Source organism: Macaca fascicularis, chromosome 5, assembly GCF_037993035.2.
Source record: "Macaca fascicularis isolate 582-1 chromosome 5, T2T-MFA8v1.1".
NCBI lineage: Eukaryota > Metazoa > Chordata > Mammalia > Primates > Cercopithecidae > Macaca > Macaca fascicularis.
In genome coordinates this window covers 133,769,111-133,899,223 of record NC_088379.1, presented here as the reverse complement: position 1 = coordinate 133,899,223, position 130,113 = coordinate 133,769,111, and the positions used below count along the sequence as shown (strand labels likewise).

Sequence of the window (130,113 nt, the reverse complement as noted above, 5' to 3'; positions counted from 1 at the left end):
GCATGATCTCAGCTCACTGCAACCTCCGCCTCCCAGGTTCAAGCCATTCTCCTGCCTCAGCCTCCCAAGTAGCTGGGATTACAGGCGCCCGCCACCACACCCACTAATTTTTCTGTTTTTAATAGAGACGGGGTTTCACCATCTTGGCAAGGTTGGTCTCGAACTCCTGACCTCAGTTGATCTGCCTGCCTTGGCCTCCCAAAGTGCTGGGATTTCAGGCCTCAGCCACTGTGTCTGGCATCTGCATGTACTTTTTTATTTATACACTTTTCAGATCTCTACTCAAATATCAGTTCCTCAGAGGCCCTCCCTAGCCTCAAAAAGATCCCCTTGTTATATTGCTCATAATAGTGCACCGTAGTTTTCCTTCAAAACACTTATCAATATTTGTAATTAACTCTTTTTGGAATACTTTCTTTCATGTCATCTTCTCCCCAACAGAGTACAAGCTCAGTAAGAGTAAGACCACATGTATTCTCATTTATTTTCTCCCTAGCACCCAATATAGTCCCTGGCACGTGGAGGGTATTCAATAACGGCTTTTTCAACAACTGAGTTTTTAAGAACAGGACCTGAAGGAATGTCTTTATTTGTTGAATGAGCTCACGAAGATGAGTCATTATAGGAGACTAAATAGGAGCAATGAGAGGGTCATAACAAAGAGACTCCAACATGATAAACCACTCAAGGAAGGCGCATGGTTGCTAGTATCAAATGCAATGATGAGACCAAATCATACCTATATGGCAGTTAAATGGTAATCAGATTGGAGGCATATAGCTTATTTTCATTTCTTAAAGAATTTTTCATTTGATTCTTTAAATTCCTTCCCAGGTCATTCACAGACTAATTTCCATGTAGTAAGAGTTATGTTCATATTCATATTTATAGAACATAGAATTTATTTTTAGAAAATTTTAGGGATGTTAGAATTTTATGTCTATCAAAAGTATGAGACTGTAGAAGAAAGCACTTCAGAAACTAACACTGTAGCAAATGGAATATAAGTATTATATTATTATACGTTTTCAAAAAATCTAACTTTCCATACGTATTTTTTCAAGGGAAAATCTCGGAACAGAGATACTTCCTCCAAACTTTGGCCTCAGGCAACTACTCTTCACGTTCTGATAACCCATCTTCTCTTGGATCTCCTTGCATACTTAGATATTCTCCAAGAGAAGAATAGGCTGCTAATCTGCAGATAATATGCCTTTCTGACCTCTGTTGAATTTGAACAGGCTTAAGCTATGTTTAGCAACAGAACTAAACTTGAGGGTTTTTTTCTTTTCAGAAAAGTTTGTTAATAATTTCCAATGTAGGCCGGTTGCAGTGACTCAGGCCTGTAATCCCAGCACTTTGGGAGGCCAAGGCGGGTGGATCACGAGGTCAGGAGATCGAGACCATCCTGGCTAACATGGTGAAACCCCATCTCTACTAAATATGCAAAAAATTAGGGCCTGGTGGCAGGCACCTGTAGTCCCAGCTACTCGGGAGGCTGAGGCAGGAGAATAGCGTGAACCTGGGAAGCGGAGCTTGTGGTGAGCTGAGATCACACCACTGCACTCCAGCCTGGGCGACAGAGCGAGACTCCATCTCAAAAAAAATAATAACAATAATAATTTCCAATGTAAAAATGTAGTGGAGTTTTTAACACTTCTCATATAGGTCAGTCTTCATTTATAAATGATACAAACAATATCATTTATTCTGTGAACTGTATTTTACTATACAGGAGAAATGAGTAGGAAAGAGGTAAGAAGTGACATAGATCTGCTACTGAGGACAACACAGCTAGTTCATTTTATTTATTCATGTTTCTTGATTGTTTCTCCCTGAAGAAGAAAGGAGATGATTACCTCTTCTTCCCTTTGTATACAAATATGCAAACTAGGGCAGGCAACAATCTTCTAATTTCTTCTCTGGTGTGAGAATTATAACTACCCCAAACATGGGAAAACATTAGCAGCAATTGAGTCACTCATTAAGTCTGCAAATATTAAATATTTCATAGCTACATAGTCTTGCCAAACCAACTCTCAAATCAAGAAAGAGTGAAAAAACACTTTAAACATTTTACTATAAATTCTATTCTTTAACCATAATGTCTTTTATCATTTTTTTCAAAATAAATTTGTAATGAACTTTTTTGCAAAAATTTTTATCAAAAATAATTAAATTTGTCTAGTGATTACCTAAAACATACCTATATACACATAAACATGTAGACAGAGACATTGCAGTACCCTGAGGTTGCAGATAAAAACCTGTCCCTTACCATCCCTTAAACCTTAGAAAAATATATGGCTTTGGGGACAAAGCCATATATTTATATAAGGAAGAAAAATATGCTTAGATAATAAAAGTCATTGGACAGAAAGGCATCTTAAAAGAAATTTTTTACAACACTGGTATCCTCTAGCTCAAGAATTCACCGCAAAACACTCACATGTGTTCCACATTCTCATAGGTGCCCCCCATGTGTGATATTTGCCTACGTGTAAGCCGACAACTTATTAGATCTCCAGAGAATAGATATGGCTTCAAACTATGTACCCTTTGTCTTCTCCCTACCCCAAGAAGATTCTGAAAGTTTCTTAGGAAATCATGCTTAGGGGGTCACTGTAGTTAGTGATTCATTGAAGTATACATATGTAATATTTTTCAGTGTTTAGGATGAGGAAAAAATATGAATTACTATTCTATAGTTTATTCTATAGAACTTATTCCATAGTTTACACTTCCATTAATGCAGCTTAAAATTATTAGCTTTTTTGGAGGGAAAGTTGAATCACACTGTTGGACAGATATTGAGCATGTTGTCAACTAAAATCCTAAGTCTTTTTCTTTTTTTTTTTTTTTTTTTTTTGAGACAGAGTCTCGCTCTCTCGCCCAGGCTGGAGTGCAGTGGCCAGATCTTAGCTCACTGCAAGCTCCGCCTCCCAGGTTCACACCATTCTCCTGCCTCAGCCTCCCAAGCAGCTGGGACTACAGGCGCCCGCCACCTCGCCCTGCTAGTTTTTTTTGTATTTTTTAGTAGAGACAGGGTTTCACCGGGTTAGCAAGGATGGTCTCGATCTCCTGACCTCGTGATCCACCCATCTCGGCCTCCCAAAGTGCTGGGATTACAGGCTTGAGCCACCGCGCCTGGCCAAAAAATCCTAAGTCTTTTTCAAAGGTTTTGTTGCTAAGCCAAATCTTTGCCTAAATACAAGACTAGTTATTTATCCCTATTAAATTTAATTAAATTATTAGAAACTTCTGAGGTCATTTTAGCTCCTAATTCTGTTACCTCGTTTGATAGCTCTACAATAGGAGCCATGTCTGTCTTTATTTACTGCTCTATTTCTTGCACCACAGACAATTTTTTATTTACAATGAATGCTAGCCACACATTTGATAAACATGCTACCCATATTTTCATTTGAACCATTGAAAAAAAAGAAAAGAAACAGACAGATTGAAATATAGACAGTCTCAGAGCATACCGAGCACCACCTCCCTTAAATGGGTAACTGATCAGCACATGTCAGATGTAGTAATTCAACCTGGTTTTAATCTGGCCCATATGGCTGCTTGTGCACTATCATAAGAACATCAAGAAAGATCCAGCCTTCTGCCAAGCAAAAGTTCATTTATGCCACACTAGTCATATTCTCCAGATGTAATCCAGTAATCCTGTCCAAAATGAAAAGTAACTTAGCCTTCTTAATAAATCCATGTAGCATCCTAGTGATCACAGCAGGTTCCTTTTATGTTTGTTAAAACTTCAATTCCTTTGATAAGGCATTATGGAAGTTTTTATTCAATGTTTTCATTCTATGGCAGCACAGTCCTTTTATCAATGAATGAAAAAGCTATCAGAGCATAATATAAAGTATAAGGAAACCTTTAATATTTACATCTAGGAGGATTAAAAGTGAGACTAGATCTCCTTTCATTTAAACTACTCTATGGGATAAAGGAGAATAAGAGAAGTTATAAGCATATTTCTTCAAATAACTAAACCAATCCATTGGAGAGTTTCTCTGGATTATGGTAGCATGCTTATGTGTATTAATAATGTCTATTTGTTGAGCATCTGTCATATGCTATGCATCATGCTAACATTTTGCATTATTATCTCATATAGTCCGACAGCCCTTCTAGGTAGGTGTTATTTCCTTTCCAAAGAGATGAGGTATAGTAAAAGTTAAGTCATTTGCTCGGGGTCACATAGCTGGCAGGTGGCACAGCTGGATTTCAGACCAGATCTGGTCGACACTAGAATTGTACTATTGTGCAACGTTGTATCTTTAGAGTTTGAGGAATCTATAATTTTGACACCTCTCCCATTTGCTGACAGTGATTCAAAAATAACCTTTATAGGTTCTCCAAGTGTCATGGGATGTAATTCATCTGGGTTAGGAGGCTTGAACTACTGTAAACATCTAGATGCTGTCATATAAGTGCTCCACACATTCTAGACTTCAAGTGACCCTCATGATTTTACCTGTGTCCACTCTGTCCTTGCAGTTCAAGGATCAGCGTTCTTGATTGGATATATAGATGCCAAATAGATTTCGAAAAATTCTACTTGCACTTTTTCATTCATCAACCTTAAAACAAGTCTGAGCTATGAGCCTCTTTTTTTGTTTTAATTCCCTCTCTGACTGGCACTACCCAAAAAGCTCTTTTGGTTTTCAGATTATGTATATATACCTAAAAATCTTGCTAGAAAAAAGTATCCTCATATCTAGTGGGATTTGGTAAATTTTTCAGACCTAGAAAAGAAATTGGCCACAACCTAAATGTAAGTAGTAGAAAAAAATAGATGGAAGCAAAGGAAGTTATAGTAATTAGCTTAATACCTCCTTTGAAAGTTTCCAGGTTTCTTCAATGAGTGATGACAGTTTCACCAATTTTAATCGACCAAAAAAATGTTAAATTGTGTTTAGTTATTGTAAAGTGATATAATGTATAATTTCCTTTCAGAGTGTGATATTTTAAAGCATGGAGTTTGAAAGGTATTTACTTAGAGTACTTGAGACTAGTTGAGGCAAAGATATCATCACAAGCATTTGATATAAAAAAGAGAAGCTCCAAGGATGGAACTGAATTAGAGCCAAAATTGGTGGGAAAAAGGAGAAAAGCTCTCTTTGAAACTGTTGCATGGGAAGGGAAACACCAGAGAAAAAGATTTGCTTCATAAAGAAATTGTTTTACACTGGTCATGATCCTGAAGTTAGAACTATCACCCAGATTAGTGAGTAAAATAATCACATTAACCCATAATTATAAATGTAATTTTTAAAACTCAGCCATATATAAGCCAAGTAGTAGTGAGAATATCAGGACACATTGGCAATACATTAGGAATGACAACACACATTATTTTTATCTTTGCTACTTAATTCAGCATTGCTTACTCATTTGTAAAAACAACTGGATTTATTATACTTTATATCACAAAAATGCTGACTTGGAGGTTTTACATAGCTTTAATTTAGTGTTAAGATATTAGTTCTCAACATCAAGAAACTGTGATTTTAAATAATTCTGTAACTTTCCAAGCAGTGTTAGGATATAGAGAGAATTCAGTTATTCCCTTTATTCTTTGATAGCAGTGTTTTCTTTGATCACATATACATATATTTGATCTGTAAATATGTTTGTATGTATGTGTGTTATATAAATATGCATGTGACTAAATTAATTCCATTCTTCCTAGAATAAGGCAGGAACTAATTGACCATAAGCAGACTATCCTGCACATTATCTATTAGGTTATACTCAAAGTCTTTTAACCAGTGCATTAACATGTTTTAACCAAGTTTATTGGCTTTACAAATAAATTTAACTTTACCAATTCATTTAACTGAAGTTTACACATGTAGTCCTCAGTATACTCAAAAATATGCGAACTACTTTGTGTGAACTCTGGTTTTGTTTTTTTTTTTTTTTTTTGAGACCGAGTCTCACTCTGTCACCCAGGCTGGAGTGCAGTGGCGTGATTTCAGGTCACTGCAACCTCCGCCTCCCAGGTTCAAGCAGTTCTCTTGCGTCAGCCTCTTGAGTAGCTAGGATTACAGGCGCACGCCACCACACCTGGCTAATTTTTTGTATTTTTAGTAGATACAGGGTTTCACCATATGGGTCAGGCTGTTCTCAAACTCCTGACCTCGGGATCCTCCCACCTCAGCCTCCCAAAGTGCTGGGATTACAGGCATGAGCCACTGCGCCCGGCCGTGTGTGAACTATTTTTATATTCTAAGAGGCAGTACAGCCTACAGGTCTCAATCCCAGACGGGCTGGAATTGAATCCCAGATCTACCCCTACTGACCTTGAGCAAATTACTTAATTTCTCTGTGCCTCAGTTTCCTCATCTGCAAATTGGAGATAATAGTGCCTACTTCACATTATAAGGATTAAACTAATTAACATAATTACATACCAGTGCTTGCCACTTGATAAACCTTTGTAATTATCTGCAGAAGTCAGGAGGTTTCCCCAAAGGCTATGTGGAATGACAAAATCAGCTTTTATTTCAGAAGTTATCACTATGGAGATACCGTTGGCAAGGCTTCAGCCAAATGCTGGAGAGATTAATTTCAGTAAGATTTGTGTCAAGGAAACCAGATAAGTGGCTGCGTCAGTAATCCAGGCAAAAAATGAAGAGGCCTGAATTATATAGCAAATGGTGGTGGGATCCAAAACAAAAAATTTCAAGGCAGTATTAAATATAATACACAGGCCTTGATCACTCTTCGGCTGTGAGAGCTGAAGAATTCATAAAGGACTCCCAGGTTTCAGTCTAGGAGGACATTCTCTAAAACAGGATATAGAAAGAGGTCCAAAATCTCAAGTACCTGTATACATCCAAGAGGGGATGCCCAATAAGCAATCTCTTCACACTCCAGAAAAGCTGGATTGCAGAGATGCCAAACTGAATAAGTAGTACAGGGAACAGTTGAAGTCAAGGAAGTAGGTAACATTGAATTTGCATTTATCCTCTTTTTCAATGACCAGGCAATCAAAGCCTACCTCAGACTAGAACACGTCATCTAATGCAGTTCTGAGCATTAAAGGGAAATCATATTGAAGATTTCAACCTCGAAGTTAATTGTGAAGTTTGTTGCAGATGGCTAATGCTTCAAAGGTAGAAATTGTTTTCTCAGTGATTTGGGTGAAAACATGAACATGAGTCCCTGGTGCTACATTTGCCATCACAGATTGCACAACTGCCAATGATAGGCCCGCCCTTTGGCTCCTGGGGACTTAATTTCCCTAGGGAACTATTGTGGTTATTCAACTTTAAGACCTTGTAGGAAGAATCAGTTATTTCTCTCAGGGGTCTTACTCACAGCAAGCAATATGGAAGTAAATAGTCACTAAGGAGAAACAAGAAATAAGCTTTTAGCAAAATGTACGAATAATTTTTTTTTAACTGGCCAAATCCTTACAAAAATTATAAATTAGACTAAGATAGCTATCCTGTTTTGGATCCTAATCATTATAATCTACATGAGAATACATAATTCACACCAGTTTTGCTGTTCCCAACATAAAGAAAAAGGTACATTTCACTATATGCTAATTTCTGCATGTAGTGGATGTACAAAAGATTGTTTCAGGCAGGGAGAACTCAAAATTAGAAATGAGAATGAGTGTAGGCCCAGTTCTGCCAGTACCTACTGCTGCGATCTTGGCCAAGTCTTAAGGTGTATAATGCAGATAATCTCTTTTTTTTGCCCTATTGTCCCAGAGTTCTGTGATCAAAAGAAAGCATTTAATGAAACTGCTCTTCGAAAAATTATTTTTAAAATTATTTAAAGGTTGTGTTATAAATACAACCTTCCCATCATTCAGGAGTATTTTTTCACCTCAGAAAGCTCATCAGTTAAAATAACATTGCAAATATCAGTGTCTTGTTCCTAATAAAAATAATAGCCTACCACTTACTAAACGCCTAATATATGCTCTCTGTAAGGTGCTCAATGGACTTGCTTTAAATAATCACAACTACTTCAGTATCTAAGATACTAAGATGTTATCCTCTTTCTGGGAAAACTGAGGCTTAAAACGGTTCAGTGACTTGGCCAATGTCACATGCCTGGTAAACTATAGTTTAGCCTTTAAATACAGTTCTCTCTGACCCTGAAGTCTATGTTGTTTCAACGATTCTATATTTTCAGATCCAAAACTGTATTCTGGAAAGAACTCCAGGTGAGGAAGACTAAAACCAAACCGTTATTTTTCAGTTCCACCATCAGAGTTGAGCCAGAAAGCAGCGCATTGAATCTATGCTCTGCACAATCTTGATATGTTCTCTACAGTTCTCATTCCTGATTTAAATTGGGCAACAGTAAACAACTGATTCAGGACTGCTAAGTCATATATACCTTTAAATATTTAGCAAAAGCAGATTTCAGAAGACACTTAAAATGTATTGCAAAATGTACAGCATTTATTCACATACAGACAAAAAGGCACAATTCTACTAAATAGTTCAACAAAAAAATACAGCTGTCCTCAACTAGTTTTATAAATACTTTCAAAAAGGGGGTAGAAATAAATACAGGATTGGGTCATGTAATATAAAATAGTCATCTCTACATATACTTTAATTTGATTTTTAACTCTTCATGCACCTTTTTTTTTTTTCAATTTTAGCTGAATGGACACCAAGCTAGGCACATAGTGAAAAATCCTCTGTACAAGGTTACAAATGTAATGACAAGTTTGTCCATTTCAAAATAATTAAGATTTGTACACAACACATAAAACCCTTCATTTAGATCTTGTGTTTAAAACCTAACAAATGACATTCCAGGCAACTTTACAAAAGTTTAACTAGCCTACATTTTGACATAATACATTAATCATAATCAAAGATATTTCTTGGTCAGGATGCACAAGGAAAGATAAAGCTTAAAAAAAAAATGCAAATGGTTCCATACTAATAGAATGCAAGTGGGTGTTTGGGCTGGTTGCTACTTATGGCCACCTCATACAGAGTTCCCAGCATGACATGAAACTAATTCACAAAGCTATCATTATACTGTCAGAGAAACCGTGCTCTATACCATTTGCATTTTGAAGCAGGAATAAAAAGTGTGGGCTTTTTATTTTTGTGTGTTTTGTTTTTGTGTGGGTTTTTTTTTTTTAATATTTTTTGTTTTGTTTTTGTTTTGTTTTTTGGTTCAGCATAACTTGGAACATTTGAAAGCTTTTCAACCTAAATGTGGGGAAAAAACAGGTAAGGCATTATTTTTGCACAAAACTAGCATTCCTAATAGTGCAAATGAATCTGATACCTCTTAAAATGGTGAGAGGTGATACTATTAATTTAGATTTTCTTTCTATGGCTTGACAAATTATCCCTCTATAAATTCTACTCTCACCCAGAGCTGTTGCTGTAGTCAAAAGATAACTGTAGATAAAGTCCAACCTTCTCCTGTATCCAGCAAAAGGTTTTTGCTCATATGCAAAAAAAATCTAATTTTTAAATTATGCTACAAGTGAATATACAACTTGGATTCATAAGAACCTTCTATTATCTGTAGCAACAAGCTGATCTGGACAGCAGTCTTTCAAAATGAGCCCCATAGCTCAAAAATAGTCAGTCAGTCTAAAAACCTGCGTCATTCTTTCCCCTCCCCTGAATTAGCTACTAAAATGACTTCAAAAGTTAAGACTTGGTTTGAAAATGTCATACATACAATAGGGATGCATCAGATCTACTATTTGATCATCTGATAAAACTTGCATAGCAAGATGGAATTCAATAAGCCTTTTTTGTTGTTGACAATCATCTGGAAGACTTGAAAGTTAACTGCAGAACTCAAAGCATTATTCATTAAGTATCATAATGTCCCTGCCATATGGAAACAGATGTATAAATGAATCAGGAATCTGAATACTGGTATTAACAAACTAAAGAGAATTTAGGGGAAGTCGGGCTTGTTCCAAAGGCCCATAATTCTGTATCTCATTGCTATTTAAACTTTCCTTCCTTAAGTTTGATTCACAACCACATTGAATTCCAAAGAAAATTAACAGGACCTAAACACTATCCACTGTCTTAATACATATGCACTACAGTGAGTGCAAAAACAAAACATTGTACTCAAATTTAATGCTAAATTTATTATTGCTGATAACTTACTAGTTATTGCCATTTGCAATTAGAAAGTCCAAGTTACAAATTAGAGTTTAGAACTCTGACTACAGAAAACCTATTCAAGGGTGCACTTCAGTCTCTTTCCTGTATAACCTTGGTCAATAGTAAGAGCTTATCGCAACTTATTGCCTTTCTATTGTTTTTAAAATATAACCTATTTCGCTTTTTCTCTTTTTTCCTTTTTTTTTTTTTTTTTTTTTTTTTTTTTTTTTTTTTCCTTTTTCTTAAGGAATCCGTTCATGTTGGAAGCCCGGATTCCCTGACATATGCACTAGTGGTTGGCTCTGGGAAGTAAGAGTCACCAGAGTCTGGAAGTTCTTCACTTGAACTTGAGTAGCCATTGTACTATTGGAAGCCAGATGGCCAGGTATTGGCAATGGCCAGGGAAATCCCAAGCTGGCTCAAGAGCCAGTGGTTAGGGAAGAAGAAGGTCAAGTGGACTGGTAAAAATTGTACTTCAACTGCCCTTATTCATAGATACAACTTTCCTAACAGTCTCACTCTCCACCAGTCCCATATCCACAACCCACTCACAGGCTTCAAGCAGCAGGACCTTGCTATATTACCCTAAATCTCCACATTGCAGCAGCTCTACCCTGTCCCCTCAGCTCCTTCAATAATGACCTTTTAAAAATTCTCTTCCCTGACTGCTATATTTACACATAAATTTCCTAGTGTTACTGAAGCTTCAGAGCTGCTGCCTGTATACTATAATGCAACAAAAATAGCCTTGAGGGCCAAATATAAATAGGATTTCAAGATCGACCACAGTCCTAGAAAATAAACTTTATGGGCTATGAATGGTGCCATGAGGGTTTCTCAAGAACCGTATCTGGTTCCCTATATTCAGGTAACCACGAGTTTGTGCTTTGGGAAGAATGCAGAGGGCTATAAAAATTCATGACGCTTATTTAAGCCTTGCCTTCTTTAAAACTTATTTCATTCTTATTTTAGTGTTTAGTTCAGGTACTAGTCTTAGCAATGTCTTACGGTTACAATCTACTCTTCTGTTTCCTCAACAAGTTGCAAATAACACAAACTTCTCACAAAAATGATTTAAAAATGACTCTGGAAAACAATTTATCTGAATTGCAAGTAAATGTGTTTGTGTAGCTCAGGATTAATGGGTTTCTGCTTCTCCCTCCATCAGAGGTCTCCTCTAGCACACCCAATGACGAGCCCAAAGGGCTTCCGTGTCATCTCTGTTGCATCAAGAAGCCAAGATGCTTCTCCTGATAATGTCTGTCCTCCTGCTGATAGTGCTGCTGGTGTGTATACATTTCTTTTCTGATGCCTCACTCTCTGAGTCACTCATTTCCACATCGGGGACATACCCGTCATTCTCATTGTCGGATTTTAATTTGCTTTTTGCCCTTTCCTTGGCTGGAACTCGGCCTAAGCCCAAATATGGGTAGTCTGAGTGCTGGTGGCAGGCCCCATCGTGGGCCTCTCCCTGCTGCTGCCGTTCCCCCTTCTTTGGAATCCGGAATCCTCCCCAGTTTTTCACTGGGCTGGCAGGTGTTGTAGGCACTTTGACTGCAGTCTGATTATAGTTTACTTTGATTAGGGAGCCATTGCACTTGGGCACTATCTCCTTCCTTGTGCCAGGTGCTGACTGCCCCACTCCAGGGGAGGTGGCAGCTCTTGTGTTGTCCAGATGCCTCTGGGACACATCTGAGGACCTGAGAGGCTTGTGACTCTGTTTAAAAGATTTGTCCTTTAAGTCTCCTTTAATGAGATCACAATGAAAACGATTGTCTCTTCTTTTCCCGTGGTCTGGCATCACCACACCATTTTTCTGTTGTGCTGATATGAGACGTGCTTCTGCAAAGGTCTTTTCCAAACCCAAAAAGCTCTCTGGGACCACCATCCCCTCCCTTCTACCACAGAGGTCTGGCTGCTTCAGCAGGGTTTTGCCTTCCCTTCCAGTGCTATTCTGCAAAGGATCTCGCTTATGGGGCTTTTTCAGCGAATGAACCAAGGAAGTACCCATTTGTTTTCTGAAGAACGCGGAATGCCACTTCAAGTCCTCTATCTTGGGAGCATCAGGGCCCACAGAAGGACTGTTAAACAAAAGCATGTTTTCCAGTGAGGAGGAGGAGCAGGAAGAAGAAGGCACACCTATAAACAAAACCACAAATAAAGAAAAATTACAACAGAAGCAAATCCGTAAGAATAAAATTCTAGACCCTCAGTGTGGCCCAATTTATGTGAACTCCCCACCCAACAACACAACACTTACACCACCAAGTTTGTACAAATTTGGTTTTTATAGTGAAGAGATGACCTGCCTTGAGAATCTCCATTCAATCTGCAGACTCAATATGCAACATTTTCTGAAACAGCTGAAGCTCACATAATTTTTCAAAAAACTGTACCTCCTCAAATAAATACATGTTCCTCCGAACAAAATAACTGATCTGATTTTCAGAGGGGACTCCATGCAGAACCCATCAGGTGGTTGATGGCTGCCTCTGCTCCCTCTACCTGGTTACAGAGCAGCAACTGCACCGCGCTCCTCCACGGTCCAGTCTTCCGCCTCCAGTACGAGACTAAGAGTACCCAAAAAGCAGGGTCCGGGGTTTCTATCTCTAAGTGTCTATACCCTCACAGGGTTATTAGGAGGACAAATACATGTAAACATGTGAAATGAATAAACGAAATGTTTAAAATAATTTTTTTTTTTTTTTTTTTTGAGACAGAGTCTTGCACTGTTGCCCAGGCTGGAGTGCCGTGGAGCGATCTTGGCTCACTGCAAGCTCCGCCTCCTGGGTTCACGCCATTCTCCTGCCTCAGCCTCAGAGTAGCTGGGACTACAGGTGCCCGCTACCACGCCTGGCTAATTTTTTTGTACTTTTTTAGTAGACACAGGGTTTCACCATATTAGCCAGCGTGGTCTCGATCCCCTGACCTCATGATCTGCCTGCCTCAGCCTCCCAAAGTGCTGGGATTACAGGCATGAGCCACCGTGCCTGGCCTTAAAATAATTCTTGACACATAGTAAGTGTTCCAAAAAATATTCATTATTACGTGCAAAATACATTTGTGGGATTCAACTGAATTGTCATTCAACTGGAAGTAAGTTAAACTGATGTTTTTCAAATTTTTTTGATGCAAATCACAGTGACTAAATTCCACAGCATGACCTAGTAAGAGTTCACATTTCACGAAATAATATTAACCCTCATCACTTGATAATACACTCTGACATTTCCTATTATACTTTACTTGTTTTTAATGCTGGTCATGATCCACTGAATTCATCTCACAACCCACTAATGAGTTGTTACCCCTAGTGGGTGAATTCATTAGAGTTTGTCATAAAGACCATGACTCTACAACAGCCTCAAGAACATCTAGAAAGAGCAGTTCTCATATTTTCTGTCTCCCATAAGATATGAACCACCAAGAAAACAAGGTTCAGCCCCAGGGTATGAGACAGGAGGCCATATGAGAACCTAGGCTCAGCAGACACAGACACTGCGAGCAAATGAAACATAGCTAGCGACTCAGAACACAGAGCCGTCATGACCACAGGAAGAGGTATTTCACAACCTGCTGGTTTGGAAATGCTGCTTTCTCAAGAATCAATCATTAGAATCCACCTTCACATCACACTGAATATATTTCTTTTACTCAATCACCTGCCACGGGAAAAGAGAATGGTAAGAAGAGGCTAACATTTTCTGAACTCTGATTTCTATCTCCTTAACTGTAACCCATGTCTCTAGAGAGCCTCCAACTCATGACCCCCCCCCCCATAAGCACTGTTGCCACTGAGAACTCAGCCAAATGACCCTACCCACTCTCAGAATCACACAGTTTAAACCACGGACCCTAAATGACACATAAATCATGACCATCTGCTCTACTTCAGGCAGGAGACAGCCTTTAGGCATGAATAAGAACATAACTGAAGCCTAGGACTGGAAAAAGAAAATAAAAGCACCCTAAAGGGTTTCAACTGCATTACTCAACAGTATCCTACAGGAAGATAAATGTTTTCAACTGATCATACCTATGGTTCTTATCTCAGAATGAAAGGAGGATTTGTTTTCCTTTTCTGAAATAGTAGGATTTCTGAATGCAGATCTACATTACAGCTCTGTTACCACAAAACTACTCCCAGCCTTATTAAGAATATCATTCGCTCACCCAGTAAAAACCTCAGCCATGAAATGCAAAAACCTGCCTGCAATATCCATGAGAAATAACTCAAATGAAACCAGATGAAAATGCTCTTTATGGCTTATTTTTACAGGGAATCACTCATTACATAATGACTTAAGAGTTGCAGAAAGCCCTCCAATGGCACAACTCCACAGGCACAACTTACATCAGTGATCCCAGCTCGGCATTTGCTGCTGTAGGCTCGGTGATCTGCACCAGACAGTCTTCCAAGAGAGTTAAACAGATCTCACTTATTTGTGTTCAGGTAGGAATCATGAAGAAAGAGCTCACCTTAGGGAGTCTGAATCGAACTACTTTTACATGACACCCTACTTAGAAAATTTATTTTTAAAATCTTAACAATTAAACTCCAAGTTCCAGCTAATAATATACACTTGATTCACCTGGAAAATACTTAATCTTGGGAAGAAAATATCAAGGATGTCAATAAGTTATTGCATTCAAACTAACACTTCAAAAACATCATTTAAACCTCCCTAAACCGTTTTTTATTTCTTCAGATGAACCAGCTCCCTCTAGTCGCACATAATTGGCTAGAGAAACCAGAATTTGGATTTCAACGCAACAGGTTATAACAACTTCGTTGTCTCTGTGCACCATAATAATCTAGATGGAGTGACAAAAAGCCACAAATGCACAAAAACAAGAGTAAATCAACTATGATTGCACAATGCAAGCACCAAGAATGGTGCTGCTATAACTGTAAAGGGCAGTCCAAGGCAGGAGAGAGACGCTATCTTCCAATGATGTCCAGTCTAAGACCTACCTGTTCCATGGGTCCCTAATTCTGCCTGATCCACACTCAGCAGCTCTCCTTCTCTGAAATCGTTATACTACCTACTTTTGGGGCTTATGATCACAGAATGTAGTCAAACGCACTTAAGGGGTCTTGATTCTAAAAGAAACTTTAAGATCAACGGAATCTCAGAGAGGTTAAACAACCTGCCCAACTTGATCTTTGCCCTTGATCTCCAAGTAACTGATATGTTCTCCAGAGTAGAGGAAGTATATACCCTAGTTTTCTTTGTCTGTTTGCCTAGCCCAGGGCAATATAAAATAGAAGACACTAAATAAATATTTGGTGCGCAATCTCAGAAATATTCAACAACCCATCTGCACCAAAAAAGCCTACTGTAAACATTATCTAAAAATGAACTGTGTTAAGTACAGTCTTAAGAGATATTTACCATATTTACCATGTTACAGATAGAACCCATGGCTGAATATAAACCTGTTAGGTACCCCCATGATGTGTTTACCAAGTACTGTGTCATCTATAAGTCACTGTTTCATTTTAGTCTCTCAATTCCAAGAGGTAGCTTGAGATATCCCCATTTTGCACATGAAGAAATTGGGGAGACTCAAAGGCTTTCATGTGTTTGCTCAGTAAGCAGAGAACATAGGATTCTGCCCATATTTATAGAGGGCAAATTCATAGCTTTTTCCCTTAAACATGATGCCTCAAATTAAAGACTGCCTTTAAATATGAACGTCTATGCTTCTTAAATTCTTCTATAAGAAAATTAAGAAATCATTATTTCTTCCTCAACAGTGTTAAAGCTTACAAACTCCTGCCCTATACTTTGACCTACCAGGGCTTAATGCATACCTGAAACTCTTTCTTGCTCCAAAAGCTTAGTGTAAAGATTGAATATCTGTTCCTGGACTTTGCACACAGACCGTTTAATCTTTTCCCTGCGGGTCACCATGTAAGTGAGGTTCCGAACCTAGAATGTAGAGAATAAAGATTCTAAGTAAGCAATACAGTATAACAGTACTTTGGTGCTTTTTAAATTTCTTTACCTAAGAGAAATTACTCCTACTAGGGCCTTGACAGATACTTGAAATCAATATGTACTTTAAACATTTCATCCAATCTTTAATCTCATTTTGGTAAGGATTCCACATATACCCCTGAATATAGGCAGCAGCAACACTGAAGAGGGTCAGGGACCCACAGGAGTGGGAGGGACACCTAGAGAACTGGTACAAAAGTCCTGCCTCCTCCACCACACCTAACCCATCCTGGCACAGAGGCCATTCGTGTCCAAGTCAAAACTTGCAACCTCTTGCCAGTCTTTGATTATTATTGCATCAATATCTTCTATTACTTGGATGGCCAATGGCTTTAAAGCAGCTCAGAAGCCACTTCCGCTGCACTTTATCAACTATCTTCTGAAGGCTGAACTAGGTCAACATGGGGCCAAGGGTCATCAAAGTGGAGCCCCCTGCACCAGGCCCACTGGAAGACCAAATGGTTACCAAGAATCCTAGTGAATGTCTTTGTCAACTGCACACTGAACTCACTGAAAGGCCTGGAGTTAGCAGGTAGTTTATGTGTTGCTATGAGGTGTGCAAATGCCTAGGAAATTTCCAGCTTTGCCAATGATGTGCTGGTTAGACATCTCCAGTCCAGTTCTTCGTATCATCACTTGAAAAACTGGTATTGCCCTCTCCTGATTCACTTGTAACTGAAAAGACTCAGTGCTGAGAGTTGGCTCTACTTCCTATCTGATGTGCGACTGCTTTGGATCACATAACCCTAACGTATGCTCAGTAATCAACATTCAGATTTGTTCCCCACCTGTCATCACTCAATATACAAAATTTAAAGAATTAGTCTCTAAACTCCCTTAATCCTTCAGTCCTAAAATCTATTGGTCAACCTGATTAGATTACATGGGCCTGAAAACACAGATGTCAGACACAGCACACCAAATACACAATTAAACCCTTCTTCAGGAATATGTAGACAAGACTTCCTAAGTAATCTCACTGGCAGGAGTGGTTGCATGTCTTTATCTGACCACATCTTTCCCATTAGCTCCTACAGGCTGGCCTTCACTTTCCTAAAAAATCCCATTATGAGCAAACTTTTCCCCTGCCACCTTTAAAATTTTTCCCCATAAACTCAATAAAGTAGTATCACCCTAGTTTAAGTGAAAAAAGTCCAAAGGTCACCAACCTTTTCTTTTGGCATTGAGGACATCAACAAGCATCAACAAGCCTTGTGAAGACACAAAAGATTTTGCACTCTGGTGTAGTCTAAGTGTAGACTAAACCCTAACAATTCCACTTGTGCTAAAGGCAGTCTCATTTGCAAAAGGACATGAAGCATTAAGAGAGACCGAACACAGGCTTTCCCATTTGCATCACAGTAAAATCTCCTGGCCTCAACAGGAAAATGCCAAGTCAGGCTTCTCCTGCCCCTAACCAATTCACTTTCAGGATCTTCCCGTCTTTTTTTCTGTATCAATCCCTTATGTCACTAACATTTCCTGTCTTAATTATTTTAAAATTAAAGAATTGAGAATAAAAACACTCTCCCTGTCTCATAGTAAATATTACACGGATGTCAATCAGCCTAGTTAAGGTAGTCTCTTTTGTTTTCTGACAGTTGCACACCCTCAATCCAAGAAGCAGTGTCCTTTATAGAAATTTTCACCAACTTGCGAATGGAAGTGGTTAACAGACTACTCTCTTTGATAATATTGTTCTACCCAGGGGAGATTAAGAGTGAAGCTCAAGAAAGAGGGGCCAGACCTAGATCCATAGCAGATTCAAAACTTCTAGGAAACAACCGTTTTTACATTAACAAGGAATCTCACTCCTGGAAATAAAAAATGGAAACAAATTCTGACATCTTAGGAGCAGACAGGTTGCTCTCATATTCAAATCAGATGTGTAACAGAGACACTTATATCTCTCTTACTTGAAATTATCCTTGAAAATGGAAAACAGGGAAGCCAGGGAATTTGAACTTTGTATATTATTCAAATTTAATTTTGGTAGCTTTGACCAAACCATGGCTGCTACATAGAAAAATCCCACTCCTATTCCTCATGATCTCTGATGGGAAATATCTAAATGTAAACCCAAAAAGCAAAGGGCATGGTTTTCAATTGGAACAAACCAGCCTAACTCCACTTTATAGTAGTGAGGACTCTAAACCTGACTTCCCTTATGCTCCCGGTAGGACAACGCTCAGCAACCTCCACCTGCAGAGCTGGACTGATGCTCTCCCATCCTCAAAACACACCCAACTTGTCCCTTCCTGCACCCACTGCACCCGCTGCACCAAGCTCCCTACCCTGCTTTCTCTTCTCCCAACTGCCTGCAAGGAGGTATCTGAAAAAAACCATTTAAACCATCTCCAGGTACACTCTCACACCACCTTAAACCTGATCATCACTTTCCCCTAGAGCAGTGTCCCTAAACGGGACATGGGGTACCCACAAAACAGAACCACCCTCTGGAGGTGGGGCCCATGACTTTGCATTCCTAAGTTTCCGGGTCAGACACAACACCCTGAGGACCACTGCTCTAAGAAATCCAAAAGTGGTTTCAGTGTGCCTTCTTGAATTCAAAACTGTTTGCAGCACTAAAGTTCAACGTGCCTTTTTTTCAGGGGACACTGTAGACACTACCAGATTTTCAAAGGTGACCATTCCACTGAGTGACTACAGGACTGCCCCCAGGACTTGGCCACTTTCCATAATGCTAGCCAGAGTGCAGTGGTAGCATGTCTTTATCTAAATAAATAGTCATTTGCTGAACTCACGTTTACTGCATATTTTCAGGGAAAGGAATGAGAGTGAAGTGGCAGCCTTGGGAATGACATGGCTACCCACCACATCAACAACTTTGTCTTCTTAAAAGTTGTGTGCTCCCAAGCCCTCCTGAAATCTACTCCTGTCACCTAACTTCCAGATCCAGAACTGGTACCCAGGTGTGCAATGCCCCGAGGTGTGTGTTTGAAGGAAGAGCAGTCACCATAATCAGTTGTCTGCATTTCTAATGATGGCCACTCATTTGTCAGTCTGAGAATGATCATATGCCTTGATTGTAGTCACATGTATTAAATGATTTTTGAGGATCTGCTACAAGCTGATATTGTGTGAATTAAATAGAAAACTAACTTACTTGAGAAAACAAGTTGGTAGTAATGATTGTTTTTTTATTGTCACCCCTGCCCTGATACACTTACTGTTTACAATTACAAATAACTGTGCAACTTTCTGGGCAAGGCAAAGATTTCGATTTTTTAATGCCTTCACCATCACAGGCATCATGGCAAATTTGGGGTATTTTTTTCATGACAATAAGCCCATTTTAAACTGAGTCTAAGGCTGGGTGCAGTGGCTCACGCCTGTAATCCCAACACTCTGGGAGGCCACAGTGGGTGGATCACTTGAGGTCAGGAGTTCAAGACCAACCTGACCAACATGGTGAAACCCGGTCTCTACCAAAAATACAAAAATTAGCCAGGCATAGTGACACATGCCTGTAATCCCGGCTATTCATGAGGCTGAGGCAGGAGAATCACTTGAACCCGGGAGGCGGAGGCTGCAGTGAGCTGAGATCGCGCCACTGCGCTCCAGCCTGGGCAACAAAGTGAGACTCTGTCTCAAAAAAATAAAAATAAACTGAATACAAATTCCCTAAAGTTCCTTAGGCTTTTTAATAAAGTAAATGTAAGTAATGCCACACACATACACACACAAATCCTGATTTATTCCCTGTTTCTCATACATTGTTGGCATTGTTCTACTTAAACAGCGACAGTGATGACTCCAAAAAAAATGTTTAGAATTAGAAGTGCATGTTAATCTGAGTAACTTAAGTACAGAAAAGAGTTAGTACACCACAAGCATTTTCTACACTTTTATTTTGTGGTGATTGTGAGACAAACACAGTCCAAACAATAGACTTCTTGTCCTCCCCCTCCCAACAACTATCTGACTCCACAGCTCATGCACCCCAATTACAGCAGGTGTCGGGCTGGCATAAAGGCTTCTCACCAGGATTCCAGTTTATCCTTCTCAATCCTTCTCTCATCTCTAACAAAAATGCCACACATACATGTAGTTGTGAGAGGCAAAGTCTTCTTTACACTCACCACCAGGGGGCGTAGGGGAGCACAAAAGCCTCACAAACCTGCTCCAGGCTCCTGCCTCCTCCAGGGCCCGAATCCCCCGCCTTCCCAGGAATCCTAACCTGGTCTGAGAAGGGGCATCACAAATAAGCTGGCACTCAGTTGTGTACTAAAAGGATCGCTAATGCTCCCTTTAAAAGACTTTCACTTCTACGCCATCTCTAACAGGGCTACGCAGGTCTCCATGAGATCGCACTTTTTTGGTCCAGTGCTTCCCGGGTCTTTCCCTGTTCTTTGCCCGCACTCCCATTTCAAATCATCTATGAGTCAAGAGTCTCTCCCAGGCAGGTGAATCACTCCCCACTAATAAGCGAGCGGCTTGGGGGAGATGTGTTAACTGTTTCAGGCTACTTGGGTACCTTTCAGTGCAGACCGCTTCAGGCCAGAAAACCTCGCTCCTACCTCGTTCACACTGATGAATTTAATCGGTAGCCAGCAGCCAGGGGAGCTGATGTGGAAGATGCTCTAAGAAGCATCCCCAATTAGCAAGCCTCAGCCAGAAACTACCTACAGAGAGTAGGAGGCCCAAGGGGGAGGCAGCCCACTCCTCATTATTCCTGTAGCAGGAAGGGACTTCCAGACGGGACTCCAGAGGTGATGGAAAGTCGGGGAGGCACAAAAGCAGCAAACAGCGGAAGGAAGTGCCAGCAGCTGAGGCTCGGCAGCCAACAGCCACGACATTCAGCAATCTCAGTGTGACAAACAACACCTGTAGCGTGCTGAGCATGACTGGGGCTCCTCAGACAGATCTGACACCGCTGTGTACCAGGAATCCCACCCATAGCTGCACACACACACACAACAGAGACACGGATGGACACGGGGACACACACACCCTCAGTGATGACTTAGCACCTCACTGCCAGGAGTATCTTCTGTAACAGATATATGCATGTGTACATACAGCTCATGCACACACATCAGCACCCACTGCCTGCTCTGCTACGTGACAGTACCGGGAATTCCCCTGTGAATTACCCAAGAAACAAAGCCGGGGCCAGTGAGCAGCCGGTCTTAGCTTCCTTCACAAGCCCATCACCAGCACCTAGTGTTTCCTCGGACTCAACACGCAATTCTCCCCTCTCTGGCCCCTCCTTTAGAAATGAAATCCATGCTGGTTTTCTAAATCAGTCTGTAAACAATCCTGAGTCAACTCCTTGGGTCATTTTCTTGGGGCTCATTCACTCTAGCTCTAGAATGAAGGAATGGGGGTAGGGTAGGGAAGACACACCCCATTTGATCTTATAAACCAGTAAAGATTAATGGGAAAGTGTTTAAAAAAAAAAATCACAAAGAAGCTCCCCACTCAGTGGCAGTTTTGCACATATGTACAATGAGTTTACCAGCCCATAAATATTTTTAACCAACACAACCTCATGCTGTGGTGTGTACAAGGATCTGACAGTATATGACTGGCTATCATTTCTTGCTCTGGGCAAGCGTTCGCCTCTTTGCATCTTCTTCTCTAAGTCACTATAAGGTGTCAGTGTCAATCATTACCCTCTCCAGGTCCTGCCGCAGGTGCGTGAACAGCTGCAGCCTCCTAAACAAGACATCCTGCTCCCGCTTGGCTAGATTGTCCTCTTCGTCTTTCTTTGGGGTGATCAGGGGCTTGTTGAAGTTGACCTTCCTCTTCAGCTTCCAGTACTGGTACAGGAAATCCACTACTTCCTCAGGCAGCCGCAGAGCCCTGGCAACATCCAGCAGGTTGACGAAGGTGTAGAACTCATCCTCCAACTGCTGCAGCTTCTGCTTACGGACACTCACCCGGTGGGCCTCCTCCCGGTTCTGCTCAAGGCTGGCAAAGGGCTCCAGCGGATTCCGGGGGGAACACTCAGGGGCCCCATTCTCCTGTGCAGCCCCCTTGCCAAGACTCTCCTCAGGTTTCCTATGTGAGCTGTGCTTTGGGCAATAGGACTTGAACTTGACTTCATCATTCTCTGCTAAGATGGTCTTCATCTCCAGGCCCCGGTCAAAAGCACAAGTCACATGGAAGGCCGTGCGGCAGTTCTTCACAGAGCACTGGTAAGAACACACAAAGAATATGATAATAGACCGTTATAGAGCAACCATGGCGGAAGACCCGCAGTGCTAGGCACCCATGTACACACGCACAGAGAAGAGCCATGCTTCAAGAATGTGCTGTGACAGGAAAGTTGTACGTGGATTAACCCTGGAAGATCATGTCATGTTTTGAAAGAGGTAAGGCTTGGGATTTTTTTGTAGAGATGAGGTCTCCCTATGTTGCCCAGGTTGGTCTCCAACTCTTGGGCAAAAGAGATCCGCCCATCTCAGCCTCCCAAAGTGCTGGGATTACAGGCGTGAGCCACTGCACCCAGCCAAGTCTTGGAATTTAAGGGCCCTCTTCAAACGAAAGGTTTAATCAACCAAACCCTAACTTCCTCGGAAAAGTAACTACATCCAAATCCCATCTTGAAGCAGACATATTATACAAATAACATGTGTAGAGGAAGGAGGTGTGGCACTACGATCATATTCAAAAGAATTTGTACTCAATATGCAAAGTCCACTTTCGTTTTATTACGGATTTGAGCTCTTTGGTGTAAACTCGAGTAAGAACCTTCTTGGGAAGAATGACTGCTACTCACAGTTTGAACACAAATCCTCATTCTGACTCCCCAGCCAGGAAGAGTCCCAACACAAGTGAGAAAATGAACAGTGCACTTCCTTGAAGCAGCACCAAGGAGAAACTGAATAAAAACCCCGAAGAATAGGAGACGAGGAATCCAGCACAGGAAAGGTGGGGAAAGGTCTTCACACTTGTGAAGAAGCTTCACCAGATGCATGGAGGGCTCTGAGCCCTGAGATCTGTGCACGCCGCGCCTGGCCACTGAAGAGAGGCAGAACCATGAAAGACCCTTCCCATGGGTCACAGGGAGGTCAACCTAGAGGCCAGCTGTCAGCCACCTATACAGAAGAACACCTCCCCCTCACTGCCTAACAGAGCCACAATTTAGTGCCTTTGATCCAGACAGCAAGTCTCTGGTGTAGCAGGAGCAAAGTGATTCACTCCTCCTCCACTGATCTCGCTGAGCAAATCCCTAGAAGGTGGTTCCTCATGGTGACTGAAGCCAGTCCCTGAAAAGCAGCACTGCATTGTGTGAGGCCAAGTGATCCCCAGGGCATGCCAGGGGCTGCACAGAGCTGTAGAATTCAGTGGCTTCAAGCCAACTGAGAAGTTGAATTCAACTCATTCAACAGATCCTGAATCACATCACCACGGATGGCAGAGGCTAGAGCTAAGGATTTCCCCCTAATCATTTCAGTATTTAAGAGGAAACTCGCTGCCAGCCAGGCTTTCTTCCATTACTATGAGGTCTTTTTTACTGAGAAGAGGAGAAAATCCAGCTCCCTTCACCATTCCACCCTTACAAACACCTCAACCACACAGACTGACATAAATCTGTGTTTTCTCTATAAATAACCTGAATTCTAAGAAATGTGTGAAATCAGCTTTGGTGGCAGAACACACACACACGCGTGCGCGCGCGCGCACACACACACACACACACACCTGGCCACTGTCATGAGAAGACAAAGTGTCTTCCCTTGTAGCACACAGCCAAGTGGGAAGCAAAAGTGGGAACAGATGACTGAGACACTATCTGTGTTTGGCTTAAACTACACTTAACCCAAGTGCTCTAACCCTAAAGAGAAATGAACTGCAGCAGAATATTTATACAGGACTTTGTAAAAACGCCAAATGGCCTTCCTCTGGGTTTTCCCATTCAGGTTGACTCAGCAAACAGATGTTTCAGAAACGTAAACCAGAGCCTTCACAGCTGCAGACATTTCAGAGAGGAATTCTTTTAATAAAATCAATCCATTCTGTGAAGATATGAAAAATCATCAGCCTTCTTTGGCCTCTTCTTTAGATTAATGTTCTGGGAAAAAGAGGTCAATGGCAACAAAAAAGCCATTATATCATCTCTCTTCAAAAGGGAAACAAAGATCCCATTCGCCCACCTCTTTTAAACATTAATTATGGACCAGGATTGGCATACTCAGGAAAGGGCATAAATCCTACGCTCAGAACACCAGGGAACGTGGTCTGCTGCAGCCTGTTTCCTGCCAGTGCACACGTGCATACGCATACTTACACATGCATACTCACACACATACACATGCATACACATACACAAATGCATACACATATACACACGCATACTCACGCATTTTTATGCACACATACATGCATACACACATGCATACTCATACAAGCATACTCACATGCATACTCACACATACACGCACTTGCATACACACATATGCACTCACACATACGCATACTCACATGCATATTCACACACACATACATTCACACGCATACTCAAATACACATTAATGCATACTCACAGCATACACATGCATAACCAAATACACATGCATACACACATACACATGCATAATCCCATGCATACTCACACCCCCACACACACTCACATTTGCATGCTCACACACACACATCACACATACACATGCATAATCACATGCATACTCACACCCCCACACGCACTCACATTTGCATGCTCACACACACACGCATAATCACACATACGCATGCATAATCACATGCATACTCACACCCCCACACGCACTCACATTTGCATGCTCACACACATACGCATAATCACACATACGCATATTCACACACACTCACACTCACACATGCATACACACACACACTTAAGTACATCAGCTCCCTGCCCTTTTCTCTTCCTTCTCCACTCTTCCCTCCTCCTTCCCCAATCCAACTCGGGTCAGAGGCGTTTGTCATGTATTCACATGCCAAAAATATCTCCACTATTTCAAGGTCCCCAGCCAAATCCTACCAGCTGTCTCATGACCCACCCTCCAAATATTTCTGTTATATTTTGGATTCTTGAATACCAGTCGAAGTGATAAAGAAGAAAAGTAGAAGCACTTGGCTTGTTAAGAATATTAAAAAATTGGCCGGGCGCGGTGGCTCACGCCTGTAATCCCAGCACTTTGGGAGGCCGAGACGGGCGGATCACGAGGTCAGGAGAGCGAGACCATCCTGGCTAACACGGTGAAACCCGTCTCTACTAAAAAAGTACAAAAAACTAGCCGGGCGAGGTGGCGGGCGCCTGTAGTCCCAGCTACTCAGGAGGCTGAGGCAGGAGAATGGCGTGAACCCGGGAGGCGGAGCTTGCAGTGAGCTGAGATCCGGCCACTGCACCCCAGCCTGGGCGACAGAGCGAGACTCCGTCTCAAAAAAAAAAAAAAAAAAAAAAAATAGCCAGGCACGGTGGCTCAAGCCTGTAATTCCAGCACTTTGGGAGGCCAAGGTGGGTGGATCATGAGGTCAGGAGTTCGAGACCAGCCTGGCCAACATGGTGAAACCCCATCTCTACTTATACAAAATGAGATACAAAAATACAAAATGAGAATTGGTCGGGCATGCTGGCGTGCGCCTTAGCTACTCAGAAGGCTGAGGCAGGAGAATTGCTTAAACCCAGGAGGCGGAGGTTGCAGTGAGCCGAGATCATGCCACTGCACTCCAGCCTGGGCAACAGAGTGAGACTGTCTCAAAAAAAGAAAAAAGAAAAAAAATTTTTTTTTTTTTTTTTTTTTGAGACGGAGTCTCGCTCTGTCGCCCAGGCTGGAGTGCAGTGGCTGGATCTCAGCTCACTGCAAGCTCCGCTTCCCGGGTTTACGCCATTCTCCTGCCTCAGCCTCCCGAGTAGCTGGGACTACAGGCGCCCGCCACCTCGCCCGGCTGGTTTTTTGTATTTTTAGTAGAGATGGGGTTTCACCATGTTAGCCAGGATGGTCTCGATCTCCTGACCTTGTGATCCGCCCATCTCGGCCTCCCAAAGTGCTGGGATTACAGGCTTGAGCCACCGCGCCCGGCCAAGAAAAAATTTTAAAACCACCTTCCCAAAAGAAGTATTTATCAGCCAAAATACAAACTGACTTTGCCAAATGAGGTCATTTCTTTAAAACCCATGGCTGACAGTATGACTATGCTCTTGGAGCTTATGCCTGTGCTGAGCTGCTGTGTTTTCTGCATTGAGAAAGAAGCCATCCCAAAACAGTGCCTCTGCTCCCAGAGTTCAATGAGGAAACCAAGGAAGAAGAGCCTGGGGCCTGTGCTGGTACATCCCAAAAGATCCAAACTTAGCCTGAAGGGCCCCCATCAGCCACACACAGCACTGCAGGTCTCTCTAATCCTGACTGGCAAGATGTCAATAATGTGACACCTAAAAATGAACTCCTCAGGTAGGGTCTTAGACCATGTGAAAAACAGTATGCCATCTATATTCCCTCCTTAATTCCCCTATCTCAAGACATCCTATGCTTGTCTGTACCTGGATATGCAAAAGCAGACAGGCAACATGTTTACACACAGGTGTGCATGCACTCTCTAGCTCAGGCTCTCTCTCACACACACACACACGCATGCACGCACACGAAGTGCCATAAAGAATCAGACAACCAGATGATGTTCCAATCGGCTGACAGCATACACAGGAGCTCCTCACAGATGCCCATCTACCCAGGCTGTGTTCAAAGAGTCTTTGTTTTTCCAAATGCAAATGCATCAGCATGTCCCCTTGATTACTAACAGTTGTGCGCGCACCACGGAAACCTGCAATCTCAGGAGGCCACCACAGAGCTGGGCCAGGGTCTGCAGCTACACTCAGTGACTGCAGGTGGGAGGGTGGCCAACTCTCAAATGCCATGTCAAGGAACTTCTCACTAAGACTCCTAGGAGGCGTTGGCCTATGGAAAGAAGCTGCGATGTTAGACTTTGGGCAGAAAGAGGGTAGCGAGAGACAAGAACCGCCTCACAGTTCAGGGGAACTTCTGAACTACCCTGTGACTGTGAAAGCTTGGGTTCTGGTTACACCAGATACAGTTAAAGGTGTGCGAACTGGGGATGGAGTCACCCCTTGGGAGCCTCGACCTGCTTCCTGGATTCTAGTCCCCTCTCCAAACCCTTCACAGAGCCTTCCCTCACTTGCTCCCCACCACACAGGAAAGGAAAATGAAGCCATTCTTAGGAAGCTAATTACCTGTATAGAGGCCCCAAACTTCTCATTGCAGAGGCTGCACACTAGCGCCCACCGACTGCTGGGAATATGTGACACCTTGGTGATGGGCTCCATCTTCTCTGGGCTGCCAATGCTCACCTAAAGGTCCGAAAATAGCAAGACAGGGTGGCACAGGTCATCAAAGGCTGAACATGAATGTCACAAACTAAAAGATCCATTACTTTCCTACAACTCTCCTACCAGACAGTGGCAAGGGGCACTCACTCACCTGGAACAAAGCAAACCCTTACTTTAAAAGCCTCAGAACAGCCCCAGTGCCAACTGAGCCCAGAGCCCAGTCCCCATCTGACAGACATCCCTGTTTGTGAAAAACACTTAGATAACTGAGTTTTCACTTCTCACCAGAGCGTCTGATGACAAACACTCATGTACCAGGACAATGCCATCTATAATCTCTAGCCCATGACAAATCGGTCAAGACTAAAAATCCATCTTAAATATATTCAAACAGGTTGTCAACAACAGGGTAAGTAAATATAACCTGTTTTTAATCTCTCGCCAAAGAAAACCATTTTCTTCAGTCTGAAACATGACTACGTTCAAGATGGGAAATTACAAAGATAAATAAGGTATTAATCTGCATTCAGCCTGGATCACCAAATTGTATCCCATCAATACCAAACCACGAGACCCAGTGCTACCAAGACCCGAATCATGAAACCTCAATCCAAATCATCCTCAAATGATTTTCCCTGGGAGGAAAATGTACCAAAATCACACCCCAAAAATGCTGGAATTTGAATTGCAAATTATATTAGTCAAGGTCTGAGACCAGAAATAAATTAGACCAGACCTGAAATTTAAAAGGTTGAGGCTGGCCAGGCATGGTGGCTCACGCCTGTAATCCCAGCACTTTGGGAGGCCGAGGCGGGTGGATCACAAGGTCAGGAGATCGAGACCACAGTGAAACCCTGTCTCTACTAAAAATACAAAAAAACTAGCCAGGCGTGTTGGCGGGCGCCTATAGTCCCAGCTACTTGGGAAGCTGAGGCAGGAGAATGGCGTGAACCCGGGAGGTGGAGCTTGCAGTGAGCTGAGATCATGCCACTGCACTCCCGCCTGGGCGACAGAGCGAGACTCCGTCTCAAAAAAAAAAAAAGGTTGAGGCACAATAAGAGTTTAAATAAAAATGACCAAAGTATGACTAAGAGTGGTTTTTTTTTAACCATGGTGGTGCCTCATGTACAGCTTGCCACACACAGGACATACAGCTGATCCCTGGGGAATGGCACGCCCAGGCCACAGCTGGTTAAGTGCTGCGGGTCTGCTCCCGGGAGCGAGGGTCGCGATAGGAAGGCTCACTGTGATGGAAGGGTGAGGCGAAGTTTGCCCACCACAAACTTACAGTCCCAAGTGACTGCTGCTTCCAGCTAACATTTCCACAAATTGACATTCCATGACAAGATGACAGTGTGCTTAAGATTCAGTTTTTTCCCCAAGGAAAAAGGTAGCAATTAAAAGGTGTCTTTTTACTCATCAGCTACAACGCTGCCTATTTATGCATGGTTCTCCACCCACCCACCGAATACCAGTTAAAAGCCAGGATCTTCTGAACTAAGGTGCTATTAAAAACCATGCTTGACCAGGCACAGTGATTACAAGCATGAGCCAACACTTTGGGAAGCCAAGGAAAGAGGACCACTTGAACCCAGGAGTTTGAGACCAGCCAGGGCAACAAAGAGAGATCCCTTCACTACAAAAAATAAAAAATAAGCTGGGCCTGGTAGCACATGCCTATAATCTTAGCTACTCAAAAGGCTGAGGTGGGAGGATCACTTGAGCCCAGCAGGTCAAGGATGCATTGAGCCATGATCCAGCTCACCGCACTCCAGCCTGGATGACAGAGTAAGACTCTGTCTCAAAAAAAGTAAAAACAACAAAAAAGATCCACACTTACCTCAGGGATCCATAGAGCACAGCTGACGTGGACCCACTTGGTTCCGCTACGCGTGGGCTTCATAGCTCCACCCTTCTTCGGACACAGCAGACATTTTGGCTGAACCCCCAGGGCACATGTCCGGCACAGCCAGCTTCCCTCTGGCACCTTGAGGATTCCATAACAGGCCTGTGATCCACAGCACACCCCAGAGGAATAGAGAGAAAGAGAAAATATTATTTTTCCCATTATATCTATTCATTTTAAAACACTTAGAAAGATTTTAACAGAACTACCACCAAAGTAGAGACACTCCCATAGCTTCCTGGCTATGAATCCTCTCCCCTTAGGAAAAATGCCAGGCAGCCTCACAGTAGCATTTAGGAGGTATGTGAGCTCTGCTGATACAATACATATTTACTTAGCAGAGGGTGGTCCTGGAAACTACTTGAGGACAGAAAGGTTTATGTGAAATCCGCTTTGCTGTGTTGCCGCAGAAACCCATCCATACCAAGTTTCTAAATATTGAGCAGTAAGTCCTCAAAACACTCCACAGGGCTCCGTGAGAGAAGCTATTCTTCTACTTTCCTGACAGAGGTGGGATACAGAGTGTGGAGAAAAAGCACACAGCAGTTGAGAGAATCTCCCAAAGCTGCTGAATGAGATGGCAATGGGAACGGGAGAGAAGCAAGCACACTCCCTAGGCTAAGCAAACTCCACACCAACTAGATCCCAGTACTCTCCCAGTGGACACGACAGGGCAGAAAAAGAAGACCTTTTACACAGAGAGAATGTCATCTCCTTAGCTGATATTTAAAACAAATTCAGCCTTTCAGAAATGGAGACAAAAAATAATTTAAATTAAAAAATAAAACAAAGCCTGTTTTGTACAAGATGGCAAAATTACACAAGATGGCATAAACTACAGAAATCAAGGCTTTTACAACTAAAGTAATTAAGACAGTTCAAAGACAAAAAAGGTTAATGTTAAGTAAGTGAATAAATAAAAACCACGATGGTACCAGGAGCATATTCAGAGAGCCCTTTAAAACCCCAACTGTTCAGAACTTTGTCCTTAAATGACCTGGAAGTCAGGAAGTCGAGAGTCACAGTAGCATAGCTCTAATTCTTCAGACAGAAAAAACACAGCCACTATGCAATCTGAATCCCACGACGATGCAAAGAGGAAACCACAAGGATGAGAGTTAAGCAAAGAAAAGTCACACTTCAGATGGACGCCTCGGAGCACTGTGTCAGGGCCACGAATAAGCTACTGTCAATGCAGACTTACTAGAAAAAAAATTTTAACAGAGTTAAGTGACACTATAAAGGTTTCAAAATACTAAAGGTCTGTATCAGATATTCTACAATCACAACTGAAGGAAGGAATTTTTTTTACTGGAAAAGCAGGTCTAAGCTAATTTAGGAGATTACATAAAGTATGCCTTAAAGATAAACCATGAAGGATTTCTCAAAGGAAAAATGAAGTAAATGTTGAGGAAAAAAGACAAGGTGATAGGGCAGAAAGAACAGAAGGTGAAGAAGGGGGCATCCAAAAGCCTTAAGTTACAACTCTGCCACACGCCCGCTGTGAGAGCTTGCACAACCCTGCCCTGACATCAGTTAACTCACTGATAAAACAGGGGTTGACCAGTTTTCAAGCAGAACGCTTTTTTTCAAAAAAATTTTTCATGGGGAAAAAAAAATAGCAAGTTAAGACAAGAAAAAGATTGAGAAGTCAGCCAAGTAAATACAAGAAGCACCAGCAACCAAAAATCAACTGGTCACCAGGGTGCTCATGTCACAGAACAAAGCCACCACAGGAATTCTCACTACTGTAAGGAGATTTCCCAGACAGTGTGAGATCCAGAGCAACAGACGGCAATGACTGAAGCAGGAGTCGCAGATCTCCCTGTCAAAGAACCAGGACTGGGCCACAGCTGGGGAGGTCTTCAGACAGAGGGAAAGCCTAAGAGGTCACAAATTATGAAGCAAAGGGTAATCAAGAACTTCATGGAGCAAACGTGCTGCTTCTTCCCAAGAAGTCACCAAGCACCTATTCCATACAAGTCTTTCTTTTAAGTGTGCTTTAAATCTCAGCATCAACAGGTGAATTCAAAGAAAGTACTTCAGGATAGCCTTTTAAATCCTAAGAATATACGTGGGCACATGTCCCCGCCCAAATCCAAATTTCTTCATTACTGCATTAAAAACTAAATAAAAAAGAAAAGAGGCACTGAGATTGTCATAAACTTTTTAAGTTACCAAACGCCCATCCTCCTGAAATCTAAGCAAGCAACCACCAAAACTTACTGTCCTCTTTTTTAAGGCAGGAAATCGCCTTCAAGAAAAGGGGCTGCTTTCCTCTCCTTTAACAGCTCAGCTTATACTCTAACCCATGTTCACCAACACAACAGGCAAAGTGTGTCCTCGAAAAGACACGCTGAAGTCCTAACTCCAAATATCTAAAAATGTGACCTTCTTTAGAAATAGTCATTGCAGATGTAATTATTTAAGATGAGCTCACTGTGAAGTAGGGTGGGTCCCTAGTCCAATACGACTGGTGCCCTTCTAAGAAGACTGCCATGTGGGCCGGGCACGGTGGCTCACACCTGTAATCCCAGCACTTTGGGAGGCCAAGGCGGGCGGATCACAAGGTCAGGAGATCGAGACCAGCCTGGCCAACACAGTGAACCCCATCTCTACTAAAAATACAAAAAAGAAATTAGCCAGGTGTGGTGGCACACTCCTGCAGTCCCAGCTACTCGGGAGGCTGAGGCGGGAGAATCACTTGAACCTGGGAGGCAGAGGTTGAGCCAGGACCACTGCACTCCAGCCTGGGTGACAGAATGAAACTCCATCTCAAAAAATTAAGAAGAAGACCGCCATGTGAAGACAGAGACATAGGGAGAACACACATGATGACGAAGGCAGCCGCAAGCCAAGGAATGCCCAAGATTGCCCAAATCACCATAAGCTACAAAGAGGCAAGGAACTGCATGTTTCAGAGGAAGCACAGCACTGCCACCACCTCAATTCTGGACTTCTAGTCTCCAGAACCACAAGACAATACATTTTTGTTGTTTTAAGCACACACAGTCTGTAGTGATTTTTCTGTTACACAGGGCAGCTGTAAGAAACTAATACAGCACACTAACCACCTTTTCAAAGGTTTGTTTTCTCAGTGTTCTTAATACCTAAACTTAGGCATTACGGTAGGACAGAGGGGGCTCATACATTCTTTTTAAATAAACTTGACTTCTATGGATAAGAATAAAACACTATGTGAAGAAAGACGATTTCCACAGAGGGTGCTATCCTTCTGGCTGCAAAAGCAGAGGATATATTTCAATCACTGTAAGAACCTACCAGGGAAAAAGAAAGTCTATAGGGCACATTTCTTTAAATTGTAGAAAAACAGACCCCATTCAGAGGAAGAATCCTGGACTCCAGGCATACACTCCCACAGCAGACAGGCTCATGTCCCAGGTTTCTTCGTTCTGGCCTCCCTGCCCCACATACCTGGTGCACACAGATGTTGCATTTGTCACAGAACACCATCTCATTGCCATCCTCACCGTCAGGGGACTGGCAGACATCACAGACAACATCTTCGTCATATTCGATCCCCAGGCCTTCCTCAGTCTCTATGGCATGATTCATATTGTCGTAGCATCGCTGCTCAAATTCCTCTAGGACCCTCTCCATGGTGTATTCATCTAGTTCAGGCATTCCTAAAGTTAAAAATGCCACAAACCCATTTTAATAAATCCGTATTAATAAATATTACAAAATAGTTCTGGTTTATTTATACTTAAAAAAAATGTACAATGAATAAACAATAGTCTGATAAATAAATCCATCACTGGCCAGGCGCGGTGGCTCACACCTGAGCCCAGGAGCTCAAGGTCAGCCTGGGCAACATAGTGGAACCCCATCTCTACAAAAAATATGAAAATTAGCCAAGTGTGGTGGCACACACCTGTAGTCCCAACTACTCAAGAGCCTGCAGTGGAAGAACTGCTTGAGCCCAGAAGGTTGGGGCTATAGTGAGCCATGACTGTGCTACTGTGATCTGGCCTGAGTGACACAAGACCCTGTCTCAATCAATCAATCAACCCATTGATGCATCCATCCCTGAGGGCCCCAAAATTTTTTATTAAATCCTTATCAGATCCTTCTAAGAAACAATCTTCAAAGGGGAGAGTCTTCCAGGAAACTGTTATGTTCTTGTGGTCAGGTAGTAAAGATGCAGTGTAGTAAATGGGAAAGCAAAAGGTAAATTTTAAAAGGATTCAAGGATATTAAATACATACATTGTTGAATACGACATTTCATTATACTCATTACACATAACAACTAACACGTAAGGGACTTCAAAACCATGACCTCAGATATGGTTTGGATGTTTTTTAACATTTGCCTTTCTTGGTAGGTAAAACAGTTCTCTCAAAACAGATTACACTTTGGATACTCTAATATTTTTAAATGATTTACCCCTCCTCATACTCTGACTTCTACAAAGTTGAAAAACATAGTTAACCAAATGCAAAAAAAGACTGAAACACCAGGTACAGTGGCTCACATCTATAATCCCAGTACTTTCGGAGGCCGAGGCAGGTAGATCATTTGAGGTCAGGAGTTCAAGACCAGCCTGGCCAACAGGGTGAAATCCTCTCTACTAAAAATACAAAAATTAGCCAGGCATGGTGGTAGGTGCCAATAATCCCAGCTACTTGGGAGGCCGGGGCAGGAGAATCACTTGAACTCAGGAGGTGGAGGTTGCAGTGAGCCAAGATTGCACCCCTGCACTCCAGCCTGGGCCACAGAGTGACATTTCATCTCAAAAAACAAAGAAAAAAAAAGATCAGTAACAGCTAAGACAAACATCTTTAAGCATGTGTTCCATTTATGTTATAAAATTACAAAATTAGGCCAGGCGTGGTGGGTCACCCCTGTAATCCCAGCACTTTGGGAGGCTGAGGCGGGCAGATCACAAAGTCAGGAGTTCGAGACCATCCTGGCTAACACGGTGAAACCCCTTCTCTACTAAAAATACAAAAATAAATTAGCCAGGCGTGGTGGCGGGCACCTGTAATCCCAGCTACTCGGGAGGCTGAGGCAGGAGAATGTCGTGAACCTGGGAGGCGGAGCTTCCAGTGAGCTGAGATCACGCCACTGCACTCCAGCCTGGGCGACAGAGTAAGACTCTGTCTCAAAAAAAAAAAACAAAAAAATTACAAAATTAACCCTGCCAATGTATTCAACAGTATCTTCAAATATGGATTAGCCCAGTTCTTATTATTTAAACCATTCATAAATGCCAAGAGTCTTTGGGCTGAGTCCTCTGACTTCACACAGGACACCTAGATTCTAGTCAAGTGCATTACACTGGTCTTTATAATGTGCTTACAACAAAGCAGAAACTGTGTATCTTTGAAGCTAAAATTTAGTATCCAGTTCCAAAAGATCTCTGAGAAATCCTGAACACATGCCATAAAACCACCTTGTGGCCTGCTAATGTTCTGGCCATTAATACCTAAAGCAGGATCAAGAAGAAGGAAATCTATTTTGTCTATAAAAACACCTGAGTAGGCCGGGCACGGTGGCTCAAGCCTGTAATTCCAGCACTTTGGGAGGCTGAGACAGGTGGATCACGAGGTCAGGAGATCGAGACCATCCTGGCTAACACGGTGAAACCCCGTCTCTACTAAAAAATACAAAAAACTAGCCAGGAGAGGTGGCGGGCGCCTGTAGTCCCAGCTACTCTAGAGGCTGAGGCAGGAGAATGGCATAAACCCAGGAGGCGGAGCTTGCAGTGAGCTGAGATCCGGCCACTGCACTCCAGCCTGGGCAACAGAGCGAGACTCCGTCTCAAAAAAAAAAAACAAAACACCTGAGTAACTGAGTAAGTAGAAAATAACACGATGCTCAGCTCAGTCTACACTGTCACTCCCATTCAACAGGATGGTGAGCCTAATGGCAGGACAAGCATCTACTGCAAGCCACACTCTATGCTAGGTTCCCTGGAAAGACACAAAAGAAAAGATCTTGGCCCTTTCAAGGCTGTGAAATTCACCATGACCAAAGATCTTGTGAATTTTTTTTTTTTTTTTTTTTGAGAGGGAGTCTGGCTCTGTTGCCCAGGCTGGAGTGCAGTGGCACGATCTCAGCTCAATGCAAGCTCCGCCTCCCCGGGCTCAAGGGATTCTGCTGCCTCAGCCTCCTGAATGGCTGGGACCACCACACCCAGCTAATTCTTGTATTTTTAGTAGAGACGGGGTTTCACCATGTTTGCCAGGCTGGTCTTGAACTCCTGACCTCAGGTGATCTGCCCACCTCGGCCTCCCAAAGTGCTGGGATTACAGGCATGAGGCAATGAGCCCAGCTGATCTTGTGATTATTTACTATGTCCTAGATTACAATACACAGCCCTTGCCACCACTTCCCCACCGTGTACCTACAGTACAAAAGCTAATTAATCCTCATAGTTTTTCACACTGATCCCAGACTTGACTCCATTGTCTTGTTCATCAAGACGCTCAAGGCAACCCTTAGCAATCAGGACTGGCATGTGAAATGAAACCTACGCACCATCCCAGTCTCAACACCGTGAGATGCAAGTACATGACATGCAGAAGCTCCAACCTCTACATACACTAAAATGAGCTTGCAGAAAAGAAGCTGAGAAGGGCTGGGCACTCAGCTAATGTGAGGCTTCACTGAAGGAAAGCCAGGACATAGACAAACAGGAGGGAAAAAGAACTCCAGGTTTGCAGCATGACATAAGGAAAATCACTCAAGTTAAAACACGTGTGATGTGCTTGGAAATGGGGAGCATGCCTGGAAAAGTGTTCATTTAGAGAAGCAGCAATCCACAGCTGAAGAAGGAATCTGAATGGTGTCGCAGAAAAAAAAACACTAGAGCAAGTAACTGGAGTATGCCCTTTTGTCACTTAGTCCTGGACTTCAGCTTCCTTAAGGTAAGTGAATGAGGGAGTTAGATCAGAGCGGACATGGGAATCCCTGGTGCCTAAGCCGAGGAGCCCTGCTTCCACTCTGAATCCATCTCAGCACATCTGACACAGCCAAACAGGCTGAGCTCTAAGGCAGGGCTGTCATTCTGACTAACTGAAGCTATGATGGAGATGCCTTCAACTGGCAATAAGGAGCTTTTTGCTACTCACCTACCTGCCTAAAATACGTTTCTATTCATTATTGGTTAATAAAATAATATAATACATGGTCTCTCACCCATTTCCTTAAATTCTTCATTGGTCAGTTCCAGCCATGCAGCATCCATGTCATTGAGGTCATAGCGACACACACTGTCAGCCAGCGTCCGGATGTCCACATAGCCCAACTCGGGAGGCTCTGAGCCTGATGACACGATGTACTTCTTGGGCCTGATGAACATGAGGGATTTCTCTTCAGACACAACCCTACATAACAAAAAACAAGGCAGCTAGGTTACCCTTTCAGTCACAGACAATGAAGTATGCCACAAGGCCCCAGGTGTCGCTTCCTCTTCCAACCCTCAGAGCCACAGGTCGTCACTAGAGGCTGAAAACCTGAATGTCACTGCTAATAAAACCTTAACTAGAAGTTGTTAAAGTCTGTGAACAGGAAATAGATATGAATGAAAACACTGAAGAAGCCTTCAAATCTGCTTCCCAGGACACTGCTGTGCCCTGCCCACCACCTCTGACCACTCTGGCCTGCAGCCAACACCAAAACACACTGACCCTTACATTTCAAGAGTTAATCACTTTCCCTTAACCAGACCTGCCCATCTCTGCTGGAGGCCATTAGAACCAGGGCACCACACAGGCAGGGCAGGCACAGCAGACTCTGAGAACCAGAGGGAGATACCCGCCAACACTGACACCTCACAAAAAAAAGCTGGAGAGAGGGAAAAGAAGATTAGGCCTTGGGCTGGGCACGGTGGCCCAAGCCTGTAATCTCAGCACTTCGGGAGGCTGAGGCAGGTGGATCATTTGAGGTCAGGAGTTTCAGACCAGCCTGGCAACACAGTGAAACCCCATCTCTACTAAAAATACAGAAATTAGCCTGGTATGGTAGCGCACGCCTGTAATCCCAGCTACTTGGGAGGCTGGGGCAGGAGAATCGCTCGAACCCAGGAGGCAGAGGTTGCAGTGAGCCAAGATTGCAACATTGCACTCCAGCCCGGGCAACAGAGTGAGACTGTCTCAAAAACAAACAAAAAAAAAGGAATTAGACCTCGGCCATTATCAACAAATCTAAGAATCAAGAGTCCCAGCCAAGAGGCAGACTGACTCTCCCAACATATACCTATGATCCCAGAAACAAAAGCACAAGTTTCTTCTCCTCCTGATACTGCCACACACTCTCCCCCAACCTTTAACACCTGGAGTGGTGCTTTCCAACTCACCCCACTCAAAATAAGACAGCATGCGCGAGAAGATCAAATCACTCCCAACTTGGACCAGAAAAGGCCATCTTCCTAATCACAGGCCCCAGGCCTCAACAAAGTCCTTCCACATCTGCATTTCTGCAGTTTAAATTACTGTCAACAGGCTGCCCAGAGTCTGTCAGAGTACCTTCATCACCCTTATATTATGGGAGTGATTTTATCTACATGACGCTGAGATGGACAAACTGAAGGGATTTATTTCTCCTACTCAACCAAGAGCAGGGATCCAACTGAAAACTTCCACAAGCTGTATTAATGCTCACTTCTGTCCTGGTTCCCCACTGAAAGTGAAGCATTCAGCAAGTGACTCCTAGGCTGGGGCTGCCAGTGCTGAATCAGGTGGTGCTACATCTCAGACACAGGCTCTGAGGCAGATACCTGGTCTGCCCCGCAGAGCCCCGTGACCGCTCCATTCCACAGGTCCCGATTCTAGCCTGTGGGGGCCATCCTGGCACTTCTGATTGGTCACCTAAGCCTGAGTAAGACAGGGGCATATGTCACCACTGGATAGACGCCCCAGAGATCCCAAAATGACAACTCAAATTTGATCATCTTAAGTGCCCAAAACAAGAGACACAAAGTAGGTGACGGCCAGGAAGCAAGTTCAGTCATGACTCAGCGTGGAGAAAGACACTGTTTCGCAAAGCAGCAGCCAACTGATGATGGCCGAGAAGCCAGGTGCCAGCTGAGCACAGAGGGCACTCAATCCTCCCTCCTAAGAGGACTCTCCAGGTGGCACGAAGCAGGGCAGTGAGGAAATGAGTAAACAGCTGCAACCTGATTGTGAGGAGAGTCGGCAGGGACTCAGCCCTGAGGGATCTTTAAAGTCAGTAAATTCAGAGAACGCACCCTGAGAACAATGTGACCAGTCAAAATAAATCCCTCCAAAACTCCCCTCTCCACAAACCCTAACTGGCAGGTCTGGTCTCCTCACACCTGTCCTCCTCCAAAGGCGGAGGCAACTACACACTTCTCTCCAGGAGAGTCACTCTCCAGAGTGAACATGGAGGGCAGGAAAAGAGGATGAAGACATGTGAACACCCAAATTTTCCTCCCCCAGCCCATCACTTCCCAGGATGTCTTGGAATTTGCCTTCCTCTCATAAGACAGCAGCACCTCCCCACAGTGGTGGCTGTAATGTTAAGTATGGAGGCTCATGGCCCTCAAAACCACTACCCTGTATGCCTGAAGTGTGCTGCTCCTACATTTCTATTTCCACTTGAGGCCTCATGATATTTTATTGCTAACTCAGAAATTGTCTCTTCTCAGATGCCTGCTGTCAGGGAAGAAGAGCGAGGGTGGGTGGAGAGGCGTCTGCCCTCAGGGCATCTCTACCTGGCCACAGGCTGAGGGATGGTCCCTGGGCTCACGGGCACCTGGACCCCTTTTTCCCATTCCTGTCTCCAGGGATCTGCCAACACATAGTACTCATCCGGATTCAGCTGGTAGGAGTCATGCAACTTCATGGCAGTGATCAGGTCTGTCCTAAACACCTGGAAAGGAAGAGAAAGGGACACTGACATTTGATATTTGCATTCTTATTCAGAGTGCTGGCAGCTGCAATGTAACCATGGAGCTGCCATGTAACAAGGTCACTGTATCAACATAGAACAAGCCTGACCTATTACAGAAAACCTTTGCCTGACACGCCTTTTACCTCACTCAGGCATGGGGGGTGGCAGTGCTGAGGGAACCCTGTCCTCTCACTGCCTCAGTCCATAGTGTCCACAACAACTTCAACAAAAAAATCTCTGAAAAATGTCTCTCAGTTCACCAAAAGGGCTGCTGAAAACATGTACCTGGAAATCTCTGAAGGGAGATACTGCACTCAAGGGTGCTCTAGAAATACAACTGCACTAGGCCGGGCGTAGTGGCTCAAGTCTGTAATCCCAGCACTTTGGGAGGCCGAGCTGGGTGGATCACGAGGTCAGGAGATCGAGACCATCCTGGCTAACACGGTGAAACCCTGTCTCTACTAAAAATACAAAAAACTAGCCGGGTGAGGTGGCGGGCGCCTGTAGTCCCAGCTACTCTAGAGGCTGAGGCAGAAGAATGGCGTAAACCTGGGAGGTGGAGCTTGTAGTGAGCTGAGATCCGGCCACTGCACTCCAGCCTGGGCGACAGAGCGAGACTCTGTCTCAAAAAAAAAAAAAAAAAAAGAAATATAACTCCACTAACCATGTAACAACTTCTTCAAGCCAAAACCCAGAACCGCCAGGGACTCATCTCCTGTGCTTTTTTGGTTTTTTGGTTTTTTGGTTTTTTTTTGAGATGGAATCTTGTCTGTCCCCCAGGCTGGAGTTCAGTGACACAATCTTGGCTCACTGCAACCTCTGCCTCCCGGGTTCAAGCTATCCTCCTGCCTCAGCACCCCTGAGTAGCTGAGATTACAGGTGCGTGCCACCATGCCCAGCTAATTTTTGTGTTTTTAGTAGAAACAGGGTTTCCTCATGTTGGCCAGGCTGGTCTCAAACTCCTGACCTCAAGTGATCCACCTGCCTCGGCCTCCCAGTGTGCTGGGATTACGAGCATGAGCCATGCTCCTGGCCAGGGACTCATCTTCTATAATGAGACTGCCCCCACCCAGGCCCTGCCTCCCAGGGCACCAGGGTTTATGGTATGGCAGCTGGTGAGGTCAAGGTCTGGGCTGGCCTAGAAAAATCTGGAAGAGAAGCAACCACAGGCCACTTGGTTGGATGGGCCTGCAAAGAACATGTTTGCACACCTTCACCTGGCATAAATTCTACCTGGGAAGAGTTATTTGTGGGGAAAGGAAATAGAGAAAGTCACTACCCTCTTCCCACTCTGCCAAAAACAGGCAGACCCAACAGTGCCCCTCTACAAAGAGAGCTCCCCAATTCCTTACCACAGGCCAAATGAAGGCAACCGCAGGAAAGGCAGCCCTCCCAGTGCCTATGCCACTGCAGACTCCTGGACCCCTGGCATTCATCCTTGGTCAATGAGGCCTGCCCCTGGGGTAGAGCGCAACACTGCCTCCCAGCCAGGGCTGCACAGCTGGCTCCCTCTCAAGCCTCGTCCTTGGCCCACTGGTGTCTAAGGCTGCATAAGAAAGCTCTGACCTTGGCATCAGGACCAGCCCAAAGTTGTGTTTGGCATCGAGCAAGCTTGCATCTGTAAGCTGTCCTGTCTGTTTACACAAGTCACAATGCTGAACTCTCTTTTCTCAGGACAGGGAGTTCTTTCTTGTGCTACTAAACACAGTTCACACATACGCCCGCTAATAGGTCCATATTTGTTTTTTCTGGGGGCTTTTCAGGCTGGTGATCACTTTAATAAACTTCACCATAATAAACTCTGAGGCAGTGTCTGAATAAAAAGGCCATTTCTCCTGCCTGCCATTTTCAATACGGACTATTCCCCAGTATGCCACTCCTCATTTCTAAAGACCTATTAACAAGCAAGAACTAGGCCATGCACCTCCCACAAAAATCACATGTAATACCAGGATCCTTCCCTTCAAGCACAGAGCCGCTGAAGCAGGTGCCCAGCCCAGTGGACACCAACTCCCTGGCCCCCAAGAGAAAAGTACTTTAAAACCTAAGAGATGGTCCTATATCTTCAAGAAGCCGATCAGGTAAAAACATATTCCAACTAAGTGGTATAAATGGAAAACAAAGGAGTCTGCCAAAAAAGAAAGAAAAATCAAACTGAAGCAGTGAAATGAAAAAAGGCAGCCTGCTATTCCTTTGCTCAAAGACTCAGTCAAGAACTGAAACAAACACCCTCAAATGGACGTCAACTCTGGAGTCTCTAGTAGAGTATGTTAGTGCCTTACATATAGTTTGGACTCAGGGTTGAGAAAAACATCTGGACCAAAATGTGGGGCTGGGACAAAGCCAGCACAGCGACCTGTGCTGCTGGGCCCCCTCCTCAATGCTTGGTGTCAGTGCCAGAAGCAGGTTTTGAACTCCACCACTGGGCACCAGCCTCCGTCACACCAGGTCACAGCTCCTCAGTCCCCCTTGTATTCCTGTGCTGAAGTAACAGGAGTTTAGTGTGAACATCAGAAAGGTATTTTGGGGGTTATGGACACAGCACAAGGAATTAAGAAATAAAGGGCAGCAGAGACGCTCCTGGGCAAAGAAAAGGAAGAGAGCATTAAAGGTTCAAAGGAAAAAAGGCCTGAAATAAAGTAAGGGGAGGAAGTAGCTACCTTCCCAAGCACATCTGATCTCATGCTAAAGTGCCTCCTGGGATGGTTTTCCACAATTCTAAAGGATGTAAACTACTTCCTCATGGAGGAAGCTATTCCACAACCAAATAACTTCTCCACTCCACAACAGGGCAGCCTTCTGACGTTCCCTATTAGAGCCTGGAAAGTTCTTCTGAGGAGTATCTGCCTCTGTGGAATAACTGCCTCTGCACTGCCATTACAGCATAAGGCTGTCTGTGAACTCATCCCATGAGAAGCAGCACAAAGCAAAGCATTCAACCAAAGAAACTCTTCCTATAATCTTCTCACTTGAAAACTGTGATAAAATAAAATGCTTTTTCTTCAATGATTTAAAGCCTGTCAAAGGTCTTTAGAATAAACAGACCTCAGGCCTTATAAGGGCCCCTAAACAAATACCAGCAGAAAGAAATGCACCTAAAAGCAACTTTAGATACACAGATAACAAAAGTTTGGGAGCAGAGGAAACATAAGATGAGAAAGAAATTGAGAAAGAGGGGGGAAAACCTTCAGCATAATCCCTAAAACAAAACTCCCGCAGTTACATTGGGTTGTTGCCAAATAAGCCACAAATTCATGGCTAAAACTAACTTGAGGCTGGCAGTGACTTAGCAGCAGCTGAACCCGCTGATCTCCTGGCCAGAGGAAAAGTTATTGGGAGCCAGAGATGGTACAACAGGAAAGGAAAAAAAAAATGTAATGAATAACAATAACACTTACTGAGCACTTTTTATGTGTTAGCAACTATTCACACGCTTTGCATGTATTAGCCTATGTGTATTAACCCACTTAATCCTCACAACAATCCTATGAGGTAGACACTTGTGTTCTCCCCATCTTACAGATTTGGAAACTGAGGCACAAGATTTGAATACTTTGCCCAGGACTGCACAAATAGACACCACTCAATTAGGTATATGGGGCAACATATATTCATGCACGGTCAGGCAAGCAGTCAAGAAGTACCTCCGAAGGCTTGCGATCTTCATGTCTGGAGCAGGAACTTCTCCTATGCTGGGATCGGGAATTCTGGGACCAAGTAGTTGACAGGCCTAAAGAAACAAACATCCAAATAAGAACCATTAAAAACTACAGGAGTTACTGAGTGTTCTTAGGGGTTTTCTTACCCAAACTCATCCCAGGCTCACCTCAGCACTGCACCATGAGACCACCTGTGATGCCCTCTTGGCTCTCACAGAGCTCTTCCACTTCCATCAGTTATTTCACTCTCATTTCTCATAAGCAGGCCTAATGTGCTCATTCTGTGCAGGGATGCTATATCAAGGACCGCACCCAAAAGGAGAAAGGACTTTTAAGAATACCATGCAGGTGTAGTCTTCACCCATAAGCCTGCACTGAAGAGGTTCAAAGTCTCATGCTGCTAAACACAAATTGAAAAAATAACAGGCCAGGGGTGGTGGCTCACGCCTGTAATCCCAATACTATGGAAGGCCAAGGTAGGTGGACTACCTGAGGTCAGGAGTTCAAGACCAGCCTGGCCAACTTAGAGAAACCCCACCTCTACTAAAAATACAAAAATTATCTTCGTATGGTGGCAGGCACCTGTAATCCCACCTTCTCGGCAAGCCGAGGCAGGAGAATTGCTTGAACCTAGGAGGCAGAGGCTGCAGCGAGCCGAGATTGCATCACCGCACTCCAGCCTGGGAGACAGAGCAAGACTCCGTCAAAAAAAAAAAAAGAAAAGAAAAAAGAAAACAAAAGAAAAGAAAAACATCTTACTGAGTTTTCAGGAAGCTTTCTAAAACACTTTTTTAAAAAAAGGTTTGACTCGACAAGGCATAAAAATTTAGTAATCCCTAGACAGGGAACCTCAGGCCTATGGGGTAGACGAAGTAGGTAGTATAGTGCCGTAAGTAGGGAGGATGGTAGGTAAACAAACTTAGTGAAGACTAAGGGGTCAACTGCCAAATAACCCCTAAAATTTGCTCCACTTTCCCAAAAAATGCCAATTGGCTCTGTTCTCTGCCTTTCTTACAAAGGGGGTCTACACCTATCATCTGGCCTCCCCCATAACACGGTACCTAACTGCTGCCTAACAGGATCTCCCAACTGCTGCCAAGTCTGAGCTCGTGTCTGCCCTGACACTTCTCAGCACCAGCAACTCCATCCTGTCTGAAATACTCCCTCAGCCTCAGTGGCAATTCTCTTTCCACTCTGTGGGCTCCTCCTCTCCATGTATCCCATCAACATGGGTTTCTCCTGAACTCTTTGTTCTTTTCTTGCTCCAAATGTTCTCCCCAGGGGGCGCTCACCCATGTCCACAGTCTTACCCAGCACACCCAGAGGAACCTGCCAGACCTACATTCCCAGACTAACCTCCCTTCCAAGCTCCAGATCCATTTTCACCTTCACATAAGACATCAACCCTAAGGTATTCCTTCTATCTATCTGTCAACTCAGCATTATAAAAACTGGGCTCAACATTTTACCCAAACCTGTTCTACCTCTTACATTCCTACTTTGATGTCTATTACCACCATTTCTACTTGACATCAGAAATCTAAGAGTCATCCTAGACTCCTCTCACTCAGGACACAATCAATGGCTGGGTCAATTCAACTTCCCAATAATTCCAGTCCCTTTTCTCCATCTCTGCCTCTGCCTCCTGTTAATTTGTTACAAAGACAACTTAAGTGCAAAACCTTCCACTTGTGGGTGCCGTACTGCTGCCAGAGATCTGAAAGAGCCCTAACACCCACATGTAGTATTTGTCCAACTTTCTGATAATTCACCTCCACCTCCTGTTTTTAATAATCATCACCCCAATTCTGAATACGTACTGTACCATTTTCCAAAAATTAACAAAATCCAGAAAAATAAAAGCCAAAGGTTAAGGTTAGCTGCCATTCTTCCGGTGAAATCATTTGTCACTCAGACAGGAAGCTCTTATCTCTACAGATTCCACAGACAGGAACAGAGAATCAAAGCACCCTTAAAACCTTGGGGACCTTAAGAAATAGATTCTGCACATAAGCCTATCATCAGATTTGCAATGACCAAGACCAAATGGGATTGCCACGCTTCCCTGACAGGGACAACGTCGGCACTACCCTTGAGCACCAGTTCTGAGGCTCATTACTAGGTCAACTGACTGACTGCTGTTCCGCCAGCAGAATCAGCAGAACTGGACCTCCCGCTGGTGGCCCCATGGCATTTCAGTAAATGTTTTAGAAAATTATTCTTTAAATAAATACTAAGTGTGCCTCTTTAGACTCTAAATGAACAAGAATATTTCACCCCCACACCGAAAGAAATATTCTGGGCACACTGGGGTGAGCCCAACCTGCAGAAGTTCTAAATCTGGTCATTACTGGAAAGAAAGAAGACAGATGCCAACTTAGGAACCTGGAGATGAAGGTGGCTGGGTGGCTCCTAGGGTCTATAAAGAGGCCTCTCTTTCTCCCTCTTGTCCTGGAGGCCATCCTCCAGCTGGTCCACAGCCTGAAAGAAGAGAGGAGGAAAAGCACACGCAGTGTCTGGATGGAATTCCCAGAAGGTTTGGGGAAGGAAAGAAAAGCAGAACAAAAAGGGATGATCCTCCTCTGCTTTGAATTACTATGGAAAAGGTTATAAATGATAAGGAACGAAGCCAGAAATTTAGATAATCACTCCATTGCTATACTTTAAAAATTAACATGAACTTGGGAGAAGAGGGTCTCCAGAGTCAAATACTTTCAGAGTTAAAGCAGAAACAACAAATTTGTTCACTCTCAGGTTTTCTGACCCTCTTGTCTCTTCTTGAGGAACTGTCAGGATCCCTCCTAAGTAGTTTCCAAGGTTCCCAGGAAGCTTGCAGCTTTGCTGGCATAGAACACAACCCAAATAATGACACTCATTTGAAAGCTTTTCCTAGGACTGCTTTTATAAATCCTGAAAACTGCTGTCTACGCCACATTTGCTTTTAAAAACAGAGATACAAAGATGCTACATACTTGGTATCCAATAGTAATAACCAAGAGAAACTCTAGTCCACCCAAAAATAGTCTGTTCCTTTTCCTCTTAATTTACCTAGTGCTGATACAATACAGGAGGAAAAGTGAAATTAATCCTATTAAACGTACTTTGCAGATAGGGAAAAACTGATAAAGAAACTAAATTTAAATTATCACTGGCATAAGGAATGATCTTAGCAGCTTATTTAGAAAAGCCAAAAATCAGAAACAACCTAAACATCCACCAACAGACTGTGAATGAAAAAACTCTGGTATATGTATATATCCATAGAGTGGAATACCACCCTGCAGTAATAAAAAGGAATGAGCTACTGATACATGCAAACATCAATGAATGCTGAAGTAATTCTCCTGAGTGAAAGAAGCCAGACGAAAAACGAGTCCATACTGTATTATTCCATTTACATACAACTCTAGAAATGCAAACTAATCTACAGTGACAGAAAGTAGATCAATGCAAGACTAGAGAAAAGTGGGAGGGAAGGATTATCTTGATTTCAATGATTTCATGAGTAATTCTCCTGAAAGAAGCCAGACCAAAAACAAGAGTCCATACTGTATTATTCCATTTACATACAACTCTAGAAATGCAAACTAATCTATAGTGACAGATCAGTGGAAGACTAGAGAAAAGTGGGAGGGAAGGATTATCTTGATTTCAATGATTTCATGGGTGTAAACATGTCAAAACGTATCAAAGTACACAATTTAAATATATGAGGCTCAGAGGCTCACTGTATGTCAATTATTTCTCAATAAAGCTATTAAACATTTATCACTGAGATACCATCCATTAACAGTAAGGAGAAAAAAATTCTATTTTACTTCACACAAGTGGTCTGTATAAAACCTAGACTTTGCTGATGAACCAAAGAGGGGGTTGTGAACCCAAGGGAACTGCTCTGCCTTCCATGTCCAGGAGCACTTGTGATCTATTCCTTCTCATTTTCTTACTGTATCAAAAAGTTAATCTATCAAGAGCCACTGGTATAAGACAACAGAATTTACAACATAGAGCATAGCTAAGTCAGTCAGTGCTGTGCACACAGCAGATTCTCAATATTTCTCTGAAAAGTAGATAATTTTTTTTAAGAGTCATTGTTGAGGACAATCAATCATGCTCTAACCGTCACTGTAACCCATGAACTCAAGGTGGCAGGCACTAAGAATTTATTCCTGTTTCACCTAATAGAAGATATACTTTTGAGCTCAAGGAAAATAAAGCAATAATACATTTAAAGATAGATTTGTGGAGCCACTGTTTCCTGCTTGGAATGCACCTACATCTACAGAAACATTCATGGAAGGCCACAGGCTACAGACTCAAAGGGAGTGTCTTGACATTGCTACACCAACACCACTCTGTAGCCAGGCTCTCCTCAGACACTCCCAGGCAGTCAGGAAGCTACCAGAATATTATTAAAACCAAAATAATTAACACTCCCTTTTAATTAAAACAAAATTTATAAACATCTGGAAAATACTAGGGGTAGGACAGTGGGGTTAAACCAGAAATTAGAGTATTTTAAATACTGAAAAGACCAGGAGTCAGCGATTTATGCTACAGCAAAACATTAAAAACAGTGTGCTTGCTACTGTTAAAAACTGCGTAAGATTACGCTGGGTTGGTTTGCATTTTGTTTGTTTCCAGAGTGTTGATATTTAATGACAAACTAATTTAAGCATATGACGAGTAAAATTTTGTTTTATTTTCTTGTCGCTTTCAGGAAAGGAGTTGGGAACTCTAAAAATCTGCTAATAATGTCTAAAACTATTTTACTGCCATTCACAAGGTAAAATTATTACCTAAAGTTCACTTTACTGACAAATTTAAATGACTTAAAATTATTGACATACACTGTTCAGTTAAGAACAATTCTATGTTACATTACCTCATGTTAAACACGGGAAAGACTGAGTGGGGAAAAACATTTTGTCTTGTTTTTAATATCCCCAACTTCCATTAAAACAGAATCCTTTGGGTTAATATAAAGTTATAAAAGGCTCATAGATCATAGCACCGTGAACATGGACCCTGCCCGGGCATAACGTTCTTTCCGGTCATCTCCAACACTCACTTCCAACACTCACTTCCCTTTGAAATATTAAAAATAGCCATGTTGTCTTGCCCTAGATCTAAAATAAGGAAAACCTCAGGAGTAAATCTAACACAATTGCACACACCTTCCACATTTGGAAGCTAGTGTGTGGTAAGCTTCTCATGTTGTGCCATGCACAAAAGGTTCAGAAATTAGAATGAATGGCAGTCTTCGTGTTCGCTGCACTACAAAATGCAAACTATGAAAGAACCTTGCCACTGATCAAACGGTAGTCCTCCTGTCCCAGTCACTGCTCTGGACACTAAATAATATGCTGGTGTCTGTCTTTAGAGGTGTTAAACCAGCTTAACAAAGTAAGATGCTTAAAACTGGCAAGTATCGAGTCCAGCAGTTTGGTGTCACATCAAGGGCACACAGACCTGACAAATGCACCTACAAGTTACCTAAAAGCCAAGCTAGCCTTGTATTGAGTAAAGCAAGGCTGTGTTAACTCTCATCTCAAATTAGGCAAATTTAATCCAGTTACTGTTTATTTGCTTTAGCTGCATGATAGAGGACAAGCATCTGATATAACTGTCATTTAGATCAGGGGCTGACCCTATACCTACCATAGTTTTTTACCCCAACATAGCCCAGCTCTACAGCCCAACTCACTTCTACTTCCAACAAACAAAGGCGTCATACATACATTCAAAGAACTGGCCCATAAATGTTTCAACATACTTAAATATACTTAGGCCTTCAACCAACTGACACACAAACATTTGACACTCACCCACCATTTCTGCTGAGGTCCAAGTACAAGTCAGTGGGAAAATTACTAATTTTAAATTTCAGTTGGCTTCCTTTCTGCCCATTCCTTATCACAGGTGATGGGGCAGAGCCTGGCTCTGATAGGTGGGGAGACAGAGCACTTCACCCTAGCCCAGGTGTAGAAGCAGGGAGACCAGAGAGGGCCCACACAGAGCCTGGCTCCAGGCCTTCTTCCCACAGAAAGTCAACAAATCTCTGAAACTTAAAGGAAGTCAGACAAGAACAAGAAGCCCTGCTCTACAACGTTAGGAAAATCTTAACAGTATCAGCACACTGCTCTCTTTCTGTGTGAAGGAAGGAATGAGACCAATCTCCCTTTGGACTTTAGAGAGACACCAAATTTAAAAACAACCAAAACCAACAAAAACACCATTTGCTACATATATATAAAGATGCTGATCATACTCAGGAGGCTGATGCAGGAAAATCACTTGAACCTGGGAGGTGGAGGTTGCAGTGAGCTGAGATCACGCCACTGTACTCCAGCCCGGGCAACAGAGCAAGACTCCATCTCAAAAAAAAAAAAAAACCCAGTGTTGATCAGAGCTAGCTACTATTGGCCTGAGATAACCAACAATATATAATTCCTGATAAAAACAAGGATACTTGATGTCTTAATTAGCCTCCACAAGTTTACTGAAGATAAAATGAAATGTCCTTTAGGTTTTAGAAATATAGTTGATTCTTGAACAACACGGGTTTTAACTGCCCGGTTCACTTACGTGAGAATTTTCTTTCTGCCACCCCTAAGACAGCAAGACCAATGCCTTCTCTTCCTCCTTCTCCTCTTCTACCTACTCAACATGAAGACGAGGATGAAGACTTTCATGATGATCTACTTTTACTCACTGAATAGTATATTTTATATATATATATATACACACACACATATATATTTTTTCTCTTCTTTATGATGTTCTTAATATTCTCTCTAGCTTACCTTATTGTAAAAATACAATATATAATACATATGACATATAAAATATATTTATTTATGTTATTAGTAAGGCTTCCGGTCAACAGTAGGCTATTAGTAGTTAAGTTTTTGGGAGCCTTGGCCGGGCGCGGTGGCTCAAGCCTGTAATCCCAGCATTTTGGGAGGCCGAGATGGGTGGATCACGAGGTCAGGAGATCGAGACCATGCTGGCTAACACGGTGAAACCCCGTCTCTACTAAAAAATACAAAAAATTAGCCGGGCGAGGTGGCGGGCGCCTGTGGTCCCAGCTACTCGGGAGGCTGAGGCGGGAGAATGGCGTGAACCCAGGAGGCGGAGCTTGCAGTGAGCTGAGATCCGGCCACTGCACTCCAGCCTGGGCTACAGAGTGAGACTCCGTCTCAAAAAAAAAAAAAAAAAAAAAGTTTTTGGGAGCCAAATGTTATACAAAGAATTCTGATTTGCAGGGTGGGGGGAGTTGTTCAAGGGTCAACTGTACTTAAAGTAGTTAGCGGACCCCATTCCCACATTTGCCAAATCCCTAACGACAGGATCCTGGGCTAGAAAGCAGAAAATTAAGGGTTTACCTTGGCCACACTCTGGCGCAATGTGTAACTTCAGAGACTGGCTGAGCCACCCAGTACCAGAAGCCCAGCAACTTCAGACGCTGCCTGCAAACACCCCAACATTACTCCATCCAACTGCAGGGCTGGACCTCCAGGGCACCTGGAGAAAGGCTTCAACTATGACTGCAGTTGTATAAGGGCTTGCACCTGGCACAGAAAATGTCTGTCCATCCCCAACTGTAAATACCACCCTGGTACTCCTCTGGAACAGGCCAGAAAACAAGGCAAAGGGCTCCAGACCAGAGGCCAGCAAGTCCCAGCCATGGCTGTGGCTGGTGCTGCAGCCCCATGCTGACGTCTGCAGCTGCCTCTCCTTCACTTGGACATGGTCTGCACTGGGCTGGGAAGTGCTGCCAAAATTCTGTCAGGCCTGCAGGCTGGAGAGGCTGAGGTGTGGCCACTGCATAGACCCTGTCCTTCTTGTAAGCAGAACCTTCCAAATGCACAGGCCCGGCTGAAGGCAGGCAGGGTATGGGTAGTTAACCCAGGTAGGGCTCATTTTGTGGACCTGAATGCAGGGACAGAAGGCATGCCCCCCCGACGCTGGCCACCCAGTTATATACAAAAGGAAGGCTCCAATGCAAATGAGTGGGTTGGTGGCAAAGGCCTACACTGTGAACCGGCTGCCTTCAGACGGGATGGAAAGGGGTGTGTTCCATGGAAATGAGCATGTGCATCTTTTTATAAGCCTGGCATTCCAGAAGTTCTTAATGAGAACTCTGTGTTTACCACTACCATCATCCACCTTATCAAATCATTGAGCGTGGACAGACAGCATGGCCATAAAGCATCAACATATACTTTATATTGAACCAGCTGTATGACAAAAGGACGACCAACCTTCTACTAGCAACTATCATTCCTCTCCTCCACCACCAGATTTCCATGTTTAAGCCTAGGCTAACCCTTTGGTAACCTATATTTACCTTAATTCTCCACGCCCAGCTTCTTGACAGAGGCCAGTACAGACTTGTGACTTGACAGACACACTTTTGGTTGGGACTGTGAACACTCTCTTCTTCCTTCATTTCTAACCAGAATTCTAGGTGGAATTTTTTTTTTTTTTAACAGAGATGCGTTCTCGCTTTGTTGCCCAGGCTGGTCTCCAATTCCTGGGCTCAAGCAATCCTCCCAGCTCAGCCTCCCTAAGTGTCAGGATTACAGTCATGAGCCACCGTATCTGTCCTGAACATATATATTTTAGATGAAATATTTGGCCGGTCGCGGTGGCTCACGCCTGTAATCCCGACACTTTGGGAGGCCAAGGCAGGCGGATCTCGAGGTCAGGAGATCAAGACCATCCCGGCTAAGATGGTGAAACCCTGTCTCTACTAAAAAATACAAAAAAGTAGCCATGTGTGGTGGCAGGCGCCTGTAGTCCCAGTCACTCGGAGGCTGAGGCAGCAGAATGGCATGAACCCAGGAGGCAGAGCTTGCAGTGTGCCAGGATCGTGCCACTGCACTCCATCCTGGGCGACAGAGCGAAAACTCCGTCTAAAAAAAAAAAAAAAAAAAAAAAAAAAGAAAGAAATATTTGGTCTTCTAGGGCTTTTATGGGCTGAATTGTACCCCCCATCCCCAAATGTGTACTTTGAAGTCCTAACCTCCAATCTCAGAATATGACTATAATTTGGAGACAGGGCCCTGAAAGGGGTGACTGAGTTAAAATGAGGCTAGGCTATTAGGGAGGGCCGTAATCCAATTTAGTCACACCGAGGCACACCAGGGATGCCTGCGCAGAGGAAAGGCCAAGTAAGAACACAGTAAGAAGGCCATCTATAAACCATAAGAGGCCTCAGAAGAGACCACACCTGCCACCACCTTGGACTTCTAGTCTCCAGAACTGTAAGAAAACAAATTTCTGTTGCTTTAAACTACTCAGGCTGTGGTACTTTTCTGTAGCATCCTAAGCTGACTAATATGGGGCCTTCTGGGCTACTAGGAGCCTCTGGACAACTGAGAGGGACTAAACTAAGCCAGGGTCCAGAACTACACTGTCCAATACAGTAGACACTAGCCACGTGTCTTCAAATTTTTTAATTCATTAAAATTAGCAAAGGTTTAAAATTCAGCTCCTCGGTTGCACTATGTTAGGACATTCTCATCCTATGGAACAATGCTGGTCCAGAAAAGAGAAGGCTCTAAATCTGAGAGGACATCCACGAGAAAGTTTTCTAACCCAGCTCTCCCAAGGAGGAAGAGAGGCAGTGACGAGAGCAGACAGAGTGAGCATATACCTGATGCTCAACGCGGAGAAAAATATTTAAATAGGGCTCTTAAGCTTTTATTGGGCATTATCTTTATGTGGAGGTAATTCATCAAGCAGTCTTCTGACTAATTCTGACTCTAAAAGCAAGATTTTTTTGAGACAGAGTCTCGCTCTGTCGCCAGGCTGGAGTACAGGGGCTGCGATCTCGGCTCACTGCAACCTCCACCTCCTGGGTTCAAGTGATTCTCCTGCCTCAGCCTCCAGAGCAGCTGGGACTTCAGGTGTGCAGCATCACGCGCAGCTAATTTTTAGTAGAGATGGGGTTTCACCATGTTGGCCAGGATGGTCTTGATCTCTTGACCTTGTGATCCGCCCGCCTCAGCCTCCCAAAGTGCTGGTATTACAGGCATGAGCCACCGGGCCAGGCAAGACTTTTTTTTTTTTTAATTAATGCAGGACAAAATTATGTACTCAAGCAAACAGCATTTATGGAGTACTTATAACTCACGAAGACACTTTGATAGGCGCCACACAGGGGCAGAGAAGAAATTTCAAAGCATGTTTTTGCCTCAAGGAGTAAAATGCCTAAAACTGTAAACATCAGAAAACAGGTAGGGAGGATTATGAAACGACAAGCGCCTCAGAAGTTCGGAAGGGGGCATCCCAAACCCAAAGGCTTGGACGGGCGGCTTTACCTGCCTGCACTTGGAAACAGACCTTCAATACCTTTCTCTGAAATAAGAGGAAAGGTCTTTCCCTCTGGAGCCCCTACACCCTCTCTCAACTAGTTCACTTCTCTCCTGCTGCCAACGTCAGCAGTCAGCCCTAAAACTCTCAATTCCTTAGAGCTCCTCATCGCAAGCCCTTCACACCTGACACTCTCCCATAACGGCCAGTTCTCCTCCCCAATAGCCCCATGGCTGTGCCAAGCACACCAACTGAAATACCACTCTGAGTTCTGTTTCTCACGTTCCTGGTCCCCTCTTCTGAACAGGGTCGCACCTAGAAAGCAAAGCCTTGCTTTCTAATGTGCAGCTTTTAATTTGCTGAAAACTTGGAGCACAGAAAACTGAAAATAACCCTATTTGCCTAAAAAGTATTTCACCTTTAAGGATCCATACAACCTTCATCTCCTCTACAGGATTCCCTGCCCTCCCCTCCTCTGAATCTGTATCTGCATCTGTTTCCACAGTGCATCAAAAAGACATCTCTATTACTGCCCTGATGACTTTCCCATCAGAGCTGTTCTTATATATGTCTAAAGCACAGTTCCTTGAAAGCAGGCCCAGCTCCTTTCCCATCACACAAGCATTCTTTCAAGGCGTACTGGGTTTAATCTGTAATGTAAAACAGAAGCTAACAGGCTAGAGCTCAGGCACTGTGCTAGGTACAAAATTTCCCTGTTATCTGAGAGGAGCTCTTCTCTGAGTAGTCTGTTAGCTTCTCAATACACAGACACTGTGTGATATTTGTTTTGACTGCCTGGAAGCCAACTAACTTCTGGTTCTCAGCTGCACTGTGAAAATATGAAGTTGCCAGAGAGCTGAGATACAGACAGTAGTAGTATTAAATACAGTCACATGAAAACCAAGTGAAGAGCAGGGACTTTCGACCTATTAAGAACCTGTACTTAATAATTTTCACATCACACTAGGCAGTCTTCAACCTCCCCTTGTATTGAGTTGAACCAGTTAATGATTACCTGGCTTTGATTAAGTTCCCCTTTCACAAAGCGCAACTGCGAAGTACCATAAATGATGTTTAGGAAAACCAGACACACCAGTGACCCTTAGAACTGGATTATTCCTCCCAGGATAACAAATAGGAAGCCTCAGGAATGCTTGCTTGCAATCAACCTTACCCAGCAAGATCTGGTTACAGACCTGCAGTATCACACTCAGGTATGTTTCTCCAGGCTTTGGCTTTCTCTGACCTGCCTGATATGCAAAGGGCCTCGGCTATTTAAAGCATTACATTAAAAAATCATGTTTTCACCCTGACCCAAACCCTGGTAGGCTCCAAGAACAACAAAGCAGGACTTACTGCCATTGTCGTCAGAATCCTCACTGCTGCTGGGAAGGCGACCTCGTTTCATGATCTCCCCGGGAAACAGCAGGCAGCCTGCAAAGCAATGAGACAGCACTTAACCCAAGATGATAATACACAATCATCAAGTTGTGCTTCAGATGGCAGCCCAGGATTCACAGCAAACAAAAGCAAACGAAAGGCTTTAAGTAGCATTTGAATTGTAAACAGTAAAAAGACCAAAGATACATAATTAGGTACAATCATTAACAGACCAGGTTAAAAAAGGAGGGGGAAGGGTGGAGAAGTCACGTATCAGTAGGTCTCCCAAAGGTGCCAGGTTTCTTTCTATATTCCTGTGACATTATTACTATAACTACTCCAGGAGTATTTAGCTGACTGGCAGCAAGCACTGCAGAAAAAAATCCACAGCAATGAACACTGTACTGTGCTTCTTCACTACAGACAGATTCATATTTTATGCGTACATGTTGGGGGTGGGGTTGTGCCTGGATGTGTGAATATTTACACTGCACTGGGCATGATTATGCTTCTCGGGCAAATTATATTAAATAACCCTAAAAGCCGAAAGAAACAAAACAAATGGGGTAATAGGAATGCAAATGTCTCCTCCAGCCATCTCCAACCCCACAGATGGAACAGGAAGGAACCACAGACATTATACAATTTTGATCCAGACCCCTCCCTTTCACATTAAGAAACTAAAGCCAAGAAAGGTTAAGCAGCAACTTCCCCAAGGTCATGTTGTGGGAATGGAGCTTCTAATTCCAAATCCAATACTATTTCCCCTCCACTTCACCTCAACTCCCTTCAGGACAAATACAACCAAATCCAGCCAAAATAAGAAGTCAGTTTGTACAAAGACCCAGCGCACCTGGCCAACTCCTCCCAGGTAGCTGATGATAACAGAATTCTAGCACTACCCTCAAGTATGAGAAAGGCTGCATTTAGGTAAGAAGGCAGTGGACTGAGACAGAATGGCCAGTCAATGAACGTATACAGATGATTTCACGGTTACATTCACATAGGGCAGCTCTCTAAACAAATACAAAAAGCTTTTCCGAATTAAAATTACTGATCAATCTGACATCTTCAGGGCACTGGTCTGTCAGTTCAATGAATCCGAAAGAGGAAAGGGAACTTTTTCAAGTCAGAAAAAGTATGGTAGTTCATCACCTACCTACGCATCCACCCTCTCAGAAAAGTACATCCTAACCTCCTCCTCATTGGGAATCACAATATGTGTGATGTGGTGTTAACAATGCAAACGTGGCCAGGTGTGGTGGCTCACCCCTGTAATCCCAGCACTTTGGGAGGCAAAGGCAGGAGGATCACTTGAGGTCAGGAGTTCGAGACTAGCCTGGCCAACACTGTGAAACCCCATCTCTACTAAAAATACAAAAATTAGCCAGGTATGGTGGCGGGTGCCTGTAATCCCAGCTACTCAGGATGCTGAGGCAGGAGAATCACTTGAACTCAGGAGGCGGAGGATGCAGTGAGCTGAGATCACACCACTGCACTCCAGCCTGGGCAACAGAGACCCTGTCTCAACACACATACACACAACAACAACAACAACAACAACAACAACAGAAGTGTGGCACATAGGAATGGTGTGGAGAAAAAAATGTGGAAAACCGGGCCGGGCGCAGTGGCTCACACCTGTAATCCCTGCACTTTGGCAGGCCGAGGCGGGCGGATCACAAGTTCAGGAGTTGGAGACCAGCCTGACCAATATGGTGAAATCCCGTCTCTACTAAAAATACAAAAATTAGCCGTGCATGGTGGCGCGCGTCTGTAATCCCAGCTACTCAGGAGGCTGAAGCAAGAGAATCGCTTAAACCCAGGAGGCGGAGGTTGCAATAAGTGGAGATCACACCACTGCACTCCAGGCTATGGGACAGAGTGAGATTCCCTCTCAAAAAAAAAAAAAAGAAAGAAAAATGTAGAGAACCACTGTGACTGAATAAGAAAGCAATTTTAAAAAACTAAAACTCCACTCTAAAAAGGCCTATAAAAGAGCAGTCAAAAAACCCTAAACTCCCTTTTCCTTTGACAGGTCATTTCACAGTTTATCACCCTTTGTTAAAATTGTATATAAGCCTTCAGGTCTAACTCTTTTTGGGTTTTTTCTCTTCGGTGAAGTCTCCTTCCCTTTACCCCTACGTGGCACATAAAAATATCAACATCATGAAGTTTGCTTGCCTTTTCTCCTGTAATGTCTTTTGTCATTTAATTTAGACTCGCATGAACTGAACCTAAAAGAGTAGATGAAAAGTTTTTCCTATACTACACTTAAAAAGTGGATCTACACAATTCACTCAAATATTTAGGTCCCTAATCTATAACTGCAATATTTTATATTTCCTTCCTGAGAAACTCACCCAGTTAAATTCTGTGGGTTTTTTATCAATTGATTCTTCAGAAGCCATTAAAACGATGTACCAAGAGAAAGCCTGAACATGAGTCCTGATCAATATGGGTCATGAGCTGTATTATGGACATGTTTTGGAAGCTGGGGTTTCATGCTGTAGGCATAGTCAAGTCCTAAAACCCACTCCATCCCTTTTCCAAGAGCCCCACTCACCCACAGCCAGGCAATCTGCAACTTGGCCTGGGGCAAGCCCACTCCAGCCCTCAGGTTCCATAACCAAGAAACATGTGTGGTCCACTCCCTATTCGACTGTTTTCTCTGCCCTGTGTGTGTCAAAAACACCAACTGCAGACAGCTAAGCTCTCCAACCTTCTAGAGAATGCACCCCGGGTCCCCTCAGGATCCAGCAAGAGGTAAAAGGGAAAAGGGAAAGGCAGAGGACCACTCACTCCTAACAGCTTCAGCTCCCCAAAGCCAACATTACAAAAGAGTGCTAAAAAAAATTGGTACTAGGCTGGTCGTGGTGGCTCACACCTGTAATCCTACCACTTTGGGACACCAGGGCAGGAGGACTATACTTGAACCTAGGACCAGACTGGGCAACATAGGGAGACCTCTATCTCTACAAAAAAAATAAAAAATTAGATTTACCTAATAGAGTAGTTTTAAAAATCTTTTTGAATCAAAATACTTACTTTCCAGCTTTCAAACACAACTCCCTGAGGAAGCACTTCAACAGTCACTAAATAAAGAACGCGAGCATTGGCCAAAATACAATGATGCACCTAAACACACATAAATACTCTCTTAAGGAAAATTATTCAAGTAAAAGAAGAGTAAAAATAGTATTTTCTTTCTAATGAAATCCATTTTCATCCACCCTGAAGATCTTGAGTAATGAGGGTTTGAGAGTGCTGTATTTGCTTCTCCAGGGAACTTGGCACAGTAATGGGGGTTAGTGCTCGGCAGAATTTCCTCCTCTGTGGCTCTAAAGTACTTAAACCTTGACATCAAGCTGATTTATCTCACCCAGGATTACTTACTGTATCAGAAAATCAAAATATATGTTACTATCTTTAAGCTACACAATACAGTGGTTGTATGCTGCAAACACCTGCCCCAATAAAAGCCAGCATCTGCATCATCACCTTTGCTGACTCTTAGGGCAATGGCTAATTACTATCTAGACGGTAGTAAGGTAAGTAATAACCAATTAAAATGGCTATTCACAACACCCCAAAGTAGCAAGAAGATATAATGGCACATAATGCAGCCGACAAACATTTGAGTATCTCATATATTAGGAGGTGCTGGATGAAAATTACTATCCCTGACCTCATAGAGCTTCTGGCCTACTTGAGGAGATAGGCAAGCAACAGAAATTCAATATTGTTTGTGCCTGACAGTGGTAAATACAGAGTTCTACAGGAATACAGGAGGTGGATAAAAGTCAGAGAAGGCTGATAAGACGGAGCTGAGTCCTGAAGAACAAAGAGGAGGTAGCGAGAAAAAGGAGCATGTTTGGGGCAGAGCACTGTACTTACCAACACATGTGTAACACAGCATATTACTCTGGGTAGCATCTTTATACACATCCATTCTCACCTTATAGCCAATTGCCAAGGTTTACTGATTCATAACACTATGACTCTTTGAAGTCCCTGTATGCCCCGTAGGTTGTCCTTCAACTACGTGTACATAGAAAGCTTTAAACACCTATTCTCCAAACTATGATTTCTTCCCACTTCCAATTAATACTATAACAAATTAATTACACCCCATGAGGTAACCTCATCAAACTACTATATGCAGATCTCTCCCTCCATTCCACATTACAAATAGGTCTAAGTCCAAACTGTCCAGCCAAAAACGAAGTTTTCTGACTTCTCACAGCTTTACTCAGGCATCTGTTCTAGCAAGCCCCAAGACCCAGGGCTTGCACTGGTTGGGCCAGGCCTCTTCCCTGAACACTCCACTTTCTTTCAGTTCTCATTCTCTGCTAATGCTGCTCCTGTTGCTTCTTGCTCCCTACCTATCCTAATCCCACCTCTTTTCTGGGGCTCAGCTCAAAGTCACTAACCACTCCAACTCCAAACACTTATATTCTGTACTGCTCAGTTCAACTTTCTTCCTCTTTTAGAACTTTTTCACTTTGCTTTTCAATGCACCGTTACCTTAATAGTATCATTGAAAAAAATTACTCATGACACTTGTTAGAAATGGTAAAGCAGATTTTACTCGAGGGGGACCATGGTGGTAGGTACAGGGAACACTGCAGTGGGATCCTGCAGTGGGGGACGGAGACTGAACGCAACTCAGATCCCAACAGAGGTGGAGATCTATAACCAAAGAGCAGGGTGGGGCCAGTGGATAGAAGATTATTAAACAGAAATATCAAGGATAAGGGGGTTATGGCTAAACTAATTTGTTAGGACTATTCTTGAAGACAGGCCAGGATAAGATAGGACAGAGCGGTCAGATACCCAGGTGAAGAATTTTCTCTAAACTGATTTTAACAGGATTTTTGCTTCAACTGGATTCAACAATAATACAAAGAGAAGGCCATGGTAGTGCCCACTCACGTGGAGGACCAGAGGAGCATGACTAAAGTTTTGGTCAAAGGAGTCTTTCTCAGTATTCAATCAACTAAAGCCTTGCATCATGACTTAAATGTTTCGTGTGTGTCTCTAAAGATTACAGCAATTTCTGGAGAACACAGATTCTCTCAACTCAAATATGAAATAAACACAGAATAGAGGGCCAGGCGCAGTGGCTCCTGCCTGTAATCCCAGCACTTTGGGAGGCTGAGGCAGGAGTATTATCTGAGGTCAGGAGTTCGAGACAAGCCTGGCCAACATGGAAAAACCTCGTCTCTGCTGAAAAAACACAAAAATTAGCCAGGCGTGGTGGTGCATGGCATCTGTAGTCCCAGCTACTCAGGAGGCTGAGGCAGGAGAATCACCTGAACCGAGGAGGAGGAGGTTGCAGTGAGCTGGGCTTGCGCCACTGCACTCCAGCCTGGGCGACAAGAGTGAAACTCCGTTTCAAAAAAATAAAGACATAACAGAGAAGGGGGACCATGATGGTAGGTACAGAGAGCACTGCAATGAGACCTTGAAGTAGAGAACAGAGATTGAACCCAACTCAGCCTGGTCAGAAACAAGGCTTCTCAGGGTGGCTACAACAGATGCCCTCAGAACTCTGGATCCAGTCGACACGGCTCATCCTGACATTGTGTCTACATTTCCTCAAAACTGATGCAAAGTTATCCAGTTTTTCGGAGCCTGGAGTGTCCACTTGCCATGAGAAACATAATAGCTACAGAGACAAAAGTGCTAGTTAGTGGGCATTTGGGAGTCTGACCAAAAAGAGGAAGACTACCTAGGAAGTTAGATTAAAAACAGAACACTGCCTGGAAAGGCCACTGGCCAAAGACCCTGGCTGGACCAGTTAACAATCCTCTGGTGTCTCTACTCCACTCACTGCATGAAGAGATGCACCAAGACAACTGAGCATCTGTGGCAGCTGCTGGAGAACCATCTATCTATCTCCTCGGGAAATGCAAACTCATGCTTTACCCACTGGCCCAAACCCCTATTTAGATTACATGCGGATCACTCTCTCCTTGGATCCCTTCTGTCATATGGGTTAAAATGCAGTACATTAGCTAACATATTAATTTGAGGAAAATTTTATCAAGGTAGATGTCAGAGATATGATGAACAAGATATGGAATGTCTGCGCTGCAGGAGCACATGGTCTACTTGGAGGAAACATCAAATAACCAGACAAGTGGCTTCAGTGCAGTAAGTGCTATAAAAGTCACCAGATTACTGCTCACATGCACACGAGACAGCAAGGCACCTGAAAACCTTGAAATTCACATTCCTCTGACTGAAACTGGGAGAAATCTGCACGCAATAGATTGAGAGGAGCGACTATCTGAAGGAACCCATCCCTAGGGTGGCTCTGGAATTTGAACAAGTTCAGTGACCTGGGCGTGGTCTTGACTGATGTGATGATTCTAAGAAAGAATGAGAACCTCATGGACAAGGAGAGAAGGACTTTTACAAAAGAATAAGAGGGTTGGGCACAGTGGCTCACACCTGTAATCCAGGCACTTGGGGAGGCCAAGGCGGGCATATCCCTTGAGGCCAGGAGCTCAAGACCAGCCTAGCAACATGGTGAAACCCCGTCTCTACTAAAAACACAAAAAGTTAGCCAGGTTTTGGTGGTGTATGCCTGTTGTCCCAGCTGCTCAAGAGGCTGAGGCAGGAGAATCACTTGAACCCGGGAAGCAGAGGTTGCAGTGAGGTCGAGATCATACCACTGCACTCCAGCCTGGGCAATATAGCAAGACTGTCTCGAAAAAAGAAAAAAAAAAAAAAAAAGAACAAGATAATTAAGAATTTGAAGATGTTTATTCAGTGCTATTCCTGGGAAACAAGGACTGATTTGAGGAAAACAAACTGTCCAGTTACTAGAATTACTTACTCTCTGTGGTGGAACAGGGCTCATTTATCAGGCCATAAACTCTATAGCTATAATAAGGATTACACCCTAGTGATTTTAACTGTCTTATGGCACATATGCAGAAAGACTGGTTTCTCTCTCAAAGTATCAATTTTATCTACTGTTTCCATTTTTATTTATTTCACTCATAAAGTTCTAGAAGGTACTCAATTAAAGACCTCTACATACTTTTATATATCACCCAATGCAATACTATGTATTAAAATAACCTACTGGATGAATGCCTTAGCTCCCGTACTGTTACCTTACGTTCAAATCCACTTTACTGAATTTGAGATGCTTTTACTTTAATATCTAATTGACCTTTAACTGGAATAACTTCTACTGTATTCATTTTTAAATTTATTGATGCTCTTCCAGTCTGTCAAATAGCTAAAATCAAATACCTAAAGATACTAAAGAATGTATTTTCAGAAACCAGGTGGTCTTATGTAAAACTAAGTATTTCATGAGCTACTCCTGTTTTTTGTTTGTTTTCGTTTTTTTTTTTTTTTTTTTTTTTTTTGAGACAGAGTCTCGCTCTGTCACCTAGGCTGAAGTGCAGTGGCTCACTTCAAGCTCCGCCTCCCAGGTTCATGCCAGTTTCCTGCCTCAGCCTCCGGAGTAACTGGGACTACAGGCACCTGCCACCACACCCTGGCTAATTTTTTTTTTTTTTTTTTGTATTTTTAGTAGGGACGGGGTTTCACCATGTTAGCCAGGATGGTCTCAATCTCCTGACCTCATGATCCGCCCGCCTCGGCCTCCCAAAGTGCTGGGATTACAGGTGTGGACACCACGCCCTGCCACTCCTTTCTATTTAAGTTCACATAGTTCAAATTATTTTTTAAACACTAGGTACCTAATAAATTGATTCCTAAATTACTGATGATAGAACACTCCCCCAAAAAGATACATTACATTCTTAATAGGTCACTTTTGTCTTCTATGGAATATACAGTTCTAAATACCCAAATATAATGACCTATAACTTAACAATAAAATCTGTCCACCTGTCCCTAAATGAATGTGAAGGAAACCCAGCTGGTTTCTTACCTCAGTTTTTAAAGTAAACGTTAATCGCCTAAATATCAAGTTTTCAAATTGGCAACATTATCTAATTCATATGCTCACAGAATCTAAAAATACTACTATGACTATAACTCAAACCCAGATTCTCAATTTAACTAAAGGGTTATATCCAGTCAAAAAAAAGTCATAGATTTAACTGACAAATAGCTTAAATCGTAAGCATTAATGTTTTAATCTTGTCTAAATATCTCAAGCAAAAAAAAAGTGCTCTTTATAACGTCATACATCACTTATTTAAGGAAAATGCTGGCCCAAGCTAATACAGAACCTCTGGAAAGAGGTAAAACTTACAAATATTCAGATGACAAGTTTACATTAGCAATAAATAGCCACCTCCTCCAAAAGGAAAAAATTATGATAACTGACCAGATAATAAATAACTATAATATTTACTCTTAGGAGCATTACTCATAAAGCCCATGTACTATAATACATTAGTTCACTGTAAATTCTTTATAAGTTATTTTTGAACTCAGATTTAAAAATCAAGAAAGCATTTTTCAAGACTTTAAGGAATTTATAAATTTGAGTGGTTCTGAATGAATCACAAGCAGCTCTCATTTGCCAATTTATAAATAATCCAATCACAGCTTATGAGCTCTAAGACAATCTATTAAACCCCTTCCAGGACTCTGTAATTGCTGACTCAATTAAGAGTCAGCAACTGAATAAGAGCAGCTATGACAAAACATTCCTATCATTTGTACTTGGAATGTATTTTTTTAACTTCCCTTGACATGGGAGTAAATGAAATCACAACCAAACAAAAAAGGCAGTCAGTCACCATGGTCTCCAATCTTGAGCTTTTATCCCTATTTCCATCTACTCAGAATTCTTTTCTGTTACATCTAAATGCTCAGATGTGGAAAGATGCCCAAGACATATTAGGAGAGAAAAACAGGCAAACTGCAGGGAAAAAACCCAAAATACAAAGCCATTTATATATAACAGGAGGAGAGAAAATACCTACAGCAATAGATTGTATATTCACAGAACATTTCTGCAAGAACATAAATGTTCATAGTGGTTATCTCTGAGAAATGTGACCAAAGGGTTCCAAGACAGACTGAGTTGGGAACTTTTCCTTCTCTTCATGACCTTTAATATGATTTTAACTTTTCACCATGATTGTGTACTAGACTTATAATAGTAAAGATTTTTTTTTTTTTTTTGAGAGACAGTCTCGCTCTGTTGCCCAGGCTGGAGTGCAGCGGTGTGATCTCTGCTCAGTGCAACCCCAGCCTCCCGGATTCAAGCGATTCTCCTGCCTCAGCTTCCCAAGTAGCTGGGACTACAGGCGCATGCCATCATGCCTAGCCAATAGTAAAGATTTCTTTCTTCCCTGCTCCTCACTATATAAAAGACCCTGGAAGCACAACTTCTTGCCCCAATGCAAAGCACCAGCCTATAACGAGCAACCATCAATAAACTATGTATATGCCACCTCTTTCCTGAGATGCAGTAGCAAAGACTTGTCTTGCTTTAAAAGAATATCTGGTGCAAAGGTGCAGAAGAAAAAAAAGAGAAAAGGTAATAATGCCATAAAATGCTATTATCCCCTATTTGCTTGATTAGGTCATCCCATACTTCAAAAGCTCAAGTTTTTGAAACAGGTAAAAACAGCCAACATTAGTAGGAGGTCACTTAAAATATACGCAATAATAATAGAAAAAAACTAACCCAGACAGGAAAATTAGGGTTTAAGCTATCTTTAAAGAACAAACACAGGCCGGGCGTGGTGGCTCATGCCTATAATCCCAGCACTTTGGGAGGCCGAGGCAGGCCAGATCACCTGAGGTCAGGAGTTCGAGACCAGCCTGGCCAACATGGTGAAACCCTGTCTCTACTACAAATTCAAAAATTAGCCGGGCCTGGTGGCGGGTGCCTGTAATCAGGTTGGTCGTCTCAAACCTAGCAGCTACCTGAGGCAGGAGAATCGCTTGAACCCGGGAGGCGGAGGTTGCAGAAAGCCGAGATCGTGCCACTGTACTCCAGCCTGGACAAAAAGAGTAAGACTCCATCTCAAAAAAAAAAAAAAAAAGAATCCATTTCAACTCCTTATCCATTTCCACAGCAGTACTACTTTGGAAAAAATAAAAATAAAAAAGGCTACGTTCAAGAGGTAGCTGGCAAATACGCCATTCCTTCCACCTATGGCAGGCATGGTTGATAAATTAGGCCATTCTTTCCACACTCCCAGGCATATATCTTCAGGATCCTTCTTAATGCAGTGCTACCACCCAGAGAAATAAAGCCCATTTGCCCTATATGTCTTATTCCTGGTCTCAGTTTTCTGACAATTTATCAGGGAGAGCTAGAGTCAGATTAATCTCTTCAGAATATATAAAAATGAAATGTTTATTTTTAAAATGAAATGTTTATTTTTTAAAGCATTTCACTGAAATCAGGAGTTTGTGTTCCATTCTGCCTTGGGGGTCTCTGAACCAGGTACTAATTTCTATAATACAAACATACACACCCAAATCTTCATGTCAAACTCTAAAAGCTCTAATCATTAGACACTTTAGGAAAACCAAGTGCTTCTGAATGAACGAAGGTAAGAGTAAGCATGAGAAAGGATTCTGCAACCCATTATTCCATCCTTGGTGGAATAAGCCAATAAATGCTAAATGTCTACAGGGTAATTTTAAAAGATTTTTAAATGCTCAAACCAGATGCTCTTATACAGGATATACAAAGCAGCTTCTGCAGAAACCAGACTCAACCAGCTAATGACAATTACACTGTGCACAGATTGAAATGCAGCTGTTTTTCAGGAACTTTGTTCCTTGATTATACCCGGTTGTCAGAAACTATCAGTTACCACTAACAATGTTAAGTCACCAAAAATTTTTAAAGTACTGTTTTAAAAAAAAAAAAAGAGAGAGACTCCCAATGTTGTATATTTGAAGATCTAGATGACACACTTGACAAAAACAGCATTTATACAATCATCCAAGTTACATATGAAAACAAACATTTCATCACAATTGTATAAGCCTTGTTATTATGATCATGGAAACCTAAGATGGTCTCTGGTCTCAAACCTAGCAGCAAGGTCTAGAAAGCACTCTCTGAGGCTGAAGTCTCACAATGTAGACTGTGTCTACAAGAAATCTTCCCAAAAGAAACCCATAATATCATAAATAACTGTAGACCTAGAAAGGATTTCAAAAACAATGTAAAATAATTTAATCCACCATTCCTACTTTTAAAGAGGAGTACATGGAATTCTGGATGTTTATCAACTTGCACAAACACACATAAGTAGATCCAGTGCAAAGGTAGTAGCAGAACCAAAGACCAGTTCCCCAGGTGGGAGGGCAGGCCAGCCACCTCCTCCCAGATTCCTGGACCATGGGCTTCTTCCTCCTGGATGTACACTGGGATTTAAAAAGAGGTCATGTGAATGATTAAGGCCATGATATGTTATCAGGGAGCAAAAACTGAAAATGTAACCAATGAACAATAGTCTGTTAACTTGGAAACTGAAACACAAATTCATGGCAAGATGGTCACAAATGCCATTCATTTTGCCTAGTGGAACACACAAAAGGTAAAGCTGGAAGACGAATGTGTCAGCAGTTCCTTAAACACTACCACAGGAGAATGAGTTCTCCCGGAGTGGCAGGCATTAACTTCTGATTGGTGTGACACATACACCCTACTTGACATTATCTCCCTCTGTAGCAGAACCCAATCTTACAATACATATCCTCTTACACAGGGCTTCTTAGCTTGACCCCCCTGGAGGGTGTGAGAGATGACCAAGGTATTTGTTCTTACACATTTTATCCTAAAAAGGGATCTAGGATCAGAATCCCAGCTACTCTGGAAGCTAAGACAGGACAACTGCCTGAGACCAGGAGGTTGTTGAGCTGTGATCATGTCACTGCACTACAGCCTGAGCAACAGAGAGACCCTGTCCCAGAGAAGGAAAAAAAAAAAAAAAAAAAAAAAAAACCTGCCATTGCACTCTGGCCTGGGCAAGAAGAGCGAAAAAACAAAAACAACCCAGAGCCCTCAGCACAGCCAACTACCTCCAAACAAACTTCTAATTTCAACTTGTATTATCAGGTTCCTAGAAGGGAGTTCAGCCACCGGCAGAAACAATCAAGTAGCTGCTGTGTCTTACTATAAATCTGGGGAGGCCAGGGAGTGATGGCCAAAGTGGGCAGAATCTTTGAGCTCAGGAGTTCGAGAACAGACAAAAAAACATAGCAAACCCCATGTCAACAAAAAATACAAAAAACTAGCCAGGCCTGGTGGGGGATGCCTGCAGTCCCAGCTACTCGGGAGGCTGAGTGGAAGGATCAAGTGAGCCCTGGAATTCACACCACTGCACTCCAGCCTGGACAACAGGGTGAGACCCTGTCTCAAATCAATCAACCAACCAACCAATCAGGGGTCAACAGCCTGTTTCTGTATGGTTTTTAAGCTAAGAGTGATTTTCACATATTTAAATGGTTGAGGGTAGACAGCCAAAGAACATTTCATGACATATGAAGTTTATAAAAATTTTACATTTCTATATCCATAAATATCACGGTCACATTCATTTTGCCCATGGTTGCTCTGGCACAGCTGCAGACTTGTGACAGACCGTATGACCCACAAAACCTAAAATATTGACTACCTGGCTCTTTACAGAGAAAGTCAACTGATCTCTCCTATAAATCAACAGATCAGTAGTATGATGTTTCTAAACCACCATTATGTGTGTTTAGTTCAATGTGAATCAATTACCAGGTGCTGGACAAGCACCCGAAAGCTTACAAAATTAAGGATCAGACACAATCACTCCTTAAGAAATCCCTAACTATGGCCAGGCACGGTGGCTCACGCTTCTAATCCCAGCACTTGGGGAGGCTGAGGAGGGTGCATCACCTGAGGTCAAGAGTTCGAGAGCAGCCTGGCCAACGTGGTGAAACCCCATCTCTACTAAAAATATATAAATTAGCTGGGCGTGGTGGCACACGCCTGTAATCCCAGCTACTCGGGAGGCTGAGGCAGGAGAACTGCTTGAACCCAGGAGACAGAGGTTGCAGTGAGCCCAGATCGTGCCACTACACTCCACCCTGGGTGACAGAGCGAGACTCTATCTCAAAAAAAAAAAAAAAAAAAAAAAAAAAATCCCCCCTACTTAGAGCAGGCAATAATCAAAAGGAGGGCATTGAGGGGACCTCTAAGCAACTTAAATAAAGGCCACAGTAAAACCTGTGGGTTTTTCTCAAAAGAAAACCCCTGAGGCTTCTACTTGGGGCTAGTGTACACAAGTTTTAAAAACTTCTAACAAGCTTCTTACTTTTCAAGTTAATGACCAATAAGCAGAAAAATCACTGTTCTCAACAGACATTTTAACTACAATACATGGTAACAGTGGCAGTAAAAGGATCACAGAGAAATCATAAAAAGTCGTCACCAGAATTTAAACACTTAAACTAGAATCCAAGGATGTGCTTAAGGGAACACTCATGTTTTCTGGGGGAGAGAATCCATGGCTTTCAGTTTCAAGTGTCCCCAACTTAAAAAGTTACAAATCATCAACACACAGCCTCTGTATGTTAAGTGCATCATTACATTTCCACACAGAAATAACTGATACTCATAAAGATGACAGAGTAATCAATAAAAATTTTAAATTGCATTTAGTGTACTTTGTGCTAAACTAAAGCAAGTCATGACGTTCAACTTCAAGCAACTTGCTAATAACATTGCTATTTCTTGTTCCTTACCCTAGTGTAAGTGAAAAAAAAAAAAAAGAAAAAAAGATTATTTTATTCCTCAGTGTGGACCCACACCACTGAACTCTTCCGTTAAAGTAAGTGCTTATAAACTCTCATGGAAAATGCCATGAATTCTCAAATTAATAAAATCTCCTGCACAGGAGACACTAAATGATCAATAGTTTAAAATACTACCACCAGCCACACTGGTGCACACCTGTAATCCCAGCCACTCAGGAGGCCAGGGTGGGAGGACTCAGTTCAGGAGTTCAAGACGAGCCTGGGCAACCTGAGCAACACAGTGAAACCTCATCTCTCTAACAAAAAATATAGATAGGCCGGGCACGGTGGCTCACGCCTGTAATCCCAGCACTTTGGGAGGCCGAGGCGGGCGGATCACAAGGTCAGGAGATCCAGGAGATCGAGACCACGGTGAAATCCCATCTCTACTAAAAATACAAAAAATTAGCCGGGCGCGGTTGCCGGCGCCTGTAGTCCCAGCTACTCGGGAGGCTGAGGCAGGAGAATGGTGGGAACCCGGGAGGCGGAGCTTGCAGTGAGCTGAGATCGCGCCACTGCCCTCCAGCCAAGGGGACAGAGTGAGACTCCGTCTCAAAAAAAAAAAATATATATATATATATAGAGAGAGAGAGAGAGAGAGACAGACAGACAGACAGACAGACGCAAATTGTGAGCACTTTCGAATAGAAAACTGGCCAGGCACACTGGCTCACGCCTGTAATCTCAGCACTTTGGGAGGCCGAGATAGGTGGATCACTTGAGGTGGGGAGTTCGAGATCAGCCTGGCCAACATGGTGAAACCCCGTCTCTACTAAAAATACAAAAATTAGCCAGGCACGGTGGCATGCGCCTGTGATCCCAGCTACTCCGGAGGCTGACTCATGAGAATCACTTGAACCCACTGCAGTGAGCCGAGATCCCACCACTGCACTCCACCCTGGGTGACAGAGTGAGAACCTGTCTCAAAAAAAAAAAAGAGAGAGAGAAAACTGTAGTTTACTTCCCTCAGCAAATAAGTCCAAAAGAATCTAAGGTTTTAAAAATTAACTTTCTTCGGCCGGGCATGGTGGCTCACGCCTGTAATCCCAGCACTTTGGAAGGCCGAGGCGGGCGGATCACACGGTCAGGAGATCAAGACCACGGTGAAACCCAGTCTCTACTAAAAAATACAAAAAATTAGCCAGGCGCGGTGGCGGGTGCCTGTAGTCCCAGCTACACAGGAGGCTGAGGCAGGAGAATGGTGTGAACACGGGAGGCGGAGCTTGCAGTGAGCCAAGACTGCAGGACCGCACTCCAGCCTGGGCGACAGAGAAAGACTCCTCTCAAAAAAAAAAAAAAAAAAAATTAACTTTCTTCAATTGCTCTCTATCACATTATGTCTCACCTCTACCCGAAGAACCAAAGGCAAAAAGTAAATACTGAATTTGTTTTAGAGTAACCAAAATTTGGTCACTGAACATTTATTGTGTGCACATCGTATACTATGGATCTAGGAGATTAAACGTAAAAACACATGGCCCCTTTCCTAATGATAAAGGCTTTCCATTCCAAGTCTGGTAATCTTTATGTTTGTGCTTTGAGGTGAGGAAAGGATCCTTAATAAATCATTCAAGTCCTGCGCTAGGAAAGGTCCCATTATAGCCAAAGCTTAGCATCAGTTTCTTCCATTCTATTCCATGACACCCAGCCTTAAACTTACAAATTGTTACTCCTATGTGTAATTTAAAAAGGCCCTCCGGCCGGGCGCGGTGGCTCAAGCCTGTAATCCCAGCACTTTGGGAGGCCGAGGCAGGCGGATCACAAGGTCGGGACATCGAGACCATATTGGCTAACACGGTGAAACCCCGTCTCTACTAAAAATACAAAAAAATTAGCCAGGTGTGGTGGCGGGCGCCTGTAGTCCCAGCTACTCGGGAGGCTGAGGCAGGAGAATGGTGTAAACCCGGGAGGTGGCGCTTGCAGTGAGCTGAGATAGCGCCACTGCACTCCAGCCTGGATGACAGAGCAAGACACTGTTTCAAAAAAAAAAAAAAAAAAAATAGGCCCTCCAAGGTCATTTTCTTGCATTTATTAGGAGCGCAGAGTAACTTGCTTCATCAGGGCTACAAACTGCAAAAAAAGAAAAAATCAAAATAATGCATACACACTCATGATCACAAACCGAAGTTTTCATATGAGAAATACACTAGGCAAAGGACAATAGACTCAATTAAATCTCAACTTTCTGAGATATTACATTCCACAAAGATAAAAAGAACAAACATAGTAATTGTCCAGATTGTAAACACACGGTCATATAAAGTGCTGTAAGGACTTGAAAATGGAGACAACAGATTTAAGACTTTTAAGGAAACAACTTACCTGTCTCAGGAATTAAAATACTTTCCTAATTAAGATTGCTGATACCTTCTAAGAAACCAGAAACTCCAAGCAAACCCACCCTTCATGTTTTAAAAAAAAAAAAAAAAAAAAGGTATTGTTGAATATGGTGCCAATTCTCGTACAAATTAAAGGCTTGTACAAGAGAGGAAATAAGTTTAAACGTGACGTAACTTTCACTGTTTTAACAATCAAGCTAAACCTCTTAATGCCAACCCAAATAAAAAGCAAGGTGTGTTTGCTAATATGTCATATTTCCCTCCACAAGATATCTGTTTAATAAACCTCATGGGAAAACCAGTTTTATAATACAAAGTCTGACAGATCATTAACTGTAATGCTGTAACAGGTGCCCCATAATACTAAATGACAGGGAAGAGCTTCACAAACAAGAAAGTAAAGAAGCAAGCAGAACTGTGACAGATTCCTGTGCCTCCTCTTCACTCTGACCAAACCCTAAAGAGACAGGATGTAATCCGTGTTTGATATCCTGATGTTTACTGTTCCAACTACCTCAGTACTGAAACACAAACATCTGAGAAATCTTTTTCCAACAAGTCTGTGGAAAATAACATCAAGTAAGCAAATTTCCTTATTTTTCTAACAGATGATCTCCAAATCTAAGATTTCCAAATTACAATAAATACCATTTTGACTTCCTGCTTTTTTAAAATCCAGGCAACTTTATTCCCAAAGGTTTGCCTCCTCAGTGTCAGATATTCTGTCAAAAAGTTACTTAAGGGAATCGACTTAAGGCAAACAACCAAATGCAATAAATGGTCCTTTATTAAGCAGTGGTTTAGACAAAGCTTCTCTATTACATTCCGGGGCTAAATGGGGAAATCTGGACACATCACAGTAATAGATGATATTAAAACTAACCAAGCTAGCTGACAGGAAAAAAAAAAGGTCCTCACAGTGGGGTGCGGTGGCTCACACCTGTAATCCCAGCACTTTGGGAGGCTGAGGCGGGTGGATCACCTAAGGTCAGGAGTTGCAAACCAGCCTGGCAAACATGGTGAAATCCCGTCTCTACTAAAAATACAAAAAATTAGCTGGGCGTGGTAGCAGGAGCTTGTAATCTCAGCTACTCAGGAGGCTGAGGCAGGAGAATCGCTGGAACCTGGGAGGCACAGGTTGCAGTGACCCGAGATCGCACCATTGCACTCCAGCCTGGGCAACAAGGGTGAATCTTCGCCTCAAAAAAAAAAAAAAAAGTCCTTACAGATGGTATGTACATGCATCTCCTTTTTATTAAAACACACATGTATATATAGAGAAAATTATCTGAAAAGTAATACAGTAGTCATCTATGGATAGTAGCAATTTTTTATATTTGTTTCCTTGTATTTTCTAATTTTCAAAAACGTACATGTAACACTACTTGTGTAATAACTTTTTAATTAACAGCTCCTTAAAGTCAAAAATCAGTATCGATCACGTGCAATGTGAGATGCAATGGAAGTCTGCTTTTACTCTCACCTAGTCCTCCAAGTTCGCTTTTTAGGTCATCTTTCTTCCCCAACTCCCTAGGCTAAGCAACAAAACACTTTCCTTAAACTCCAATATGTTTTCTCCCTCTAGTTTCACCCAGACACACTTATTTTTCATTGTTGTCACTGTATAGCTACTCTTTCAACCTTGATAACTAATATAAGTAAAGCACTGGTTTACAGGCAGAAGAAAACCGGTCAAGTGAAGCGGGGAGAACTAAGAAGGTGTGTTTTGTTTCCTTTTAAATGAACACATATGTTAAAGTACATGTGCAACCAACCCAACTTTTACTAGAAAGCAGTCTGTAGTCTTAAAGATAGAATCAAGTTCAAGTCCTACCTTACTTTCAGACACTCCCATTATCTCTGCTAAATAGGGACGAAAGGAAATAGGAGGAAACCTAACACTTAAACAGCTTAAAATTACATTTATTCTACACATTAAAATGAAAACGCCAAGTAAAAGACACTTACAAAAGTATGCAAACTTTGAGGAAGACAGCAAAATACCAAGAAGAAAGCCATCTGATTTAAAAGTGACCGTAAGTACATGAGACTAAGATCTTTGGGACAAAAGGACAATAAAAATTCTGGGTTGCATGTACTTGCTAGAGTGTTACTCACAGAACATCCCATTTAACTCCTCCCACATATGTTGCCCACCTACAACAAATTACTACATCAAAAGTGTTGAGTCAATGTAAGTATGGGCATAATGAATGCTTCCTTTCTCCACCTATAAATGATTAAATCTTGATCAGTTGTGATTTGATCAAAATGCTACTTACTATAAAATCTCTAACCACTGGTGAGTCACTACCTAAATCAGCTTTCAGGGAAATAATTTCTATCTTAAAACTAGTTCATTAGCTTTGAAAGGTATTAGCCTTGAGCTACAAGTAGCAAGAGAGCCATGGCGGGTATTATAAAAAGGAAAAATAGTTCACCTAATAAAAACCTTTGGGAAAGAACCCCCTAAGCATTCCCATTAATGGAAACCTCAGATCCTCTTCTACTTTCCTAAAAACGTAGCTGTCTTAGGTCATTCACTGCAGCTGTCATTTTACAAAAGAAAATTTAAATTCCCTCTTGGCCGGGGCAAATAGAGGGCGACAGCCCCTTGCCCCGGCCGAGGCTAGGCAGGGCGCCGGCCTTCTCGTTACTAGAAGGCAAGCTAAAGCTCCTTTTAAACGGTCTCCGGAAGACGACGCATTCCTAACGGGTTTCGAAGGCATGTTTAAATCGCCCGCTTTTTTGTTTGCTCTCAGCATTCACCGGCGCCGGGACTGAGGCCGCCCCCGCCCGCTTGGGGTGGGAAACCTGGGGCCAGCACTGCCTGGGGCGGCGGGGGGGAGACCGGGGGCGGGGTGACACCCGGGACGCGCCGAGCCGGGGTTGAGGACTCGAGGATGAAGAGCTCCCGTGGGAGGGTGGCGGAGTGCGGGGGGAGGTGAGAAGGCTGAGGATCCCAGCAAGGGGGGCACCCCGGGGTTGGGGGGGAACTGGGACGCCGCCCCGCAGCGGCGAACACTCCGCGCGGCTCCCGCCGCCCGCCAGGGAATACGCAGGGCCGCGGCTCCGCGCGGCGCCGCCCCCTCCCTCTCTCCCAATCCTCCTCCTCCTCCTCCTCCCGAGGCGACAGAAACAACAGCGCGGGAGGAGGGGAAAGTAACTCCCGGCACCTCCGCCGGAATTAGCCCCGGTGCAGTGATGACACCTTCTCGTGGCGCAACCAAGCCCCGCTCCCTCCGCAGCGGCGTCCCCGCCGCCGCCGCCCTCTCCATTTGAAAGTGGCCACCCCCCGCCGCCGCAGCTCCTCCCGCCCCGCCGCCGCCAGCTGCACCAATCCGCTCGGCCCCAGTTGCAAATCAAACGCTCCCTCGCGTCCAGAAACCACTTGCGCCGCTGGAAACGGCCGCGCCGTCCCCCTCCCCGAGTCCCTCCGGGGCGGCACCTTCGGTCTGGGGCGGATGCGCCGGCGAGAAACGGTTTTAAGATGGGAGCGGCGGCGGCGGCGGCGAGAAGCTCCGAGCGGGCTCGGCTCCCGCTCCCGCTCCCGCCCCCAGACAGTTCTGGAAACTGTGTATCACCTCTGTCACAGGAAGCCATCCGGCGAGGAAGGCGGCGCGGAACCAACAAACAAACGCCTGCGGCCGCCCGCCGGAACCGGCGCGGGGACCGCGTCGGGCTTAGGGCCGTTCCCGGGGCGGGGGCGCGGCGGCCACCCCCGCGCCGCGGGCTTTGTGCGGGGCGGGTGCGGCGGGCCGGGCGTCCCCGCCCCCGCAATCCCCCACCCCGGCCCGGGCGGCGCAGCTGGGACCGTTAGGTGACGCTCCGGCAGCGACGGAGAAGCAGCGCCTCGGCCGCCGCCCGCCCCCATTTCCACACTGGGCCGCCTCTCCTCAAACGCCAGAGGCGGGCTACAAAAGTTGGCCCCGGGGCCACCCAGCACCTGCCCACGTGCCGCGGAGGCTCGCTCCCGGGTCTTCCCCGGTTCCCTCCCCCCGCCGCCCTCCGCCGCTAGGTCACCTATTACCGGTGGGAGGGGAGAGAGGCTGCTATTTAAACGCCCGCGGAAGTTGAGGCACCCCCACTGGCGGGTGCCGTGCACCTGCCTCCCGCCGCCGCGCTCCGCCACTTTGAGCAGCAGCCGCGTCCTCAGCCCCGCCTCCTGCCCGAAGGCGGGCGGGGGGAGCGGGAAGGAGGTGGAAGGGATCGAATTTCTCCAGCAAATGGGACCGTTCCGACAGGATTCGGTTCCCCGGTCAACATTCCACATTCCATCCCTCTCCCGCATTTGCAAGCCAATGCCGAGCAACCCGGAAAGCCTGCTGGCTACCGAACAACAGCCCCCAACTCGCAAACACAGACTCACAGGCACAAGACACGTGCACTGAAAGGCTCTGCAACTTGCAGTCCCGGGGTACACACTACACGTTCATTTAAGGAAGCAAGGAGACCAAGAGACCCCACCCCCACAATTTGCAGATGGTGCCAAAGGTTGCAATTTGCAATCCCCTTTAAGTTCATGATTAATCGGTACTTTGCTCTACCAACCGCCAACCCCTACCCCATTTCATCGATGAAGGGGTTTTACACTTTACAAGCAGTCGCGCTGTAAGTAAAAGATCTGACCACTGGAAGCCCAATTCGGAAGAATTGCCAAGCTGTCCCTCCACCCCCGCCCCCCACCCCCCTCTCACTGCCCTTGAATTGATGCAATGAATATTTTGGACATGTGGCGACGCGGTGACAAGAGCCAGGGCTGCGGCCACCACACACAAATGTACCTACACACACCTATGTTTGGACAAATACAGTCCCACCACACACACGGTCTCACACACTCTGGATTCATATATGTACGCGAACCTGCGTTCTGCCATTGCCATCTGTCTACCAAGTTGCTACTATGCTTTCCACTTTCATGCAGCCTAATGCACTTTGGCTTTCTATTAAAAAAAAAAAAAAACCTATAAACTAAAAGCAACTTAAACTGGGCTTCTGCTCCTAAACGCGTTTATTTGATGATTCACCTGAAAACCGCATGTTCTTCGCAAATCCAAAAGAAGAAATAGCTCTAAGTCTTCAGCCCCCCAAATTTGAAAAAAAAAAATCATAATAAAACTTACTGATCCAACATAGATCAATTCTCAGGATCCAAAAATCATCCTCTCCTCCTCCTCCTCTGGCCCCCGCCCCGGCAATGCCCAAGTTACTGGTGGGATAGTAACGCTGCGCTCAGCGGCTGCCTCCCTCCCTCCTAGCTACATATCGAGAACCCAATCTTTTGGCGCCATATTAATGACGTACTATATTATTTCCACTAGGCAGCGACCTTCGGCATTAAATTACTCCCGAGAACTCCCGAGCAAAGCAACAAAACCATCAAATATGGCTGAGCCTCTCGGCTCGTCCTGCAGCCGCCGCCGCCGCCGCCGCCGCCGCCGTCGCCGCCGCGGGACCGGGACGCGCACACGGACCCACGCGCGGACACACGCGCGGCGAGCCCACCCCGCGCGCCCCCCGCGGCCCGCGCGCGTACCTGCTGCGGAGGGGTTCGGCCGAGGCGCTGGGCTGGGCGCCGCTCGCTCGCTCGGAGCTGCATGAGTTCGGGCCGCGGCGGGCGAGCGGGCGGGGAGCCGGGCGGGCCCGTGCTCTAGCCGGCGCGCACACACCCGGCACTCGCGCACGGAGGCACTCTCGGTCTGGTTTGGCTTGTTATGGAGGAAGGACTGTGTGAATCAAACTCATTTCTGGGTCACTGCTGCCACAGGGGGGAGCACTTTAATCCCTTGCCAAAACGAGAGGGTGGGGACGGGAGGGCGGAGGGAGCATGCGGGGAGCCCGCGACTTGGGGGGCTCGGTCCCTCGTTAACTCTTCGCAGCCCTCGCCGCAGCCGGCTCGGCCTGCGCCAGTCGGGGCTCGCAAAGAACGGCACTGTTTAGCTCTTAAAAGTCTCTTTCCTTACTTCACCCACCTTGTGAGCCTAGAAATTCTTGAGGTGTCTCCAAGCAGGGAAGTGGGTTTTTAAATTAGCCCCTTCAAACTGCTGTCCCAATTTCAACTCTTGTCTGACATCTAGAAATGGATTCTTTCAAAATAGTTTAAAATTTTATGTAGATTAAAATGTGGCTATTGAGATGTGTCATTTGGGTGAAAGGTTTTATTTTTAGGCTGAGTGGCAAAAGAGTTGTTTGTAGTAACAGTTTTAGGGAGTTGCACATTAGGATGACATTTTTTAATATAGATAATCCAATTCTGAATAACATCTTTACCTAAATTTGTATGGAAGTGATCATTGCAAATGAGCATTAATCCATTAGAAGATATTATTTATAAATTGACACCACTTTATGTTACACATTACTGCAGAATTGGACATCTTCTCCCAAATAAGAGCAGTGAGCCTAATGCTAAAACTAGAATTACAAGCTAGTATCAGATCAGTCATCAGAGATTCATTTGGGGGGTATTAATGTGTTAAAAATGAGTGGTTACTGATTTTATGCAGAAGACAAACTTGCTTTTTCATATGGAGGGCAACATACTTCTTTCATGGATTCGCCTAGGGAAATAGAGGGGTATATGACATTCAGCTTGAAAAGGAAAAAAGTACGGATTAGAAACTCCCATTCAGGCCGGGGGCGGTGGCTCACGCCTGTAGTCCCAACACTTTGGGAGGTCGTGGCAGGCGGATCACCTGAGGTCGGGAGTTCGAGAGCAGCCTGACCAACATGAAGAAACCCTGTCTCTACTAAAAAATACAAAATTAGCCAGGCGTGGTGGTACGTGCCTGTAATCCCAACTGCTGGGGAGGCTGAGGCAGGAGAATCGCTTGAACCCCAGAGGTGGAGGTTGTGATGAGCCCATATCGCTCCATTGCACTCCAGCCTGGGCAACAAGAGCGAAACTCCGTCTCAAAAAAAAAAAAAAAAAACTCCCATTCAGTAAATAGGAACAGTGATCACTAATTACCAAACTAAGTATCGAACCCAAAAGGCATATGTATCCACAGGAAGAACCTTTCTGAATATATCAGGTTTGATTTCACATAATCCCACACCAGCCCATCCACCCACATTCAGACCCACATCCAAAACATTATAATCTGATAAATGCGACAAAACAAAACTAATTGAGCCTTTCAGTTATTTTTCAGAAAACAAAGTAAGCCAGTGGAAATCCTAAGTAGTGTATGTGTCCTCTCCTGTTTCACTAATGAAGAATAGAAAGAGTCCCTGCCAGTCCTATTCATGTGTTCACTTAATCCTGTTCAAAGCGATCACACATGTAAAGCACTGTGTTAACTATCATTATTACTATTCTTAGTATTGCACTTCAGTTATTGCTATTTTCATTGGTTCGCCTTGCACATACTCTCTGTAGAAGTTGAAGTACACAGGCTTTGTAGCCAGACATGGTTGGATCTGGCTCTCTCAGTTACCACTTTGTGTGCCTGTGGGATAAAAGAACTTTATCTGAGCCTCAGTTTCTTTCCTGGTAATAAAATGAAGTTAACAGCTGGCCCCTAACCTGAAGGGTTGTTAAGAGGAAACAGGCAACCTCATAACAGTTCAGGAGTAGAGGCCCTGGCAATAGGAGGTTGTCCATTCCCTCGGCCACCACTGGTCTCTTTCTTGGTTTTCTCTCCATCAAAAATTGCAACTTTTCTAAATTCCAAACAGCATTACTTCACGCATTTGTCTGAAGAAAATTTTTAACCCACATTTGCTGCTTACTCTTTTACTTGCTTTTTCTATCAAAAACATTAGGCACCAACAAAAGTATTGAATAAAATGAATGACAAAAACAAAGGGATAAAATGGCACACAAACTTCACACACTGACACACTAAACAGGACTGAAGGTGCCATGTACAGAGTCTCAATTATGCCATGACTTCAGAATACTCATCGACTGAGATAGTGCTATGTGCTATAAATAGCCCTGGACAAGAAGTCAGGAGACGCCCACCAACTCCGAATATGACTCTCTGGGCTTTAGTTTCCCCACTGAGATGACAGGAAAAATAATGTCTAAGTCCCCTTTCTCTTTAACATTCAGTCATTTCTGATTTTCTTACCAAACTTAGAAACGTGATGATTATTTGAAGAAATGGCGGACAACTTGAATCCATAAGGAACATGTAAAAATATTTTGTCATCAATGATCAGCAGTTGGCATTTCTTAAATAATAGGTGTTTCTTGCCATCAGACCACAAAGGAAACTCCTATACAACCTATTTCTAAAATGGGAAAGGCAATGATATGGTTTGCCTTGCGGCAGCACAGATAATACAGCCTAGAATAAGAAGTACTAAGCTGGCAATTAGGAAAACGAGTTTCTGATTCCACTCTGTCACTTACTGTCTTACCTTGCCAAATCATTCAGGATCATCATATCCTAGTCTCTGGAATAGTTCTTTTAATTCACACCTTATTATCAGAGATGAAAAGACATTCAACAAAATAGCTACAAGGTACTCAGTGTAATAGAAATATCAAGATTCTAGTCTTTCCTGATCCCATCAATGTTCGTGGTGATAATTACAATTCTATATATCCTGTACATTCTGCTGTAGTCATATACAGTTTAATTATTTTCTTCCATAATAATGGATTTTTATGAAATAAAAATTTGGATATTTATACTCACATTCCTGATTTTGAAACCAGACTTGATTAAATCTCTGAATGTTTACTTAGTCATTTCATTTCATCTACTTCTCTGTAGGTAAAGAATTATAAGGCCTTGCTTGATAAGACACTCAGAATTGTTCATATTTGAAATGAAGGGATGCATACACTAAAGCCCTGTATTATCTCATTCCTTTAGGGAAATGAGCAAGAAATTCTTACTGGCAGATACAACTGTCAGTTGGTATACATTCCGACGAGATAATTTTTTTTTTTTTCAAGATCGGGGTCTCGCTCTGTCACCCAGGCTGGATTTCAGTGGTCCCAACATGACTCACTGCAGCCTCCATCTCCAGGGTTCAAGCAATCCCCCCACCTCAGCCTCCAAAGTAGCTGGGACCACAGGCACAAACCACCACACCTGACTAATTTTTCATATTTCTTGTAGAGACAGGATTTCACCATGTTTCCCAGACTGGTCTCAAACTCCTGAACTCAAGCAATCTGCCCTCCTCGCTCTCCCAAAGGGCTGGGATAATGGGCATAAACCACTGCGCCTGGACCCAGAGAGAAGAATTTTTTTTTTTTAATTGTAAAGGGCTATCCTGGATAAAATGGGTTGTATCCTAAAAGTTTATTTGCATGTACTTTAATTTTTTGGAATTTTGTGCCAAAAATAAGTCTTGTTACTAAAGAGGGCTTAGATTGTCGTTTTTAAAAGTAATTCTAATAACTAAATGATAGAAAGTAACTTTTTCTTTTTCGGCCAGGCATGGTGGCTCACGCCTATGATCCCAGCACTTTGGGAGGCAAAGGCGGGTGGATCACTCGAGGTCGGGAGTTTGAGACCAGTCTGATCAACGTGGTGAAAACCCATCTCTACTAAATATAAAAATTGGCCAGGCACAGTGGCTCATGCCTGTAATCCCAGCACTTTGGGAGGCTGAGGTAGGCAGATCACAAGGTCAGGCGTTCAAGATCAGCCTGGCCAACATGGTAAAACCCTGTCTCTACTAAAAATACAAAAATTAGCTGGGCATGGTGGCACGTGTCTGTAATCCCAGCTACTCAGTAAGCTGAGGCAGAAGAATTGCTTGAACCCGGGAGGTGGAGTTTGCAGTGAACTGAGATCTCACCACTGCCCTCCAGCCTGGGCAACAGACCGAGACTCCATCTCAAAAAAAAAAGAAAAAGAAAGAAATTACCCAGACATGGTGGTACACGCCTGTAATCCCAGCTACTTGGGAAGCTGAGGCAAGAGAATTGCTTGAACCCGGGAGGCAGAGGTTGCAGTGAGCCGAGATTGTGCCATTGCACTGCAGCCTGGGCAACAGGAGAAAACTCCATCTCAAAATAATGATAATAATAACTTTTTATTAACTTTTTTGAGTAATATTGTATGAGGGAGGAATGTAGTTCAAAGAGGAATAAGTACATATAATTCTTTTTTTTTTTTTTAACACCCCTTGTCCTAATGCATGGTACATATAATTCTAAACAAGAAAAGTCGAGAGCCACAGTCAACACCTATCTGAACTCTGTGACACAGGAGATGTAGGGTAAGAGATTAGGACTAGAATTCCCTGTCTGACCTGTCGATGAGGTCGCCAGTCCTCAGCAACATTTTAGCTCCTCCAGGTAAGTCATTACAACCTCCAAATATATGGAATGATTGTTTCTTGTTGGTGTCAGTACCAACTAAATTATTTTTTTCTTGAGATTCTTTCTTGCCCTTCTTTTTGTTTTCCTTTGCTTGTTTTTCATTTTGGTTATTTTAATTCTGTTGATTTCCATACTTTTAGTGAAAGTAAAGATGTCAACGAGAAATAAGTATGAAATGGGATAAGAGGAGATAATTCCACCAGATGGAAATGACCAAAGCTGAGGAGGTTCAAAATAAGTGAAGCTCTTCCCTAATCATGAAAGGAATATATGATAATGAAATTTTGAAAATTTAGAAAAATGAAGTAATAAAACTCAACCATATGGATAACTATTATAAACAATGTCTTTTTTTGGTCTTTTTTCTATGCATTTTTCATAAAATTGGAATGATGCCACACATTCCATTTTACATCCTTCCTTTTCACTTACATCTTTCAATTTTCCATTGGGTATTAAATACTTTTATGCAATATTTATGCATTTCAGGTCTTTGACCCCCTCCATGTTATACCTTCCTCCACAGGTTACTTTGGCTATGCATCCTCATAGCTACTCTCCCTGGACCTTGTCAACTATTGGAAATTTCTGCCATCTTTATTATCAAACTCAAAGATGTCCCACTTTGACCACTACCTTTCAGATTTCCAAAGTCTATACATCCCACCCTACCCTTCTTTTTATCTGAAAGTCCTCTAATCTACCCCTCCAGCCTTCTCTTCTTACCAACAACAGAATAGATGTAACTCATAAGGTCTCTAATCATCAGCAGCAGCACCTGAGAACTTATCAGAACTGCATTATTTCCAGCCCCATCTCAGACCTACTGAAGCAGAAAGTGGGATCCGACAATCTGTGTTTTAACAACCCTTCCTGGTAGTTCTGATCCGCACTCAATCAGAAAAACACTTATGTAGGTCTCAGTCCCATCCACCACCTCTAACCAACTGTTTTCTGAACTTTCTTGTCTAATGTTTCTTCATTCCTCAGACAAATGTATTAAGCAATTAGTATGTCCCAGGGACAGGGCTGGCTAGGCACTGGAAACAAGGTAAAACAGGTAAGTAGGCCTATTCTCTGTCCACAGGCCAGTAGAAAATATTAAAAAGTGATTACAATAAACTCCAGGGTTTGGGGAAGGCATATAGCATGCACCTGATCTGCGTGGTGGGAAGAGGGTGGTCAGAGAAGACATCGGTCTAAGAATAAGTGACACTAACGCTGAAACCTGAAGGCATCAACCAGGTGAGGAGGAGGATGGGGGCCAAATGCTGACTTTTTACAAGCCCTTTGGCTTCAGGGTAGAGAACTGGATGGGTTGGGAGGGTGGTGAGTTTGGGGACTGGAGAGAGTAGTGCTCGTTAGGAGGCTAGGTGACAGTTGAAAGCAGGTTGGACTGTCGTCGTTGATTGTGGAGTGCAGACAGGCAAACAAACCACCCTGCGATGAAGGCATCGTTAACACTCTCAGCTCTTCAGAGGCCTCCAGCTCCCCCAGTTCTGGAGCTGCTCCTCTAAGGGGTACCTGGGGGATGTCTCTGGGGTTTACAGAGTCCCTGGGGCATGTCAGGAGGGTGTCCACAAGGGAGAGGCAGTGTTTTGGGCAGAAAGCAACATGTAGCGGAATCAAGCAAAGCTCCTGATGGGCAGTGAGTAGGTGGAAGCCCTGGTACGGTGGGATCCAAGTCCCCGCCCAGCACCCAGAGCCGAGGCTCAAGCAGCACGGCTGAGCAGAGGAGGTGTCCCTGATGGTGCCTGGGGAGGACTAGGGCCCCTCATAGGGTTTCTTCTCCAACCCCCTTCTTCCGAAAGGCCTGGATCAGATCCCAGGCCTCCCTAGCATGCTGGGGTCACCACCCCGTAGTTTCTTTATCCCTCCACCTGAAAGCTTCATTTTTCCCCACTTTCTTCCACAATGCACCTTAATGGCCCATTATAACCTGAGCCCAAATCATTAGCAAATGAAAAACCGGGTTCACTTTTCTCTAAGGCAGAGCTGGCTTGGTGGGGAGGGGCGAGAGGAAGCAGGGAGGGAGGTAGTCTCCCACTCGTTTAGTTCTAATGTTAATGAAGCAAAAAAAGGAGGTAAAGCAGCTAAGTTTCTGTGTTAAAACTGCTTGAAAATTCACTTTTGCGTGTGTGTGTGTGCATGTCGGGGGGAGTGTGTGTGTGTTTCTGCCATGAAACATATTTAAATGTAGACAAGACTTTATGGGTTAGATGTCAGAGATGAAGGAGAAGTTGGAGTAAAAGATGAATTCAAAGTCTGTGGCTTAGAGAACTGAGTGGATTTCTTTTTTTACTCAACCAACAGTTACTCATTGAGCACTGAGTTCAGGATCTATAATGGTAGAGACAAATAAAACCCTGTCTTTCTAGTGCTTACATTTATTCTCAGAGACAGTGGGAATATGATGAATTCAATTTGAGGTGCCCAGGAGACACCCAGTTGAAGATGCCCCAGAAGGCAGATGGGAACCAGAAGAAGTCTGGTGCTGCAGAGAAAGGCTGGGTTGCAAATATTGGATTAGGAGCCATCAGCATAGAGAGATTAACTGAGGCCACCAGAGTGGATGAGATCAACAGGACGTTTCTATAAAGTGAGAAGAAAACAGAGCCTAGGCTAGAAACTAAAAAGAAGTATTTAAAGAATGGGCAAAGAAAGCTGCAAAGCTGCAATAGTTTCCTTGAAGGCAGTCCTAGAATAATTCAAACATGTTAGCCTTCTTCATGCCTGAATTTGGACTTCTAAGCTACTGGAGAAAGTCACAGACCTGTGCTGATTTGTTCCAGGATATACTTATTATCCCCCACCTCCACAATGTCCTGAAATCACTCTGTTTTCCTAGTCTGTTCAGTCTGCATTCTCCTGCTGTAGCAGGACGAGCCACAGACAAAACTCCTCAGACACCGAGTTAAAGAAGGAAGGGGTTTATTCGGCCGGGGGGCATCAGCAAGACTTCTGTCTCAAGAGTCAAGCCCCCTGAGTGAGCAATTCCTGTCCCTTTTAAGGGCTCACAACTCTAAGGGGGTGTGTGTGAGAGGGTCGTGATTGATTGAGCAAGCAGGGGGTATGTGACTGGGGGCTGCATGTACCGGTAATTAGATCGGAACACAACAAGGTAGAAATTTTCACAGTGTATTTCTATACAAGGTCTGTAATCTATAGATAACAGAACCGATTAGCTCAGGGGTCGATCTTTAACTACCAGGCCCGGGGTGCGGCGCCGGGCTGTCTGCCTGTGGATTTCATTTCTGCCTTTTAGTTTTTACTACTTCTTTCTTTGGAGGCAGAAATTGGGTATAAGATGATATGAGGGGTGGTCTCCTCCCTTACTGCCACCTGCCTCGGCGCTTTCACTAGAGCTCCTAACCTACATCACTATCACAGACGTAACAAGCCAATAGACAAGAATGCCTTCAGCCTTCTCAGACCAAACTTGCAGACAGTCTTCCTTACAGGTTTGTCCTTGCTCTTCTTTCCTGTGGGAAGATGACCTTCCCTCCACTTGTGCCCAGATTCCCCTCCCAAGTCCCTGAGACACCCTAACTCAAGATGCTGGTCTCAAACTCAAGATTAGCCCTTCTCTCTCAGGTCCCTTCTACTTCTTTTCCTACTCACTCCTTCTCAAACACATTTAAATATACTTATGTTCCCCACTGAAAAAGCCCCCTCCCCTTTACAGCCAGACTTCTAAAAAGAATGGTCTACGCTCACACTTGAATGTACTGAAATCTGACTTACGCTCCCCATCACCCCACCCAGCTCTTGCGAAGATCACCATTGATGTTCTTATTGCTAAACCCAATGGCAGTTTCTCACCCTTGTTTTATTTGAACTCTCACCAGCATTTCACACTGTTGTCCATTCATGCCCTGTTTTCTTATTTTCACCTGGCGTCCATAACACCAACATTCTGATGATTTCTCTCCTACCTGTCTGACTTCCGCTCATTCCCTTGCAGATTTCTGTTTCTCTTTTGTTAAAGTAGTGTTTCTGACAAATTGGCTTTGAGCACATGAGAAGAGGCTTTTTGAAAATCCAACTGAAGGAGTAATTTTGGTTGAGATATTTTATAAGAAAAAAAAAAAAAAGAATGGTTCCCTAACCATGTTTAGAATGGACACAAAAAAAAGAACATCTGGTTAAAGATTATTAGGCTAGTCAATCAGCTGGATGGGTAACCCTAGCTTCCCAGAAGGAGTTCTCAGTCTTATTAAAGTCTGTCAGAAAACTGTTCACGCACTTTATCAGGAATGCTAATTGCTTCCCAGAAGGAGTTGTAAATTACATCACACAAAAAATTTCTGTCCCAGACCAGGTTTGAGTCCATTTTCTTTCTCACTTTTAGTCTCTTAAACGTTGGTTTTCTTTAGAGTTCTGTCCTAAGCCATCCTCTAATTCTACATATATCCCTTGTGTGATCTCATCTACTCCCATGACCCCCCAAACACATGTCTACACAGCCAGTTTCACACCTGGCTTTCAGACTTGTATATCTAAAAGTCTCCCGAATATTCCCTTAGACTTCCCACAGGCATTTCAAACTCAGTGTATCCCAATCTGAACTCATTTTCCCTCCCACTTTGTGCCTCTTCATCTGTCTCCAGTCTCAGTTAGTGGTACCACCATCCGCAATTGCCAACCCGAGAGCCAAAACATCATTCTTGACTCTTGCTTTTCCCTGACACCTCCTCCACTACTGTCAGCAATTCAAACTATCATCAAGTCTCTTCTACATCAGGTTTCATCTCCCTATCCCTACAGACAGGGTCATCGTCTCAGCGACCTAAACCACTGCCTAACTGGCTTTGCTGCCTCCAGACTTATCTTCCTCCAATTCGTTTCCTACTCAGTAGTCAGTGTGATCTTTTTAGAGCAAAAACCATGTCATTTGGTCAGAATCATAAATGATCATGCTATTCCCATTTAAAGCCTTTAATTCCTTTTTTTTTTTTTTTCTTTTTACTGTTAAGGATAGAAACTCCAAACTCAGCAACACAGACTATACAGAACTGATTTTCTGATTCCTACTCACTTTCGCTAGCCTTCCTTCCAAACTCTCCTCCAGTCCCATGCCTTTTTACTTTTCTTCGTGGAATCCCTTGAGAAATTTTGAAAATGCTTACCCCTACCTAAGCTTGGGTAGTTCTTCCCTATTTACAATGTTTCTTTGGGCTCATTCAAGTTTCAACAAAAAACCTTATCCTACCTCCCTAACCCCCACCCTTCTCTGTGCTTCCATGACACTCAGCACTGTATCTGTATTGTCGCTTCTCTCACTGTTTTGTAAATTTTTTATATCCCTCATTAGACTATCTGTGATTCAAAGATTTTGTCAATTGTGCCCTCCAGTTGTGTACCTAGTATTGGTCCTAACAGTTGATAGGCGCTTAATAAATGTTTTGAATGAGATGAATGATCATTATATCCGTGTAATTAGTCTCTAAAACATTATTTTAAAAACAGATTGTAACTTTCATTCTTGTTTTCTCATGCTAAAAGTAATAAATATTATTATTATTATTTTGAGACAATCTTGCTCTGTTGCCCAAGCTGGAGTACAGTGGCACTATCTTGGCTCACTGCAACCTTCCCCTCCCAGGTTCAAGCAATTCTCATTCCTCAGCCTCCCAAGTAGCTGGGATTATATGTATGCACCACCATGCCCAGCTAATTTTTGTATTTTTAGTAGAGACAGGCTTTCTCCACGTTGCCCAGGCTGGTCTCAAACTCCTGGTCTCAAGCGATCCACCTGCCTTGGCCTTCCAAAGTGCTGGGATTACAGGCATGAACCACCACGCCCGGCCAAATATTATGTTTTAAAGAAGCCATAGTTAAAATGAAAATCACCAAAAATCTTTTACTCACAGACTATCACCACTCAAATTTTGTTGTATATTTTTCCTGGTTTTTGTATGTTTGTGTAAGTGTATCTATATGTACCTAAGTTTTTTTTAAAAAAATGTGATTATACTGTAATTCTATTTTGTGATCATTTAATTTATCCATAGGGTTGGGCTTTGAGATTATTTCTACATTTTTTGCTAGTATAAAGAGTGCTTTAGGCCGGGCACGGTGGCTCAAGCCTATAATCCCAGCACTTTGCGGGGCGGAGACGGGAGGATCCTGAGGTCAGGAGATGGAGACCATCCTGGCTAACACGGTGAAACCCCGTCTCTACTAAAAATACAAAATAAATTAGCTGGGGTGGTGGCGGGCACCTGTAGTCCCAGCTACTCCGGAGGCTGAGGCAGGAGAATGGGGTAAACCCGGGAGGCGGAGCTTGCATTGAGAAGAGATCGCGCCACTGCACTCCAGCCTGGGCGACAGAGCGAGACTCCGTATCAAAAAAAAAAAAAAAAAAGGCCGGGCGCGGTGGCTCAAGCCTGTAATCCCAGCACTTTGGGAGGCCGAGACGGGCGGATCATGAGGTCAGGAGATCGAGGCCATCCTGGCTAACACGGTGAAACCCCGTTTCTACTAAAAAAATACAAAAAAACTAGCCGGGTGAGGTGGCGGGCGCCTGTAGTCCCAGCTACTCGGGAGGCTGAGGCAGGAGAATGGCGTGAACCCGGGAGGCGGAGCTTGCAGTGAGCTGAGATCCGGCCACTGCACCCCAGGCTGGGCGACAGAGCAAGACTCCGTCTCAAAAAAAAAAAAAAGAGTGCTTTAGTGAATATCCTTATTGAAGAGAGCAAAATCACCTGGTGGCCATTGAACAGGCCGGGGAGACAAAAACTCCTTACCTGAGGAATTTAGAAGGGAGCAAAGACCACCTGGTGACTATCAAACAGGCCATCCAGGGCAAAACTCCTTCTCTGGGGAAAATTAGAAGTAATTCGACTTCCCTATTATCTAAAGCAGGCATCTGGTTTCAGATTCTTTCCCTCAAAATTTTATAAGTAACTAGAATTTCTATACATCTCCAGAATGCCATGCCGAAACTCCTTGTGCAAGCCTTGCTGACATTAAGGCACCAAAATGTCTACAAATGGAATCATCTATCATGACCTACATGGCTAATGTGGTCCAAATAACCTATAATGCTCCTAAGGAAAAATCCACCACTGCACTCAGTCCTCTTCCTGAGGTGCCCAGCTGCACTCTTCTGCAGCATTTTCTTTCTAATAAACTTTCCTTTTTCAAACCTATACTGTTGTCGGTACATTCTTTTTATCAACCTGGTAGTCCGCCACTTTCCAGTGTCGGGGCTCTGACACCTTACCCAGCACCTTTAGCTACAGAATTGTATTGATGGTATAATATTCCATCTATAAATGGAATTTACCTTGATTCCTGATTTTTTTTTTTTTTCTTTTTGAGACAGAGCCTTGCTCTGTCGCCCAGGCTAGAGAGCAATGGTGTGATCTCAGCTCACCGCAACCTCCACCTCTCTGGTTCAAGCGTTCCTCCTGCCTCAGTCTCCCAAGTAGCTGGGACCACAGGCATGTGCAACCACATCTGGCTAATTTTTGTATTTTTACAAAAATACAAATAGAGACAGGGTTTCACCATGTTGGTCATGCTGGTTTCAAACTCCTAACCTCAGGTGATCGGCCCACCTTGGCCTCCCAAACACTGGGATTACAGGCGTGAGCCACTGTGCTGGACCCCTGATTCCTGATTTTTAAAATTAGTATGCATTTACATTTTCCTAAATTTTTATTTATTTATTTAGTAGTTTGAGATAATAATAATATTTTTTGAGAAAATAATAATAAAAATATTATTATTATTATTATTTTTCTCGCTCTGTTGCCCAGGCTGGAGTGCAGTGGCACAATCTTGGCTCACTGCAAGCTCCGCCTCTCGGGTTCATGCCATTCTCCTGCCTCAGCCTCCCGAGTAGCTGGGACTACAGGTGCCCACCACCACACCCAGCTAATTTTTTTTTGTATTTTTAGTAGAGACGGGGTTTCACCATGTTGGCCAGGATGGTCTCAACTTCCTCGTGATCTGACCTCGTGATCTGACCGCCTCAGCCTCCCAAAGTGCTGGGATTACAGGCATGAGCCACTGCGCCTGGCCTCATTTTTCTAAATTTTTACTTTTACAAATAGTGCTGTAGGAAAAATTCATATATATGTATTTTTTTTTCTTTTCTTTTTCTTTTTTTTTTCTTTTTTTTTGAGATGGAGCTTTGCTCTGTCACCCAGGCTGGAGCCTAGTGGTGCGATCTTGGCTCACTGCAACCTCCGCCTCCCAGGTTCAAGCCATTTTTCTGCCTCAGCTTCCTGAATAGCCAGGATTACAGGCACGGGCCACCACATCTGGCTATTTTTTTTTTTGTATTTTTAGTAGAGACAGGTTTTCATCATGTTGGTCAGGCTGGTCTCGAACTACTGACCTCAGGTGATCCGCCTGCCTCGGCCTCCCAAAGTGCTGGGATTACAGGCATGAGCTACCGCACCCAGCCATGTATACATTTTTTTATTCAAGTATCTGACTATTCTTAGGATGGATTCTGAAATAGGTAAATTACTAGGTCAAAGTATTTAATGTTTTGGATTCATTTTGCCAAATTGCTTTCTACAAACATGTTTTAATTTAAATTCTCCATATCAGTGTATTAGGGGCCACTTGCCCAACATAGGGTTGGACTCTGTGGAAGACTAGGGCCATGGCATGCCCTTGAGGAGATACGTCGTTGGTGAGATACATAACACATACAGGAAACAATAGTTTGATGCATATAAGAATACCACAAACAAATTGGAGATAGGAAATCCTATCAAATGCCAAAGTCTGTTGAGAATGTTTGGTAAACAAAGTAGAATAATTAAGACCAGAAGTAGAGAGAAAGAAATGGAAACTCTGGGAAACAGATGATGAGTTGGAGAAGGTTTCCAGAAAATCTTTGCATGGCGGGGATGGGAAGGAGGAGGACTAAAAATTATTGAATGTTTTCTATGTATGTGCTAGGCACTGTGCTAAGAATTTTACACATAATGTTTCATTTACTTCTCACAACAATCCTGTGATGTAAGTATTATTATTTTCATCCAGATGTGAATGATGTGAAACATTTAGTTCAGAGGTATTAAGTAACTTGTTAAAGATCACAAAGCTGCTGAGAGGTGGCACCAGGTTTGACCAAGATAGTTGGGCTCCAAAGCCCACACCCTGAAGTACATCACTCAATTGACTCATTGAAAAGTCTGAAACATTTACCTAACGAGTAATTGTACACAGGATTTGGTATCAGTGACTTGAGCCATAGCTGGCACTCAGTAGATGCTTGAGGAAAAAAATGAGGACAGAAAGAACTCCACATGCTAAGGCTTACTTCAAACATCAGACATGTCAAGCAGGATCTAAACACCTACTTAAAAATATGTGACCATGGGCTTCAGTGTAAAATGCAAAGCTATAACACTTTTAGAAAAAAATAAGGGAAAAATTTTAGGATTTAGAGCTGGGCAAAGTGTTCTTTTACGTGATTGCAATAGCACAACCCATAAAATGAAATACTGATATATTGGATCTCTCAAAATTAAAACTTTGCTCTCCAAAAGATTGTGTTAAGAAGATGAAAAGACAAGCTACAGAAAATATTCACAAACCACAAATCCAACAAAAAACTTCTATCTGGACTATAGAAAGAACAGTCAAAACTCAACAACTGAAAAACCAAATAGGCAGGGTGCGGTGGTTCACACCTGTAATCCCAGCACTTTGGGAGGCCGAGGCGGGCAGATCACGAGGTCAGGAGATTGAGACCACTGACTAACACAGTGAAACCCCATCTCTACTAAAAATACAAAAGATTAGCTGGGTGTGATGGCACATGCCTGTAGTCCCAGACACTTGGGAGTCTGAGCCAGGAGAATCACTTGAACCCAGGAGGCGGAGCTTGCAATAAGCAGAGATCACACCACTGCACTCCAACCTGAGCGACAGAGTGAGACTCTGTCTCAAAAAAAAAAAAAAAAAAAGGAATAATTCAGTTAGAAAATTGATTTAAAAAAGTGAACAGACACTTCCACAGAAGATATGCAGATGGCAATTAAGCACATGAAAAGATCTCCAACATCATTAGCCATCAGGAAAATAATGCAGATTTCAACTTCGATGAGAAATCACTACATTTACTATCAGAATGGCTAAAATAAAAATAGTGAGAGCAATAAATGCAGACAAGGATGTAGAGAAACTGGGTAACTCCTAGTTGCTGGTGGAAACTTAAAATGGTGCAACCATTCTTGAAAACAGTTTGGCACTTTCATATAAAACTAAACATGCAACTCCCACATGACCCATCAATTGTACTCTTTGACGTTTATTCCAGAGATACAAAATCTATGTTCATATAAAAGCTGTGCACAAATATTCATAGCAGGCCAGGCGCAGTGGCTCAGGTAATTTCAGCACTTCAGGAGGCCGAGGCAGGCAGATCACCTGAGGTCAGGAGTTCAAGACCAACCTGGCCAACGTGGCAAAACCCCGTCTCTACTAAAAATACAAAAATTACCCAGGCATGGTAGTGGGCACCTGTAATTCCAGCTACTCAGGGGGCTGAGGCACAAGAATCACTTGAACCCGGGAGGCGAAGGTTGCAGTGAACCACAATCATGCTACAGCACTCCAGCCTGTGCGACAGAGCGAGACTCCGTCTCTCTCACACACACAAAACAAATATTCATAGCAGCTTTACTGGTAATAGCCAAAAAAATGGAAATAACCCACTTATCCTTCAATGAGTGAATAAACAAACTGTAGTACATACCACAAAATATTACTCAGAACTAAAAAACAATTAAATATTGATATATACATGAATCCAGGAATTATGCTGAGTTTTTTTTTAAAAAGCCAATACCAAAAGGTTTCACACTGCATATGGTTCCATTTAATTAACATTCTTGAAATGACAAAATTATAGAAATAGAGAATAGATTAGTGGTTGCCAGGGATAACCAGGGGCTCAGGAAGAAGAGAAGTATACACGTCTGTAAAAGAGCAACAGGAGGGATTCTTGTGATGATGAAATTTTTGTAAATCTTGACTCTATCAATGTCAATATCCTTGTCACATTGTACTACAGTTTTGGAAGATGTTACTATTGGGGGAAACTGGGTAAATGGTAAATGAGATTTCTCTGCATTATTATTATTATTATTTTTAAACCTCTTAAGTGCTGAGAGCATTCCTCACCCAATAGGTAGCTTCTGGCTTCAGCTCCTTCCTTCCTTCCTTCCTTCCTTCCTTCCTTCCTTCCTTCCTTCCTTCCTTCCTTCCTTCCTTCCTTCCTTCCTTCCTTCCTTCCTCCCTCCCTCCCTCCCTCCCTCCCTCTTTCTTTCTTTCTTTCTTTCTTTCTTTCTTTCTTTCTTTCTTTCTTTCTTTTCTTTCTTTCTTTCTTTCTTTCTTTCTTTCTTTCTTTCTCTCTCTCTCTCTCTCTCTCTTTCTTTCTTTCTTTCTTTCTTTCAGACAGAATCTCACTCGGTTGCCCAAGCTGGAGTGCAATGGCACAATCTTGGCTTACTGCAACCTCCACCTCCCGAGCCGAAGTGATTCTCCCACCTCAGCCTCTCGAGTAGCTGGGAATACAGGTGTGCACCACCATGCCTGACTTATTTCTGTATTTTTAGTAGAGACAGGGTTTCACCATGTTGGCCAGGCTGGTCTCAAACTCCTGACCTCAAGTGATCCACCCACCTCGGCCTCCCAAAGTGCTGGGATTACAGGTGTGAGCCAGCACCCCCGGCCTGCATTATTTCTTATAACTGCAGGTGAATCTACAATTGTCTCACAATTAAAAGTTTAACTAAATATATATATAGTGAATTAGAAGAGAAAAAAATTTAAACACTAACATATTCCTAGAAAGTAACCTAAAAGATAAAGGAATTTCATTATTTCATTCAACAGAGCCACATGAATGAAAAATTCATGTTGGCCATAGGTTGTGCTGATGTATACATTCCTGAGACTTCTGTTCTGTTGCAGGAAGGCAGGCCCTTTCAGTACTAGTAGAAACAGAGGGATAAGCAGAGTTGCAGAGGTAGAGAGAAAAAATGGAAACAGCAGAGAGAATGGTTCTTCTTAGAGCCCTTTATAAATATTCTCTGTCACCTATCTGTTTTCTACCCAAATGACCAAAAGAAATAAATGACTGTGCCCTTTCTGTGGTAGAGACCCACCAGAGACCTGAGGGCAAGGGAAGAATCTAAGTCTTGCCTCACATATGCCAAATCTTACCTAATCTCTCGCACATATTCCTCCATTCTAGTCCCCAAGGCTTCACCCTGAATGCCCTCCTCACCCTCCCAGAATCCCACCCCCCAAGCCACCCCACTACCCAGAAGGGAGCATCCATGCACACATCTAATATATCACTGCCTGACTTCTAGTCGTGGATCCAGTCCTTTAGGTCACTCTGTAACATTCATCTTAGTTTTAAAAAACATGAGAGGGACATTGTTGGCAAAAATCCAGGGGTAATGAATTCTACGTTCTAGAAACAGTGAAACTGAACTATTTCAATTTGAAAGTAAGAGCTGGCAGGAAACCAACAGAGCAAAGTCCTCTTGGGGGAAAAACAGATTGGTTAGTTAACTTGTAGGTCTGTAAGGTGGGCAGATTTCTTTAAAAAGCAAACAAAGCAATTTTAGACTTGAGAGACTTAATTGCTATCCAAGGCCAAGAATATGAATAATGTTATACAAAAACCTTGCTCAAGTGGGAATTCTGCAATCGAAGCATTCTGACTCTAATAGCTAAAGTTTAAAGAAAACTGTAGAAAAAGATGTTTATTTATCCACTCACATATTATTATATAAACCCATGGTATTGAGATATAAATCTCATCTTTTTTTTCATTGTGGCAAAAAAAAAGTTGACGCTTTGCAGAATTTCTTTGTCTGAGAAAAACAGTCAGGCTAGGCGTGGTGGCTCACACCTGTAATCCCAGCACTTTGGGAGGCCAAGGTGGGTGAATCACCTGAGGTCAGGAGTTCAAGACCAGCCTGACCAACATGGAGAAACCCTGTCTCTACTAAAAACACAAAATTAGCTAGGCATGGTGGCACATGCCTGTAATCTCAGCTACTCGGGAGGCTGGAGGCAGGAGGATCTCTAGAATCTGGGAGGCAGAGGTTGCAGTGGATTGAGATCGCACCACTACACTCCAGCCTGGGCAATAAGAGCAAAACTCTGTCTCAAAAAATAAAAAAAGGCCGGGCGCGGTGGCTCAAGCCTGTAATCCCAGCACTTTGGGAGGCCGAGCTGGGTGGATCACGAGGTCAGGAGATCAAGACCATCCTGGCGGCCGGGCGCGGTGGCTCAAGCCTGTAATCCCAGCACTTTGGGAGGCCGAGGCGGGCGGATCACAAGGTCAGGAGATCGAGACCACAGTGAAACCCCGTCTCTACTAAAAATACAAAAAATTAGCCGGGCGCGGTGGCGGGCGCCTGTAGTCCCAGCTACTCAGGAGGCTGAGGCAGGAGAATGGCGGGAACCCGGGAGGCGGAGCTTGCAGTGAGCCGAGATCGCGCCACTGCACTCCAGCCTGGGCAACAGCGTGAGACTCCGTCTCAAAAAAAAAAAAAAAAAAAAAAAAAAAAAGACCATCCTGGCTAACACGGTGAAACCCCGTCTCTACTAAAAATACAAAAAACTAGCCGGGCAAGGTGGTGGGCGCCTGTAGTCCCAGCTACTCCGAGGCTGAGGCAGGAGAATGGCGTAAACCCGGGAGGCGGAGTTTGCAGTGAGCCGAGATCGCACCACTGCACTCCAGCCTGGGTGACACAGCGAGACTCCGTCTCAAAAAAATAAATAAATAAATTAATTAATTAAAAAAAAGAAAAAAAAAAGAAAGAAAATAAAGAGTCAAGCTGCTTTTGTAGGTTACAGATAATGTTAGAATTTTTTTGCATTTGTTCTTCCCTCAATAAAATGACAAATTTTATTTATGCATAAAGTAAAATTAGAGAACGAATAACGGCTTACTAGCAGTTCTAGATCACTTTGTAATAAAGGACAAGAAAGGCATATATAAGTAGAATTCAAAAATAATAAAACATTTATTTGCTTTAACCCTTTCCCTTTCTCATATCTCTCCCTCTCCACCTAAAATATTAGCAAAGAAGTGAGAGAAAGTCACACAGGAAGACAAACAACAAAGTAAAGAATCTGAGAAAACTTCACCTATGTCATCTTTCTAGTTATAAACATCATTGTAAGCACCACTGGATGGACAAAGATTTATATATAAAAACGGTCATTTCGGCCCGGTGCAGTGGCTCATGCCTGTAATCCCAGCACTTTGGGAGGCTGAGGTGACTGGATCACCTGAGGTCAGGAGTTCGAGACCAGCCTGGCGAAAATGGCGAAACCCCCTCTCTAATAAAAATACAAAAAATTAGCTGGGTGTGGTGGCAGGCGCCTGTAATCCCAGCTACTTGGGAGGTTGAGACAGGAGGATCACTTGAACCAGGGAGATGGAGGTTGCAGTGAGCCAAGATTGTGCCACTGCACTCCAGCCTGGGCGACTGAGCAAGACTTCGTCTCCAAAAAAAAAGAGAAGTCACATTTTCAAATAGTGAAAATTAAAGAGTGAAAATACCTACTAATGGTAGGAAAAAGGAGGAAAGGAAATTCATGTGATACCAGTGGAAAAGTAAATTGTTATAGCCTTTTAGAAAAGTAATCTGGCAATATCTATTCAAATAAGAAATATGCTATTCAAACAAGAAGCCTGATGTAATCAAAGAGTATCAAAAATTTTTTTCCTAAAAAAAATAAAAGCAAGTAAGGACTATGCTCTAGACTCCTCATATGAAAACACAGAATAATTTTCATGGAAATAATCAAAACGGAGAGAACTTATTTCGAACTCCTTGACCCCTCCTACAATGTCTATGGGGGCCCAACTCCGTGATCCTCAAGCCTTGCCCTTCTCTTTATATACCAGCCCTTCAGGTCATACCATCTCTCATCTGGTAACCATTCAATGATGTTTATGGACCCCCATATTGTACAATGCATCTAAATTCTTCCCTTTCTTCACTCTCTTCCTCCCACCCCATCATACATTTATGTTAAAAATGACCAAGTCTGGTTAACTCTGGGTCTGCCACCTGTCCTTTTCTCCGCATTCCTACACCTGCTGTCCTGACTGGACACTGTATTACCTTTCACCTGACATCGAATATTGTAACTGGTTTTTCTGCTTCTTTTTGTTTGTTTGTTTTGTTTTTGTCTTGTTTTGTTTTTGAGATGGAGTTTCACTCTTGTTACCCAAGCTGGAGTGCAATGGCGTGATCTCAGCTCACTGCAACCTCCGCCTCCCGGGTTCAAGTGATTCTCCTATCTCAGCCTCCCAAGTAGCTGGGACTACAGGCTCCATGCCCAGCTAATTTTTGTATTTTTAGTAGAGACGGGGTTTCGCCATGTTGGCCAGGCTGGTCTCGAACTTCTGACCTCAGGTGATCCACGTGCCTCGGCCTCCCAAAGTGCTGGGATTACAGGCGTGAGCCACCGTGCCTGGCCAGTTTTCCTGCTTCTTTATCCCTCCATGTTCCAAGTTAGGTTACACGCTGTGATCAGCAGTCCTCCATGAAACTACGACCATGATACCGTCCTGTCCAGGACACTTGATGCCTCCTCACTAGGTAGAGAGCAAACCCCATTCCCCGGCACAACACTCCAGGTTTCTGAGGACCTGGCTCTAAACAGGAACTGAACTTGCAGCCCTGGTGCCTTTGTGCATTGAAGCAGTGTCCTGAGTTGAATAGTGTTCCTCCAAAATGTATGTCTGCCCAGAACATCAGAATGGGACCTTATTGGGAAATAGTGTCTTTGCAGATGTCAGGAGTTAAGATGAGGTCTAGTCGGATTAGTGTGGGCCCCAAATCCAGTGACTGGTGCCCTTAGAAGAAAGGCCATGGCCGGGTGCAGTGGCTCACACCTGTAATCCCAGCACTTTGGGAGGCTGAGACCTAGGGTCAGGAGTTTGAGACCAGCTTGGCCAAAGTGGTGAAACCCTGTCTCTACTAAAATAAAATAATTTTTAAAAAATAGCTGGGTGAGGTGGCATGCACCTGTAATTCCAGCTACTTGGGAGGCTGAGGCAGGAGAATCACTTGAACCCGGGAGGCAGAGGTTGCAGTGAGCCGAGATCAAGCCACTGCACTCCAGCCTGGGCAACAGAGACTCCGACTCAAATTAAAAAAAAAAAAAAAGAAAAAAGAAAAAGAAAGGCCATCTGAAGACAGAGGCACATAGAGTGAAGACAGCCATGTAAAGATGGAGGTAGAAATGGAGTGAAGCAGCTACAGGCGAAGGAATGCCAAGGATTACCAGCAGCTTCCAGAAGCTAGAAATTGACCAGAAAGGATTCTTCCTTAGAACCTTAGAGGGAGCATGGCCTTGTGGACACCTTGATTTTGGACTTCCACCTTCTAGAACTATAAGACAATAAACGTCTATTGTTTTTTTTGTTTGTTTGTTTGTTTGTTTGTTTGAGACGGAGTCTCACGCTGTTGCCCAGGCTGGAGTGCAGTGGCACGATCTCGGCTCACTGCAAGCTCCGCCTCCCGGGTTCCCGCCATTCTCCTGCCTCAGCCTCCTGAGTAGCTGGGACTACAGGCGCCTGCCACCGCGCCCGGCTAATTTTTTTGTATTTTTAGTAGAGGCGGGGTTTCACTGTGGTCTCGATCTCCTGACCTTGTGATCTGCCCACCTCGGCCTCCCAAAGTGCTGGGATTACAGGCTTGAGCCACCGCGCCCGGCACGTCTATTGTTTTAAGCCACCAAATTAATGGTAATTTGTTATAGTAGTTGTAGAAAACTAACACAGGCTGGGTGCGGTGGCTCACACCTGTAATCCCAGCACATTGGGAGGCTGAGGTGGGAGGATGGCTTGAGCCACAAGTTTGAGACCAGCCTGGGCAACATAGTGAAACCCTGTCTCTACACAAAATCAAAACTTAACCAGGCCTGGTAGCACATGCCTCTCGTCCCAGCTACTTAAGAGAGTGAGATGGGAGGATCGCTTGAGCCCAGGAGGTCAAGGCTGCAGTGAGCCATGATCCAGCTCACTGCACTCCAGCCTGGGTGACAGAGTGAGACCCTTTACCAAAATAAATAAATAAATAAATAATACAATTGGTTAGGAATTTTTTAGTGACAAAGAAGAAAAAGCAAAAACCTCAATTTAGAAAAATGTATCATAAAGATCTTACTGTATTCCAGGGAACCCAAGGTCAGAAGTGCAGCTAAGATTCATGAACGTCCAGAATCAGAGACACACAGGCCACCAGTCTTCTCTCTCTATGACATTTCTCCCCTTTGTATCTGCCTCAATTTTTTCTCCCTTTTCCTCTCTCTCACTCCTCTCTCTCTCTCTCTCGTTTCTCTCTCATCTCTCTCCCTGCATTTCTCAAAGTCACAGTTATCAGTAAATTCCAGGTTTACCTTTCATACCCAAAAGCAAATTCACTACTTTTTCTCAGTTTCAGTTCCAAAATCTCAGGGAAGAACTGATTGGTCTGCTGGGTAAGAATTCTGCCAATATTCACTAGCCAATACTATGTGGTCAGGAGGTAGGATCTCATGGTATGGAGAAGATGATTCGTCCCTGTGGATGAAGTGGTGCTGGGGTGGGAAGGGAAAGAAACCATAGGTCTGTGATATTCATGCTTCCCTTTTTCTGGAAATCTCTCTTTCTCTTATTCTTTGTCTCTGCTTGCTGAAATTGTACATGTCTTTCAAGGTCTGGCTTAAACATCACCTTTCCCACAAAACATGTCAGTCTTTGTCACTAGATCATGAATCCTCAAAAGCAGATAAAATATGTCTTATTCCTTCCCATATTCTCTTTCCCTAAGCGAGCCTCACATGTTTGTGGATGCTCCTTGAAGCCTTCCTGGGTCTACCAATTCAGAGTTCATCCCACCACCCATCTCCAGGCTTCTATGAACTTCTTTGAACATCTTTTGTAGCTCTTGACATCTTCTGTCTCTCTCTTTTTTTTTTTTTTTTTTTTTTTTGAGACGGAGTCTTGCTCTGTCACCCAGGCTGGAGTGCAGTGGCCGGATCTCAGCTCACTGCAAGCTCCGCCTCCTGGGTTTACGCCATTCTCCTGCCTCAGCCTCTAGAGTAGCTGGGACTACAGGAGCCCGCCACCTCGCCCGGCTAGTTTTTTGTATTTTTTAGTAGAGACGGGGTTTCACTGTGTTAGCCAGGATGGTCTCGATCTCCTGACCTCGTGATCCGCCCGTCTCGGCCTCCCAAAGTGCTGGGATTACAGGCTTGAGCCACCGCGCCCGGCCCTTTTTTTTTTTTTTTGAGATGGAGTCTTGCCCTGTCACCCAGTCTGGAGTGCAGTAGCTCAATCTCAGCTCACTGCAATCTCTGCCTCCTGGATTCAAGCGATTCTTCTACCTCAGCCTCCTGAGTAGCTGGGACTACATGTGTGTGCCACCCTGCCTGGCTAATTTTTGTATTTTTTTTTTTTTTTTTTTTGAGACAGAGTCTTGCTCTGTCGCCCAGGCTGGGGTGCAGTGGCCGGATCTCAGCTCACTGCAAGCTCCGCCTCCCGGGTTTAGACCATTCTCCTGCCTCAGCCTCCCGAGTAGCTGGGACTACAGGCGCCCGCCACCTCGCCCGGCTAGTTTTTTGTATTTTTTTTTTTTTTTTTTTGAGACGGAGTCTCGCTATGTCGCCCAGGGTGGAGTGCAGTGGCCGGATCTCAGCTCACTGCAAGCTCCGCCTCCCGGGTTTTTATGCCATTCTCCTGCCTCAGCCTCCCGAGTAGCCGGGACTACAGGCGCCCACCACCTCGCCCGGCTAGTTTTTTGTATTTTTTTAGTAGAGACGGGGTTTCACCGTGTTAGCCAGGATGGTCTCGAACTCCTGACCTCGTGATCTGCCCGTCTCGGCCTCCCAAAGTGCTGGGATTACAGGCTTGAGCCACCGCGCCCAGCCTAATTTTTGTATTTTTAATAGAGACAGGATTTCACCATGTTGGCCAGGCTGGTCTCGAACTCCTGGCCTTAGGTGATCCACCTGCCTAAGCCTCCCAAAATGTTAGGATTACAGGCGTAAGCCACTGTGCCCGGCCCTGTCTTTTTTTTGAAGATACTTCTAAACATGTTTCCCCTCCTCTCCAAGGTGTCAGGTCATTGTAGACAGGGTCCAGTACTTTGCACATGACAGTCAGGCAGTAACTCTTTGTTAAACATAATTCCCCCTCCCCACCCCCTCAAAAGTCCTATTAATAATATGTAAAGTTAGTTTCAATGGAAATATAATTGCATATATAATGCTAATGTATTTTGAGTCCCAGTATAGGTCCCAGTTTCTACTATTCTCAACTCACATGAGGGGCTCAAACAACACCTTCTTTTCTGGGACAAAGTCTCTCCCTGCCACCCAGTCTGGAGTGCAATGGCACGACTTCAGCTCACCGCAACTTCTGCCTCCTGTGTTCAAGCGATTCTCCTGTCTCAGCCTCTTGAGTAGCTGGGATTACAGGTGCATATCACCACGCCCGGCTAATGTTTTGTATCTTTAGTAGAGACGGGTTTCACCATATTGGCCAGGCTGGAAACCACACCCCTTATTTTATTTTATTTCATTATTTTTTTGAGACAGGGTCTTGTTCTGTCATCCAGGCTGGAGTGCAGTGGAGATCATGGCTCACTGAAACCTCTGTCTCCTTGGCTCCATCAATCTTCCTACCTCAGCCTCCTGAGTAGCTGAGACCACAAGCACCCGCCATCACACCTGGCTATTTTTTTTGTATCACACCTTCTTGCATAATGTAGTGAAGACCCCTAGTCTACCATCGTGGCTGAGCCCTGGAGGTTAGTGACCAGAGGAAAGACATCCTGCCGGAAGCTCATCCATTCAGGCCCTGAGTACTACAGGAAGGAGTGAGAGACAGAAGCAGGGGAAAAAAAGGAGCCTTGGCACAATGCCAAGGATCAGGAGGGGAGATCGCCCACTGGGATACAAGAGACAACAAGAGCTGTGGAGCTTTTGCCCGTGTTACAGAGAAAAATGCTAAGAGACCAGTGATTCGGGGCTGAGTGCACAAGTTGTACTGTCAAATGGTGAACCCAATCAAGTACAGTTAGACTGGGAAAATGAAGTTGGGGGAGGAGAAAGGCGGTAGATCTTATCAAGCCAAGATTCCACCCATGGTCTGGGTCACTTATCAGACAAGTAATACCTCTAGCCTTGATCGGCTAGCGATTCCTGGACTCGTGACCTGGGCCTGCTGGGTAGGATTTGAGAAGAAGCCTTATCCACTGGGCCAGCCAGGAACAGCTGTGGCTGGAGACCGCAGTACTGTATCCGGGCCCTGAATGTCGGAGCTGTGCTTTGAAGCTGTGCCCTGGACTGCTGGTCTGACAGGGCCTGGGTGGGGAATAGGAGGCCTGCAGAGAAAAGTTGCAACCCAGAGGTCAGGGCAGCTCATCTTTGGATGCTAAAACTGGGCAGCAAAGTCGAGAACCTCGCACATGCCAGTGTGGAGAGCAGGCCACCTCACTCCAGCACTCCAGGCTTTTGAGACCCCCTTCCTGCATCTGGATACCATCCCAAGCCAAGAGCACCGACTGAGAGTTGGACTTTGATAGGAGACAAAAAAATACGGTTAATAGGAAATTTAAGAACACTCCTGCCCCACATCCAAGCTGGGTAGGGAGTTTAGGCATAAGACCAGTTATAGCAAGTTTATTTTTTATTTTTTATTTTTTTGAGTTGGAGTTTCGCTCTTGTTGCCCAGGCTGGAGCGTAATGGCACAATGTTGGCTCACTGCAACCTCCACCTCCTGGGTTCAAGCAATTCTGCCTCAGCCTCATGAGTAGCTGGGATTACAGGCATGTGCCACCACACCTGGCTAATTTTTGTTGTATTTTTAGTAGAAACAGGTTACACCATGTTGGCCAGGCTGGTCTCGAACTCCTGGCCTCAAGTGATCCACCCATCTCAGCCTCCCAAAGTGCAGGGATTACAAGCGTGAGCCACCGCGCCCGGCCCAGTTACAGCAAATTTTAAAACTACAATATATTACAACCAAAAATGCAATGTGAGGCTCTTCCACTCACTATTAATCAGTGTTTGGCTATGTCTTCGTTCTTTTTTTTTTTTTTTTTTTTTTGAGACGGAGTCTTGCTCTGTCGCCCAAGCTGGAGTGCAGTGGCGCGATCCTGGCTCACTGCAAGCTCCGCCTCCTGGGTTCACGCCATTCTCCTGCCCCAGCCTCCCGAGTAGCTGGGACTACAGGCGCCCGCCACTGCGCCCGGCTCATTTTTTGTATTTTTAGTAGAGACGGGGTTTCACCGTGGTCTCGATCTCCTGACCTTGTGATCCGCCCGCCTCGGCCTCCCAAAGTGCTGGGATTACAGGCATGAGCCACCGCGCCCGGCCTATGTCTTCGTTCTATATTGATCAGTCATATCACTACAATGTAGTGAATTTGCAGCTTTTATGCTCAGGACCCTCTTTGGGTTAATACAGCCACAGTTAGTTCTGCAGGTCAGTTAGGAGTCCCTTGGACAATCAAAGAGCAAGTTAATAAAGAAAGACCATTATACCATGCGCTCAGCTCCTTTGGAGAGACAAGAATCATGCTGTGAATTGGTATTAAGGCCAGTGCATCATTTGTTACATGCACAGAGCACAGTGAGGACAAGGGGTTGCTGGGGGCAGACAAACCCAGACAGGGGCATGGCTCCTGCTTCCCTTCCTCCTTCCCCCGGCTTCAGCAATGAGGGGCTCATAGCAGTGGAGCAGCTAGGCTCTCAAGGCAGCTAGAGACAGGACCCAGATTATTCAGTCAGGGCCTGACCCATCAGCCAAAATCTCTCCCCAACCTCCCCTTCCTTATCTGCCATCCAATGCAATATATTCCCTCAAAGGCGGCTCTTGGAAATAGAAAACATTATTAATATTCGGGTCGGCATGGTAGTGTGCACCTGTAGACCCAGTTACTCTGGAGGCTGAAGTGGGAGGATTGCTTGAGCCTGAGAGATGGAGGTTGCAGTGGAGCCCAGACCATGCCACTATGCTGCAGCCTGGGCAACAGAGTGAGACTCTGTCTCAAAAAAGAAAAAAAGAAAGAAATTATTTAGAAGTTGCCTGGCTTTGAAAATTAATATTTGACTTTACAAAATCAAAACCCAAGAGGCTTTTTCTGTAAGCTTAAAAATTCAACTTATAAATTGTATAGATATAGCTAAATTTAAACAATCACTTTTGAGGAGGGTTTTGATTAATGTTTGGTCAAATTTATACATTTACTTAATTGGTGGGACGTGGTGGCTCACGCCTGTAATCCCAACACTTTGGGAGGCTGAGGCAGATGGATCAATTGAAGCCAGGAGCTTGAGACCAGCCTGGCCACTATGGCAAAACCCCATCTCTACTAAAAATATAAAAATTAGCTGGGCATGGTGGTACATGCCTGTAATCCCAGCTACTTGGGAGACTGAGGCAGGAGAATTGCTTGAACTGGGGAGGCAGAGGTTGCAGTGAGCTGAGATTATGCCACTGCACTCCAGCCTGGGCGACACAGCAAGACTCTGTCTCAAAAAAAATAAAAAGAGCTGGGTGTGGTGGCTCACACCTGTAATCCCAGCATTTTGGGAGGCTGAGGCAGGAGGATCACCTGAGGTTGGGAGTGTGAGACCAGCCTGACCAACAAGGAGAAACTGTATCTCTACTAAAAATACAAGTTAGCCGGGCGTGGTGGTGCATGCTTGCATTCCCAGCTATTGGGGAGGCTGAGGCGGGAAAATCACTTGAACTCGGGAGGCGGAGGTTGTGGTGAGTCGAGATCATGCCATTGCAGTTCAGCCTGGGCAACAGGACCGAAATTTCATCTCAAAAAAAAAAACAAATAAAATAAAAACATAATAAATAGGCCAGGTGCAGTGGCTCAGGCCTGTAATCCCAGCACTTTGGGAGGCTGAGGGGGGTGAATCACCTGAGGTGGATAGTACGAGACCAGCCTGACCAACATGGAGACACCTTGTCTCTACCAAAAAAATACAAAATTAGCCTAGTGTGGTGGTGCATGCCTGTAATCCCAGCTACTCGGGAGGCTGAGGCAGGAGAATCGCTTGAACCCTAGAGGCGGAGGTTGCGGTAAGCTGAGATCACGCCATTGCACTCCAGCCTATGCAACGACAGTGAAATTCCATCTCAAAATAAATAAATAAATAAATAAATAAAATTTACTTAACCTACTTAAAGTTTTTTATCTGCATTTGTAAACTTAAAGTAATTAATTTTGTCAAGTACTTCAGTTGTATGGCAAAAATTCCTTTTCAAGTACTTAAGTGATTCATATATATGCAATCGATTAATCTTAAAAATGTGTTAATTTTAGGTTATTTTAGATGTCTAATATTACATTTACATTTTGAAATATTTCCACTTAAAGTCACAAACGTAAGTCAATTACTTAGATCATATGTTTTAAATAAGTACTACATGACTAATATGTTTTTCATTTTTCTTTTTTTTTTTTTTTTTGAGACTGAGTCTCGCTCTGTCACCCAGGCTGGAGTGCAGTGTCACAATCTCAACTCACTGCAAGCTCCGCCTCCCGGGTTCAAGCGATTATCCTGCCTCAGACTCCCTAGTATCTGTGATTACAGGCACCCACCACCACACCCGGCTAATTTCTTGCATTTTGAGTAGAGACGGAGTTTCACCGTGTTAGCCAGGATGGTCTCAATCTCCTGACCTCGTGATCCGCCTGCCTCAGCCTCCCAAAGTGCTGGGATTACAGGCGCAAGCCACTGCGCTTGGCCCTAATATGCTTTTCTAATAGATCGCATTCTCTTAAACACTATAAAGACCTAAGACACTAAATATACATATACAGATTCCCTTACACAAAAATACGAATACAGTGTGTTTGATTCTTTTTTCTTTTCGTTCTTTTTGTTTGTTTGTTTGTTTGTTTTTTTGAGATGGAGTCTCACTCTGTCGCCCAGGTTGGAGTGCAGTGGCGCGATCTTGGCTCACTGCAAGCTCCGCCTCTCGGGTTCACACAGTTCTCCTGCCTCAGCCTCCTGAGTAGCTGGGACTACAGGCGCCCGCCACCACGCCCGCTAATGCTTTTTTTTTTTTTTTTTTTTTGTATTTTTAGTAGAGACGGAGTTTCACTTTGTTAGCCAGGGTGGTCTCCATCCCCTGACCTTGTGATCCGCCCGCCTCTGCCTCCCAAAGTGCTGGGATGACAGGCCTGAGCCACCACGCCCAGCATGTTTGATTTTCTTAATCATTTCTATATTTAATTGTAAACCTAACCAGGTTTTAAATACTTATTGCTTTAAGCCGGGTGTGGTGGCTCACACCTGTCATCCCAGCACTTTGAGAGGTCGAGGTGGACCGATCACCTGAGGTCAGAAGTTCGAGACCAGCTTGGCCAACATGGTGAAACCCCATCTCTACTAAAAATACAAAAATTAGCCGGGCATGGTGGTGCGTGCCTGTAATCCCAGTTACTCAGGAGGCTGAGGCAGGAGAATCGCTTGAACCCGGGAGGCAGAGGTTGAAGTGAGTTCAGATTGCACCAGGGCACTCCAACTTGGGTGACACAGCAAGATCCATCTCAAAAAAATAAATAAATAAATAAATAAAATACTTATTGCTTTAAATAACAGAAGTTTTTCTCAAATTCTTTTGAATATACCTTCCAAAGCTGGTATTGCATGACATCTAGAGCCACATATTTCTAGGGGGTGGATGTGGTAGCTGACACGTGTAATCCCAGCACTTTGGGAGACCAAGGTGGAAGGATCACTTGAGTCCAGGAGTTCGAGACCATCCTGGACAACATAGGGAGACCCCATCTCTACAAAAATTAAAAGTTAGCTGGGTGTGGTAGTGCTGGCCTGAGATCCCAGCTATCTGGGAGGCTAAGGTTGGAGGATCACTTGAGTCCAGGAGGTTAAAGCTGCAGTGAGCACAGCACTTTAGCTTGGACTACAGAGGAAGACCTCGTCTCAAAACAAACAAACAAAAACAAATACCTAGGGAATTTTGTTCATAACACCACTACCAAGAGATGAGTTCCTTTTTACTCTTAATATGTCATGAACTTTAGAACTTAAAAAGGAGTTGTAGCCAGACTCCAAAATAACCCCCAGAGATTCTCACACCTCATAGTCACTCCCTTGGGCAGATACTTCCACTCTGAACAGGGCTGACCTGGAAAATCAACAAGACAGTGTGGAAATGATGTAGAGTGACTTCTGAAGCTAGGTCATCAAAAACATTTTTACTTCTACCTTGTACGCTCTTGAATCATTTGCTCTGGACAAAGCCAGCTACTCATGCAGTCCTATGGAGCAGTCATATAGTAAGTAACTGAGTCCTCCTACCAATGGCCAGCATTAGCTTGCCATGAGTATGAATCACCCATCTGGGAAGCAGATCCTCTAGCCCCAGCCAAGCTTTCAGATAACTGCAGCCCACGCCAACATTTTGATGACAACCTCATGAGGGATTCTGAATTACAACTGAGCCGCTCCATTCTGCCCTCTTCCTCCCCCAAAGCAACAACAACGAAAAACCGGAAACACCAATCAGCTCCTAAATTCCTGATCCGCAGAACCCCTGTGAAATTATAAACATTTATTATTGTTTCAAGCCTCTAAATTTTGGAGTAATTTGTTACATAGCAATACATAACTAATAAAAAATGATCACATTAGCCCACATCCTTGAACCTTCATCATATCATTATCTAATTTCCAAGCCTGATTAGCTCCTATAAACCTCCATTCAGTGATTACACCATTTGTTTGGATTAAGCTATTTATTGTTTCATCCCATCCTGAATTCTTTTTCTATTCCTTCTATCTGTTAGGTCCACAATTCTACAGAGATTCTAGATCATACCTAATTCTCTGGCTTGTCAGCCTATTCCTAACACACTATCACAACTCCAAACCATGGCGTTCTGCTGCCACCTATCATCACAGCCTCCTCCTAGTGACCAGATTGACAGTTTATGTTCTAACAATAAAAGATGGAGGCATCTTTTTCCCAAATCTACTGCTCCACTGTTTGTGAAGTCTAATAAACCATCTTAACATGGCTAAAAGAGAACCCTGGATTTTTGTCTATACTCACCTACTTTCCCCAGTCTTTCACAGCCCCATAAACGGCATCATCATCCATCTGGTTGCTCTTACCAAAGACCTTAGAGTCATTCTGGATTCCTTTCTTCTTACACCATTGGCAATGCCCTCAGACTCTCCAGATACAACCTGGATTTATTGACTTCTCTTCATCTTCATTCCTAGCAGCCTAGACTTAGGTACCGTCTTTCGCCAGGACTACTGCAATAGTCTTCCAACTATAATCCCTGATGCTTTTCTCTGGTTTTCAAAAATCTACTGTTGTGACTAAAACAGTTATAAACAGTCACATAGGGGTCTTTCTGTGACATATTTTATTCTCTTGGATAAATACCAAGAACTGAGATTGCTCTATCATATGATAAGTACTGTTTAATTTTATGAGAAAGTGTCAGAAACTGGGCGGGGTGGCTAATGCGTGTAATCCCAGCACTTTGGGAGGCCAAGGCGGGCGGATCACGAGGTCAAGAGATTGAGACCATCCTGGACAACATGGTGAAACCCTGTCTCTGCTAAAAATACAAAAATTATCTGGACGTGGTGGCACGTGCCTGTAGCCCCAGCTACTCAGGAGGCCTGAGGCAGAATTGCTTGAACCCGGGAGGCAGAGGTTGCAGTAAGCCAAGATCTCGCCACCGCACCCCAGCCTGGGTGACAGAACAAGACTCCATCTCAAAAAAAAAGAGAAGGCCAGACATTTTTTTTTTTAGGAGACAGGATCTCACTCCCATTGTCCAGGCTGGAGTACAGTGGCGTGATCACAGCTCAACTGCAGCTTTGACTTCGCCAGCTCAGGTGATTCTCCCACCTCAGCCTCCCAAGTAGCTGGGAGTACAGATGTGCACCACAATGCCTGGCTAATTTTCTGTGTTTTTAGTAAAGATGGGGTTTCACCATATTGCTCAGGCTAGTCTCGAACTCCTGGGCTCAAGCCATTGGCTCTCCTCAGCCTCCCAAAGTGCTTGGATTACAGATATGAGCCACCATACCAAACTATTTTTTAAAGCAGATATACCATTTTGTATTCTCATCAGTAACATATGGGATATCCATATCCTCTCCAACACTTGGTATTTTTTTTTTCTTTTTTAAGTCATTTTATTATGTGTGTAGTTCTTTTTTTTTTTATTTCGCATACACTGAAATGTACCAATCCTAAGTGTACAATTCAAAGAATTTTTATAAACATGTATACCCATATAATTAAGATGCAGAACATTTTTATTACCCTCATAAATTCCCTAATAACCCTCTTTCAGTCAATCCTTGTGCCCTTAGAAGCAGCCACTTCTATCGCTATCACCATAGATTAGTTTTACCTCTTCTAAAACCTCATAAAAGAAATAGTATAGCATATACTGTTTTGTGTCTGGCTGGTCTTACTCAGCATAATGGTTTTGAGATGCATCTATGTTATTTTGTGTATCAGTAGTTCTTTATGTTTATTGCTGAGTAATATTTTATTGTATGAACATATCACAATTTGTTTATCTAGTCACCTTTTGATGGACACTGGGGTATTTCCAGCAATTTCATTCCTAAATATTTACCCAAGAGGAATGAAAGCATATGTCTACAAAAAGACTTGAACAGCAATGGCCTGTTTTCTTTCTTGATCCATTACAATCCATTCTCCTTACAGCAGCTAGAGGGATCTTTTAAATAAATCACTCAAATCTCAGCACTTCTCTGCTTCCATACCCTTCAGTGACTTCCCATCCCACTTAGGAGAAAATGCAGGCTGCCTACCATGGCGTGTGAACCCCAGACATCAGCGAGTCTTAACTAGGTTGCACACAGCAATCCCCTGGGATCTTTTGATGCCTGGGCCCCACCTCAGACTAAGTGAATCAGAATCTCTGGAGGAAGGCCCCCACATGTTTCTTAAAGCTCCGCAGGAAATTCTAAACAGCCCTCAGGTTTGTGAGGTCCTGACAGTGTGACCTGACCCTGGCCCTTCAACTTTATCACACACCACTCTCCTCTTCCTCTCAATCCTCTGAACATAGCAATTTTATCCCTGTCTCAGGGATTCTGTGCTGGTGTTTCTTCTGCCTGGAATGTTCTTTACATTTTACTGTGATTTGTTCTTTCCTGTGATTCAGGTCTCAGCTGAAATGTCACCTGTTCAGAGGGTTTCCTGCTCACCCACTCTAAAGGAGCTGTACGGTTCCACTCTAGCATGTCATCTGTTCAAATGCCCAAATCACATTTGTTTTTGCTTTACTTATCTCTTTTTTCTTTTCTGTTCTGTTCTGTTCTGTTCTCTTCTCTTCTTTTCTTTCAGAGTCAGGGTCTCACTCTGTCACCAAGGCTGGTGGTGTGCAGTGGCATGATTACAATCACAGCTTACTACAGCCTAGAACTCCTGGGCTTAAGTAATCCACCCACCCCAGCCTCCTGAGTAGCTGGGACTACATGTGCATGTCAACACATCCAGCTAACATTTTTTTTTAACCTCTCTGTAATGATGGGGTTTTGTCATGTTGCCCAGGCTAGTCTCCACCTCTATGTTGCCCAGCTGCCTCAATCTTCCCACCTCAACCTCTCAAGTCATTGAGATTACAGGCATGAGCAACTGCACCCAGCTTACTTATTTCTACTGTTGCCTTGTTGGTATATTTTTCTGCGTGATGGTCTGTCTCCCCCTCTAGAATGTAAAACCCATTAGAACAGAGACCTTGTCTGTATTACTCATCACAGTATCCCTAGTATTTATAAATGTTCTCAAAACATAGTAAGGGCTTAATAAATGTTTGCTGACAGCGTGACCAAATACATCAATGGCATGACCATATTACCTGGGAGAGGGGGCAGCAATTCAGAAACAAATTTTCTTTATTTCCCCAGGGTGTTAGGATGAGGTAGTAGATTTTCAGGAAAATGGAGACCAAAAGAATTAAACCCAGGTACTAGAGTTCATTAGGTTCTAAATGGCACAGAGGTTGTTTTCTGTCTCTAGAATCATATCTTTGGTCCTAATTTAATGCTGTGCCTATTGTTGATACTAAATTCATATTTTTCTATTAGTAGTGAAATAACTATAGTTTGCTTTGAGGGGCTAGAAGGGATGTGAGACCCAGAGATGTTAGGTATAGGGCTGGACCTGGAGAAGACCACAGTATATGAGTGGGAATTAAAGATTCTCCCTTAAAAGAGACAGAAGTATCTTTGTTATTTGTGTCTCTATCCTCACTTTAGGGAGCTGCCACCGACTTAAAGCATGAAATTCAGTTTAATCTATTCTGTCCAGTTGAATCTCAATGCACCCTTCTATATGCAGTTTCTTTTGTTAGGCAAGACAGTATATTAAAGCAATGTTTAAAGAAATTTAAAGAGAAAGGAAGAGAAGGAGTAACACAGGGAGGAGGAAAGAGAGGTGACAAGAAAGAATTCATGAGCATCTTCTATGTGCCCGATACAGGCTTCAGTTGAGGTTTGAACATTTAGGCATTTATTTATTTATGATACTTTATCTGAAATAAATATAATTATACTCTTTTTTTTTTTTTTTTGAGACGGTGTCTCACTCTATTGCCCAGGCTGGAGTGCAGTGGCATGATCTTGGCTCACTGCAAGCTCTGCCTCCCGGGTTCACGCCATTCTCCTGCCTCAGCCCCCCAGATGGCTGGGACTACAGGTGCTTAGTAGAGACAGGGTTTCACCGTGTTAGCCAGGATGGTCTCGATCTCCTGACCTCGTGATTCGCCCGCCTCAGCCTCCCAAAGCGCTGGGATTACAGGCATGAGCCACTGTGCCTGGCCTGTTAATTATACTCAATTTACAGATGAGAAAACTGAATGGAGCTTGGAGAAAAGTGACTTTCCTTTTAAGTATTCTTACCACTTACTTGTTATAAAAAGATTACATAAAAATATACAAGACACATACATCAAATATACAGATGACACTATCAATGGAAAAGCCATTTAATGTAATAAAGATAGATCAAAGATTCAAACTCGTCTTCTGAGGCTAGAACATTAGACTAAAACCAAGAGCTAGATACAGCATAGTGTATAAAATGGAAATCCTGCAGTTAGCTACAAGGGTACAGAAAGAAAGGCAACTAGTCTGGCTGGATTTTGTGTAAAAGCAGTTTTGTGGATTTGGCTAGCTGTTAGTTTAATATAAGCCAATAGTAGATGCCAAAAACGTGAACAGGACCACTTATAAGCATTTCATGATGGTCCTTACCTTATTTGACTTCTTTCCAGTATTTATCACTATAGACACTTTAAAAAATTGTTTTCTCTTGTCTTCTGTTCCATCTGATTATCTTTCCATCTCTGAAGCAGATCCTCATGAATATTAAAACTAATAATAGAGTAGCCTTCATTTATTAAGGGTTCTGTGTGAAGTACACATATTACTATTATTTAATCCAACCTCTTAACAGCACTAATGAAGTAGGTATAATTCCTCCCCATTTTATAGATGAGAAAACTAAGTGATTTTCCCATGATCCGACAGCTAACGTTAGTAGCACCTAACTCAGTCTCACTTCAGAGCGCATGCTCTTAATCACTGCACTCGTCTGTCCTGGGTCAGTTTCTTCCAGATCTTCATTTTACTTTGCTCATTTTCCTAATTGTCAGCATTCCTTAGAGTCCTGTCCTCTGTCTCAGCTCTTCTGACTTCAGTACTCTTTGGTTAATCATCAGTAGACATCGGACTTACACTGACAACTTCTGCATTGATGAATCCTGTAGCAGCTGCTGACAGCTCCTTACCCAAGAGCACTTACCCTCTTCATATTCTTCCTTGCTAGCAGGAGCCTCTATAAGCTTCAGAAGAGGCTGGCCCCATGCCCAACCCTGGCTCCAAGGAGTGAATCATGGTTGGTTTAAACCAAACACAGCTCATTTTCCTTTTTCTGTGATTTAAGCACTAGGAGGGAGTCAGCTGAGGAATTTTTGAAAAAGGTTATCCTGGCTCTTAAACAGAAATATTCATTAATGGAAAAATCTCTCCTCTATCACATTGTTGTGTCTGTACAGCTATCTTGGCGCCTTTGTTTGTTTGTTTGTTTGTTTGTTTTTTGAGATGGAGTCTCGCTGTGTCTCCCAGGCTAGAGTGTAGTGGCGTGATCTCGGCTCACTGCAACCTCTGCCTCCAGGGTTCAAGCGACTCTCCTGCCTCAGCCTCCCAAGTAACTGGGATTACAGACACGAGCCACCACGCCCAGCTAATGTTTGTATTTTTAGTAGAGATGGGGTTTCACCATGTTGTCCGGGCTAGTCCCAAACTCCTGGCCTCAAGTGATCAATCTGCCCCAGCCTCCCAAAGTGCTGGGATTGCAGGCGTGAGCCACTGAGCCCAGTCTTGGTGCCTTTATTAATTTTCAAGAGTATGAAGAGCACCTAAGGACAAAATGATTGAGAATTGCTGACTAGTCCACCCTCCCTCACTGAAACAGTTTCCTACATGTTTGTTTGTTTTCTTATTGCTAATCTATTCATGGCCAACTGCAATAAGCCCATTCTTTACATTGCTATCAGAATGATCTTTCTAAATGCTAATCAGATCCCCTACTTAATCCTTCAATGGCTCCCTGCAGCTTTTAGCTTAATACCTAACACTCTACTTCTCTAATTTTATTTGTTCCTCTCCTCTTACACACATCCTTCACCCCAGCCATTCACAGTTCATCCAAGTTTCCCATCAGAAATGGTGTTGGTTATTCCATGCCTCCCACAGGCTGCACTTTCTTTCTTTCTTTTTTCTTTTTTTTTTTTCTTTTGTCTTCAGAGCAGAGATGAAAGAGCTGAGAAATCAGTAAGGATGCTAAGACAATCCAGAAATTAACAACAACAGCAAACCACCATCAATAGCAAATCCTAAGGCTGAAGGAATAGAAGGAGATGAAGTCACCAGACCCCAGGGGTCAAGGTTACCCAGGAAAATCTAGAACCAGAATGGGCCTGTTCTGCAGGTGCTGGGACCAGGAAGGGGGCAATACTGCCAATGGTGCCTTCCACAGCTTTTCCATTGGTAATGCTCTTAACTCCCACTTGACACACCCTATCCCCTCATTCTCTAGCTAGCTACTTATGCTCGTTATTTAAAATTCAACTTGAATGCCGGGCGCGGTGGCTCACGCCTGTAATCCCAGCACTTTGGGAGGCCGAGGCGGGCGGATCACAAGGTCAGGAGATCGAGACCACGGTGAAACCCCGTTTCTACTAAAAATACAAAAAATTAGCCGGGCGCGGTGGCGGGCGCCTGTAGTCCCAGCTACTCAGGAGGCTGAGGCAGGAGAATGGCGTGAACCCGGGAGGCGGAGCTTGCAGTGAGCCGAGATTGCGCCACTGCACTCCAGCCTGGGCGACAGAGCGAGACTCTGTCTCAAAAAATAAATAAATAAATAAATAAAATTCAACTTGAGAGTCACTCTCTACAGGAAGCTGCCTCTGAGCCCTCATTGTGCTTCCAAAGTGTCTTTTATCATAGTGGTTCCTGTACAAGTATTAAGGAAAGAAGACAGCACGGTATGAAGTATGAGAATGAACAAAGTATGCACATGGACAATCCTTTTTTTTTTTTTTTTTTTTTTGAGACGGAGTCTCGCTCTGTCGCCCAGGCTGGAGTGCAGTGGCCGGATCTCAGCTCACTGCAAGCTCCGCCTCCCGGGTTCACGCCATTCTCCGGCCTCAGCCTCCCGAGTAGCTGGGACTACAGGCGCCCGCCACCTCGCCCGGCTAGTTTTTTGTATTTCTTAATAGAGACGGGGTTTCACCGTGTTAGCCAGGATGGTTTCGATCTCCTGACCTCGTGATCCGCCCGTCTCGGCCTCCCAAAGTGCTGGGATTACAGGCTTGAGCCACCGCGCCCGGCCTTTTTTTTTTTTTTAGATACAAGATCTCACTCTTTTGCTTAGGCTAGAGTGCAGTGACACCATCACTGCAACCTCAAACTCTTGGGCTCAAGGGCTTCTCCCACCTCAGCCTGAGTAGCCAGCACTACAGGACTACAGGTGTGTACAGCACACCCAGCTAATTTCTACAGTTTTTTTAAAAAAATTATTATTATTATACTTTAAGTTCTAGGGTACATGTGCATAACATGCAGGTTTGTTACATATGTATACTTGTGCCATGTTGGTGTGCTGCACCCATCAACTCGTCAGCACCCATCAACTCGTCATTTACATCAGGTATAACTCCCAATGCAATCCCTCCCAGTTTTTTTTTTTTTTTTTTTTTTTTTGTAGAGACGAGGTCTTACTATATTGTCCAGGCTGGTCGTGAACTCCTGGCTCAATCCTTTTTTAAAAGACAGCTTCGTTGAGATATAAATCATATAGCATACAGTCACCCAGTTAAAATATGCAATTCAATGGTTTTTAGTATATTCACAGATTTGTGCAACCATTGCCACAATTTTAGAACATTTTCATCACTTCAGAAAGAATACTCTTGCCCTTTAATGAACCACCCCTTGCCTCCAGCAACTACTAATCAATCTACTTTCTGTCTCTATATATTTTCCTGCTCTGGATGTTCAGATAAACAGAATCATGTAAAATGTGGTCTTGGGGACTAGCTTCTTTCAATTAGCAGAATGTTTGCAAGGTTCATCTGTGTTGTAGCATGTGTCAGTATTTTATTCCTTTGGATAATCCTTCCCAAGCACCAAAACTGAACAGTCCCAGCACTGTCACTGGACAATCAGTGTGAACCAATAGGTTTCACTTTGGTGAGATTTTCACTTGAATTCATTCCTTGCTTGTGCCTGCTATATGTGCTTCTTAAGCAAATACTGGCAGCTGGCCTTTGACCTTATATGAAGAAGAAGAAATTAAAAATTAATTAGAATTAGAGATAGAATCCCCCAGACCATTGTATGACTTTTCAGCAATAGAATTCATAAGAAAACCACCTTAGACTGTTTCTTCATACAGTTGTAGTTGTCTCCCTAGGTATATACAGCAGGAAAGACCAGACTGGTGACAGGACTGATGTCAGTATACTAGTTTTTAGTTCATTGGTTCTCTCCATGGTCCTCAGACTAACAGCATCAGTATTACCTGGGGAACTTGTTAGAAATGCAAATTTTCAGCTAGGGGGTGGTGGCTCATGACTGTAATCTCAGCACTTTGGGAGGCCCAAGGGGAAGGATTGCTTGAGCCCAGTAATCCTTGAGACCAGCCTGAGCAACATAGTGAGACCCCTGTCTATAGCAAAAAGTTTAAAAGTTAAAACAATTAGCCAGGTACTTATGGTCATAAGCTACTTGGGAGGCTGAGGTGGGAGGATCACTGAGGCCAGGAAGTCAAGGTTACAGTGAGCTATAATTGCACCATTGCATGCACTCCAGCCTGGGTGAGAGAGCAAGACCTAGTCCCAAAAAGAAAAAGAAAAAAGAAATGCAAATTCTTAGGCCCCACTCCAGACCTAGTGAATCAGAAACTCAGAATGGGGCCTAGTAATCTGTGTTTCAACAAGCCTCTAGGTGATTCTGATCTACACTTAAGCTTGAGAGTCACTGATTAGTTAATGGTATAGTATTATCAATATTGGCACATGGACATAAATTAATTACTGACTCATACCTTCTTTGTGTCAAGTGTAAATGCCCAGTGGTTGAATAAAAATACTGTTTAGGGGTTAAATAGCAGATTATGATACATATGCTGAATTTCTGTGCATTGCTAGAGCAGGCAACCCATTTTCTTTCTCTTCCCTACCATCTTTACTTCCTTTTAAAATAATTCTTTTATATAAACTTACTTTAAAAAATAATAAATCCTGATAAATGTATTGCCCTTACAAACTTACTTTAAAAAAATAACAAATCCTAGTAAATTTACTGCCTTTACCATGAAGTTTATTTCCACTTCAGGTTGAGCAAATTTTGCAGAAAGCATCTCTAGAAGATGGTATCTCTACAAATCTTGGTTCAGGAAAAATTAATTCCTATGCGAACTCACATCAGACATAGATCTCTAGAGATCGCTCTTCCTAGTGAATATTTTGTCAGCACAGTGATGGTATCAGGCAGTGCATTTTTAAAGCAAATGGTAGCATGATGTCTGTATTGATGAAATACTGGGGACTTTACTTTGACACAACAGGGACTTCATCTAGTCCTTTGTTGTTAAGACCAAACACTTTTTAGATACTCTGAGGATAGTCATTATCTCTTTCAGAAAGAACACTAGAATGACTTATTCTCGGTTCATTTGAATAGATTTGACTCATGGTTAGCAGTTTTGAAATTCTGTTAAAATGTTAATGATTCTGATCAAAACAATTTTCTGTTAATTCTGATCAAAATAATTTTATTTGTCAAAATTCACTGTTGTGGTTCTTTTGAAATAGTAGTCATTATTTCCTCAGCATCTATTTTCATTTTGTTTTAAATACCATTAAAATTAAATTTTAAAACATCTTAGACACATAAAACCCTGATACGTGGTACTTACCATGCACTGCCTTATACCGTTAATTATCATTTTATGTTATTTATGTCTCATTCCTCCACCAGATTTACTCTTCCTGGAAACAATTACTGTTTTTCGCATGTATTTGTTGCCCCATCTTGTCTCTCAGTGTCTTAAACAGCAGGCACCCACTAAACACGTGTGTGTTCATTGATAGGTTTGACGGTAACTTGAAACACCCATTCCTCTGGTCAGGAATAGAAACTGTCTCAAATTAAGTAAGTTAAGAAGAGAATCTGGGCACAGTGGCTCATGCCTGCACTTTGGGAGGTTGAATGGGAAGATTGCTGGAGCCCAGGAGTTTTAGACCAACCTGGGCAGCATAATGAGAGCCCCTCCCTACAAAAAATTTAAAAAATTGGCTGGGTGTGGTGGCACAGGCCTGTAGTACCTGCTACTTGGAGGCTGAAGTGAGAGGATCACTTGAGCCCAGGAGGTCCAGGCTGCAGCAGGCCAGGATTGCACCACTGCCCTCCAGCCTGGGGGACAGAGCGAGACCTTGTCTCAAAAATAAAAGAAGAGATACAACAGAATACTTTTCAGATATACAAGGACATCAGTGAAGCACACCTAGACCGTATAGGACATGGAGCTGGACATTCAGGACCCAAGGCTAGTCCTTTCACCCTTCTTGGGGCTCTGTGGCAACAGGTGTGTGCTTCTATCTGTGTGTCTCCTTTCTCAAGCTTCCTTGAGCAAACTGACTTCTTTTTTATTGTGCTGTCTTCATTCTCTGAAAATACGAGTTTACCTTTGACTTTGGTTTGTCACGGACCTACCCAACTACATATTTTACTTCAAGAGTCCATCATCATCTAGTTAGTTCTATTTCAGTGGCCCAATTTCAAATTCCACAGAGAGGTTATCTGATTGGGTGATCTGGTACAATCAGTCATGAATAGCAAGTAAGACATGTTGAGGAATCAGGAGGTATATAGAGCTGCCTTTCCAGGAACGGTGGATGGAACTGTTTCACTAAGAAGGGGTCATGGGTAAGGAAGTCATGACTGGCACTTCTACTCCAATTTCTTTCTCTTTTTTGTTTTTTGAGACAAAGTCTCACTTTGTTCTCCAGATTGGAGTGCAGTGGCACTATCTCGGTTCACTGCAACCTCTGCCTCCTGGGTTCAAGTGAATCTCTCACCTCAGCCTCCCAAGTAGCTGGGATTACAGGCACCCACCATCATGCCTGGCTAATTTTGGTATTTTTTTGGAGATGGGTTTAACCATGTTGGCCAGGTTGGTCTTGAACTCCTGACTTCAGGTGATCCTCCCACCTCGGCCTCCCAAAATGCTGGGATTATAGGCTTGAGCCACCGTGCCTGGCCTTCTACTCCAATTTCTATTATACTACAACCTAGAACTCTGGCAGGTTTGCAGAATTTAGACATTAGAGGTAACTAGGGTTATAGATAAACTTCTTCCTTAATCTAGATCAAGACTGGCAACTACGGCCCTTGGAGCAAATCCAGCCCTTGATCTGTTTTTTTTGTTTTGTTTTGTTTTGTTTTGTAAGAGCCAAGAATTATTGTAAATGAAGAATAGGTGACAAAAATCTTAAGTGACCTGTAAAGCCTAAAATATTTACTGTCTGGCCTTTTGCCAAAAGAGTTTGCCCGCCAGGCACGGTGGCTCACACTTGTAATCTCAGCATTTTGGGAGGCCAAGGTGGGTGGATCACTTGAGGTTGGGAGTTCGAGACCAGCCTGGCCAACAAGGAGAAACCCCGTCTCTACTAAAAATATAAAATTAGCTGGGCGTTGTGGCGCATGCTTGTAATCCCAGCTACTTGGGAGGGTGAGGCAGGAGAATCGCTTGAACCCCGGAGGCGGAGGTTGCGGTGAGCTGAGATCGCACCACTGCACTCTAGCCTGGGCAACAGGAGTGAAACTCTGTCTCAAAAAAAAAAAAAAAAAAAAAAAAAAAAAAGAGCTTGCCAATCTGCTCTTGGTGATATATTTCCTTCTTTTCTTTTTTCATTCATTTAATGACTCTTCATCGTTCTAGGTGCTGTTTTACATATTGGAGATGTGGTGATGTCACAAGACAGATGTGGTTAGGAGATTAGATTTTGTTGTGGGTAGGAAAAGACCAACAATAGGCATATTCGTTAAATAAACAGTGCAATTTCAGATTGTAAGTGCTGTGAATAAAGCAAACAGGGGATGATAGTAACAAAGAGAAGATAGCCAGGGAAGGAGAGGCTATGGGTTGGTCAGGAAGATGGTGATGATGATGATGATTATTTTTTTTGAGGTGGAGTTTCGCTCTTATTGCCCAGGCTGGAGTGCACTGGCATGATCTCAGCTCACTGCAACCTCTGCTCCCTGGTTCAAGCAATTCTCCTTCCTCAGCCCCCCAGGTAGCTGGGATTATAGGCGCCTGCCATCATGCCTGGCTAATTTTTGTATTTTTGGTAGAGATGGGGTCTCACCATGTTGGCCAGGCTGGTCTCGAACTCCTAACCTCAGGTGCTCTGCCCGCCTCGGCCTCCCAAATGCTGGGATTACAGGTGTGAGCCACTGTGCTCGCCCTGAAGATTATTATTATTTTTTGAGTCAGGGTCTCACTCTGTCCCCCAGGCTGGAATGCAGTGGTAAAAATATGGCTCACTGCAGCCTTGACTTCCCAGGATTAAGTGATCCTCCCACCTCAGCTTCTCAAGTCGCTGGAACTAGACACACAAAGCACCACACCCAACTAATTTTTTCTATTTTTGGTAGACACAGGGTCTCATTATGTTGCCTAGGTTGGTCTCAAACTCCTGGGCTCAAGTGGTCCTCCCACCTCAGCCTCCCAAAGTGTTGGGATTACAGGTGAGAGCCACTGCATCAGGTCCAGTCAGGAAGATCTTAAATGTGGAGATGATTTATGCTAAGACCTGAAGAACGAAGAAGAACCAGTTATGAAAAGATCAGCATTACAGCCAGAGGACACAAGGGGAAATAAGAGCTTGGCTTAGTCATGAAACCCCAAACAGGCCAGTGGTGTTAGCAGGGGAAGAAAAGGTAAGAAATGAAGTTGAAAGGTAGCAAGGGGCCAAACTATGTAAGGCCTGTGAGGAAGCCATTAAAGATTTACTGGCACAATAGATCTTTTTATTTTATTTTATTTTATTTTATTTTTTTGAGACAGAGCCTTGCTCTGTCACCCAGGCTAGAGGGCAGTGGCACCATCTGGGCTCACTGCAACCTCCACCTCCTGGGTTCAAGCAATTCTCCTGCCTCAGCCTCCCTAGTAACTGGAATTACAGGTATGCACCACCACACCCAGCCAATTTTTTTGTTTTTTGTTTTTCAGACAGAGTTTCACTCCTGTTGCCCAGGCTGGAGTGCAATGGAGCGATCTCGGCTCACTGCACCTCCGCCTCCCAGGTTCACGCATTCTCCTGCCTCAGCCTCCCTAGTAGCTGGGACTACAGGCACCAGTCACCACGTCCAGCTAATTTTTTGTATTTTTAGTAGAGACAGGGTTTCACTATGTTGGCCAGACTGGTCTCGAACTCCTAACCTCAGGCAATCCACCCGCCTCAGCCTCCCAAAGTGCTGAAATTACAGGCATGAGCCACCGTGCCTGGCCAGATCTTATGGATGTTTTAAAAATCTCTCTCTGGCTGCCATGAAATAGATGATAGGGAAGCAAGAGTTAGTTCTGTTTAAGAGGTTATAATAACAATTCAGGTGAGACATGATTTATACTAGAACGGTGCCATGGGAATGGAGAAAGTGGATGAATTAAGGTATTTTGAAGGAAGAACTAAGGAAGCAAATGGATTGGGTGTGAGGGGTAAAAAAAGAAAGAAATTAACATGAATCCTAGATTTCTGTTTGAGCAACTGGGTGGTTAATGGGGTTGGTTATCTTATGTGTATCATTTTTGATAACTGAGTAACTGCAACTCCAGAACTAAGAATTTTGCTTACATATCAAGAAAATGTTCAAAGACAAAACAAAAACTATTTTCGATATTGAATTTTCTTAACTTTTACATACATACTTTCCTACAAGGGATAACTGAATGAAAAGGACTTCTTTGCAAGCTTCAGACTAGCCCTATAGTGAATGGAAAGTAATTTTCTTCTCTTCAGAGTAATAGCTTATGCATGCTTTCTGACCGTGGATCGCCCTCTTAGGGCTGCCATTTTGTCCTGAGATTTGGTGACTCTGGTTCTCCCTTCAAGAGATTGCTATGAAAAGGCAGAGAACCATTGGGGTCTGTTCAATGGACACACCAGGCTCTCTCCGTCTCCCTCATCAAGGCCTGTGGGGCACGATGAGAACTGGCATCAGCCTACCGATGCTGAGATTTGTTTTGAAGCATTCGAAGAGGAAGCAAATGCTCAGGGGGAGCTTTAAATTTCTTTCTACTTACAGAAGTTGAATTGCAGGAGCTATCTCTTTACCATTAATCACCAGGTCCAGTGTGAAGCCGTCCAACTTCAGAGTTAGTTAAAAGAGATGACTAATGACTCAACTCTCTCCTTATCTCACTCTCTCTTCAGGTTTGATCTCACCAGACACTCAGGCTTCACTTACCCACTTGAACAAGAGCTCTTCCAGTGTTCTGCAGTATTGAGGGAGTTCTGTGTTTAAAGGGACCTGTCCTGTACCCCTGTTCAACTGACTGGCAGGGAACTTCAATGCCTAGCCTGGGATATAAGTGGGGCCGAAGGTGGAAGAGTGAGAGTACCAGGTCTCTATACATGTCCAACTTGACCGTGATGGTTTAGGCATGACCTAGAATCCCTAGGAGGTCTTGATCATTTCAGTTTAAAATGACTCTTATTATATAGGGAATCTTTTTTGAAGTTAGTTCTTCTAAAAGTCTGCTTTTGGTCTCTGCTCACGGAGTTCTGTAAGAACTTATTTTAGAGATAAGCTTTCATGGTTATCCTTATTGTTCCAACTTCAATGATCAAAATGTCTGAGACTGTGTTTTGATTTGATTTCTTTGTAGTTATTTTATCACCAGCCTTTCAGAGTTTTAGATTATACTAAGCAATTACTGGTTACCTTTCCACAGATTCATTACAACTATATAACCAAGTATTGCTCTCTCAATAATATTCCAGTGAAGCTTGTTGTTCAAATCATACACATTTCCAACGATGTCTTCTCTCCCTCATAAACAAGGGGGCTCCCTCTGCTCCCCTCCACCAGGGCTGCTCACTCCCCAGAGGTCTTTGCCGGCTTCCAGTAAGGTACATCTTAAGTAATGAAGTCAATAGGGAAGAATCAAGGATGGAAATGTACCCAGTTTATGTCGATGGACTTGCTTAACTATTTAAGGTTGTATCTCACAGTCTAGTGTGTTGCAGTACATTTTGTAAAGTAGTGCTTGTAATCCACTGAGCTTTCAAAATAGCTCTCTTTCCTATTAAGCCTGCATTGAGAAGTGGGGTTAATTTGCCAGAGTACCTTTTTGTGATAATTACAGGACTTGCAGATTAGCATGAGTGAATTGGTGAGGTTCTGTAACTAATAAAAAAATACACAAAAAAATTATAAAATTTGACTGCTTCAAGGCTCGTCATGAGAGAAACATTAAATATTCCTGATAGGCCAGTTTTGAGTCCAAGCTAGCACATTAATACATACTTAGGGAAAGATCCCTTTCAAGTGACATATGACCCAACACTCCCATAACGACAGGAACTGTTCTGCTATTCAGAGGCTTGAAACTTACAGTAGATGAACTAATAACGGATAAATTTCATGAATTAGAAAATGCCTAATAAATTTTTAAGGTGATAATTATTTTGCCAGCCAGGCTATATGGATCTTTGCTTTATTAGACCCGTATATGAAATATTAAAATTCTGCCCTGAACTCTAGGAACACATTGCCATTTACTTAATGAACATGTGTTAAGTGCCTACCAAGTGTTAGGTACCATGCTAGAATCAGGAGATGAGAACCCCAACATGTAATCCTGTCTGAGCACTGGTGCCCTCTTAGAGATGCTGTAACCAATGTTACTTTGGCTTGGTTAAAACTATCTTTCTCATTGCATGTGGTTGAACTTTGGGAAAGAATGGGTCCACTGTCCTAATGGTTAGAAGCCTCTGGCCACCAGTGTTCATTATTGGCCATTTATTAGCTGCCTTGGGAGCCTCGGGGCAGGTTCCAACAAGATATATAGTTATATTAACACTGAAGGGTGCTAAGACATCTGTCTTCAAATTTGGCAAGCTCACTCATAATACCAAAGGAAGAGAAGAGAAACACATTCTGTGTCTCTGAGCAAAGACCTCTTCTGTGTTTAGCAAAAACCAACCAAACCAACCAAATACTTCCTCAGCCGGAAGCCAAAAAAGAAAACTTTTTTGTTATACATAGAGGGGGATGAGTCACATTTTTACAAGGTTTCATAGACCAGTGACTTCATGACCCGCCCTTTTATTGTGTGATGACCCTTTTTTTGAGAACAGTTTCAGTTTTATAGAAAAATTCAGGCAGTAGAGAAAGTTCCCATATCACTTCTACCACCTCCCTCAGGTTCACTTATTACTGTATATTACAATTAATGATAAATATTGAAACACAATTAATATCTAAAGTCCATATTTATTTAGATATTCTTACTTTTCACCTAATGTCTTTTGTTGGTTTCAGGATAGTACATTATATTTTCATGTCTCCTGAGGCACCTCTTGGATATGATAGTCTCAGAATTTCTGTTTTTTCAGCCAGCATGGTGGCTCACGCCTGTAATTCCAGCACTTTGGGAGGCTGAGGCAGGCAGATCACCTGAGGTCGGGAGTTCGAGACCAGCCTGACCAACAAGGAGAAACCCCTTATCTACTAAAAAAAAATACAAAGTTAGCCAGGCATGGTGGCACATGCCTGTAATCCCAGCTACTCGGGAGGCTGGGGCAGGAGAATTGCTTGAACCCGGGAGGCAGAGGTTGTAGTGAGCCCAGATTGCTCCATTGCACTCCAGCCTGGGCAACAAGAGCAAAACTCTGTCTCAAAAAAAAAAAAAAAAAAAAAAAAAGAATTTGTTTTTTCTTTCTTTTTTTTGAGACAGGGTCTCACTATGTTGCCCATGTTGCAGTGCAGTGGCACAATCATGGCTCACTGCAGCCACGACTTCCTGGGTTCAAGTGATCTACCCACCTCAGCCTCTTGAGCTGCTAGGACCACAGGCACGTGCCACCATGGCTTGGCAAGTTTTCGTCTTTTTTGTAGAGATGGGGTTTTGCCATGTTGCCCAGGCTAGTATTGAACTCTTAGACTCAAAGGATCCTCCCACCTTCCCACCTCAACTTCTCAGAGTGTTGGGATTACAGGCATGAGCCACCCTGTCTGGCCTCTGAGACTTTCTTTATTTTCGACGATCTTACCAGTTCTGAGGGGTGCTGGTCAGGTATATTGTAGGGTGCCCCTCTGTTGGAATTTCTCTGATGTTTTTCACCTGATTATCCTGGGGTTCTGTGGTGTTGGGAAGATCACTGAGATACAGTGCCATTTCATCACATCACACAAAGGCACATCTATTAACACGATCTATTATTGCTGATGTGACACTCGATCACCTGGCTGAGGGAGTGTCTGTTTTCCCCAGCAGGCAGCTGCTCCTTATCCCGTTTTGCGCACTCTACCCTTTGGGAAGCATAGCTCCCCACTCCTTGTGCAGCCCACACTCAAGGAGTACGGAGTTATTCTCCCCTCATTATGGGTGGAGTATCTACATACATTATTTGTCATTCTTCTGCAGGAGAGCATGAAAGATTTGTCTGTTCTCCTCAATTTATTAATCTATTCAATCATTTATTTTTATCAGTATGGACTCATGAATGTTGATATGTTGAGTTTTTTGTTTTTTTGAGACAGAGTCTTGCACTGTCACCCAGGCTGGAGTGCAATGTCTCGATCTTGGCTCACTGCAACCTCTGGCTCACTGCAACCTCCACTTCCAGGGTTCAAGCAATTCTCCTGCCTCAGCCTCTTGAGTAGCTGGGATTACAAGTGCATGCCACCATGTCCAGCTAATTTTTTTTTTATTTTAGTAGAGATGGGGTTTCATCATCTTGGCCAGGCTGGTCTCAAACTCCTGACCTTGTGATCCACCCACCTCGGCCTCCCAAAGTGCTGGGATTACAGGTGTGAGCCACCGCGCCCAGCCTCTGATATGTTGAGTTATAGTCCAATACTACTTTGTTATTTAGTTGCTTAAATTGTTTTCCCATTGGCTACTGGAAGTTCTACAGCTGGCTCCTATGTGCCTCTGATATCCTCCCATCAATGAGGGCAGATTTTTGGTCTGTTTTTGTTTGTTCTTTGATCTCTTCATGACCCCTTTTTATTCTAAGAAAGAATCTGTAATCAGTCAGTCTCCAGTATTGAGATTCAGGCTGTAAGAGATATATATATATATATATTTTTTTTTTGTCTTTTTTTTTTTTTTTTTCCTTTTTGTGGAGAACGAGGTCTCGCTATATTACCCAGGCAGGTCTCGAACTCCTGGGCTCAAGCTATCCTCCCGCCTCTGCCTCCCTGAGAGCTGGGATTACAGGCGTGAGCCACCGCGCCCGGCCAAGAGATATATTTTTTTTTAAGGTATCTGGGTCTAGTGTCTCAAATCTTATGTGGAAGGGTCCCATCAATTTAGGCTCACCCGAAGACATAAAGTCTCTGCTATCCACCTCGCAATCCTGCCCCTTGCCTGGGCATAGAAAGATGACGTAATTATATTTCTCAGTTCATGGTCCATGACCATCATTGGATTGTGCAAGTATCTGCTTTTATTCTACTTACTTATTTTCCTTTACCCCAATACTCTATTTTGATTCTTTTTACCTCCCCACAAGCCCCACATTCTAATGTGTATTATTTTGGTTGTAGGTACAAAATATATATGATTTTGTGCTCAGGTATTATTAACTTACACAAATAATGATGTATTATATATTTCATTTTTTATACAATTAAATTTTTATTTTTTATTATTTATGCTTTTTGTTGCTGTTTATTATTAGAGATGAGGTTTCAGTATGTTGCCCAGGCTGGTCTTGAACTCTTGGGCTCAAGCAGTCCTCCAACTTCAACCTCCCGAAGTGCTGAGATTATAGGCATGTGCCACCATGCCTGGCCTAACTGTATTTTTAATGCCCTAAAAAAATCTAACTGGTATTTCGATTTGGATTGTATAAAGTTCGTAGGTAGAATTCTAAAGAATTCAGATATTTATAATTATTTTATATCTCTTTTTATAACATACTGACTCAATAAAGGCATGGTCCTATATCTCTTCTACCAGTATCTGGCCAATCCATGTATATTAACAAGCTGAAATTTAATTGAATAGTCACCAAAGTAGATAGAACTAGTTTCAGAACACTAAGCGGGTGGCAAATAAATTAAAAAATCAGTTTCATATGGCCAGGTGCAGTGACTCACACTTGTAATCCCAGCACTTTGGGAAGCCGAGGTGGGCAGATCACTTGAGGCCAGGAGTTTGAGACCAGGCTAGCCAACGTGGTGAAACCCCATCTCTACTAAAAATACAAAAATTAACTGGGTGTGTTGGTACACGCCTGTAATACCAGCTACTCAGGAAGCTGAGGCACAAGAATCGCTTGAACCTGGGAGATGGAGGTTGCAGTGAACCGAGATCGCACCACTGCACTCCAGCCTGGGTGACAGAGTGAGACCCCGTCAAAAAAAAGACAAAAAAGGGCCGGGCGCGGTGGCTCAAGCCTGTAATCCCAGCACTTTGGGAGGCCGAGACGGGCGGATCACGAGGTCAGCAGATCGAGACCATACTGGCTGACACGGTGAAACCCCGTCTCTACTTTAAAAATACAAAAAACTAGCCGGGCGAGGTGGCGGCGCCTGTAGTCCCAGCTACTCGGGAGGCTGAGGCAGGAGAATGGCGTGAACCCGGGAGGCGGAGCTTGCAGTGAGCTGAGATCCGGCCACTGCACTCCAGCCTGGGCGGCAGAGCGAGACTCCGTCTCAAAAAAAAAAAAAAAAAAAAAAAAAAAAAGACAAAAAAACCTATACTAATCAGGAAATGAACTAATGTGTTTCTAGCATACAAGTGCAGAGTAAATGCATATTGGGAGTGAGAAATGGGACAGTAGGACAAGAGAGATAACCAGGATAGATAAAGCATCTGAACACATTAAAATTTAATTTTATCTGATGAAAGTAAGCTCAAAAGTATGTAAAATAGACTGCCACTTGAGTAAAAGGAAAAAAAAAACCAAACCAATAATGCAGCTATATATTTTTTCTTTTTTTTTTTTTTTTTTTTTTTTGAGACGGAGTCTTGCTCTGTCACCCAGGCTGGAGTGCAGTGGCCGGATCTCAGCTCACTGCAAGCCCCGCCTCCCGGGTTCACGCCATTCTCCTGCCTCAGCCTCCCGAGTAGCTGGGACTACAGGCGCCCGCCACCTTGCCCGGCTATTTTTTTGTATTTTTTAGTAGAGACGGGGTTTCACCGTGTTAGCCGGGATCGTCTCTCGATCTCCTGACCTCGTGATCCGCCCGTCTCGGCCTCCCAAAGTGCTGGGATTACAGGCTTGAGCCACCGCGCCCGGCCTATATTTTTTCTTATATATACATACCTTAAATATGTCTGGAAGGATATAGAAAATCTAACAACATTGGTTGTTTGCAGAATTAAGAACTGATAGGTTAGAATGGGAACAGAGAGGAGAAAAAGACTTCTTAGTGTATACATTTATATTTTTTAAAATTTGAATCATGTAAATTATCTATTTAAAGATTAATACACTTTAAAGTTGATGGGTACATAAAAGAAAAGTGAATTTTCAGAATGTGTATGATATGAAATAGAAATAATGGGTATGGGCTGGATGTGGCAGATGAAGTCAAGAGTTCCAGACCAGCCTGGTCAAAATGGTGAAACCCCACCTCTACTAAAAATACAAAAAATTTGCCGGTTGTGGTGGTGGGCACCTGTAGTCCCAGCTACTCGGGAGAATCACTTGAATCCGGGTGGCAGAGGTTGCAGTGAGCTGAGATCATAACACTGCACCCCAGCCTGGGCAACAGAGCAAGACTTTGTCTCACGCGCGCACACACACACACACACACACACACAAAAAAAAAAAAAAGAAAAGAAAAGAAAAGAAAGAAGTAGTGAGTATGCATGTGTACACACTTGCACAAATGCATCTAGAGAATTTCGTACCACAATGCCACTAATTCAACCCTATATTAGTAAGGGGAATAAAAGGATGAGACTATGGCAGAATTTCCAAGTCAGTTATCAAAACCTCCAGGCTACGTATCATTGATATGATACATTGATATAAATAGGGCAGACCAGAAACTAGTTACTGAAGGTGTGGGTCTCAGTCACCTTCAATGTCCTGCAGTAATCTTCAAAACTTTGGAGTCCAAAGGATATTAAGGCATACGGTAAATCTCAGCTTAGTCTCCCACACTGCCTGCTATGACGCATCTTGGAAAAGCAACTTGGTCGGCTTCCTCCTCCTCCCAGCCAACTGAAAGCTATGTCCAAAGTTTAATGATGGAGTATTGATCTGTGGAGTATAAGGATTGATAATCACTCAGCTATTCCAGCAAGTTCATTGCCAACTATTAAAAGATTATAGACAATTCACTGTAAACAACAGAAGAGAGACAGCTTTTCTGTAGTCTCATAGGAGCAAGAGCTAACAGTGAGGCTCAACAGCCTTTTTCTTGGCTCCTGGTCAAAATCTTACATTTTGTAGATAATTCCTTCTCAAATGATAGATATTTCCTACCTTGACTTATATATCTGGGTTTTATACTTGCTACCACCAGCATATGTAAATTTACCATATCATCTTGACAATTCGCCTGCAATATATGAATAGCACGTTCATGTCACAGCTACATCTTTCTATTTTTTATATCATTCTATATTAAAATTCCTCTAAAATAAGTTGTGCATGTTGATTTGTTTTTTTGTTTGTTTCTTTGTTTGCTTTTTTTTGAGATGGAGTCTTGCACTGTCGCCTGGGTTGGAGTGCAGTGGTGCAATCTCAGCTCACTGCAACCTCCGTCTCCAGGGTTCAAGTGATTCTCCTGCTTAGCCTCCTGAGTGGCTGGGATTACAGCTGCACGCCACCACACCCAGCAAATTTTTTGTATTTTTAGGAGAGATGGGGTTTCACCATGTTGACCAGGCTAGTCTCAAACTCCTGACCTTGTGATTTGCCCACCTCGGCCTCCCAAAGTGCTGGGATTACAGGTGAGAGCCACCACGCCTGGTCATGCATGTTGATTTTTAAAATCATGTATTACTTCCAGCATATACAATCTGATTTCTGATTACATTAAAATTTAACCTTAATAGAGTCTCTTCTTGTTCTTTTTAAAATTTTTGAATTGTAGTCTATGCAATAGTTCTACTTAGAATTTTTCACATAAAATAATTTTCTCTGAAAACTATCATTTAACAACGATCTTATGATGTTTCTGACTGATATTGGTGAAAATTATATGACTTATTTTTAAATTATCTTTATTATAACTTTTTTAGAATCATGGATATAAACAAAGATTAAGCCATAAGAATATATTAGCATTATGTCTAGTGGTGAATAATTAGGAACAACTAACTACTTAAAGCACTTTAAGAACTGGGCCAGGCACAGTGGCTCACACCTGTAATCCCAGCACTTTGGGAGGCCGATGAGGGAGGATCACTTGAAGTCAGGAGTTTGAGACCAGCTTGGCCAACATGGTGAAATCCTGTCTTTACAAAAAATGCAAAAATTAGTCAGGCATGATGGTGCGTGCCTGTAATCCCAGCTACTCGGGAGGCTGAGGCAGGAGAATCGCTTGAACCTGGGAGGCAGAGGTTGCAGTGAGCCAAGACTGTACCACTGCACCCCAGCCTGGGCAACAGAGTGAGACTCTGCCTCAAAAAAGAAAAAAGAAAGAAAGTACTTTAAGAACTGAAGGATTTTGGCTAGGCACGGTGTGTAATCCCAGCACTTTCGGAGGCTGAGGCAGGCAGATCATTTGAGGTCGGGAGTTCAAGACCAGCCCAGCCAACATGGCGAAACCCTGTCTTTACTTAAAAAATACAAAAAAAAAAAAAAAAAAAAATTAGCCCGGTGTGGTGGCAGGTGCCTGTAACCTCAGCTCCTTGGGAGGCAGAGGCACAAGAATCGCTTGAACCCAGGAGGTGGAGGTTGCAGTGAGCCAAGATGGTGCCACTGCATTCCAACCTGGGTGATCGTTTTGAGACTCCATCTCAAAAACAAACAAATAAACAAAGGAACTGAAGGCTTTCTTCTTCTCTTTTTTTTTCTTTCAGACAGAGTCTCGCTCTGTCACCCAGGTTGGAGTGCAGCGGTGCGATCTCGGCTCACTGCAACCTCCACCTCCTGGATTCAAGCAATTCTTCTGCCTCAGCCTCCTGAATAGCTGGGATTACAGGCATGTGCAACCACACCTGGCTAATTTTTGTATTATTGGTAGAGACGGGTTCATGTTGTTGAACCCGTGTTGGTCAGGCTGGTCTTGAACTCCTGACCTTGTGATCCGCCCACCTCGGACTCCCAAAGTGCTGGGATTACAGGCGTGAGCCATTGCGGTCGGCCTGAAGATT

The 130,113-nt window shown here is 43.5% G+C and overlaps 1 protein-coding gene across 16 annotated transcripts; it reads right to left on the bottom strand.

Annotated features, from left to right (window-relative positions):
* Positions 1 to 8,425: 8,425 nt before the first annotated feature.
* JADE1 (jade family PHD finger 1) lies at positions 8,426 to 76,401 on the bottom strand. Of its 16 annotated transcripts, XM_065545473.2 has the most exons (13): positions 74,702 to 74,817; positions 54,573 to 54,650; positions 49,482 to 49,553; positions 42,879 to 42,964; positions 39,056 to 39,213; positions 36,520 to 36,707; positions 32,788 to 32,999; positions 29,287 to 29,454; positions 27,351 to 27,467; positions 21,790 to 22,311; positions 15,964 to 16,081; positions 14,500 to 14,557; positions 10,327 to 12,284 (listed from the first exon to the last, which is right to left on the bottom strand). In XM_065545473.2, exons 2-13 carry the CDS (start codon positions 54,622 to 54,624, stop codon positions 12,230 to 12,232), a joined length of 1,806 nt encoding a protein of 601 aa, XP_065401545.1. In that variant the 5' UTR covers positions 54,625 to 54,650; positions 74,702 to 74,817; the 3' UTR covers positions 10,327 to 12,229. The 16 variants fall into 16 exon arrangements, with proteins under 16 accessions (XP_005555970.1, XP_005555969.1, XP_045248808.1 ...); XM_045392870.3 differs by lacking the exons at positions 14,500 to 14,557; positions 74,702 to 74,817 and adding an exon at positions 76,218 to 76,401; XM_065545467.2 differs by lacking the exons at positions 14,500 to 14,557; positions 49,482 to 49,553; positions 74,702 to 74,817 and adding exons at positions 43,061 to 43,187; positions 76,218 to 76,359.
* Between the last annotated feature and the right edge of the window lie 53,712 nt (positions 76,402 to 130,113).

Bases quoted from the DNA above. Each gene is read 5' to 3' on its own strand.
- JADE1 (XM_065545471.2), bottom strand. The intron at 29,455-32,787 runs GTATGTGGGGCA...TGTGGATCACAG, and splicing joins GCAACATCTGTGTGCACCAG to GCCTGTTATGGAATCCTCAA. The intron at 22,312-27,350 runs GTAATTAGCTTC...TGTTCTTACCAG, and splicing joins AGTTTGGGGCCTCTATACAG to TGCTCTGTGAAGAACTGCCG.